The sequence below is a fragment of the Setaria viridis genome, chromosome 5 (assembly GCF_005286985.2).
Source record: "Setaria viridis chromosome 5, Setaria_viridis_v4.0, whole genome shotgun sequence".
Classification (NCBI taxonomy): Eukaryota; Viridiplantae; Streptophyta; class Magnoliopsida; order Poales; family Poaceae; genus Setaria; species Setaria viridis.
Window position 1 is genome coordinate 12,388,902 of NC_048267.2, and position 109,385 is coordinate 12,498,286.

The window sequence follows — 109,385 nt, forward strand, 5'->3', positions numbered from 1 at the left end:
CCGGAGTGGAGGAGGAGGACACCGGGGTGGAAGTTTGAAGAAGAATGGGGATGGGGAAGAAAAAGAACTGTGGGAATGGATAGGAAGCGGAGGGGAGCGGAACGACGTCCGACGCGTCCAGACGCTCGGATAGTAGCGTTTCCGTAGTAATTTAGCAATGACATTGATCAGCGGGTACTCTCAATCAGCGGTGCAATATCAAAGCGACGAGACTCTTGGCGCGGTACACGTAACTGCGAGTTACTAACGCGTGTGCTCGGGCCACACGTAAGTGATTCAACTTGAGGGGATAGTAGTACTGTAGAGGATATGCTTTCATATCAAAGAGTGCCGCATGAGAAAGAGGGTAATAAATTCCTATTAAGATACTACCAGCTTTGAGTACATTGTATCATGTTGCCCTATCCAGGACTCATAAAGCAATTATGCATATACAAATGTGCACATGTGTATTGGTTGGTCAAATATATAGAATATTGCATATCCATCATAAGCCACAATGCGGTATCATGCGAATTCTAATGACTAGGATATCAGACCAATTCCTCTCTCGTTTCTTTAATTACACGTTAGCAAAAATCTAACATAGTATGTTTATGTGTATGATACTTTTTTTTTAGTGTTACACGAACAAAATATTCCCTATCCCTATACATTGCAATAGGACCATAAGGATTCAAATATGAGTCTAAAGCACAAATATGGTACCAACACCTTAAACTTCAACGTGGGCAACTTACACATCTTGATTATGAAGTACTCCCAAAAACTAATTGCTCGTCATCACCAGAGTTTTTCACCCACATTACTTAACACGACCTCAAAGCCCTCACACTACATATCTATTTGGATTAAAACTCACCAGCTACATCAAAACATACATAGAGGGTCATGACATGCGTGACCTCCATGCGCTATTCCGTCCGCTTCAATGGGGTACCTCCGGTGCCTTTTGTTCCATCTCGTTGTCTACGCCAAGGTGATCCGCTTTCGCCCTATCTTTTCCTTTTAGTCACTAATAGCTTGTCATCTTTGTTGAAGCACTATGAAAATTTGAGCCGAGTGCAAGGCATCAAAGTGTGCAGAAGGGCACCGAGTATCTCCCACTTACTATTTGCTGATGATAGCTTGTTATTTTTCAATGCTAAGAAGATCAGGCTTGCTATGTACGATCAGCCTTATCAACTTTTGAGAAGAGCACGGGCTATCTCCTAAGCCCAAGTAAATGCTCCTAGTTGGTTCGTGAGGGAGGACATGATGAAATAGCTCAATCTGTTCGACATATTCTTGAAGTTGAGCGTCTGGATTTTGAAGAAAAATACTTGGGCCTGCCCACGCCCAACAGTCGCATGAAGAGAGGTATTTTCCAGCCACTAGAAGCACGGTTTTTGAAGCGTATGGGTGCTGGTAAGGAAAAGGATATGTCTGCAGCAGATAAAGAGATCTTAATTCAATTAGTGGCCCAAGCATTACCTAATTACATCACGAGTGTCTTCAAGTTAACAGGTGGGTTGTGTGAGGACCTCATGAGGAGTATTCGTGCGTATTGGTGGGGCTCTGAGAAAGGAAGGCAGAAGGTTCAGTGGGTCTCATGTGACACCATGATCTTGCCCAAGGGGTACGGAGGCATGGGCTTCAAGGATCTGAAATTATTCAACCTAGCGTTATTGGCTATGCAGGCTTGGAGATTATTGATCTACCCGGATAGCTTATGTGCTCGGGTGTTGAGGGCCAAGTACTTCCCTACGGGCCATTTACTGGATAAGGTGCCTGCAGGAGAAGCATCGCAAACATGGCGAGCGATTGAACATGGACTAGAACTTCTGAAACAAGGAGTGGTTTGGCGTGTTGGCAATGGAGATTCCATCCGAATATGGCGTGACAACTGGATTCCACGGCCTCATGGTATGTGTCCTCTTGGGAGCACGAGGACATGCAGGTTGCGTAGAGTTTCCCACCTTATCAACCAGCCAGCAAACTATTGGGATGAAGCACTAATCAGGCGTTATTTCTATCCATGTGATGTCGTTGAGATCCTAAAGATTAAAATACCATCAAATAATTGCAATAATTGGATAGCGTGGAATTTTGAGAAGATAGGTATAGTCACCGTCAGAAGTGCTTATAGAGTAGCCATGCAAAGGAATTATGGAATGAGTGATGAAGGTACTAGCTTTAGCTCTGATGGGAAACGTGAGTTATGGAAGAAAATATGGGGTGCTCAAGTCCCTTCTAAGGTAAGAGTGTTTGCATGAAAAATTATCAAGAATGGACTGCCCACAGGAACAAAAAAATACCACCGGCATCTGAAGCAGGAGAGCAGCTGTGAGCTATGTGGAAATCACAGGGAAGACTGCTTTCATGCAGTCATTACTTGCCCACATGTGCGAGCACTGCACCAAGAGCTCAGGAAGCATTTGTCATTGCCAACAGAAGAAGACCTAGTATACACAGGCCAAAGTGGTTGCTTGTACTCTTGGACAGGTATGATCCTGTTACTACTTTGAATTTTCTTATGCTAATAGGGACATGTTGGAATGTTAGGAATGGAGTTCTGCAAGCTGGGGAGCAAATTTCAATCCCTGGGTCAGTGGTTGTCGGATTTAGTAGCCTAGCAATCCTCCAGGGGATTACCCAAGTGGTTGATTTGTAGGCAGGGAGGATTGCGAGATAAAAACTCGAAGGTAATCATGAGAACACGAAGGTTTAGACAGGTTCGGACCTCCGGAGAGTAATACCCTACGTTCTGTGTTTTGCTGGATTGTATTGCTCGTATGATATGCAGAGAGTTGAGATCTCATGCCGTCGGGAGGCATCCTTGGCCGCCTTATATAGTCTGATGACCTAGGGTTACAAGTCGGCTTGAATCTAATCTTAGTCGGTTGTTACATGGAAAGCAATCTGAGTCGGATTACAACAAGTATCCCGCAATATCCGAGCTGATTTGAATCGTCCAAGCTCCTTGACTTGCGCTCCAAGTATCTTCACGTCCTTGGCCCGCACGACCTGGTCGGGTGGGCCCACTTGTCAGGACCGGCCAGTATTCTAGTCGATGGGGATCCATGGGGTACCCATATCCCTCAAGCCCCTGAGTGATGTGTAGGAAAATAGGAACCTGAGGACATTGCAACAAAGTTTGAAATGTGGTTGGCTACAGCTGCGATGGTGTCATAGTGATGGAGAAGCTGCGCAGTGCTCAAAAAAGAAGAAAATTCGAGCGAACGCGGAGCCAAACGCGTAGAACAAAGTCGAGTGCTGAATTGATGGATGGCGGGCATCCAGTAAGTCAAAGCGAAGGATATGGAGGGCGTCGCAAGACGCACTCCATATGGAGCATCCCCCGAGCATTGAAGCGATTAGTATAATCGGTCCAATGGTCAAAAAAGGAGAAAAAAATGATCCTAGAAGCAGGTCCTAGTGCTCGAGCACAAGGATAGGCGAAGCCATGGAGGCACGCCGATCTGAAATAGGTGCTCAGCCCCCGAGTATGAGGACTAGAGGAGCCACGGAGACACGCCAACCTGAAAGAGGTGCCTAGCCCTCGAGTACGAGGATTGGCGGAGCCACGGAGGCACACTGAGTCGCCTCCCACACCCAGCCTCCGAGCCTGGGAGGTTAGCCTAGTGGAAGGAGGCACGCCGAGTCATCTATGGCATCCATCTCCCAAGCCTGGGAGCCGGCCGAGTCGTGAAAGTACACCGAGTCGCCTCCTGCCCCAAGCCAGAGAGGTCAGCCAAGCAGCAGGAGGCTTGCCGAGTCGTCTGTGGCACCCAACCCCCGAGCCTGGGAGCCGACCGAGTCGCGGAAGCACGCCAAGTTGCCTCCCGCACCCGATCCCCAAGCCTAGGAGGTTGGCTGAACTGCGGAAGCACGCCAAGTCACCTCCTACACCCAGCCCCCGGAGCCTAAGAGTCGGCTGAGTGGCAGAAGGCGCACCGAGTCGTATTGTGGCGCCCAGCCCTCGAGCCGAGGGCCGGTCACCACGGAAGCACGCCAAGTCGCCTCCCGCCCCGAACCCCGGAGCCTGGGAGGTCGGCTGAGCGGCAGGAGGCATGCCGAGTCATCTGTGACGCCCAGCCCCCCAGTCTAGGAGCCAGCCGAGCCTCCCGCACCCGGCCCCCGAGCCTGGGAGGTGGGCCTGGTGGCAGGAGGCTAGCCGAGTCATCCGTGGCGCCTAGCTCCCAAGCCTGGGAGTCAGCCTGGTGGCAGGAGGCACGCCGAGTTGTCTGTGATGCCCAGCCCCCGAGCCTGGAAGCCGGACGAGCCGCGGAAGCACACCAAGTCGCCTCCCGCACCCAGACCTCGAGCCTGGGAGGTCGGCTGAGCCGTAGGAGGCACGCTGAGTCGCCTCCTGCACCCAGCCCCCGAGCCTGGGAGGTTAGCCGAGTGGCAGGAGGCTCGCCGAGTAGTTTCTTAGCTGTAAAAGGACAATGCAAACATTATGTAGCACAATGTAGAATATTTTAATAATGGAATAACTCGGAATTTTAATCGGTGTAAAAGTAAATCCTTGAGCGTCCTGCTCTTGTGGGCTATGTAATTTCCTCGGGTAGTTAGCCTGTTACATTTAAACACCTAGCCTTGCTTAGCCAGCAATCTGCTGAGAGCGGATCTCGAGCTTGTAGATGGGGCATTAGAAGATGAGTCGAGGTTTCATGGATTAAAGCGTGTGCTACCCGAGTACTTTAGCAACCATTAAGAGGGACGGACAAACCGCAAAGCTGTTGGAACTGTTCGGGAAAGCGATAGTGTGTGCTGGGCACTCATAGGGTGCAACCCCGACTGCCTGTGTAGTGGACGGACTAAGTTGTATAAGCAGTCGGGGTGTGATCAAGGTGGTCGGCGAAAGTCACAGAGACATGGAGCCGTAAAATATTTAATTAAAAATAAGACTTAGATTGATTCGTGGTCGAGTTGGAGAGTCGGCGTCGTGCCCGAACGAGCAGCCGTCGATGAACAGTTGTTGACGAAACTAGTGTCGAGTCGAAGTAGTCGGCGGTGTTGGCTGCATGGGCAGCGGCACTTGGTATGCTGTCGTCGAGCTGATGCGACCATCGAGTAATCGCCACGCTTGCAATAGGGCACCCGCAGCTTTGCTGTTGACCTGTCGACGACGTTGACGTAGGTGATGATGAATCTGCCGGCGATGAAGCAGTCGTAGGTGATGGTACATCTGCCATCAAGCTCGTTGGGGAGGATCTCACGATCACCCCTACCTGGCGTGCCAACTGTCAGATTTAGTAGCCCGGCAGTCCACTAGAGGGTTACCCAAGTGGTTGTTTTTTAGGCAGGGAGGATTGTGAGACCAAGAACTCGATGGTAATCACGAGAACTCGAAGGTTTAGACATGTTCGTACCTCTAGAGAGTAATACCCTATGTCTTGCGTTTTGCTGGATTGTATCGCTGGTATGATATGTGGAGAGTTGAGATGTGATTCTTTTAAGGCGCCCTTGGCCGCCTTATATATAGGTGATGACCTAGGGTTACAAGTCGATTTGAATCTAATCATAGTCGATTGTTACATGAAAAGCAATCTGAGTCAGATTACAACAAGTATCCCTCAATATCCGGGCTGATTTGAATCGCCCGACCTTCTTGGCTTGCGCTCCAAGTATCTTCAAGCTCGCACGATCTGGTCGAGCGAGCCCACTTGTCAGAACCGGCCAGTATCCTGGTCGGTGGGGACCCATGGGGTACCCATATCCCTCAGTGGTGTTCCTGACGAGATACATAGATGTTCTGTTCCAAGCCTGACAGAACCACCCTGTTGAGGATGAGCGAGGAAAGCAGAAGGTTGCCAATATAAGGGAGACTCGACACACGTCAGAGAAGGTGAATGCTCCCAAGAAAGGGTCTCCTCCATCAGAAGGCAGGCTCAAGATTAATGTCGATGGCGCTTTCATTAAGGAGACGGAGGCAGCGGAAGTTGGAATTATTATTAGAGACCACATAGGTAAGGCATCACTTACGGCTTGGCGATGGGTGCGACATGGTAGGGATGCATACGAGGCAGAAGCACTTGCTTGCTTGGAAGGAATCAGACTAGCTGCAAAGTGGTCGAGGCATGATATGGTACTGGAAGTGGACTGCTCAAGGGTGATCGAAACGTTCAAGTTGGGTGGAGTGAACAGGTCCTTGTGGCGCCTGTCATCATGGATGCCCTGCATGAAAGTCAGCAGTTGCAGAGCTTGAACTTTGCCAAAGTTAGGAGAGAGCAAAATAAGGTTGCGCACGAGTTAGCCCATCTAGCCCTGCGTTCGAACTAGTGTTGTGTTTCCTTTTCCCATATTACTAAGTGTGTTAATATGCTCGTCTGTAATGATACTCCTTAAGTAATAAGCTCTCTCCATTCGGAAAAAAAACACACATAGAGGGAGTGCGAGAAGCAGCATCAGCTGGTAGCAGCTTGGAGTTACCTAACAGTAGATGGCAATCAAACTTTCCATACTAACCATCATGACTCATGAGCAAGGACGGATCTAGTGCGGTACTCGTTCTTCCTTCTCTTTTCTAAAAAATAGAGGAAGGCGCAAAGGATGCTTTATTATTTGTGGGGAGGTAGGGGGCTGGGGCTTGAGCCCCCCTCCACCTCCTAGATTTACCACTGACAAGAAAGCATCAACATGCATTGTGTTTCTTTTTTAGACTGAGCAATTAGAATACGATTGTAGTATCTAAACGCACGCATAAACACACGACTCACACAAACTATACACATATACCGCGCGTCTTTCTAGAGATCGATGAAGTCGAATATAACTCCGTAGATGACGGACACGTCGCATTACCATTGTGACTTTACGCGTATGTCAATGACCTGTCAAAATTATTTTTAGAGAGTAAAATCCATCGTGGGACACCAGAGTCCGATCCAGGGATCGAACTCGAGCAGGCAGCGCTACCACTGGGCTACGAGCCCGTTCTCGCATCGTGTTTCTCCATATATGTTTCATAGGAGTGACCATATCTCGTGTATTCCTAAATTCTAATATACCCCACCACAACCGTGGAGAATCTGACTGCCTCCAATTTAGGAAACATAAGGAATTTCTTAGCTTCCAAACAGCCCACATGGCCGCACAAAGAGAATACATTCACCATAACATGTTATCACTAATCCATAACCTGGCTACTCATTACTAACTCAAACTCAAACTTTGCAATACTAACAACGTTACAAACGCTATGCCTACCCAAATTTGTCAGTAGGAAAATAAATAACCGTTGAGCTGTCAGTAGGCAAAAGCTTGTAGCAAGCCGTCAGTCGACAATTCGAAGTATTTTGACTAAGAATTCATTCATTTGGTAGTTGCTACTACCTCCATATCAAAATATTTGTCACTTTTGATTTTTAGTCATGATGTTTGACCAATCATCTTATTTAAAAAAAATTAAGTAATCATCATTTGTTTTGTCTACGATTTACTTTATCATCAAGGGTTTGTTTGAGCATGACTATCTTTTCATATACTTACAATATATTTCTAGTAAGACAAATGGTCAGGTGTTGAGAGAAAAAATCAACAGTAACAAATATTTCGGTCAAGTATGAATACTGCAAGTCAATCTTTCATATTCTTTCTTACTCCCTCTATCATGAAATACAATGCATTTTTATTTATCCTAATTTTAACCAAGATTATAGAAAATGGCAATACTATTTAGATGTCAAATTAGTATAATTAGATCCATTATAAAATACATTTATAAAGTTTTCTTATTTGATGTTATGTTAATATTCTTCTCTATCACCTCCATCCCATCTCTCCAACAAAAAAGTGGGGCTGCGCAGTCTTATCACTCGTAATATTCGGCAAAGAGAGCCCAGCCCATTTGTGCGGAAATTTACGAAGGCCCAGCAAGTAAAAAACCCTAGTCTCTTCCCAAAATTCCCTGGCCACCCCACCCTCTCGGCCTCCTCCTTTCCAAGTTCCAACAAAACGACGCCGCGCGCTCCCGAATCTCGCCCGCTCACCGCCGCTCCGAGATCCCCCGGCCCGTGCTAGGCTGATACACATCTCGCCCTCGCTGCCCCTCAGCAGCTCGCCGCCCGGGCCAGCAGGCCGTCAGCCCCAGCTCAACTGCTACGGGTCGTCCTTCGTCGGCCGCAGCTCCTCCATCAACTACTCGAGCTCCACCGACCCCAGCCCAGGTCACCAGCCGTCATCCATAGATCCACTCTGAAATTCATTTTTTTACTGTAGTTCCCATTCTCCAGGCTTTTAATGTTTCGCTCGTAGGTAGATTCAGAGTACCAGAGTATCATTCTTTCATTTTCCATCCTGAGATTTTAGTACATATTTTGAACAGTTGAGGTTGACGGAAAGGAGGAATTGGGCCATATGAACTCACCAATCTGACCGAGTGCTTTGCACTGATGCTGGCTGTGGATTTCATTTGCTCTGATTTTTAATTTTGTCTTTCAATAAGATACGCTTGTGGACACTGCAGGAAATTCTAAAGTGCTTTGCTCCGATTGCGGTTGGTGTTACTGTGTATAATGTAATTGAGCGTACTTATATTTAAATAGGCAGCAGATTGTGATGTCTTTTGTTCAAATGATTTGTCCATATGTTTGCTCTGCACACCTCGTACAGCAAGCATATATCTAGTGATTGCATGGCCATACAATTGTAAGCAAACCACTTTAGTGAATTGTTTGCCAGCCTATCCTTGTTTAGTGAATTGATGTTGGTAATGTAGTGTAGACTTTAGTAATTAACCATGCTTAGTTTTATTCGTTTTCTTACAACTGTACTAAAGTTTGGTTCCTCCAGGACACCAGAAAATACTCTTTTCTTCAGTTATTGCATAGTTGATGTATTGCTTTTTTGGCTAGCAGTACCATATCTTATGTTATCACAGCAAGGCTAATAATTCATGTTGTACTATTAGGGTGCCGTGTCAATTTCAAAGCTTTTCACATGGATGCAGCAGCGCAAGACTTCCAACCGAGAACATTCTCCATCAAGCTCTGGCCACCAAGTGAAAGCACGCGCCTCATGCTTGTAGAGAGGATGACAAAGAACCTGTCCACCGAGTCCATATTTTCCCGCAAGTATGGACTTTTGGGCAAGGAAGAGGCTCATGAGAATGCTAAAAGGATTGAGCAGCTGTGCTTTGCATCTGCAGATGAGCATTTCAAGAAGGAACCAGATGGTGATGGGAGTTCTGCTGTCCAGCTGTATGCTAAAGAAACTAGCAAGATGATGCTGGAGGTTCTTAAGAAAGGCCCAAGGACTACTGCAGAACCAGAAGCACCAGTAGCTGATACACTTGAGCCTGGTGATACTGTATTAGATATATCTGGCAGCAAGCGTGCCTTTATCGAGGCAGATGAAGCAAAGGAACTACTAAGTCCACTTACCAAACCCGGAAACTCATATAACAGAATTTGCTTTAGCAACAGGAGCTTTGGTCTTGATGCTGCTAATGTCGCGGGACCTATTCTAGAGTCAGTTAAGAATCAGCTTACGGAGGTAGATATATCAGATTTTGTTGCAGGAAGGCCTGAGGATGAAGCTCTTGATGTGATGCGCATATTCTCCAAAGCACTAGAGGGTTCTGTACTGAGATATCTGAACATCTCTGACAATGCACTGGGTGAGAAGGGTGTCAGGGCATTCAGTGAGCTCCTGAAGTCACAGGAAAATCTGGAAGAATTCTATGTCATGAACGATGGCATATCAGAGGACGCTGCAAAAGCTCTTTCTGAGCTTATTCCTTCAACTGAGAATCTTAAGGTTCTCCACTTCCACAACAACATGACTGGAGATGAAGGTGCTGTCTATGTTGCTGAGATGGTTAAGCGGTCTCCAAATCTTGAGAGTTTCAGGTGCTCAGCAACTAGGATAGGATCTGATGGTAGTGTTGCTTTGTCTGAGGCATTAGGGACATGCACACATCTGAAGAAACTGGATCTCAGGGATAACTTGTTTGGTGTTGATGCAGGGATTGCTCTCAGCAAAACCCTTTCAAAGCTTCCTGATCTTGTTGAGCTTTACCTCAGCGACCTCAATCTTGAGAATAAGGGTACAGTAGCAATTGCCAATGCCCTCAAACAGTCAGCACCTCAGTTGGAAGTCCTTGAATTGGCTGGAAATGAAATAAATGCAAAAGCAGCCCCAGCTTTAGCAGAATGCTTAACAGCCATGCAGTCACTCAAGAAGCTGATCTTGGCTGAGAATGAACTCAAGGATGATGGTGCTGTGATCATTGCAAAATCATTGGAAGTTGGCCACGCAGATCTGAAGGAGCTTGATGTAAGCACGAACATGTTTCAGAGGGTTGGGGCACGCTGCTTTGCACGGGCAGTTGCAAATAAACCTGGATTTATGCAACTGAACATCAACGGTAACTTCATCTCCGATGAAGGGATTGATGAGGTGAAAGACATTTTGAAGGCTGGTAAGAATTCGCTGGATGTCCTGGGCTCACTAGATGAGAACGATCCTGAGGGGGAGCCTGATGATGGTGATGAGGAAGATGATGAAGATGCCAAGGATGATGACGATGAGGATGGGCTGAATTCGAAGCTGCAGAATGTACAGGTGGAGCAGGAGGATTAACCATGCTTAGGTTAACTGGCTCTAGCTCTTGATCCAGTAATCTTCTGAATACCAGCAAGGCTAGATTTTTAGTTATAAACAAATGCACTGTGGCTCCACCATTTATAAACGAGTCATTGCCGTTTGTCAGAACCCTTTTGTAGCTTCTGAACAAGTATTTGTATTGCCATGATCAGGTGAAACTGACTCTTGAAGCTGGCTTGAACTTATTTCATGAACCCTATTTAGTACTCCGATTTATTCTCTGTGATTTTTTCTGAGGCTTTGTTAGTTTATTTGGAATCTGTGCTATTGTGGCATGTCCGCATGTATGGATGTTCCTATGTGGCTTTGTTAGTTTATTGTGGAATCTGCACAAGTAACGGGTGAATCATGTGGTTTTACTAGAATATTGTTGTTTACTTTTCTGAGTGTATTGTTTGACGAATTCATAGATGCATCCTGGAAACAGCTTGCATTTTGCGAGATATGCGAGTTGCATAGTATGCCACTGCATCGGACGGGCCACAGCAACGGGAGACCGTCCATATATTTCTGTTGTAATATTCAGATTGCTACTTGTATTCCTGATGGCAATGCTACTTGCCTACTTCGTGCCTAAGAAATATTCTTACCTGTCCAGTGTCTAGCTGATGTTGCACATCGTTCGTGGCTAAGAATTAATTTCCCTCTCTGCGTATGATTCTGATTATATTTTTGTATAAACAATTGTGTACAAAATTAAACAAGAGGCAATGGTTGGCTTCTATGATTTCTCCATTTTATTTACCTTGTTAGATTTCGTGAAACATAAGAAGTCCTTTGTGTAAATTGCATCCAGGACTAGAATTTCTTAGTTGGCTGTTTGCTGAGAACAAGACTGAACTATTCTTTCTGTGAGGTGCATCTCTATTCATTGCGCATCTCAAAGTCCTGTTCCTCACTGGTTGGTATGCATCATCAGCATGGATCATGGTTCATGTTCGTAAATTAAAGGCAAAATTGGAAAATCTGTAGAAACATAGGTTGTATCCTGCGTACACGAAGGTAAGTCATTCCTGCATTATCATAGTTTATGTTCTAATTCATTTTGATTTCCTGTCTATATATTTATGTATCTAAGCTGCTTCTGAATTTCATATTGTCGTTTTTTTGTCTGCTATTATAAACAGGGCTATATCTAAAAACTGCCACAATCCTTTGTTAGCAGGCGCCATGCCCATGACAAGGAAAACTAAACATGCTTAACTAGACTTTGTATCTCTCTATTTCTTGAGGAAAACTTTGGGGGCTGTGACGGACATTTTGGGCCGTCTTGACTTGCTATTGGGCCCAAAACAATGTGAGAAACGAATCATCATACCTCCTTGTTCTGTCTCCATGCGTTTTCTGATTTGATCGTACTTGATCTCAAGTCCCCCACTCCCCAATGCTTGGTGCCTTGGTCTACATATGAAAAATCACTTCTTGTTTGACAGCCTCTACAACATTTTTGTAACTAATAGATAGAGAGCACTACTTAAAGGTTCAAACCTTGAGCTTCCAATTCACTGGGAAAAAAAGAAAGAAGAGCTGTAGTTTGAATTCAAACCCTTTTGAAGTGAACATGAACCAAATGTTTGGGTTTGATATATGGCTTTTCTGGATCAATCGATTTTCTGGTACACTGATCCCTGCTTTGGTAATGATGATGACCCATGTACTCTCGATATACGCTAGATTATGACACTGCAATCTGGTGTGCCTTATCCGAATGTACGACTGGTCCGGACACGTGCCTTTGCCAAGAATGTGGTGTGGTCGATCTCAGGCAAAGAAACCACTTGATAGCGGGCGCACCATCATCATCTGCCGTAGACTTGAAGCCATGCCAAAGGTACACACATGGATGCACGCACGTTTTCCATTGATCACTGCCCAAGTGCTGATCCTGGTCTGCCCATTAGGCCATTAGTAGCAACCTAGCATGAAGGATTCGCCGCGCACGAGCCGGCGGCGCCCGACAGAAAAATGGCACGAAAACACAGAGCCGCCGTGGTGTCCGTCGCGCCGTCACACGGCGCGCCGCGCGCTGGTCGAGCACGAGCTACCACGCCGTTCTGATACGGGCACACTGCGCGCGTCCGGCGTCCGTCCCCAAGCCGCACATGCCCGGGCAGCGTAGCAGCCTGCAGCCCTGCACGGCCTGCCTGAAGCCTGACGATGCTTGCTGTTGGTTGGTGCCAACTGCCATGCGACACCCGACTTGCCATTGGTGGCGCGCAGAACTAGCACCTCGTCTCGGCCGCCGTGCCCGCTCGGTGACCCGGCGCTAGCGTCCACGGCCGCGCAGCCCCACTCGCTCGCTGGTTGGTGGTCACCGGTCAGGCCTGGACTCTGGCCGGAGCCAGGACACAGCCCGGAACAAACAAACCCGCTTGTCACCTTGCGAGCCAGTTGGGACGCAGCGCAGGGACTGTGACGCAATCCTCTATCTCCACCGCCTCCCGGCTCGCATTCCACTTGCACGCGGCGGCACGGCAGGCCCATATATACGTGTCCGTGCGCGTGAGCACTCTCCATCCAGTTCATTGCACGCTTTACTTCGGTCTGGCGATGGGGTGGTGGCTGTCCCGAGCGCTGTGGCTCTCGGCGCTCGCCGTCGTCGCGGCCGGCGCGCAGGCGCAGCAGCTGTCGCCGGGGTTCTACAACGCGACGTGCCCGGCGCTGCAGGCCGTCGTGCGCCGCGGCGTGGCGCGCGCCGTCCGCAGGGAGCCGCGCATGGGGGCGTCCATCCTCCGCCTCTTCTTCCACGACTGCTTTGTCAATGTACGTAAAACCAGCGAGCGATCCCTTCCTTCTTGCTCCTTTTGTTTTGGTGGCGGTGGTGTCGCGACCGAGGCGTCGGGCTGAGCTTGGGTGGGTGCCATGTTCGCGCGGTCGCAGGGGTGCGACGCCTCCGTGTTGCTGGACGACGTGCCGGGCAACTTCACGGGGGAGAAGAACTCGGGGCCCAACGCCAACTCGCTCCGCGGCTACGAGGTCATCGACGCTATCAAGGCCCAGGTCGAGGCCTCCTGCAACGCCACCGTCTCCTGCGCCGACATCCTCGCCCTCGCCGCGCGCGACGCCGTCAACCTGGTCAGTCATTGCTCTCTCGGTCAGTCAGTCAGTCTCTCGATCAGAGCTTGTGGGTTGGCGACACTGACGCCTGGTGCACGCGTGCCGTGATACAACGCAGCTCGGCGGCCCGAGCTGGACGGTGCCGCTGGGCCGCCGCGACGCGCGCAACACGAGCATGAACGCCGCGAACACCAACCTGCCGCCGCCGGACGCGAGCCTCTCGACGCTCCTGTCCATGTTCCGCGCCAAGGGCCTGGACGCGCGGGACCTGACGGCGCTCTCCGGCGCGCACACCGTGGGGCAGGCCCGCTGCGCCGTCTTCCGCTCGCACATCTACAACGACACCGCCACCAACGCCACCTTCGCCGCGGACCTCCGCGCCAACGTCTGCCCCTTCACGGGCGGCGACGCCAACCTCGCGCCGCTGGACCCGCAGGCGCCCAACGCCTTCGACAACGGGTACTTCCGGGACCTGGTCGCCCGCCGCGTGCTGCTGCGCTCCGACCAGGCTCTCTACGGGAGCGGCGGTGGCAACGGCACCACGGACGCGCTCGTGCGCGCGTACGCCGCCAACGGGACGGCCTTCGCGGCCGACTTCGCCGCCGCGATGGTGAGGATGGGCAGCCTTGTGGGGAGCGGCGGCGAGGTCCGGCTTAACTGCCGGCGAGTGAACTGATGATTTAGCTGCACTGCACGCAGCACCGTTCTGCATTCCTCACCATCGTCAATGGATTATTACTTTAGTTCATGGCGTACGCTTTACAGACGAATGATTATACGCGATGTTCTTCGTTTTCTCGAGGAAGGACAAGGACCAGGAGTCCAGGACGCGCAGATCGGAACCGCTGTTCCTGCCGCGCTGGATTCCCTCGTGTTCCGATCGAAAGGGGGACGGGCCATGCCATCCGATTGCGAATTTGCGATGTCAAGCAGCAGGCTTTTTGACCCCTGGGGCTGATGCGCGCATCATGCGGCAGACATGAGATCGATCGACATCTGCCAGCTGCGGCTGCGCCTGCGCGCGGTAGATCACACCGTGCGGGGATGCTCGCTGCGGGGTGCAGAGCAGAGGCGGGGGGCCAACCGGCCGGCAGCCACGGATGTATAGTGCAATGATTTGCTCCTGCGGGTGGACGGAAAGGGGATCGAGCCACAGCCAGGCAACCAGCAGCGCGGGACGGCGGCGGTGCCTGTCATGGCGTCCACGGCTGCGCCTCGTGGCCGTGCCGGCGGGGCCCCCGTGCGACGGCGATGGTCGCTTGTGTTCGCGACACTGTAGCGCGGATCACGTCGTATATGGCCTGCGTCTCCTCACTTGGCCGCTGGTGCAGTGCCCACGCCTAGGAGAGAGCAGCAAGTAGGACACCCTTATCCTCGTACAGGATGTGTCTCTGATCTCTCGTCATCTGCCGCAGCGTTTTCGACAGGGATCGACTTGCTGGTTCGAGCAATCGAGCGCTTAGCATCGTTGGCCAGATCGCCGCAATGGCGTTGCCAATTCGCCAAAGCAACGGCACTGCGGCGTTCTCACCTCTGAATATCCGAGATGAGGGTATGCGTGGCTAGATGGCCTGCCTGTCTGATACCCCTGGTTTGATCGCCCCCGGTTAAACTGAACATGTGCATTGGATTTGCAGGTGCACACGGCCCCAGCCACCAGGGTATCGGTTTTTAAGAAACTGTAACGAGGGGCCTCATATCCTTGAGGATAGAAAGGCAGCTTTTCATTTGTCTGTCATGTGATGCTGTGAGAGTAAAGCTAAGCATGCCTGCAGCTCTGGCCTCTGAGGGCACGGCGCCAGGCAGTCACACCATGATTGAGAGCAAACGTGATAACATTTTCGGCCGACATTTTCTGCGTCTACATACATGACAAGTTGATGGGTAGGCTCAGCAGCGCCTTTGGCCTGCGCCTGAATGATTGGAGAAGAGGGAATCTTGTCTATCTAGTTGGGCTGGATGCAAAAGTCCATTCAGGGAACATTGGGCTGCAGCCCAAATATAGTACGCGGCGTCAGAACTCATCAGAACAAGCGACTAGAGATGCAACATGCAACTATGCAAGTGCTCCGCCAGTCCAAACTCCAAACTCGCTTCACCCAATCAAAAGCTGACAAGTACTCGGTCAACAATCATGTCTCGCAGAAAAATCGTGTTTTGTTTTCCATAATTTGTTCAGTGGATGTTTCGTCGAAAAGAAAATTTGTTTTCAATTTCTGATCATGCTTAGGTCCCGTTTGGTTCTTTAGTTCCACCTAAAATTTCTATCACATCAAATGATTAGATACTAATTAGGAGTATTAAATATAGACTAATTACAAAACCAATTGCATAGATGGAGACTAATTGCGAGACGAATCTATTAAGTCTAATTAGTCCATGATTTGACAATGTGATGCTACAATAAAACATATGCTAATAATGGATTAATTAGGCTTAGGCCCCGTTTGGGTCCAAGGAATTGGAATCTATTTAATGGAGTAGGCTAATTTATGTTGGAATGTGGCATTCCACAACTTTCCAAAGTTTAGATATAAGCCTATCTTAAATTCATGGGGTGGGAGATGGAAATTGATTCTATAGATTATGGTTATTAGAATGGAATTCAATTCTTATAGCACGCTCTTAGACTCGCTTCTCTATAGTAGAAGTGCAGCATACAAGTATCTCTCCTATATCACCAACTATAATATACAACTATATTCCACATACAATTATATTAGCTTAATTAATTTGTGTCTAAATTATGATTATTAGGATGGAATTCAATTCCAATGATCCAAACGGGGCCTTAATAGATTCGTCTCACGAATTAGCCTTCATCTGTATAATTAGTTTTATAATTAGCTCATATTTAGTCCTTCTAATTAGTCTCTAAATATTCAATGTGACATGAACTAAAATCGCTCGAGGATCCAAACCCTTACCATCTTCATGTTCCTAAGGAACGTGCACATGCAAGCATTTTGGCTCAGGCTTTGGACTCGAACCTCATGCTTCACACCGCATCATATCACAAGCTATGAGAAAAAGGGAAGTAATTTCTCTAGTCGTCCTCACTCGAGTCTTGCTATAACAATACGTTGCTTTCATCCAGATTGTTGGGAATACGGCTGACACGCCTGGCTAGCTACGAGTATTTCTACAATTCTACTTGTCATTTTTACCTCTGCAAATAAAAATCTCTGGGTTTACTAGCAAAAATAACTGACGACTAATTAGATTCCCCAGTTACCATAATATAATCAACGACATCCCAACTTAGGTCTGCATGCTTATAAATGACTTAGATCTTGCTTCGTTTAATCAAGATATATAACATTTTATAACAATATCTAAACTATGGGAGAACTGTAAAAAAACCATATGCAAGCTGGGGGGTTTTCAAATACCCATCTCACTTTCTTATAGTCTAACACTTGCAAAATTTATATAGTTTGAAATAAACCTACGCCTGTTGACCAACAAATGTAATTGTCGTATAAGTATAACCTCAAGGGTTGTCTGTTTTGTCCTAATAATAAGCTTACTGCAGAGTTTTCTTTAGGACTTTGCACACCCAACATCGAGATAAACCCTATAAAACTTGCATGTGTTAGATGCAAGAACTGATATGCAAGTGAGTGTTTGAGTATCCTCTAACTTATACAGGTGTATTTTTACTATTTTTCTCTTAAACTAAACCTCATAAATCTGCAAAGGTGGGCAAAACAAGACTAAAATTTAAGCCCAAATTCAAATACCAAACGGAATTGCAAGAAATTCTTATTATTATTCTCTTCGGTGGAATGCAAAATCCATGTCAGGAAAGCCAAAAAAAAATCCACTCACAAGAATAAAAAGCCAAAAGAGATTCATTTTTGTGCACCACATGTCCACATCCTCCTCCGGCGAGGGACACGAGACGCCTTGGTGCTCCTCCGCGGATGCGGGCCCACCTCCATCAGCCCACGGGCCAGGAGGGAGTACACATACTCATGGCTATCGTCGACATAAAAATGGCGACGGCAACCGGCGCCGAGGAAGTACCAGCCCTGTTCTCTTCGGGAGCTGCGAGGGTAGGAGGAGGAAGAGACGGAGATGGCGGACGCGAAGCAGCAGCAGCAGGCGCCACCACCAAGCGCCGCGTGGAAGACGGTGAAGCCCTTCGTCAATGGCGGGGCCTCCGGCATGCTCGCCACCTGCGTCATCCAGCCAATCGACATGGTCAAGGTGCGCCCCTGACTCCCTCGCACTCGCACTAGCAGGACAGTAGGACGCTGCACCGTTGGGCCACGCGTGGTGCTTGTTGGTGAGGCGGTCGCAGGGCCTCGGGGTTTGGGGGTTTGGGGGTTTGGGGGCCACTCAGTGCGGTGGATGGGCTGGTTATGGGCGAGATAGTTACTGCGCTGCTGTGGGCTATTTCCTGTTGTATTGGGGTGTTCGAATGGGATTTCGGTGGAGGAGACCTGTTTGATGGATTGCGTCGGAGGATGATTTTGCTCGCCTCTGGTTGTTGAGGTCGGTGGAAATAGCTTGTTAAGGATTGCAAGTGTGGGGAATTCGGAAAATCGGGAGTGAGCGTTGGGTGTGTTATACACGTTAATCAGTGGATTTGAGGTCACTCTGAAAGGGGCCGTTACCCCAGGGATTCATAATTTGTTTCTTGCATTCATGATTTTATTACACTAGACACTTTTTATGTGGTCATTTAGTTTATGACGACTTGACGAGGAAGACACGATTACGAGATGTTTTTCGTGGCTTTGGATAGTACCAACTACGAAGTAGCACATTTGAAATTCATGTGGGCAATTGTCTAGTGACTTTCCTTTTTGGCGTCTTTGACACTTGCTTTGCTGAGACTGGGCCATTTTTAGTACATGGCTCTTCTTCTTCAGTCTCAATTAATTCTCGGGGGTTTGCATTGCTGGTCCGAGATGCAGGTGCTTGTAATCGTTAGTCAATTATTGTCTCTCAGGTTTGTTGTTTGTCTGGGATCAAGGTCCTTATGAATTGTATTGTTCTTTAATTTTCAGGTTAAGATCCAACTAGGAGAGGGCTCTGCAGCTACTGTCACCAAGAAGATGCTTGGTAATGAGGGAATTGGTTCCTTTTACAAGGTATATTATTTTAGGTGTTCTATTCCCTTTCTTTAATTGACTTTATTTAACATTTGATCATGGAAAATGGAAACGTGGAATGAACTATATACTGTTGAGAAACATGCATTTCTGAGAGCGTAAGTGGTGGTCTAGTTTCACGAGCTGTAGTGCATTATGGGCATACAAATCCGAGGCCACAAAACTGTTGGCTCTACTAAACTGATTTTTAGGATAACATTCATTGGCTTATGTTTGTTTTAAATGGCAAACAGACGATATTTTACCTCTGCAGTCCCTTAAATGGAGCAATGGATTAACAAAATAACCAATTTGAAAACTATAATGCTGCCAATGTAGAATGGATAGTTATATGTTTCTGCAGGAATATGTTCAGTATTTTTGAACTGATTTGCAGTCATGAGGTGGCTTGTCAGTTTGAGTTCTTGTACATTTCTTCCACACAGGGATTATCAGCTGGTTTGCTTAGGCAAGCCACATACACGACCGCTCGTCTTGGATCCTTCAGGTGTTTACTTTTTCACCACCATCTACCAATCTCCAATATACAAGAAGTACCGAGTATTGCCTTCAGTAATTTGTGTCGGAAACCTTTTGTTTCTACTTTTTGAAGTATCTGAGCTGTTGCGTACATACTGTTATTTGGGGGTGTTAAGCCAAAGCATATGTAACAAGCTAAGTGCACACTTCAGCATGACTCATATCTTTAGGATTAATGTTGACAATGGTTTCCTCACACGACTTTGTGAAGTTTTCTTTTAATGTTCTTTTCCCCACAAGAAGGAATGCCCATGTGGAGGTAACAGCTTCATCATTCCTGGATCCAGGCTAATACATGACAATTTGTATAGTGTTTCTCTGCATTATTATGCTCGAAGCAGGATAAGCCAAGTGTAGTTTTAACTATGATCCTAAAACAAGATCTAGGAAACCACCTATGCTTCATTTCTCAATGGCATTTCTTTTACTAGAAATGTTCCTTGATTATGTCGATCTATTTTCAGTATATGAATTTTTAGCACTAAGTACTTCCTGAGAGTTTTTGTATTGATTCTGGATTTTCTCAGGGTGCTAACAAATAAAGCAGTTGAAGCAAATGAGGGAAAGCCACTACCTCTACTGCAAAAAGCTGTTATTGGTCTCACTGCTGGAGCAATTGGAGCATGCGTTGGTAGTCCTGCAGATTTGGCACTCATTAGGATGCAGGCCGATTCAACCCTGCCAGCTGCCCAACGGCGCAACTACAAGAATGCTTTTCACGCGCTTTACCGTATTGTTGCTGATGAAGGTGTTCTGGCACTTTGGAAGGGTGCAGGCCCAACTGTAGTCAGAGCTATGTCCCTAAACATGGGCATGCTTGCCTCCTACGATCAGAGTGTTGAATTATTTAGAGACAAATTTGGAGCTGGAGAAATATCTACAGTGCTCGGTAAGATTCATATTCCTTTAGTGATTGGATTTCATGTGATATTTTGCATTTTGAGATGGAAATCAAAGTGGGAGATTAGTCTCATTCTTTAGGTTAGAGCGTGCATGTGCAGAGGGTGAGCAAACGATAAAGCTCTAAAAGTTTTGGCAATTTCGACCTGCTATTGTCACTTTTATTGTTAATCTTAGTATCCATTGTGCTTTCCTTATCGGAAAAAAAAATCACTTGTGCTTTCTGGTTTCAATATATTTTGGCCTGTCAGAAGTGGCCGTATAACAGGGGCCCCACCAGCAGTGGCTTTCCATCAACCTGGTTTATGCTCCAACTGACATATTTTTGTCATATATTGAGCAAGTATTGCTGCCCACATAGCTTCAGTTCAGGAAATGGGAATACCTTTCATATTAGACTCTGCAGTTGAACATTTTTAGTGATAGTTTTTGCGGCAGTTCATTTTAGATTTTGCTCTGCTTTCCTAACAAATCCTAAGTATTTCTTGTAGGGGCAAGCGCTGTGTCAGGATTCTTTGCATCTGCCTGTAGTTTGCCCTTTGATTATGTGAAGACGCAGATTCAGAAGATGCAGCCTGATGCCAACGGGAAGTACCCGTATACTGGATCTCTTGACTGCGCCATGAAGACCTTGAAGAGTGGAGGCCCGTTTAAGTTCTACACCGGGTTTCCTGTCTACTGTGTCAGGATTGCTCCACATGTCATGGTAATGCAAATATTCCAATCATTTATATGATAAACAGGCAACTTGATTATTTCATGTTTCTGTCATACTAACCTAATTATATTTCGTGTGCAGTTGACTTGGATATTCTTGAATCAGATCCAGAAGTTCGAGAAGGGTATGGGACTTTAAGATATGGTTGGTTGATCATGCTCGTGCCAAGACATAGCTATAAGAAGCCTGCTGCGTTATAAGCCAGCAATGGGTTCTCATAGACTGAATTCAATGTTCTGATTTCTTCGAGTCTATAAGTAGCATGCGTGGTGATTTCATCCTTTGACACCAAATAGTCGTATCGTCTGCTGTAATTTGGAGCATTGCTGGGTAACTTTTGTTGCTGACGTATGTTGTTGGTACTTGGTAGGGGCACTGCCAAGAGAAAATACTATGAAAGTGGATTTTAATTCGTGTCAGTGAATGGAGCCAAACTTCGCACACTGTTTTGCCATCGATCTCTATATTTTCTTAGTTATGTTGTGTTCATCATACATATATGTGCTAACATTTTTTTTTCTTTTGTGTATGAGATAGCAGTGTTGTTTCCATTCTGTTGCCTACTGGCGTGTTTCATGCTGTGATAGCTGAATTTTGATGCATGGAACAGCGGATCGTGCTTCTGGAGCCATTTCGTGCACTCTATTTGCTGAACCAATCATTTGGGTTATGTGACTGTACGATGGACTGTATGTGCTATCAACCTCATGAAACCATCAACTATGATAAACCAGTAGTTGTGAATTTCTCAATTCTCAATACAGCAGTTAGCTAGCCAGATCAAAATGGCATTCAGCTACATGGTGTGCTTGGTGTACGGTTTGCTTTGCTATCTTCAGCATGCCAGGTGCATATGAGAGGCAAGATGCTGTGGCCTGCAGATTTGCAAATTGTTTACCCAATCTGCAGATATACTGTTGTAAACAACTAAGCATGGATATAGCGTCCATGTACCTACATGATAAGAGTAACTTCTATCGTGTGCGTGGTCCAGCATGGCATCATCCATTGCGAATCTGTGACGATGTATAGGTTCCACAAGGTACGTTTGACGTATCGTATATCGGTCTTAATATCTAGTATTAGTTTGTTTAAAATTCATGACAATTAACGTTTATATAAAAACATGCAAATGCGTTGCATAATCTTTTCACTTAAGAATCTGCCCTGCCGACCCTGATGTCCTATCTCTAGCTTGCATTTGACCAAAAAGGGCTAACATACCCTAGGAAAAATTCTCTTGCTTCCACTATACAGTTTCTGATCCATGTGTTGGATCCAACGTGTAGCACTGAATCCTGGGCATCCCATTGCTCCCTAATCCTTATTATCCGCATCAAGTACAAATTGTTTACCCAATTATTGAAGGTTTCCTTGGTATTTTTTATTAACGAATTAGTCACCGCAGCAATCGAAATCATTTCCTTTTTGGCATGAACATTTCGTCGTGCGATGCATGCATCTTTGAAAGAAAGAAAAAAAAAAGCAAATGGGGGCGATGGCACTGTGGAAAAGTACTTAATGTCCCTATGAAGCATATAGGGCTACCGTTCTTCTGGAAAAATCGAGGAAGGGGGTTAAATATTTGTGTTTGGCCACAGCAAAGAAGTGTCCCCTCATGATGTGGAAGGTCGATTCCAGATTCTACAATATTCATTTTGTTTCTGTCTAGGATACCAACAACCCTGGGAGAAACAAGAGGGCACCTATTGTTATACACTGAAACTTTTTAAAGAACTTCTGAAATCCATCCTTGAACAACACTGCTTTCTCCCTGCTAGACACTGCTTCTTCTATTTTCATGAACAATTTTTCAGAAATATAGGAATTCGAGAGCTAATACTCTCTGCTTACCTTTCAGTATCAAGAAGCAATACGTGCTTCACATCTTACCTTCTACTGAAAAATCGCAGTCCTTGAAAGAAGTTGATGGCCAGAAGCACACAGGTGGCAATAGCTCAATCTGAACCATAAAGTGAATACTTTATTAACTTGTTTCCCACCAACCATTTCAGGCGTGCAGGATAGCAACAAAGTACCTGTGAAATGCTCAACTGTCACAATGCACCGACTTTATTCCTTAACACTTCCAACTAAGCATAGAGCAAGCAGCATAGAAATGTCAAACGAAATTAGATGAAAAATCATTTTCCAACCAATGCGTCCGTGTCATGGCAGAAATAAAAATTTCAGAAGAAAGGAGATCCCTTCACCAGATCACCGACCACGCAGCACAACAGTAGCCTTACCCAGAACAAACGGCCAAGATAACGTCACAATCCACATCGAACGGCGATGCGGAAATCCGAGTCATCAATGACTGAATTAGTGCCCTCCCATCACATTACACCTGTAACCAAAAATGCATAAATATTCTCAAGAAAATTCAACAAATTATTAAAACAAGTACGAAAAAAGAAGATTACCAAAAAGTCAAACTTTTCTTAAGAGCACACTCCCTACCAACCTGTCTATATATCCCACATCTCCTCCATCAATTCCATTCTCTCTTCTTCCTTCCATTCTATGTCATCAACCTCTCCGATCCTTGCCGCGTCAGCTGGCCTAGCTAGTGACGTTCTTGCCGGTCAATGGTGCGGATGGCAGGCAAGGTAGGAAGCAATGGCGGCAGCGGCGGCCGGGAGCCCAAGAAGCCGGCGCTCCTCCTGGGGCGTTACGAGGTTGGGAAGCTGCTGGGGCAGGGCAACTTCGCCAAGGTGTACCACGCGCGCAACGTGCGCACGGGCGAGGAGGTGGCGATCAAGGTGATGGAGAAGGAGAAGATCTTCAGGTCCGGGCTGACGGCGCACATCAAGCGCGAGATCGCCGTGCTCCGACGTGTGCGCCACCCGCACATCGTCCAGCTCTACGAGGTCATGGCCACCAAGCTCCGCATCTACTTCGTCATGGAGTACGTGCGCGGCGGCGAGCTGTTCGCGCGCGTCGCGGAAGGCCGCCTCCGGGAGGACGACGCCCGGCGCTACTTCCAGCAGCTGGTGTCCTCTGTTGCCTTCTGCCATGCGCGCGGGGTGTTCCACCGGGACATCAAGCCCGAGAACCTCCTCGTCGACGACGCCGGCGACCTCAAGGTCTCCGACTTCGGGCTCTCCGCCGTCGCCGACCAGATGCGCCACGACGGGCTGTTCCACACCTTCTGCGGCACGCCGGCGTACGTCGCGCCGGAAGTCCTCTCCCGCCGCGGCTACGACGCCGCCAAAGCCGACCTATGGTCCTGCGGCGTCGTGCTCTACGTCCTCATGGCCGGGTACCTCCCGTTCCAGGACCGGAACCTCGTCGGCATGTACCGCAAGATCCACAGGGGCGAGTTCCGCTGCCCAAAGTGGTTCTCGCCGGCGCTCAAGCGCCTCCTCCGCCGCGTCCTCGACACCAACCCGCAGCGCCGCGCCACCGCGGACGAGATCATGGACAACGAGTGGTTCAAGGTCGGCTTCCGCCGCTTCTCCTTCCGCATCGAGGACGACCGCTCCTTCACCTGCTTCGACCTGGACGACGACGTCGACGGCGCCGCCGACGCGTCCACCTCGCCACCCAACGAGACGGAGACGCCACGGACAGACGACGCGGGGGACGCCGCCGCCAAGCGATCGATAAGAAAGGCGGGCGGTGGAATGACGTCGTGCGGGTCGGCGCCGTCGCTGCTCCATCTGGAAGCGCGCAGCAGGCTCGGCGGGAGCAGCAGGCGGCGGTCGAGCCTGAACGCGTTCGACATAATCTCGTTCTCGAGGGGGTTCGACCTGTCGGGCCTGTTCGAGGACGGCGAGGCCGCTGGGAGCGGTGGCGGCCCGGAGCCGCAGCACCACCCGGCAGCGGCGCGGTTCGTGTCGGCGGCTCCGGTGGAGCAGATCCTGGTGGCTCTGGAAGGGGCCGCGTCGGCGGCCGGCCTGGTGGTGCGCGAGCTGGACGACGGGTCGATCAGCATGGAGGGCACGCGGGAGGGCGAGCACGGCGCGCTGGTGGTGGGCGCGGAGATCTACGAGCTCACGCCGGAGCTGGTGGTCGTGGAGGTGCGGCGTAAGTCCGGCGGCGCCGCCGAGTACGAGGAGTTCTTCGGTGCGCAGCTCAAGCCCAGCCTGCACGACCTCGTCTGCGACGAGCCGACACTGCTCCCACCCGACGAGCGGTCTCGGAGCCTCTGAGCTGTGATCGTGGCCGGCTGGGCGCCGCCGCGCGATTCATGCGTGCACGCCCGCACCAAGGCATGCGCACGCACGCACGTTCGTCGTCGACAATCGTATGTACGTGGCTTAGTGCCACGTATGTACATATATACTTGCCATATATACAAGTATACGAATACATGCAGAATGTACGTACGTGTAAGAGTGAAAGGGATTTTATACGTATGTACGATGATACGCCAGAACACATTTTTGCAGTGTTGTGGTCTCTGTGGATGGTATTTGCGAGCATCCATACATCGCAGCACTGTTGTACGTATTTATAGGGGAAAATGTCAAAAGAAATGTAAATTTTGTGTGCTATCTCGATTAGGGCTTATGTATTAGCTACTAGGGGACTTTTTTTTTGTTACAAGTGATTTTGTGAGAGTTGGCGTGTTTGTTGATGTGCCAACACTTAATTTGTATTTTGGAGAAGAAAATACTACCAATTGACTTTGTTTATTTATCTATAACGAACTAAATGTACTAATCTATCCAGCTATTTTGTTTTGCTTGTCCACCAACAGTGCACTGACCTGTTCCTGAATAATGTTTCATGGATAAGAAGACTTGCAATTACTTCAAAAAAAGATAAGAAGACTTGCAGGCATGCTTGCTGATTCATTTGCAATAGAAAACGATTACACAAAATGGTTTGGCACACTATAGTAACCTTAAGGTGCGGATCAGGCTGGCTATATATGAGCCTAGGTGACAGTTCATTGCAACTCCAGAAGGTACTTTGCATTCTTCAGTCAGAGTTACCTGTTGCTTGAAAGAGACTAGGGGCCATATGACCAATGTGCCAATTGCGCAAGTGTTGACAAAATGGCATTTTGCAACGGCATGTTGTACATTTTTTTTTCTTCAAAATGTCTCGCCAATGAGTTATTTGCATGATTACAAGTTCGCAACGTACTTCACGATTAAAAACCTCTGAAAACGAAGGAAAATTTCAAACAGAAAAGAAACCCCAGCTTTTAGCCGCATCGAAATTCCACGGTTTCCATACAAGCTTAAGTTTTCGTCAATGCCAACTGAAAATATGAAACTCTGAAGAAATTTTCATCAGCCGTAACACCTGATTAAATAAATTCTGGCAAACCAACCGTGACCTTGCTGCCCTGTCCCTGCAATTACTCCATGCCACATCGAAGAGTCTGAGGCTAGCAAGCTATCGTCAATCATTTTATGAAAAAAAAGTCTCCCAGGATTTGCATCTTTCACCTGTTTTAGTTGACGCTGAAGAACTCGATTGCATCAATTCGCCCACGTGGTCGCGGGAGGAGAACTCGGCCACGGAAATCGCCGTGGACGAGATCTGAAACTGAACAGCTGTTCATGTTCAGCGCAGCTAATCGCTTTTGTTTATGTGGCAAATGCGTGTCATGAGTCTCCGAAACTAGAGGTCAGAGTACTCGTCAGTATAATCGTGATCTGCCAAAAGTAGGTGCGCTTGGAGCCTGTACTAAGCTACTTCTGGAAGGAGTGGTGTCATGCTAGATACTGCGTACTAAGCATAAGGATTAGCATGAGCTAGTCAGTCAGTACGCTGTGCTCTGACAGTTTGGCTATTGCAGGCTTGCAGCAGCTTGTTAGTGAGAAACCATCAGTGTCATTTTGAGAAAAAACGGTTAAATTAAATGGATGTTATTGAGCAATATTGATAATTGATAATCTGAAGATGAGATGTATAATCAGCTTATGATAGAGAGGCATTCAGATTGCTGATAGTACCACCAGAGAGGAAAAAAAAGAGGAATAGTATAGAAGACATGGTTCTTAAGGCCCATAAAGGCGGCTTGCACAAGACTTTACACAGTTCGGCCCACAGTAGCCCAAAACCCGTGGCATCAGATCAAATCAATCAATGCCCTCCTCAGACAGGCCCAAGATTAACAGCCGTGGAGCGAAGAAGGCCGAGACCCGCAGCCCAGTTAGCCCCAGGAGGCACTTGCCCGACTCCGGCGACCTCCCCACCACCCACCATGGCCGCCGCCGGCGAGGCCTCCAGCAAGCTCCTACGCTTCCTCTACTTCGTCGGCGCGGGAGGTATGTCATTCCTACAAACTCGTGTACGCTTGCTCGCGCTTCTCGTGTGCTTGACCCCGTGACGCCTCTCATTTCTCCCCAGTGATCTGCACCAAGGCCATCAACACCTATCGCGACTACGAGCACAAGAAGGAGGCCTCAGCCGCCGTCGCCGCCGCCGCCGCCGCCGAAGCGGCGTTGGCTTCTGCAGCGGCGCCCGAACCCGTGCCTGCAACTGCCGCCGCCGCCGCCGCCGCGAAGCCCTGATTGCGGAGTAGGGGCCTATCGGTTAGGGTTCTTCGGATGTTGTTCTCCAGAGGAGAAATAGATATTATCTTTTGTTTCTGATATTTCATTATATGTATCGTATCGTGGTGACATGAATTCGATAATAATCCTTCCTTTCACATGTGTGATCATGGTTCTATACTGCCTTGAATTTGATTGCTAGCAAAGTATTCGTGGCCATGATGCTTACCTGCTATTAATTCGTGTGCAAAGAACTGTAGTGTTATTTTGTGTCGTATTTTGATTTTATTTATTGGGTTGCTATGTCAATGCGGGAGGATCAGTAAGAAGTTAAATTATCGATTATAAGTGTGGTATGGATTATGTTTCTCTTATACAAGGTTCAGGATCTCTGTCAGATGATACATGCTAGATACTACAGAGCCAGGTAGTTTACAAGTAATAGTTGAGGTAAATTATTGATTGAATTGGTGTCCCGTACAAGTTTTCTGCATTTAGCTAGAGTTTAGTTGTTACAAGGTACTGCCTGCAGTTTTCTTTTCCTGCTTCCAAGTCCAGATTTGTGCAGCGTATGAACTTTCAAGGTCCTTTTATCTATACTTTGCTTATCTTAATCTGTGATAGTTGGAAGCGACTTTTGTCACACATTAGTAGCTTTGAAAAAAAATCGGGTAATCTTAATTTACACATTCAATGAGTTGATTTTACATTGGACCCAAAAAACATTTGTTTTTCATTCATTTATTGGACAAAAGAATGTTTGTTTTTCGTTTCATTATGAACATTCTTCGAGGATCCTTGTTTTATCAGCTTCATTCAGCAAGTAGGGTGATTATCAGCTTCATTCACAGGAGCTTGCTCTCAGTCCGGAGACCCGGTTTCGAGCCCTGCATCTTCTTAAATCAAAGCGGGGGTGCGGTCTGCTCCTTCCCGTCGAGTTTTTTTTATTATGAGACAATGATGATGGCCCAGCAACTCCTGTTAATAATTATTGAATTGCAAAATGTTTTTGTTGAACAAAGGCACAATGCTCATTATTTTGGCATAAACGTTGTAATCTGCCTTCACCTATGCAATAGCATTGCTCTTGTGTAACTAAGAAGATGTAGCACCACATTTTCTGCTACAAAAATATGATGTCACATTTGTACATCTCCAGACAACAAGCTGGTGGTTTCTGACTTGTTCGTGATGCACCTTCTATATTTTATATAGTCTGCACCTGAAGGCTATATGTTTCTCATCAATTGTTTCTTCCGAGAATTTAATCTGACTCGTCTGACAAGAGGTATCCTTATGTGGTGGTGCAGCTGCGTACAGTTGTGAGGTCGAGTGAGAATGTTTTGTCTCTCCAGATTGCTTGATATGAAGCTATCTATGAAACTAATTGTACTATTCTTAATCTGTTTTTGTTCTACTAAATTTGACATAACATATAACTGATAGTTTCAAGCACTCAATATTTGTCCAAAAATCCTGCCATAGAGATTGCTTTCTTCAAGCAGAAAATTTTCTTCCCTTTTCATGTATCCACATTTTAATTTGAACATAATAATGAGTAGGACATGCCTTGCCCCAATACATGCCTTATTAAAGCTGCTTAGTTACCCTTGTATTTGGCATCTATAAAATTTCATCTGTGTTATCTATTTATATTTATGTTCTTATCATTTTAATTTGTACTTTCCTCAGTGCTATTTTTCTGCAGGCAATGGTTCTGTCCAAGCAACAGGAAAAACAATGACAGTGCTGATCATCGTGCTTCTATTGATGAAAGGAACAGGAGTTCCATGTTCAACAATTGCTACTACAAGAAGAAAACTGGCAAAAAGGCTCACAAAGAGCCCTACAACCTCCTGCTCAAAGGAGCAAGGTCTTAGCCCTTTGAGAAAGGGGGGGAAAAGAGAAAGGAGGGTAGCTGTAGTCGCATCTCTGAAGAGATTGCGCTTAAAGGGCATATCTTTCGACTGACTAAGAGGATGGCTTTAATGTGATGACTCAGTCATTGAAGGAAGCTTCTCCTCTGATTGACTGCTCCAGCAGATGTCCCTGAGTGAAGGTCTCAGGTCCTTGTTGCAGAACCTTTCATACTCCAGTGTGTCCCCTGCTGACTTCTTCACCTCGACGACATAAAAGGCTGGTGTCACCTCGAAGATCTCTGCGTTGATTGCGAGCTGCCCCTTCCTCCCTTCTTTGGACCCCTGCAGTGTCACCAGTCCGTCCTGTTTCTTCACCATGAAGCGCTCTGTCTCAGCAATCTGCTCCAGTTTTGACACTATTGCTGATGCCGGTTTTTGGGTCATGAACCGTGAATTCGCCTTCTGCTCTCGGTCCCCGAACAGGCCTGACAGATCAAATCCTTTGGAGTGCGAGATGATGTCAAATGCATTTAAACTTGTTGGCTTCAAAGGGCTGTCTGGTTGTTCCACCTTGTTGGCTTCATTGTACTTGTGGTCGGTGCTGAAAGCAACTTGAACATCCTTGAGGCTGTTTGAACCCTGTGACTGTGCCAACATCACTGCTGGTTTGTACCCCTTCTTGAACCACGGATACTCAACCAGCTTCTCGATGGTGATCCTGGTGTTTGGATTTGGATCGAGGAGCCTGGACATGAACCTGCGGAGATCAGAAGAGAACCACTGGGGATACTTGACATCACCTCTGCTAATCTTGCGGTACATCTCCATTAGATTTGCATCATGGAATGGGAGATAGCCAGCAAGAAGAACAAACAGTATGACACCGCAAGACCATATGTCCGCCTTGGCTCCATCATAGCCCTTCTTGTTGATTATCTCAGGTGCAACATATGCAGGTGTGCCGCATGTCGTGTGCAACAATCCATCCTGCTTCTGGCACTCCTGTAGGGCACTCAGGCCAAAGTCCGACACCTTGAGGTTGCCGTTGTCGTCCACGAGGAGGTTCTCTGGCTTCAGGTCCCTGTGGTAGACACCGCGGCTGTGGCAGAAATCCACAGCCCCTATCAACTGATGAAAGTACTTCCTCGCGGCGTCCTCCTTCAGCCGGCCCCTGGCAACCCGGGCGAAGAGCTCGCCGCCCCGGACATACTCCATTGCAAAGTATATCTTGCTCTTGCTGGCCATGACCTCATGCAGCTGGACAATGTTGGGGTGGCGAACAAGGCGCATGATGGAGATCTCCCGCTTGATCTGGTCGATCATGCCAACACGCAGAACCTTCTCCTTGTTAATGACCTTAATGGCCACGCTCTGGTTGGACGCAAGGTTCCGGGCATGGTACACCTTGGCGAAGGTGCCCTGCCCAAGATAGCGGCCGAGCTCATATCGGTTCATGAGGATGGTGGGCTTCTTCTCCATCCTTCTCGATTCGTCGGGGGCGACGGCAGCAGCAGCAACAGGTCGAATGGTTCACGAGCGTCCACTCTGCGCCACTTCGTGCCTCTGTCTTCCTCTCTCCCTGGCCAGGGGGGAGAGGAAGGAGAGGTGAAGGGCGACAGAGCTTTTGCTTGTGTTTGGAGGAAACCAAGACACACAACTGATGTGCTCGGAATCCTCAAGGGGGGAGCAGAAAAAGAGAGGGGATCAGTAAAAGAGAGGGGATCAGTCTGTGGCGGTTAGAGTTTTCCCTGCGACATGAGGCCACGACTCGCTCTTCCTCAGGAGATGTATCAGGCTGACTAAGAATAGGACTTGTAGTTGTGTTGGATGGCTGTGGTTTTGGGATGCTATTTGTAGCCTCCCGATCCATGGTTTGTGCTGAGTTTTGAGTGGTGAGATCGGCCATATCATTGCAGCCTCTCTATTCAGTTATTGCATGTGTCTTTCGTGATGGACACCGCTGATCAATTATTTGAAATGTAATTGCACTTGCATCTATGATTGGTTTCCTTTAGAGGATATGAATTTGGACGAGGTGCCATGTGGGAACTGCTTATGGGACAGCGCTGCATGTGGCCATCAGCTGACCATGTCTGATGCTTCTTCTATACAAAGATGTTAGGTTTTCTTTGAAGAACAGTTTGGCGAGTTCAGATATAACATGCATGTGTATATGTACGTTCTTGGACAGTTTGGCCGTCGTTGATCCAGATATGGTGCCATCTATACGATCCTGGATGCTACTGGTACCGACCTGTCTTCCTCTGCGTCATTTTTGGTGTATTTGTGGACATCTGAATTTGTACGTTACGTGTCTTTGTGAGCTGTGACTGAATCCACGAAAGTGCCCTTGTTGTATTGTATTTAAGCATGAGTGTGAGTTTGAACAGTCTAGTACCGTGATCTATTTTTGCACCATTAGCAATCGAAAGCTACACTACACACTACACCGAGTACCTGATAACCTGAACTGGATTTGTGCCGAATGGCATTCAGATGGAGAACAAAGGAATGTGTCAGAATGCATGAACACCACTGGGCCCGTGAAAAGGGAGGCCGAAAGGGGACACTTGTTTGGCTGAAGCTTGGCACGAAATTGCAGAACTTCTTGTCACGTTCATTATTAAGCAACTTCAAATCTCTCCCTGAACATTCCTTGCAGCATTTGGTTCGCAAGTTTGCAGGTTTTTGACGAAATGCACCATTCAGTCTTTGCTTGTGCATGTCAACTGTTACCACTCGCTGGGACGCTGTCTTGCCATTGGCCACAGCCCACAGGTGACTGATTTTACTGTAGTTTCTGCGACAGGGAGAAGCCATCTGAAACGTGTGATGAGATGGTATCTAGTTGACTTTCTTTTTTTAAAAAATGAATAATTCGCCACAAGTGTGTGCCAAAGTTGCATAGTCACGAACCAAAATCTTGTGGTACCAACATGTCGCTTTCGTATATCGTCATTCATCAGTTGTTTTGATCCCTCGACAGAAACTGGACACGAAATGCTAGAGCTTGATGTACGTGGCAGTGTGGCTCTATAGTCACAGTCGCAGGATTACTGCGCTATCAATCATGCAAAATTAGTGTGACATCGCTGCCATCTCATAGCCAGATCTGTCAATTCAAAACAAAATGATGACTTGGCATGAATATAAACGCAAGTTACAGTTAGACAGATATATACCATCTTTGCATTATTGGCAAAATTATTGGTACATGATAGAACGTGCCTTCATTTCCAATTTCACCTGGCCAAACCGGATGCAACTTGCCATCGAGATCCGCCATATGATTTGGAACCACCACGGACCTGTGGTAATCTTGCGCTTAGCATCCTCGTGTCCCGAGAATTTTTGGCAAATTGGCTTAGCTTCTGCGGTTCTGCCATCGTTTCAAAAAGAAAAGAAAAGAAGAACCAAAAACATCATCATGTTTGCTGGACTACGCGCTGATCGTGTAGTTTTTATTCTGTTATGGATCATGTACGTCGCAGCAGTGTTGAGCGAGCATATGGAATGTTTCCAGGCTAACTGATCATTGATATAACCAAATACAAATGGCCAGCCCATAATTTTGTGATGGAGTTAGTCTCTGCATTATTGTTACAAGATTCACCACATGATTTTATTCAGCAAGAAAGACAATTGTGTAATGTGATCAGCTGTCGTTTTCAGATTTGTGAAGGCCTGCAGGAAAGAATTCAAGCAGACAGCTTTCAGTACCGTGGCCGGCCCAGTTGTTACAATTAGGCCCAGTCAAATGTTAATATGCAGAAATTTGGCAACCATTCAAATTATCAAATACAGTATACTATATTGTAATCCTTAAGACGTTGTAGTCAATCAACAGAATTTATTTTAACCGTTAGATTAGTCCGAGTAATTAAGGGGAGATTTTGCCTTATTATTTTCTGAAAAAATAAAAGAAAAATCCATCCCTCCTCTCTCCTTTCCCCTCGAGCATATTTGCTCGCCGGCGTCGCGGGCCTCCGTCCGAATCGGCAAAGAAATCTCCAAAACCCTAAACCCTTCTCCGCTGCTCATGGCGCCGCCGCCGCCAAAACAGCTTGTACTGGCCGCATCCTCCGCCGACGCCGGCGTGGCCGCCTGGGACCTCCGCACCGGCGCGGAGGAAATCCGCCACCGGCCCTGCGCCTCCCGTCCTCGCGCGCTCGCCTCGGTCGCCGGCCGCTTCCTCGCCGCCGCCCAGGCCCCTCCGTCTGGCGGCAACTCCGGCACCGTCCACTTCTACCACTGGGACAAGGTAAGCGGCCTCCGCGCAGAAACACCCCGAACGGCGCCCTGGAACTCCGATCCCTGACCCCGGGCTCGTTTTTTGGTTTCGATGATTGCAGCCGCAGGTGGCCGTCAAAAGCTTCCCCGCTGAGCCGATACGCGCGCTTCTTGCGGACCAGGAGGGGAGCTACCTCATCGGCGGTGGCAGCAATGGCAACTTGTTCCTTTGGGAGGTGAGTGCATTGTGGTTTCTTGCTGATGGGTGAATTGGTGAAAGAGTTGGTTTTGTTGGTTGCTAGCTGTGCTTTTGTTTGAGGTTGATGTGAAATGTATGCTGTGTTCTTGGTTAGTGTCTTGGTGAGGTGAAGGGTTGTGTGAAATGGATGTCCCCGGGGTGGTGGATAATCAAAATTGAACCAGGGGCTTCTTGTGTTCCAGTTGGTTCTGAAAAACGGTGGGGGTTCTTCAGCTTAGGAATATGTCTCCAGTAAAATTAGTTTGATTTCTTGAAACATTCTTTCTTTTTTTTTTGCTGTGTTTGACATACTGGTTAAGGAATGTGTGATTCAGGTAGTAAAACTTTGAACTTCTGTAATGATTCAGTCTGGCATAACTGTGTCTTATGTTGAAGTTGGCAATTGTTTTGTGTTAATGTTTGATCTAGTAATTAATTAAGCTGACAACTTGAGGAGCTATTGGCTATGCAATATGTTAACAGATTTGCACATTTGGAGCTAAAAGCTTTAACTGAGACATCAGAAACTATGATATTCAATGACATGGCATTTGTGTATATACCAGTTTAAAATTTCATGATTAATGAAATTCATCTAGGTGTTTTGCCCACATGTATCTCCTGATGACATTTCCCAAAACAGCATGATGTATTTTCTCTTTCCTTTTTCATTTTTTCTATCTGAACATTGATATTTCAGACTAACTTCAAATGAACATACCGTATAATCCATGCTTTCTTTCAAAGTTGTGTGGAATATTTGGCTTCTTTTCTTAGTGTGTTTCACAAATATTAGGGCGGCAATTATATAGTTAATGTTGGGAATTATTCCAGCTTAAATGACTTTCTTTTGATGATGATGTAGGTGGCCAGTGGAGAGCTTCTCCACACATGGCATGCACACTATCGTGCTGTTAGGTGCCTTGCACTTTATGACTATCTGCTTGTCTCAGGATCAGAAGATGGTAGCATCAAAGTTTGGGATTTGATCACGTATGTGTGTTTAGTGTGGTAACATTGGGTAAGCTATTTTTGTATAGTCTCTAACTGGGTTTGTTTGTGTTGGTTACAGGGTGCTTGATGAGCAGTCAAGGTTGGAAGCCCAGACACCATATCTCTACAGTTTCAATCAGCATGCGCTGCCCGTAACTGATATTGCTTGTTTCCTTGGAGCAATTGCTGTATCTTCTTCAGAAGATCGAACATGCAAAGTGCGTAAGCGACTTTACTATCTTTAGTTGAATGCTATGCAGAAGGGCTGTTGTCTATTTCTTGCTGACTCTTCTTATTTACATTGTTTACCTAGTAACACATGTGGATAATTATTTACATCATTTTCCATTGCATTTCTTCTTCTTCCCCAGATTTGGAGTTTATCAAAGGGTAGGATGCTAAGAAGCATTCAGTTTCCCACTAGTATTGATTCTGTAGCACTAGACCCAAGAAGTCATGTTTTCTATGCTGGTGGTAGAGATGGGAAAATATATGTTACTGCTATGGGTGTTGATATCAGTTCTCATGGTAGTGATGAGTCCTCTATTCTTGGTGCTTTGGATGACCACAGGTTTGCATGCTGATCTAGTTTTTCATCTGTAGTTCTTTACTCTCCTGTACTCTGAATAACTTCATTATTTATGTCTGGAGTGCTAATACTTCTTTTATGGTTATGCTGGTCTGAAATTCTCATGTATGTTTACTTTACCCAATGGGTGTGTGTACAAGTAATACAAGTAATACTTCTTTTATGGTCCTGCTTCTCTTTTTGATCTGTTTCACTGTTGGTCCACTGCTTACAAACTTCATATAGGCTGGAAGTCTGGTTTGAAATTTTTTTGGGGTAATGATTGATCTCCATTATTGTTATGCCTTGCTAAAGAAATTTGTTTGCAATTACTTTCTCTGCTTCAGTGTCAAATTCCTAGCATTTGTGGGGCGAGATCTATTAAGTTAATTCTGGTAATTTCTTTAATTGATTCAGCAAGGCAGTAACAAGCCTGGTATCAAGCACAGATGGACTTCTACTAGTGTCTGGATCTGAGGATGGTAATGTTCGGGTGTGGGATACTAGAAGTCAGCAAGTAACCCGAAAATTCAAACACTCCCAAGGTTCTACTCTTTAATGTTACATCATAAAGATTCATGCTGAATATCTTCTGTCTTGAAGTTAATTCAAGACATGGATATAGTGTTGTGACCCTACTTCATTGACTAGTAGTACTTCCTTCTCACAGAAACCTAAGGATGGTTATTTTGCTGGCACACTCCATAGGCCGAAATATGTCTTTTTTGCCTGTTGCTAGGTCCAACCACAAGGCATTTATTTAAATAGCTTAGTGATTTGAGGCATGATGTATGGTTCTTGTATTCGCTGAGTGGTGATACTTGTCTAGGCCGAATTCCATCAATCAATCCTAAGCTCAAAGAATTTTTACAGGAAAGAAGTGAATTCTTTAACTCTCTGGAGAGTCTTGACTATACTGAAACATGAACTCTGAACTGCTAAAGTTTGTCTTCATGAGTTTACACATAAAGTTTCATGACTCATGGTAAAAGTTTTGTTAATCTTTGCCATAAGCTTACAGATTTGGAAAGTTGAGGGTAAAACTATTCTATGGCTATGCTTTTTGTTAAATATATGATGTAGGAAATTTTTTGTCCTAAACATCATATTTAAAAATGGAAAAAGTCCATTTTACTCCCTTCACCTATCCACTTTGTCCGCTTAACCCCCCGAACAAAATTTTTGCTCACTTTACTCCCCTGAACTATTTCATTTGGTCCAATCTACCCCCTAATTAGATTTCTCTTTTTTATTTCTCTTTGTATGAGTTGAATTTTGAGTTCAAATTTTATGAGCAGATAGAAAACATGATGCTTTATGTTAAAAAATTATACTAAGAATTTTTCATGGTTATTTTCATAGGTTAGGAATATTTACTACGAAATTGATCTTAGATATATAAAATGTATGAAAAGTAATCATGAAAAAATTCTAATATTTTTCTAACGTAGAGCGTTATGTTATAAGTCAACTGACAAAATCTGAAATTAAAACTCAACTTGTACGCAAAGAAACAAAAAAGAGAAATCTAATTAGGGAGTAGATTGTACCAAATGAAATAGTTTGGGGAAGTAAAGTGAGCCTAAATTTTGTTCAGGGGGTTAAGCGGACAAAGTAAATAGGTGAAGGGAGTAAAATGGACTTTTTCCATTTAAAAATGGAGGGAGTACTTTTTTGTCTTTAATTTGTGAATAGTGTTTTCATAAGGTACATACTGTTGGTTTGGACGTTTGGTAATATAATTGTTTGGCAGGTCCGGTAACCAATGTTTTGATAGTAACGCCAAAACGAGTAAATCTGCCACCACTACACCCATTACGTAAAGTTTGCTCAGCAAATGGGGAAGTTGAACCACGGTCTGTAATTCTGCCTCGGCCTGAAAATGACGTTCCTATTCCTGGAAATCGAACCTCCATTTTTATGGAGCGTTACTTGGATGAACTTCAGGTTAGCTGATTTTGCTTTGTCTTTTATTTGATACACTTCCATGTTTCTTTCTGTTGCATCTTATCATTCTGTTTTGGTGCAGAAGTATGGTGGTTCTTCCATGTTATTTGATTCTGGGCTGAACATTCAGAATGGCGCACAAAACCAACAGGGTGAATGGAGAAGTAGATACTTGGAGTTGCAGGATCTCTTTGTGCATGAGGTCCTCGACCAGATGCCATCCTCGAGGAATCCATGATACCATGCCGCTGGATGTATTTTTGTCACTGAGATGAGTAAGTTCATCTTACGTTCACCTTCTAGTTTATCATAGAGATCATTAAAGAATCCTAGAGTTATCTTCCCTGAATTTTACGCATTTCAGTTATTGCAACTTCAGTAGTTTATTGTTACGTAATCATAGAGAGCTATTCCTGTTTCTCACAAAATCCTGAAGCGTATTTGCATTTTTTATGCATGTTGCGCTGCTCTTTCTCAGTCATGGAAATTTATGTTTTTGAACACGTTGCACAGGATCCTTGGTGCTACCGAAAAGGTGATGTTTGCTACTCAAATGCAAATCAAGGAAGTCCATTGATGTCACAGATGAGCTCGTTGGAGTAATGAATCTGGTAGCTATGGGTGAACTTTCACTGAGATATGTGGGTTGTTAAGATGTGGCAGATTATGTTAGAACAAAATTAGGAATACAAGAATCGTAACATCGTGCAAAGATGGGCCCAATCTGGAGGATATCTGGGAAGTGCCATTTGGGTGGATTAGATATAAATTAAGAGTTTAAGACAGATTTGCAGTAGTGTAAAATGATGCGGTAGCAAATCATTAGGAGCTGCGCGTTTGCTTTGTGCCCGTATTTGCCAAGGTCGCCAGGCCAAATTTGACATCTTTGATCAATTTTGGCCATCATTTGGTATGGTTCCAAACTTGGGCATGGTAGCCAAATTCAAACATTCCCACGAACTTGGGCAACTTGGCTTCACGGTATCCCGGGCGCATGAGCGCATCCTATGCGTTGTATAGATGCCTTTTTAGCCTGCCAATCGCAAAAATGTCCTTCAAACGACACGCCCGGACCGCCGCCGTGTGCCTCATCCGCTGCCGCTTCATCGTCTCCCGCGGCGCCGTCGTCCACCAAGCTGCTCCAGCCGAACTCCACCATGCGCTATTGGTGCAGCTTCCTGGCCACCACCAGCATGAAGACCGCCCAGACGCGCGCCAACGTGGAGGAGACGTTCCAGACGACGAAGGTGAAGACGGCTGCCACCACCGCCTTCTTTCTTATGGGAGCACGACTCCCAGGCGTCCCTGAACCTCTCCAGCCAAAAACGGACCTGTGGCGGTCTTGCGCTGAGCATCCTCATGTTCCTAGAAATTTTGGCAAATTTGCTGAGCGTTTGCCATCGTTAAAAAAAAAAAGAAAGAAGAAAAAACATCATCATGTTTGCTGGACTACACCACGCTAATCGTGTAGTTTTTTGTTTTTCCAGTTATGGATCAAGTACGTCAGTGTTGAGCGAGCATGTGAACGTTTCCATGCTGATCTAGAAGCTTGAAATCTTTGAACGGTTCACATGTTGATAAATCTTCGAATGACCTCAATTTCCAGCAAATAAACTTATCAAGTGAGAGGGTCGCTAGCATCACTGCTAAGGGTATGGTGGCACAGATCCTCACATTCCTCATCTTTACAAGTCTTCAGATAATAGAGTTGCCGCCTTAGATGAAGTATCTGTCAGCACATGAAAAGTTATACTTAGATGCAGTATCTGTCAGCACATAAAGGGTTTTTACTAGATACTTCCCTGCTAATCTGTTAATGTAAGGAAAGTTTTTGGCATTCGTATTTGTGAGAAGGAATTAACATCACATGATAAATTTGTTTTCCAATGTGATAATCATGCATGGAACAATCCATGGAATGAGTAAAAGACATATGAAAGATTATTCTGATAACGTTCTACTTGTGGAGAAAGATGTCTTTCAATAGCTGATAAATAAATATGCTTCTTACAGTTTTTATATGTCAAGGTGCAACAAATAGAAAACAGTTATCCTGAATATGGTGTGAGCGAATGCTGAGCGCTAAAACTTAGAAGAAAAAGGGCTAGGTGCGGGCTTGAATTACTTTTTCCAAAAAATAACAGTCTGGGTTGCGGCTGAAGGCCACCTTGAAATATCCAAATATATTGGGAGACTATTAGAAACAGTTATGAAACATGTATATCTTAGTTGTAGGAAGCTAGTCTCTGAAACATTCAAGTCTTGGTGCTAATAACTCTGCCAAATTTAGTTAATAAAAAAATTAGTCATGAAACAAACACTAAACTCAAAAACCCCTGATTAACTGGAGAACTGTTGACTAATCAACCGCAAAGTTCCCCACGCCATCCCAACTAGGGTTAGAGTGGAAGCAGGTGAAGCCAAAACAGCCCTGCACCACCTAGATCTTTAAAATTTGACATAATTTGCATAAGAGAAAATGATCGTGCATCTTCTTTGTCAGGAAACGTTTTTCTAGGGCACAAAAGTAGAAGGCATGCTTGATTTGTGACAACACACCTCCCGTTTAAGAACATCAGGTAGATTGTCTGTTGAAACAAGAGTCTGAAATTCAGCTTTCAGCCTCTCATTTATGATGCCCAACCATGTGCTGGGATGCAAAGCCAGCAATAGAACGGTTATAACATCCGCGCTTGATGGATACTTGATGATTTCATTGCCCAAGTTTGAATTGCACGAACTCGTGCAGCAACCTGCAAGGGGACATTGGTAAAAGCATATCAACTCCCTGTTCATCGCCTTCAGATACCACAGAGCCTGAGATAACAGTCTTAGGCCCATCACCATTAGCTTGAACACCTTTGAAACATGTTTCCTTGAAGCAGAAACCATCACTTGATGCAAGGTTCCCTGATAGCATTGCGGCTCCTTGGCAGCACACAGAGGCTGCAATCCTGGTAACGGAATCTTCACTTGACGAGGACAAACGATTACAACATTGGATACGAGCACATTGCAGGTCATGGACTATCATAAATAGCTTGGTGTCATGAACTTGCTGTAATACATTTTCCTGCAGGTGATCACAAGGCGTGTTACATAAGGAAGCAAAAGCTTTGATCCATTAGCGGAAAATGAGATGGAAAAACAACCTTCACCAAAAGCCTTTCCTTCTCATCTTTGCTTAAGCATGGCCTGTCTTCCTCTTTTCTCCTAACTTCAACAACCCATTTGATCAAAGATCCAGCATTGGCTGGAAGAGAATAAATAAAACTGGACAAAAGTGCTGGAACATTGTCAAGACTCTCAGCCTTCAAAATATCTGGTAAATCTTCGGCACAATATTTTGCCATGCATTTCCAGCTTTCATCTCTACAACTCTGCAGGAAACTGAAAGCAAATGAGCAAAATAAAACTACATCAAATGCATACATTTACATTCAACAGAGCAAACATCAACATTTTACCACTGTGTAAAGCGCTGAAGGAGCTGCATTGTGCCTTGATATAAGCATGAACCTAACAGATAATAAAGACGCCAGCATTTTTAAATGTAAGGTCTACAAGTGACTGATATGATCATATGGAAGAAAACTTAAGCATCACTGCAATTTTCTGAATGCATAGGAAAGAGCATATGCGTAATGTGAGATTAAGATATGCTGCATGCACAGCAGGGTATTTATACTCACTACAGGCACAGAAGTGCAACTAACTTAATAGTAGCACAGCCCTAGCGGAAACAATAACCCAGTTTTTGTGATGAATATAACAAATACAAAAATAAATTAAACCATTTGAGACTGAAAAAAATGGTGCCTGATGTTCCTCCCTGCAATTATGTTTCTCAAGAGCGAATGAATTAAATTACAACAGTTTCTAGGCCAAAATGAAACATGAAAACATTGACCAAGCAAAGGAGGTGTTCTTATAACGACACATGATGTTTAGTGCTAACAGGCCCGAAGGAAATACAAGACCTCAAACAACCAGCTACTGATTTTTCATTTTTATCAACTGCAACATTTTCTTCCGCTATATCCTGGTAGTCTCTAAATCATAGCCCAAAGTTCTAACTAGGGTTGCTCAATCCAAATTGTAAGAGATGCTGGCCTACATAACAAGACAGAAATCCCAACTGCACAAATGTTGGATAATAAGGAAATGGAAATGATCAAGAGCGAGCTAGAGGATGAATGGAGAAGAGACCCCCTGAGAAGTCCAGTTGATTCATCAGCCGTGTTCATGGCTTCCCAAAGAAGTTGCAGTGGAACCCAATGGGGAGGGTATTTGAAGCAGGCGACATCCAAGATGAGCGCCATATCCTCTCCGGCGTGGTAGCCGCCGATTGGGGAGAAATGCCCAGTTCCGGTCTGCAACATTTGGACATGGGCACGCTTCAGTGTTAATCACCTGTTTGAAATGGTAGACCATGAGGACGAGTAGGTAGGATCTCACCTGTTTGAAATGCCTCCTGTGGTAGGAAGCGATGAGATGGCAGTCCCGAGAGGAGGCACAGCGGATGAGATGGCGGCGGAGGTCATCGACGGTGACCTGGTTGGCGCGGAAGGGTCGAACGTCGGCGCCGGAGCAGTGCGCGAGGCAGGCGACCTTGCCGAAGGTGATGCCCTCCGCCTTGATCTTGTCGAGGGGCTCGCAGCAGTCGAGCATGGACTCGTCGAACCACCGCCAGGGGCCCTTCCAGCGGCGGCCGGGGTCGATGGCGAGCGCGTTGAGGACGACGGCGAGGGAGGCGAGGCCGCAGAAGGCCGGCTCGGACTGCGTCTGGAAGCAGGAGGCGAGGCTGAAGAAGCCCTCCATGGTGCCGCCCTCGAGGGCCTCCGAGAAGAGGCGCTTGCCGTCCGGCGAGGTGAAGTCCACCGCCGGCGGCGACGGGAGGACCCGCCGGTACAGCGACGCCACCGTCGCCATCCTCCTGCCCTGGGTGCTCGCTCGCCCCTGATCTCGCTGTCGATGCTATGCTCTGATTCGTCACTGCAGCCACACAGCAGCAAATGAAAATTCAAATTGCACAGGCATCTCCTCTCCTTTCGACCCCATCCGCTTTTCCTCTCTCGTTTTCGGATTACATGATTCTCTTCTCACTTGTTTTTCCTTTTCTTTTTGACTTGCGAAAGCAAGACTTGCATTGCATAATTGCATTACCTAGTTTACGACTACCTGCGAAGGCCACAATAAGACTTCCAGGGAATACAAAACAGCTACCAATACAGCGCCACATGTGACGCCTCGGCGGCAACGCCACCGGGCACCCCGTGTTTGACGGGTGGTTTGGTTCCCGGCCACATTTTGCTACACCTAACCTTTGTCAAGTTTGATCACAACTAACTTTTAGCAAGATTTTTTAGACTCCACATGTCATTGAGACAAATTTCTTTACCACATTTTTTAGACTCCACATGTCTATGGATATGACTTTGACTTTTAGTAACCTTACTGATTCTCAATTATTAGCTGGAAGAGAATCAGTAAGGTTATAAAACGGTGGTAAATCTTCGGCACAATATTTTGACATGCACATGCTTTGACAGGTTTCATCTCTGGCTCTCTGCAGGACCTGAAAGTAATTGAGTAAAATGAAACTACATCAATTGCGTTCAACAGAGCAAGCATCAGAACTTCACCATTGTGTGAAGCCATGGAGGAGCTGCATTGTGCCTTGATATAAGCATGAACCTAACAGATAATAAAGATGTCATATGCCAATGTTTTAAAATGCAAGGTCACTGGTCACTGCAATTTTCTGATGCAAGGGTATCTGAGAACATCGCAGCTGGTTGACAGCACACATCAGTTGAAATTCTTCTAAGAGAATCTTCTTCACTTGACGATGAGCAATTACAAGGGCTAGTAGCATACTGCAGATTGCAGACTTGCGGTGATACATTTTCCTGCAAGGGAACAAAAGCTTGAGCCAGCATCAGAAAATGAAATGGATGAGTGACCTTCAAAAGAAGCCTTTCTTTCTCCCCTTTGCTCAAAGCTTCGCCGACCTTTCTTTTTTCTCCTAACTTCAACAACCCATTTGATCAAAGCTCCAGCATCAGCTGGACGGGACAAAAGAGTTGGAACATTGTCTGGATTCTCCGCCTTCAAAAGATTTGGAATATTATCACATGCTTTTGCCTGGATTCTCCATCTTCAAAACGTTTGGAATATTGTCACATGCTTTTCCAAGTTTCACGTCTGCAACTCTGCAGAGAATCGAAAATAATGAGAGAAAAAAAACAATATCAAATTTGTTCATTTATATTCAACATGCCAAGCATTGGCGTGTTTACCACTGCTTAAAGCAATGGAGGAGCTGCAGTGTACCTTGGTATAAGCATGAAGATATCAATATTAAAGATGTGAACATCTTAAAACAACATGATGGCAAGGGTAGTAAATTGATCATATAGAAGAATACTGAAACACCACTGGAAGTTCTCTGAAAGCATAGGAAATAGTACATATGTAATGCAATAGTAAGGTATACTGTAAGCAGATTACTATTTTCATACTTGCTACATTTAAAGTGTATTGTATGTGTAGTACTGTTTTGTAGTTGCTGTAGTTTGAAAATTATGACTATCCTAATATTTTATTTAAAACTAGCACATCACCACCAAATAGAGCATATTTTTCATATTAACAGTCTTAAAGAGAACATCCACCGGCCCTTTGGCAATGAACATTTTAAAACCAATAAACTGGGGATGCAAAAAAGAAAAAAAACAAAGATTTGAAACCGAATAAATCAATACCATTTCTCATGCAATAGACTATATTTTTTCATGCTAAAAGATACACCATTTGGAGACTTACAAGGAATGGGTTGTCTGAATGGACGCCAAATCAACAAAGACCAGAGAGGATCTAGTCAACAGGTTGTTCCCGTTGATGCTAAATCTGATCCTATATGGCCACTCTGATGATACACAGGGAGAGAAGCTGGTGCTGATGGCTACTGATGCTGATCCGACAATGACATAGGCATGCTCCGAGCTGCATGACCATTGCTGTTTTTGCTTGTTGTTGTTTTCTCAGTCTGTTAAGCCACGGTTCTAGTTAGACTGGTGTGTTTGGGTGTTTCATAGGATGACAAAGGTCTTGCGTGAGTGGTGAGATGGCAAACTCAGTGCTTGGAACATGTGAAAGGTACTGCTGCAAAACCATTTTGGTCATGTTGGAACTCTAAAAAAAATACATGTTGCTTTAAAGCACATCCTGATAGTCCATGAATAATAGCCTATATCCCAACTACAGCTGCTTAATCCAAGCTTCAAGAGCTACCATCCCAGGTAATAAGATACAGATCCTACCCGAATACACGTTGGTTCATAAGGAAATAAAAATGATCAACGTTCAAGAATGCAAGAAAGATGGACGTGAGAGGAGACCCCCTTGTGAAACCCAATTGATTCATTAGTTAATGAATCTGAGAGAAGCTCCCCTGTGAAGCCCAGTTCATTCATTAGTCATGTTCATGGGTTCCAAAATAAGTGGCAGTGGAACCCAATGAGGAGGATATTTGAAGTGCACAACATCCCAGTCGAGCACCGTATATCCTCTCAGGCATGGTAGACGCCGACTCAAGAACAATAGCCTCACATAGAGCAATGAGTACAATAGAACAGATCAATAGATATTTGTGTCATCATTAATATCAAAATTTTGTTTTTGCAATTATCAAAACCACTCTTAACTTTTTTATTGACATCAATTTCCAGTACATAAATAATTAAGTCTGCCCATTGCCACTTAGAGCAAGGGAGTAACACTGGATCTCATCAATAAGATATGTCGTCACTACTATCATAATTCTTCTCATTATAGTCAAGAATCACTCTCTCGCAACTTTTCTCCTGACATCAATTTCCAGCAAGTAAATTAATGATGTGGGCACTTCCTGCTTTAGCCTAGCCACTTAGGTGATGGCAGATCATCATCTTCGTATTCCTCCTTTTCTTTACAAGTCTTCAGATAATAAAGTTGCCGCCTTAGATGCATTATCTGTCAGCACAAATAAAGATTCACTTGTTACTCTACCCGCTATAACAAAAGCTTTAAGCATTCATATTTATCAAAGGGCAATAAAACACAATATACATATATTATTTGAAACAATCTATGGAATGATGGAAGGAGCAAAATAAATGGAGAACTATTATTTAAAATAACATTCAACTTGTGGTGAGATAATGCTTCTTAAAAATTTTAATGTATACAAGTCATAGGATTGGTATTATTGCAAACTTGGGTTTCTTGTGTAATATGGTGTGAAGAGAATTTCAAGATCCAGATTTAGAACAGACATGTATCACAATTCAACAAGTCACAGAACTACAACATCACAGTCTGCCAAACCTAAGAAGTTAAGTTAATGAATGTAAGCATGCATGTTTGTTGCCTTTGTGTCTGTCACATTTTCTTGTGGTGGCAGTGATGGGCTTGGGATAGTTTCAAGTTTTACAATTCAGAGTGTATGTGATAATATACACTTTGCACAAAGTTTGGCAGAATATATATCTCGCCCCGCACCAACATGAGATCTCTTCGAATCAAGCCATGCTCTGCCTTGCACCTTCTGCCAGAGCACCATCGACAAATCAACCCCCAACCCTCCCCACCCTGCCCCTACTAGCCAGAGTGAGGAGGGTGAATCAAAAATGCCCGTCCCATCTAGACCTCTAAAGCCTGACATGACTTCCACAAAAGAAAATAGTTGTGCACCTTCTTTTTCAGGAAAATATTATGCTATGGAATGAAGGTATACAAATAAGCATGCTTTGATTTCGACAACAGACCTCTCGTTTAAGATCATCAGGTAGATTATCTGTCGAAACAAGAGTCTGAAGTTCAGCTTTAAGCTTCTCATCTTTGATACCCAACCATGTGCTGGGATGTAAAGCCAGCAGAAGAACGGTCAGAACATCTGCACTTGATGGATATTTGACAACATTGTTCTTCAAGTTTGAATTGCACGAACTGGCACCAGGTGAAGACATTGGTAAAAGCATATCAACACCGTGTTCATTGCCTTCAGAAACCACAGAGGCTGAGATAACAGTCTTAAGCCCATCACCATTCGCTTGGATACATTTTAAACATGTTTCTTTGCAGCAGAAACCATGTCTTGATGCAAGGTTTCCTGATAGCATTGCAGCTCCCTGACAGCATACAGCAGCTGCAATCCTAGTAAGGGAATCTTCTTCGCTTGACGATGAGCAATTACAACATGGGTTATTAGCATATTGTAGATCGTGGACTATGGCAAATAGCCTGGTATCACGAACTTGCTGTAGAACATTTTCCTGCAAGTGAATACAATGTGTGTTACAGAACGGAGCAAAACACCAACCCAGCATCAGAAAATGAAATGAAAAATCAGGAAATGCCACCTTCAAGAAAAGCCTTTCTTTCTCCTCTTTGCTTAAGCTTGGGTCCCCTTCCTCTTTCCTTCTAACTTCAACAACCCATTTGATCAAAGCTTCAGCTTCAGCTGGAAGAGATTCAATTAAACGGGACAAAAGTGTTTGAACATTGTCTAGATTATCTCCCTTCAAAAGATTTGGTAAATCTTCAACACAATACTTTGCCATGCTTTTCCAGTTCTCATCTCTGCAGCTCTGCAGAAAACTGAAACTACTGAGGAAGGAAAAATACATCAAATGCCTCGTATAAATTCAACTGACCGAGCATCGGTATTTTACCACTGTGTACAATGACGAAGGGGCTGCAGTCTTTCTTGATATAAGCATGAACCTATCAAATATAAAGATGCCAACACCTTAAAATGGCATGATTAAAGTCAAGACAGAGTGACAGACTACTGAATAATCTTATCATACTGAAGAAAACTAAAGCATCACTAAATTTTTCTGAATGTGTAGGAAATTGCATATAAACAATATGACATTAAGGTATATTGTATGTACTAGGTATAATGCACAACGCTATTTTTTAACTTGCCACTCCGTACAAAGGTACGGCTATCTTAATATTAGCATGCCCCCAGAGAAAATGATCAAGAGTGAGTGAGAGGAAGGTAGGCAAAAGTAGAGACCCCCTGAGAAGTCCAGTTGAGTCATCAGTCATATTCATGGCATCCCAAAGAAGTCTCAGTGGAACCCAATGTGGAGGGTATTTGAAGCGAGCGACATCCAAGATGAGCGCCATATCCTGTCCGGCATGGTAGCCACCGATTGGGGAGAAATGCCCAGTTCCAGTCTGCTTCATTGCACAATGTCATATACACAGATAACAGATGTATGCAATGGAGGTTGACGAACTCAACAATCCAATCTAATGCGTAAATGAATTGTAAGAGATTAATGGGGGTTAGAACTGTAGTGTGTGTCTGAGGGGAAAGATGAGACTGATCATAGGATGCCGACTAGGGGAATTGCCCAGGGGAATGGGGAATTTGGCGTGACCTGTTTGAAAGCCTGCCTATGATAGGAGGCGATAAGATGGCAGTCCTGGGAGGAGACGCATCGGACGAGATGCCGTCGTAGGTCGTCGATGGTGGCCAGGTTGGCGCGGAAGGATTGAACGTTGGCGCCGGAGCAGCGTGCGAGGCAGGCGACCTTGCCGAAGGTGATGCCCTCGGCCTTGACCTTGTCGAGGGGCTCGCAGCAGTCGAGCATGGACTCGTCGAACCACCGCCACGGCCCCTTCCACCGGCGGCCCGGGTCGATGGAGAGCGCGTTGAGGACGACGGCGAGGGAGGCGAGGCCGCAGAAGGCCGGCTCCGACTGCGTCTGGAAGCAGGACACCAGAGGGAAGAACCCCTCCATGGTGCCCGCCGCCAGGGCCTCCGCGAAGAGGCGCTTCCCCTCCGGCGAGGCGAAGTCCACCGCCGGCGGCGACGGGAGGACCCGCCGGTACAGCGACGCCACGGCCGCCGCCATCCTCCTCCCCCCCGGATTGCTCGCTTGCTCGATGGCTCTAGTGGCTTTCTCGGTGCTGATCTGATTCCTCCGCGTAAACGCAGCGGCAATCGGGCCAAATTCGCGTCCTTTCTCTGTTTCTCGCTGTGGTGACCTTTGCTTTCGCTTCGATTCTCTGGATGACAAGACGACGACGGCCACGACGGAGGAACCCAAAAGTCCACTGCTAACCGAACACGGAGTCAAACGCTGCTGCACCCCAAAACCCCTGCTATGCAAGCTGCTCTTCGTCAGAGGTTGTTCTAGAACCAACGAGAAGATCTCTACATGACATCATTTTGATTTTTTTTATATCAGGTGGTGTACTCTGTGAATATCAAATGCATCTATAAAACCCGAAAGAATTGACCAGCTTTACATAAATTTTATTGAAAGTCAAAGGAAGTGTGCAATTATGTAATGTCAGTACATTGTTGCTATAAGACCTGATGATGCATTGAATCAGAATTGGCATGGAACCAGTCATCTGTTTAACCTCCTAGGTAGCAAAGGATATTCAGAAACTGAAGACTCCGGACATTGCTATGTGATAATGCGAGTGGCAACGGGCAACACCAGCCATATGTTTTATTTTTATACAGTTAAACAAGTTTGAAATTACAGGTATTTATTATACAAGTCGCTATTATATTCCCCTCCTTTTTTGTGAAAGATCAGCATGTACATGAGTTACATCGATCACATTTGGACAACATTTCTCTGCGGTCAGCGACGGCCGCTTATAGTCAGTAAAAATGCTAGCTGACAGCATCAACAGCATGAGCATCGCACACATACAAATGTGATCTTGTTAGAGAGGGGTGCCACAACACGTTTGTACAGTAATCAATCAGTATACAGCGTTCTCCACTAAGTTGACTTCACCGACAGCAACTCCAGCTCCGCCCACCAGAGCGGCGTCAGCCGCGGCGCCGCTTGCTCAGGCGAGATGCCGAGAGGCGCCCTCAGTTTGCCCACGACGTCTGTCATGGTTGGCCGCCGCGTCGGGTCCGGGTCGATGCACTCCTGGATCACCTCGCAGACGGCCTCCAGCTCGCTGCTCTTGTGCTCCTTCAGCGACGCGTCCACGAGCTTGCTGTAGTTCTTGTCTTTCAGATGCTCAGAAGCCTGTGGTGAAGGGGACTTTAGAAATGCAATGGTGAACAATGTAAGGAGTGATCTTTAGAGCCTGATTGCAGAATCCATACCCAGCTGCACATGGGTTTGTGATCATCCGGTTCAGGAACCCTCCCGGATATGATCTCTATCATAAGCGCCCCAAATCCATAGACGTTGCCTTGGAGATCTGGAGGACATTCACAGCGGCTGCTGCCGTCCTCCTTTCCAGCCTTTGCTTTGGCGGCGAGTTCGTCCCATACACTAACATCTGCAACCTGCACCAGTAGAACACATTACAATATGCTAGCTCAAGCAATCATTTATAATTAGCTCAAGAAAATAGCGATTCACAGGTTAATTGAGCAAAACATCCATGCTGGCGGGCTTAACTGAATCTTCTGGAAATGAATGGTGTACTTATATGTGTTACTGAGAGCAGCACTGCTAGCTGAAGCTGTACCTTGGCAGCATAATCATCTGAAATGAAGGTTGAGTCAGATCGCACATCGTGTATTGCAACGGGTGGATCCAGCTCATGGTGCATGTATTGGAGGCAGTAAGCAACACCCATGATGACTCTCATCCTCGCAGCCCAGTCCAGATCCTCAAATTCTTTGACTGCAAAAACAGTGCATTCAAGTTGCAGGCAAACACAAGCATATGAGCCACGAGGTTATGCAAAAGTAAAATCACTTACGGTGAAGATGCTGTGAGAGACTGCCATGTGGAGAAAACTCAAACACCATCATTCTCATGAAAGGTTCATTTTCTAGGCAATAGCCAAGGAGATTGGTAAAGTTCTTGTGATTGACTCGTGACATTGTATCTATCTACATGGAGGGGAGGATAATAAAGGAAGAATTAGTATTGAAAGATCTTCTTTTATTGTCAGATTGTTTGGGTTGATAACAAGATGCTACTAGTCATAAACCTCTTTCTTGAAGCACATTTCTGCACTCCTAGACCAGTCTTTGCTCGATGATATGACAGTGGAGACAACACCGATCTCAACTCCGCCAGATAATATCCCCTTGAATACAGTGCAGGTTGGAAAAGTATTGATGATATTGCTGAAATCCTCGCAAGCAGCTTCAAGCTCAAGTCTGTTCAGTTTTGAAGCACCTGAATACAGGAAACAGAAATGCATTCATGCACCTGGATGCTCAGAAATAATTTTGAACTACAATAATTCCAAAATATAGTTAGAAGCAAAAATAGAGTTCCTGAACTAGCCATATGCCTAATTCACCAGCAATATGTGCAAATAGAGTTCCTGAATGACAATTGACAAGGATATCCTAAAAAAAATTACAAGGGCAATAGAGTTCCTAGACTAGCCATATGTCCAATCCACCAGGAAAACCTGGGAATCTCAAAGATCGAAGTCTCACAAAAGATGCACAGGTTAGTGAGCTTTGTATAACTGCCAATGCAGAAGATCACTATTTTGGTACTTTGCATGCATTTTACTTCCTAAATGGTAAAATTAAATAGAATGACACGAATGTTTCACCTGAAACAAGTGCCTTCTGAATAGGGCCACTCAGCCCTGTTTTCCAAGGGGCAATCGGTGCACGCCCTCGCTTCCGCCAAACCAAAAGTATCACAGCTACCAGAATAATTAGCAATATCGTAGCTGGAATTATGATCAGATATGCCCACTTGCTGTACTTTGTATCTGACATTTCTACATCAGTGGACTGTGCCACTTCTGTAGACAGCTGCTGCAATGTGGTAGCCTCAATTGCTTCGGGAACCAAAGGCGTCAGAGTTTGGCCATATGTGTTCGGAAATGCAGGGAATGATCCACTTCCTAGAGAAAGCACATCAGCAGGTTTTTGAATTTCTTTCGAATTTTCCGGAACAGAAGATTTAGCATCATTCCCTAAAAGAGCAGGTAGGTTGTCAGCTTCACTGAGAAGCTTGCGGCGCATGGCACTTGCAAATGTCTGCAAATTCTGCATGATGCGTGCCTCACTGAAACCTGAAAAAATACAAGGCTACAAATGTTGGATGCAATTTATATAACATAAAAGTGCAAGGGCTGGTTTTGCAGAATGAAAAGTGCACAATTACTTGGTACATTGGTGTAATATTTCTCTCGGAGGCCATTGAAAGATATCAAATCCTTAAAGTCTGACCTGTAAGGCAAAGACCTTTACAAGGTGAGGTGAAACATTTAGAAACAAAGCCTGGAAACATTGGAAGCTCAATGGAGCACAAACAGAAGTAACACCAAGTATATCCCCTTACCAGCACCCTAGTTTTCTGCTCAAGCATCCTGCCTGATCATCAGCTATATCTTGGATGGCGAAAGAAGAGACACCTTCTTGGAACTGGTTATCGTGAAGTGATCTGGAACATAAGAGTCCTTCATTATACCAAGCAAATAACAGACTGGAGAGCATAGGACACAATAAGCCTTACAGTTGCTTAAGCAGTGGCATTGCCCTCAGTTCCTCTGGAATTGTTCCATCCAGGTTGTTGCTGCTCAAATCTAGCACTTCTAGAGCAGATAACCCTACGAATTCTTTGGGAATCCACCCACGGAAATTGTTCTTCGGAAGTAAACTAGACAAAATAAGCTGCCTGAGGATATGCGGTACATAATGCATTGCATTGGAGCTGAGAAGTAACATGATGGTGGAGAGAAGTGCAGAAATGAACTCACAGTGATTTCAGACGTCGAAGGCTTCCGATTTCAGGAGCTAGAGTCCCAGCCAATTCTTGACCTGTTAGGTTCCTATATGAAGAAGAAAAATAAGAATTCAAGACATGATTCTATGAACATAAGAATTCAGGCTAGGAATAAAAACAAGATAGCAGAAAATCAAACTGGCAGAGTCATATTTCGGAAAAATCATGCTTATGGTAAAGCTGTAAAGGGAAAAGGGCATCTCCTAGTAGCATGAGAAATGACCAACTTGGCTATATTAAAAAGGGTAGTGTTTTTTCTTTCTATGATGTTTTGCAAATGGTCGGTTCTAGCAAACTATTAAGATGAACCCTTAAAAGTTATCAAGGACTTTCTCCTAAAAAATCGAGGATGAGGTTAGTGGCACTAATACTATATGAAAACGTCGAGGAAAAACTGACTTACAGAATCTCTACTTTACCGTCTAAGCATCGCACACCAGACCATCTGCATGGGCTGCTGTCCATGGGATCCCAATCCTGGAAGGCTCCATGAGGATCAGCCTCCACTCTCGCCTTCAGTTCCAGCAACGCCAGTCCTACCACACAAACAGGAATCCACAGACACAAATCGAACCAAGTTGGCCAAACACGATCTTAGCGATGCCATCAACCCACAAGCAAACTCTCCTCTGCACAAGAGGTAATTGTTACCTTCACCGTTGATCGAAGCCACGCCCCGGCCAGCCAGTGCCTGGAGCAGCATGAGGATGAAAAACAGCAGCTGGAGCCCCAAGCCGTGGCGAAGCCCCTGCCGCGCACCCATGGCGGCGGGAGCGCCTCCTCCCCGAAAATAGCAGCCCGGCAGCCAGGCGCCAGTTCGCTACCCACCGTCGTTGGCCAACACGCTCAGATTCCCAATGCAGTGAAAGAAAGAAAGAGCCGGACGAGACCGCCGTAGAAATCAACAGCCAGGCACGGAAAATGTTGGCTTAGCTTGGGGATCGGTTACTTATTCCCCTGCCTCGTCATCACGCCGGGAAGAACAGACGCCGCCTCGGTGGTCCCGGCGAGCTCGAGGAGCTCGAGCTATTCGCCGGAGCCCATTGGTCCCGCGGCGCCGGAATGGGGTCCTGCCTTTCCCCCCGGCGTCTCTTGCGCCGAGAAAATTGGGTTCTTGGCGGAGCAGCCGGATAGAGCCTTGTCGCCGGGATGGCTGGTGGTCGGCGGCGGCGGCGCGAAGGGGTGGGGGAGATTTCGCGCGCGAAGGTGGCGGGCGACGGTTAGATTCGGTTTAGGGGGCGAAGGACGGGGAAGCGAGGGAGCGTGCCCGTCGCCGCCGCGCGCGCCAAACCACTGCCTTCGTGGGCTCTCGTCTCGTGGTCGTGGGGACGGAAAGGCGAAGGCATGACCATCCACGCCTTGATTCTTGAACTCACAACAGCCGTCCATTCCTCTCTTCGATATTCATCCATCCCTCGATTTTGCTCACCTATCCAATCCTTCTTTCCGCTACCCAACATGGAATTTCGAACGGGAATACACATATGTCAGTATTTCACGAAACCGACGTGTCAATATTTTGCAAAGAAGATAACAGTTGCCAAAACATGGAGATCAGAACCAGCCCAAAAATATGCAAGACCCATATGCAAATCCAATCGAATGTGCTGAAAACAATGTTGGTGTAGATTATAATGTGATTGTGTCAGAATCTTGATTGCTACTAGCACTTAGCAATTACCAGTATAATGGTATGAATCATCCTTCGTTCTGTTGTGCACCAATCACATTATGTGCAGCTAACTAATACAGCATGATGATGCAATTGGTGACAATAGCATCTCACTGGATCTGAAGTTGAGTGTTTATAAAGACGTTTCCAAGTTTCTTACCTACTTTCTGAAGCATGAGCTATCTAAGCAATCTTTATTGGAGAAGCAAAGTAAATTGAAACATGGACGAATTTAGATCTTTCCCTTGCTTTACAGTTTGTTCACCAGCAACTTTCTTCTTGCTGACTGATTGTTCAACTTCGTGCTGGCCCTGCTATATGCCCCTTTTGAGCAAGAATCGCCAGAGCGATCGAAAAGTACAGTGTAGTTCCTGCTGCTCACGTCCCTGAAATAGCATCCATCAGTTCCCACATACTTATACACCTGATGGGTCTTCCCCAATCCACTGACCACTAAATTCTTCTTCACCCTCATAATGCCGCGTGCCGACTGTGCATTCTGCAGAGAGCTGTACAAGAAGCCCATCTTCCCACCAGAGGTCTTCTTCTCATTGATGCCCAATTTGACAAGTGAATCCAACGAGTACTCATCGCCCACTTTATCTGTGGTTCCAGTATAAAGATACAGTGGGAAAATCTTATGAAGTTCCTCAGATAGCAGCACAGTAGTAGCATCCTTGGCAAAAATGCCGGACTTTGCATCGATCGTTTGGTTCACGATTTGCACAGTGCCATTCTTTCTAAACACATTGCTGTTTTCATATCTGAATCTCTGGTAGAAGGTTGTGGTGACCTCCCCGTATGACGATTTCACCCATCCAGTAGCAGAGACGTGCCGACTTGCGCTTGTCACAAATTGTCCATCTAACCCATTGAATTCAGAGTTCACATTAAGGTCCAACCCAGCAGCATCATAGCTGAGCAAGCTCCCTGTTGTCTTCTCGCTATTGTGATCCAACCATAGATGCAAATTGGCATCAATGTACCACACATCAAGAGCATTTGTCACCCCAAAACCAAAATCATGCTCCTTGCCGTCCAGGAGTTTGCCCAAAAATGGTGTGATGTCAATGTCATATGTTGGGAGATTGAATGAGCCGATCCCAGTGATTGGCCGCCATAGAAGTGGGTTGACGCCACCGGTGTAAATCACAGTGAATGGCCAAACAGCGCCGACAACTTCACCATCCACCCTAGCTACGACTTCCCGGAATGCACCATTGCCAGGGACGTTGGACAAGTTATTCGCCTGAATGTAATCATTGGGCGGATTGGTGTACCAGAACTCGTCGTTGGAGTGGAAGGAAACGAACACCTCAAGGACCGCCCGGTAGGTGTTCGACGGAATGGCGAGCTTCTTGGACTGCACATCGGTGGCATTCTGGATGGCGAACCACTGCCCGTCGTTCAAAGGCAGGTTCCTTGAGATGGGCACAATCAGATCGGCCATCTGCTGCTGCTGCGGTTGCGGCGGTGGTGCGGCGTGGAAGTAGAGGTGGAGCGTGAGGTTGGCGTGGTAGACGCCAGTGTACGTCTTGTCGACGAGGTTCCCGAGGTACACCGCGACCTCGCCGGGCTCCGCGAGGAGGGCGGCGTACCTGGTGACGTCGCGGGACACGGACCAGAGGATCCCGTTGGGCCGCGGCTCGGCGGTGCAGCTGCGGAGCAGCTCGGCGCCGGAGAGCCAGACGCCGAAGATGCGATCGAACTGGCGGCCGCGGCAGACGGCGGTCCACTCGAGCACGGCGAGCGCGAGGCCCCCGCCGCCGGCGGAGGCGGCCCGCGCCGCGGCGAGGCAGGCCGGCGGCGCGTAGGCGGCGGTGGCGGGGGGCCGGCCGTAGGTGGCGCCGAAGGTGCCGGAGAGGAGTAGCGTGGAGCAGGGCCCCGCGCTGCCGCGCGGCGGGCGGATCGGGCGGTCCACCTCGAAGAAGGTGGTCGGCGGCTCCGACGCGTTGAGCGAGGCGGCGAGCAGGGACGCGCCGAGGCGGTGCCTGTGCCGCGCGGTCGCCGCGGCGGGGTGGAGGAGCGCGAGGAGGAGGAGGATGCTCGAGATGGCGGCGGATGGCGCCATGGTTGGAGCGGTGAGCACGAGGGGGGCGGTTGGACGGAAGGGGGAAGTGGACAAGTAAACTGGGTGCCGGGAGTTTAAACGAGGCGATCAGTGATCTACTAGGTGATATATTATTATATTATATGGGAGGTGGTTGTGATTTAGATTTGCCGTGTTGTTGCTGGGCGTTGGAGATTGACAGGTGGGCCTGGCTATGATATTTTTATAAGTGTCTTATAGATCTCTTGTGTAGTGAATCACAAGATTCCAGGAATTCTGGGTCAATGTCATGAGCTCTAATACGTGACTATATATCTCCCTCCGTTTCAAATTACCTGCTTAGTAATATCTATAAATTTAGAAAAACTAAAACAACCTACAATTTAGAATGTGTTGGGGAAAATATTAACGACCTCCTAAAGCCCATGAAAACAACCAATCATAAAGGTCCAAGCCCGCCTAGGGCGATAAAGACTGTCGTCGGCCTAACATGGGAGGCGAGAGCCACGCTCCGCCTCGCCTGACCCAGTGTCCTGGGGTAGGGCGTCCCCGACCCCTTGAAGACCAAGCTCCGCCTCGCCCGACCCCCCGCCGCAAGATTCCGCCTCGCCCGACTCAGGGCGCAGGGGGTCGGGCTCACCCGGGCCCACCAGACAAGTATCCGCCTCGGGCGCGGATCTCATGGGTCCCCCTGTCGATCTCGCCATAAATGCGCCGCAGTTCTGTCAAGCAGAAGGACATCCGTGTCCCCGACGCAACCCGCCACAAATACCCATGCGCGGCCACGCAGTATAGGCTATAGTGGCTGCGGCTTCCTCCGATTTGCTACAGGGCACTCATGGCCTGCACCGTCTGGAGCAGGAGGAAGCCGTGCCCGTTCTCGCACCCCGCGTGTCCGGCGACAGGGACGCGACGTCCGCCTTCCGCGAGCCGTCAGCAAGATGGCGGGATCAGACGCCTCCCCCAACGGACATAGGTGCCACGATGAAACGCCATCATAACGCCTGGCGGCGACAACCGCCGAGGAGACCATTGACAGGACGCGACGGCGGCTGCCCTCCTTCGGCAGACGCACCGGCAGGGGCCGAAGGCCGGCGAGGACGCCGGCGGCCTAAGGACTTGGTCCCTCCCCTTGTGTTGTACCTCACTTAACTTAGCTTATCTCTTTTACTTCTCCTCACACCCGGTCTCACTTGTAACCCCGGTGGCCTCCTTGCACTATAAAAGGAGAACCGGGGGTCCTGAGATGGGGGACTCGACTCACGGACAACTCGAACCTTCTCCATCGAACAAAACACACTGGTACTCTCCTTAGAGCATCAGTGCACACCCAAGAGACCTGGGACCAGCTCCCTCTCTCGCCCTCCTGTAACCCCTACTACAGAACCCTGCATGGGCAACACGAGCAGCTCCCGATACTGGACGTAGGGCTCTTCCTTGCCCGAACCAGTCTAAAACCCATGTCTCCCACACCACCATCTAAAGCCTTACGCGCATAAAAGAAATTTACTAGTCTAAGTCTTGATCCGCTAATCTTGACAATGACAGTTGGCACGCTAAGTAGGGGACCTTTGCGCGTACATCACCGGCTTCAGATGGCCAACCGCGACGCCAGCTTCGCTCCGGGCTCCCTGATCCGCTTCGGGAGTCTGGACTTCCTCGCCACCGGGAAGGGGATCGAGTTGATCCCTCTCCTTGTCTTGCCCGCTCGTCCCACCACCTCCGACTCCGCCGTCGGGATAGCAGCGAGCAGCCGGGCGCGTGCCGAAGGACCTCCCTCGGAGGGACGGCTCTTCGGGCTGCGCAATGCCGCGGCAACCTACGGTCGTCTCTTGGCGCGGTTCATGACCGTGTTGCCCGCGAGCATTGAGCTCGTGGGTGTGGCGAGGATGACTTCCGACGTCGGCTCCGACAACGGGAGCCACCACCCCTCGCGTGAGTGCCTCATGGTCGACGTGCACTCCGAGGGGTCCACTGATAACGGCGCCGAAGAGAGGTAGAGGACTCCCCCACCACGCACCGCGGCTACCACCGGAGCCCTTGCTAAGGCCCCGGTCCAATCCCGGCAGCCAGAAGTGCGCGCGGCGCCACGCCAGGAGGTTGAGCGCCCCCGCAACAAAGGCGAGGCACGACAACGGGCGCACGACGTCCAGCAGCGCATATGCGCGGACGAAGAGCGCCCTCAGCTCTTCGCTCGCGCCAGCCAGAACATCGCCGTTGCAGCGGCCCTATTCCGATGACTCCTCGAGCCAGCGACACCCGAGGAGCATCAGGCGCACCAAGAGGTGCACAACCTACTCGAGTGCGCCGCCGTCCAGCAGGCGGAAAGCTCTGTGTCCCGGTGACGTGGGCAAAACGCCAGCAGGGCAGCGCCCACCGCACCTCTTAAGAGGCGGGAGGAGTCTGTTCACCAGCCTCCTCCTAGGGCAAACCGGGCCGCGACCGCTCGACGGACACCGCCGCCCGCAGGAGGCGGGGCTCAGTCCGTTCACCGGCGCGTCGACCCCATCCGCGATGCCCGCGACACCCTGGATGCGCAGAGGCGCTCCCGCGCGGACAGGGAGGAGGGGGTGGATCGCGGCTACCACGTCCACCGCGGCGGCCGCTACGACAGCGAAGAAGACCGCAGCCCGAGCCCTGACCCGGCGGGGCCCCGGGCCTTCTCCACGCGCATCCTGAACGCATCGTTCCCACCGCGCTTCAGGCAACCAACGAACGTGGCCAAGTACTCCGGGGAGACAAACCCCGGGCTATGGCTCAGTGACTACCGGCTTGCATGTCAGGCCGGTGGGGCGGACGATGACCTATTCATCATCCGCAACCTACAACTCTTTCTGGCCGACTCGGCGCGAGCCTGGCTGGAACATATCTCTTCCGGTCGGATCCGCAGCTGGAATCACCTGAAGGAGATATTCGTGGGAAACTTCCAGGGCACGTACACGCGCCCTGGCAATTCATGGGACCTTCGGAGCTGCCGCTAGGGGACGGATGAGTCCCTCCGGGAGTACATCCGACACTTCTCCAGGAAGCGCACCGAGCTCCCCAACGTTGCGGACGCCGACGTCATAGGGGCTTTTCTGGCAGGGACCTCCTGCCGGCCCCTCGTCCACGAGCTGGGACGCTAAGGCCCGAGGACCACGGAGGAGCTCCTCAACATCGCCACCAGCTTCGCCTCGGGCGAGGAGGCCGTCGGAGCAATCTTTGACCGCTCCAAGGGCAAGGCAAAGCGAGAGGAGGACGCTGACGAAGGCACCTCCAACCGTCAGCAGAAGAAGAAGAACAAGCAGCGGCGCGAGGCTCCCCTCGTGGCCGCTGTTGAGTGCAAGCGGGGACAGCCGCCCTCAGAGGGCACCCCCGGCTTCTTCGACAAGCTGCTCGAGGGATCGTGCCCGAACCACGAGTTCCCCCGTGAAGCACGCCTACAAAGACTACGACCTCATGAAGAGGTACTTTGTAGGCAACCCAGTGAAGGGTGACCGGAGACGAAAGCCCGACGAGGAGAAGAAGGATGGCGAAGAGAAGAAAGACGACTTCCCCAAGGTGGACGGCTGCTTCATGATCTTTAGCGGCCCGGTGGCTTACGACTCGAAGCGCTGCCAAAAGGTGGAGCGTCGCGAGGTCTACGCAGCCAAGCCTGCTACACCGGCTTTCCTCGACTGGTCAGGATCCGCCATCACCTTCGATCGGTCCCACCACCCGGGGCGCGTCCTGCAGCAAGGACGCTACCCGCTCGTCGTCGACCCCGTGGTCGGCACCACGCGGCTCACCAAGGTGCTCATGGACGGAGGCAGCAGCCTCAACATCCTCTACGTCGAGACCCTCGACGCCATAGGGATCGACCGCTCTCGCCTTCGCCCCAGCAAGGCACCATTCCACGGTGTCGAGCCGGGGAAACAGCCAATGCCTCTCGGGCAGATCGATCTGCCCGTCACTTTCGGGACCCCTTCCAACTACAGGAAGGAGGTCCTTACCTTCGAGGTGGTAGGTTTCCGCGGAACCTACCACGCCATCTTGGGGCGGCCGTGCTACGCCAAGTTCATGACCATCCCCAACTACACCTACCTCAAGCTGCCGGGGCCCAACAGGGTCATCACCGTCGGTACGTCTTTCCAGAAGGCGTACGAATGCGACGTAGAGTGCTGCAAGTACGCTGCAGCCATCACCTTCACGGAGAATTCGGCGGTCCAGCTGGCGGAGGGCGCCGAGGATCAGCCCGACTCCAAGCAGTCGGCCACCTCTTTTGAGGCCACCGAAGGCGTCAAGGAGGTTCCCCTCGACCCCAGCAGCTTCGACGGCCGGACCATGCGGATCGGCGCTACCCTATCTCCCAAATAGGAAAGCACGCTCGTCGACTTCCTCCGCGCGAATAGCGATGTCTTCGCGTGGAAACCCTCGGACATGCCCGGCATTCCGAGGAAAGTCGCCGAGCACTCCTTGAACATCAAGGCCGGCTACAAGCCAGTGAAGCAGGGTCTGCGCCGCTTCGACGAGGAGAGGCGCAAGGCCATCGGCGAGGAGCTCCAGAAGCTTTTGGCGGCCGGATTCATCAAGGAAGTATACCACCCTGAGTGGCTAGCTAATCCTGTTCTTGTACGAAAAAAGAATGGGAAATGGAGGATGTGTGTTGACTATACCGGTCTCAACAAGGCGTGCTCAAAGGATCCGTTTCCTTTGCCGCGCATAGACCGGATAGTCGACTCAACCGCCGGGTGCGAAACCCTTAGCTTCCTTGATGCATATTCCGGCTACCATCAAATCGCGATGAAAGAGGCTGACCAGCTCGCAACCTCTTTCATCACCCCCTTCGGCCCCTATTGCTACGTAAAGATGCCTTTCGGCCTCAAAAACGCGGGGGCTACGTTCCAGCGATGCATGCTCAAATGTTTCGGGGACCTCATCGGGTGAACCGTCGAGGCTTACGTCGATGACATCGTAGTCAAGTCCAAGAAGGGCGACCAGCTCATCCCCGACCTCAAACTAGCCTTCGAAAGGCTAAGAGACAAGCGCATCAAGCTCAATCCTGAAAAGTGAAAAGTGTGTTTTCGAGGTTCCGAGGGGCATGCTGCTGGGTTTCATCGTCTCCGTACGTGGCATCGAAGCCAACCCAAAGAAGGTAGCGGCCATCAGCGACATGGGACTGATTTGGAACATAAAGGGAGTTCAGCGCATCACGGGATACCTAGCAGCCCTAAGCTGTTTTATCTCGCGCCTCGTCGAACGGGGGCTCCCTCTCTACCGACTTCTGAAGAAGACCGACCGCTTCGAGTGGACCGCCGAGGCCCAGGAGGTGCTTGACCGGCTCAAGGACCTCTTGACGAAGGCCCCAATCCTGGTCCCGCCAACCGACGGGGAGCTCCTCCTACTCTACATCGCGGCGACCACCCAGGTGGTTAGCGCAGCCCTGGTGGTGGAGCGAGAGGAGGAGGGACATGCCCTCAAGGTGTAGCGCCCGGTATACTGTATCAGGGATGTCTTGTCCGAATCCAAGGCGCGCTACCCGTAGATCCAGAAGCTCATCTACGCCGTCCTCGTCACGAAGAGGAAGCTTCGCCACTACTTCACCTCCCACCCGGTGACGGTCGTGTCGACATTCCCCCTCGGCGAAGTGATCCGGAACCAGGATGCCACGGGACGGGTTGCGAAGTGGGCGCTCGAGCTGATAGATCAGGGCATCACCTATGGCCCTCGCACCACCATCAAATCCCAGGTACTCGCCGATTTTGTAGCAGAGTGGACGGAGGTCCAGACGCCATCGACACCGGAGAAGCAGGAGTACTGGACGATGTACTTCGACGGGTCGCTGATGAAGGCTCGCGCCGGAGCGGGCCTAGTCTTCATCTCTCCTCTCGGTGTACGCATGAGGTACATGATCCGCCTCCACTTTCCTGCATCAAATAATGTCGCCGAGTACGAGGCCCTCCTCAACGGGCTTCGCATCGCCATCGAACTGGGCATCCAGTGGCTGGACATTCGAGGCGACTCTCAGCTAGTCGTCGAACAAGTCATGAAAGAGTGGAGCTGCCACGACCCCAAGATGGAGGCCTACTGCAACGAAGTCCGTAAGCTCAAAGACAAGTTCGACGTGCTAGAGCTCAACCACGTCGTAAGGCACTTCAATGAGGCGGCTGGCGAACTGACAAAGGCGGCGTTCGGCCGAAAGCCCGTACCCGACGGCGTCTTCGTGAGCGACCAATTCAAGCCCTCGATCCGGTACCAGGAGCCAGGGAGGGACGGCAACGCCCCACCCGCCCCGGACCCGAGTCCCTACCCAGGAGAGGTCGGCAACGCGCCAGCTGTCTCGGGCTTGGGCACCGACCCAGACGAGGTCGGCGACGCTCCACCTGCCCAAGGGTCGGAGGCTGACCCTTCCGACCCCGAGGTCTTGAAGATCGATGCAGACCCAGCAGCAGGGCCTGACCCCCCGCCTGACTGGAGAACCCCGTGCCTCGACTACCTCATCCGCGACACGCTCCCGGCAAACAAGACGGAGGCGCATAGGATTGCACGCCGTGCCAAATCCTTCATCATCATCGACCAGGAGCTCTACAAGCGGAGCCACACCGACATCCTCCAGTGCTGCATCCCGATCGAGCAGGGAAAGGCGCTAATTCAACATCCATGCCGGAGCCTGCGGCCATCATGCCGTACCAAGAACCCTCGTTGGAAACGCCTTCCGGCAGGGCTTCTACTGGCCGACGGCGGTCACCGACGCCACCCACGTGGTCCACACCTGCGAAGGGTGCCAATTCTTCGTGCGCCAAACTCATCTGCCCGCACAGGTGCTCCAGACCATTCCCATCACGTGGCCCTTTGCGGTCTGGAGGCTGGACCTCGTCGGACCCTTCAAGAAAGCGCCCGGGGGCTTCACCCATCTGCTTGTCGCCTTCGACAAGTTCTCCAAGTGGATCGAGGCACGACCGGTCGCGCAAATCAAGTCCAAGCAGGTGGTACAGTTCTTCACCGATATCATCCATCGCTTCGGAATCCCCAACTCCATCATTACGGACAACGGCACACAGTTCACCGGGAAGAAATTTCTCCAGTTTTATGATGACCACCACATCCAAGTGGACTGGTCGACCGTGGCACATCCCCGCACAAACGGGCAGGTTGAACAAGCCAACGGCATGATACTCCAGGGTCTCAAGCCACGGATTTTCGATCGCCTCAAAAAGTTCGGTGGCCGGTGGGTCGCAGAGCTCCCCGCAGTCCTATGGAGTTTGAGGACAACCCCCAGTCGGGCGACCGGCTTCACCCCATTTTTCATGGTCTACAGGTCCGAGGCGATCCTGCCCACCGACTTGGAGTACGGATCGCTGTGGGTCAATGTGGCGGATCCACTTCGGATCTACTTGTTTAAACATGATTTAGCCGCCTGATACGCGACGCTCATGCCTAAGCCGAGTAAATACGAAGTGCCGTCGGATTTTCCTCCGATTTAACCACTTGAACAGGACCATTTTAGCAAACTCACATGAAGGTGAGCGGTTCCAGAGAGTACAACAAGTCCACCGAGTTAACAAATTAACCACTTAGTTTAGTTGCGAAAAGAACATAAGAGTTTTACAGGATTTCCAGAAGACAAAAGTAAATAAAACCACTAGCGGAAGCAATCATCGGGGGTCGGACGTCCTGGTGAGGTCAACCGGGACATCACTGATCCCTCTCCTCGCCGTCCGAGGAGGGATCCCACTCGACCGTCCAACCCGAAGGGAGCTGGGGCGGCCAAGTACCAGCAGGAGAAGGGTCGGGGGCAGCAACTTCACCTGAAAAACAGGAGCCACAACAAGGCTGAGCTACTAAGCTCAACAAGACTTAACCGACAGGAGTAAAACTACTCCACACTTCTAGACATGCAGCGCTTTTTGGCTGTGGGGTTTGTTTGCCAAAAGCACTAAGTTAAACCCTATTTTCAGGTTTTGGCTCCGGTTCTAAGTTCATTAGCCGGTCTAGGTGTTGCAACCTATTCTAAGCAATCATAGAACCAAAACAAGGTGTATATATATATATATATATATCAACAAAACCATGTCATCATCAGATTCCTCATTTACTCAAGGTGACATAGCGATCAAGCAGTCTCAAACTGTGAGAGGCAGACGAATCGATTCGAGTTCTTTAAACCATGCATGGTGAACCTAACCTCACGACATCCGCGCACCCGGAGGTCGCTTCCTGTGTCGGCCTTCCCCATCAATCCCCTAACCCGTGTCGGGCCCATTTCCTTTGGTGCAAGGTTCCACAGACCCGGCCTCTGCCGTTCTGTGACCACGCTTGCCACCACGTGCGACAACCAGCAGGGGAAACTCCGTTCCAAGAACAATGGGGCGACCGCTCACGTCTAGGTTCAATCTGGTACTAGGCTTCCTCAACCCATACTAAGTATGAGGTTAGTACTTTCAAACACTTGATCACGAACACCACCACTATCGGGCCTTAGCAAGTTTCATAGACAGACGGGGCGATCATCCGACCACCAAAGAGTTACCCAAAACCCTGCCCCGTCCATCGTCCTTATAGTTGTAACAGAAGGGTAGACATCCAACTCCTACAACTCGCGAGTGACAGGGAATCACTCGGCTTTTACCGTCTCCTAGTTAAGCAAGGCAACTACTCGGTCCAACAGCTAGTGTTCAGATCATAGGAAACTAGGTCATGCATCTAGGGTTTCAAACAACTCCTATACGTAAATGCACAAGCATATTTTTAAGGAAGGCATGCGCAAGTTTGGAAAACAACACAGGGTTTTTCATGCAACCGGGGCTTGCCTTCGAGCAAGGAGGAAGAGAACTGCTCGACTTCGGGGGCGGCTTCGGCTTCTGGGGGCAGGAGCTCAGCTACAGCTTCGCCTTCTGGCGCCGGGTGTAGCTCGTAGAAGCCGTCGGCGAGGCGCAACTCTACACGAATGCAATGCAAGAGTTAGCATAGACGGTTATTTCAACAGCAACACTTGCACGTCTGAGCCCAGAAACTCGCGACAAAGAGCAGGAGGGTGGGGGTTTAAAGGAGCTGGTGAAGATCAAAAGGTAAGGGTTGCAAAGGAACTTATGATCTGATCCTTCAACTAGAGGATTTGGTATACTAGGGATCCTCAGACGCAATCGCTGAAGGGTTCCCAAGTTTTACACATACACCCTCGGTTTGAAGAAAAGATCACAGCCGAGCCCTCGGGCGAGGCGGATAGGGGTCGGCGGAACAGATAGGGTCGGGCGAGACGGAACCGGGGTCGGGCGGATAAGAGGGGTCGGGCGAAGCGGACTGGGGTCGGCAGCTTACCTTCTTTCTACAAGGAAAACTTGGGGTCGGGAATAAGCAGACTTAGGCGGAGGGACTAAGGCTCTGAACAACGGCTAAGTCCGGCAGTGCTCCGGCGGCGGCGGTGCTTCTTGTGGATCACAAGTGAGCTCTTACGCAGCACGGAGGAGCAAGCGGCTGGGTGGCTTAGGGAAAACGGAGGGGAGCTGAGAGGAGAGTTCCTCAGGAACTTAGGGTGTGGCGCTAGGAGCTTGAGCAGGGAGCAAGAGAAATGGCGGAGGCAGCAATGGCGGAGGGAACTCCGGCGGGCTCGCGCATTCCCTTTTATAGCGGCTGGGACGGGGAAAGGGAAGCGGCGCAGGAGCGAGAAGGGGAGCGGCGCGAAGGCGGGGGAAAAGCAATGGAGTGCTCTGCCGGGGCGGCGATTGAGCGACGAGGGCGGTGGTGCAGGACTTCGGGGATGACGCCAGCGGTCATTGGGTTCTGGCGTCAGGGCGGCGCAGGAGCGGTTATGCCGGTGGTTGAGATTTGGCGGAGGCGGGCGTCGCCGTGCGGTAGATTTGATGGACGCGACCGGGTTAACGGCGCTAGAATCGAGGGCGCACAGGTGAGAAGACAGGCAGCCACGGGCGCGCGGGCGAGCGCGGAGCAACAGATTGTCGGGCGGCTTCTGACAGGGCGGGGAAAGGAGTTGTCGCTACCGTGGTCGGGGTTGGCGAAGGAGGAATCGTCGGGTAGCGAAGACCAGGCGGCGCGACTGTGTTCGAAGTGACAGAAAAGACGGGCGACATCGGGCTCTGCGGCCGGGATCTGGCGGTGTGATGATGGGCGTGGGAGGCGAGGCGCTGCAGAAAGGTTGCAGAGGGGCTTCCGCTGCCATTGGGGAACGGGGCGCGAGAATCCATTCGGTCGCGGGTCAGAGACGAGGCTGAGCGGCGGGCGTCGGAGAAGATGAGCCACGCGGCGGGGAGACTCTGAAGCGGGCATGCAACTCGAGTGCGCCTGCCACGGAAGATCTGGGGGAAAAAGATCTCGCGGGTCCACTGGTCAGATAGAACGGACGTTTGGGAAAGACTTAGAAGGATCCGACGGTGGGCTGGTTTTTGGCGGGGTCGGAACCGAAGCAAGGCGGGGAGGGGTCGGGACCGGTCGGAAGATTGAACACTTAGGCGCGGAAAAACTCGACAGGTGATCAGGGGCTCGGATTAAGATGAACTGGGAAGATTTGGGGCCGGTCGTCACAGTCAAGGCGTACGACGAACAAGGAAACCAAGCATCGCTCAAAGACATCCAAGACCAGCTCGATGAAGCACGCGATCTGGCCCTGCTGCACTCGGCCAAGTACCAGCAGGCCTTACGACGCTATCACAGCCGCAAGGTGCAAGGCCGAGCCTTCAACGTCGGCGAGCTGGTGCTCCGCCTCGTCCAGGACAATAGGGGTCGGCACAAGTTGACCCCTCCGTGGGAAGGTCCCTTCATCGTCACGTAAGTACTGCGACCAGGCACGTACAAGCTGGCAACCCCTGACGGACAGATCTTCAGCAATGCTTGGAATATAGAACAGCTAAGACGCTTCTACCCCTAGCTTTTGTTTCCAAGTTCTGTACATAAACACTTCTGTAGCTTAAAAATTTACGGAAAAAAGAATTTTGAGTTGATTCCATTCAAGTTTCACGTTGAACTCAGGGATATCCGACCCTGGCTCTGCTTCAGGGCCGCATATCCCTCGGGGGCTATCAGTGGCTCCAGCCCAAGCCACTTGACATCCTCTCAAAACGCTTTCAAAACTTTCGTGCATGAAAAGGAGAGAGTGCACGAATGGTGTTCAGACAAGACTGATCGGACTGCGAAAAAACCTACGCCCCAGCAGCTATGGTGCCTTCGCCCATCAATGCTTACTGACACGCCCGACACGCGCTCAAAACTTTCCAAGTCCAAAAAATAAGAAAGAGGATCGAAAACTTTTTTGCAACAATTTATAGAAAAGGCCTCTATGGCCATCACAAAACAAGTCCAAAACTAATGTATTTACATCTGCGGCGCCAGCCCAATACAGCTAACTCGTCCGGGGATCTTCGGGTGGGACGGCTTCATCCTCCAGAAGCTTCGCCAAGGCCTCCGTTGGGTTAAGCACCGACGCGTCGATCTCGTCCAGCTCGACCTCGGAGTAGCCGGCGGCGTACCCCCCGCTCATCCCGGCGATGTTGATGCCGGAGTAGTGGGAGCCGAAGACCCCAATGGCTCGCCTCACGCCGATGCAGAGTGCCTCTAGGAAGATCTTGCAGGTTCGCCGGTACGTCCCGAGGACACGAGTCACCAGCGAGCTCATCCCCTCCCCCTGGACCACGCCGAGGCCGTCGCAGACGACGCGGACCGTGTCCCGCAGGTTGCCGTGCTCGGCGCGCTCCGTGTCCAGGACCTCCCTCAGCCGAGTGAGTTCATCTGCAAGGCCCGTCTAGAAAGACCCACCAAATTAGAAATCATCGCAACACCACAAGAAAAGAAAGGAGCGGAAAAAGCCTTACGCTCGGATTGGGCCTTCAGCTGGCGCTCCCGATCAAGCCCCTGGGCCACGGAGGCCTGAAGCTCCTGCACTTGCACTTGGAGCTGGCTGACCTCCGCCCCAAGGTCGGCCACCACCTTCTCGGCCTCTTCCTTCCAGGCCGTCACGGAGTCCCAGTCCTACCAGGCTTTCTACCGCTCGCGCCGGATCGCTCGACGGTCTTCTGAAGGGCTTCATGCTCTCCCTTCAGCCGTGCGAGCTCCTCAGCGTCATGGCGGACCTTTTCAGCAGCGGCCTGGAACTCCTCGCGGTCGCAGCGAGCCTTCACAGTGACACCCTGGAACTTGGCCTCTGCCCGCCGCGCGTCCTCCCGCGCCGCCTGCTCGCGCCTCCGCAGATCGTCGATGACCTGCTGGGCGGCGGCAACTTGCGTGGTGAACTCCCCGGTCCGCTGACTCTCCAAAGTGAAGCATTCCCAGAGCCCCCGCTCAAGCCGGAGGAAATCGGACTTTCCCCGGCTACATTCTTGGAGGGCCTACAAGACAATACACCATCAGGGACAGAGCAACGGGAGGAAAATAACTGACGGAGAAAACACCATACCCGGCCACCGGGGACGCCGCCGCCGTCCAGCTCCCCCAACGTCGAAGACAGGGCAGCGCAGACGTTAGCAAGTCTGCCCTGCAGCGCCTGCCACTTGCCCCATTCCACGACGTCATCCAGCGTGAAGAGGGGTCTATGCGGGTCATCACGAGACGTCGAACGCAGGATAGACCCGTTCCACGCCTTGGGAATGGGATTGGCTGAGACGAGGGTGGAGGCCGCTTCGGCCGCCCCTGACACCGCCGTCCCTGACGCCGCCGTCGAGGTAGGCACCGCCGCCCCGGAAGGCGTCGGCCTCACCGACGGTCCCGACGCATGCGTCCCCGCCCCCATCAAGGCCGCCGCGGCCACCCCCGATGCCAACGCGCGTCCCGACCCGTCTGTCAGCGCCACCGCCTCCGTCGCGGATGCCGGAGCACGTGTTCCCGTAGCCGCCGCACCCTCCGTCGCGGCCACCAAGGCAGGCGTCCCTGCCCCCGTCGTGGCCTCCGGAGCAGGCACCTCCGCCTCCACCGCCGCTGCCCCCTCTGCCGCAGCTCCCCGGGCGGAAGTCCCCGTCTCCGTCGCCGCCGCCTCCTTCGTCACAGCCGCCGGGGCGGGCATCCCTGCCTCCTCCGCCTCCACTATCCCCGTCATGGCTGCGGGGGCAGACTCTCCCTCCTCCGTCGCCACCGCTATCCCCATCACGGTCACTAGGGCAACCACCCCCATCTCCGCCACCGCCATCGAAGCCGCATGCTTCCCCTCCGCCTCGTCGTCGTCTAGGTCAATCACCTCCCCGGCCTGAGGGCCCCTAGGAGCAATGCTCTGCACTGCGGGGTCGGCCGAAGAGGCAGAGGACGGAGCGGGGGTCAGACCCTGTCCCGTGCCTGGCGACGGCACCACTCCACCGGTTGCCGCCGCAAGAGCCACCTCCACGGTAGGACCCGCGGTCTCCCCAGCGACACCGCCGCTCGCCGCCGATGGGGTCGCGATCCGCCCCGCAGAGGTGGACGACACCTGTAGCGCCTTCTTCGACGCCAGCGGCGGAACAAGGCCTCGAGGGGCGGCGCTGCGAAACAACACACAACATCAGCGAAAACAAACTCAATGCCTAGAAAGGAACGAGACTCGCGAGGAAATTCCACTCACACTCCCCCAGCGCAAGGACGGCGCATGCGTTTCGCCTCCGAACCGGACGCCGACCCCGGGGCAATCGGCAACAGCCGCTTGCCGCCGCTCCTCTGCTCCTGGGCCGCAGGCAGAGGGACGGGGGTCGGCTCCGTCAACCCCCGGGGGGCGCTCCGCGCCGACCCCTAGGGCGCAGCCCCAGAACTTTGCAGGGCCGAGTCTCGGGCAGGCGGCCGCCCGCTCCATCCCCCACGGCCGTTTGGGAGCGCGACTCCCGGATAACAAGCGTACCCAACCAGGGGGACAGGATGAACTCCTCCTCGTCGTCATCCTCCTCCTTTTCCACCTCATCGTCGTCGTCCGACACGACCTGTCCCTGCCGCTGCCGTTGGAACTCCTTGGCAGCTTTCTTTCTCCTCATCGCCGTCTCCTTGTCCTTGCGCTGCTTCTGCTTCTCGGCAAGGAGACGGTTCTGCTGCCTCCGCTCGGCGTCCTCTGGCATCGGCGGACGCGAGTCGACGTGTGGCGGAACACCTCGGATTAACTCAACTAAAGCACGGTTAAGTCGCTTAATACGCGAATCTCATGCCTTAATCAAGTCAACTTGATGATCCATCGGATTTCATCCGATTTAACCACTTAACAAGACTGAGTTAGCATAGCTCACACGAAGGTGAGTGGTTCCAGAGAATACAACAGATCCACAATTAGTTCAACAATTCATTACACACCGGTTTGAAATCAGAGTTCTACAAGGTTTCAAAACAACGGAAGACAAAAATATAGCGGAAGCTAGCGCTGGGGGTCGGATGTCCCTGGTGAGGCCAAACAGGATATCAGTGATCCCACTCGACCATCCACCCAGGAGGAAGCTGGGGTAGCCAAGTGCCAACAGCAGCAAGCTCGGAAGTTTCAACTTCACCTGAAAAGAGATGCCACAAACAAGGCTGAGCTTCTAAGCTTAACAAGACTTAACCAACCGGTGGGAAAAACTACTCACCACTTCTAGACATGCAAGGCTCCTTGGCTGAGGGGTTTTGTTTACTAAAAGCGACTATGTTAGGTTCTTACTTTCAAGATTTTAGCTCAGATTCTAAGTTCATTAACCAGTCTACATTGGCAACTTATACTAAACAAGCATAGATCCAACATTATGTGTATAAACTCAACATCAAGACCATGTCATCATCAGATTCCTTCTTTCAGTGTAGCATAGCGATCAAGCAGTCTCAAACTGTGAGAGGCAGATGAATCGATTCGAGTTCTTTAACCATGCATGGTGAACCTAACCTCACGACATTCGCGCACCACCGAAGGTCGCTTCCTGTGTCGGCCTTCCCCATCAATTCCCTAACCCGTGTCGGGCCCACTTCTCTTGGTGCAAGGTTCCACAGACCCGGCCTCTGCCGTTCCATGACCACACTTGCCACCACATGCGGCCGCAGGGGAACTCCATTCCAGAGATAGTGAATCGACCGCTCACGTCCAGGTTCAATTAGGTACTAGGCTTCCCCATCCCATAATGGGTATGAGATTAGTACTTTCAAACACTTGATCACGAACACCACCACTGTCGAGCCTTAAACAGATTCAATAAACAGACGGGGTGATCAGCCGACCACCAAAAGAGTTCACCAAAACCTTGCCCCGTCCATCGTCCTTATAGTTGTAACCAGAAGGAGAACAAACAACTCCTATAACTCGCAAGTGACAGGAAATCACTCGACTTTTACCGAGTCCTATTAAGCATTTGCAACTACTCGGACCCAACAGACTAGTGTTCAGATCAAAAGAACTAGGTCATGCATCTATGGTTTCAAACAACTCCTATACGTAAATGCACATACATAAGAAGGAAGGCATGTGCAAGTTTAGAAAGTTGGGTTCATGCTCCGGGGCTTGCCTTCAAGCGGGGTGGAGGCGAACTGGTCCTCGGCGGGTTCTGCTTCAGCTCCGTCGGTCGGCAGCTCAGCTACTGCTCCGTCTTCTGGCGCCGGATGCAGTTCGTAGGTTCCATCGGCGAGATGTAGCTCTACACGAATGCAAATACAGGAGTTAGCACTTAGACGGTTATTTCAACAACACTTGCAAGCTTTAGCCCAGAACTTGTAGCAAAGCTACAGGAAGGGTGGGGGGGAGTCCAACTTCAGTTGGGGGAGAACAGGATAAAAGGGTCGGATGGGGATAAACTTATGATCTGACCCTTAAACTTAAGGAATAACTGTACCGAGGTCCTCAGACTTAGCACAGAGAAGTCCCCAAAATTTTACACAGATACCCTCGGGTCAAAGAAAAAGATACAGCCGAGCCCTCGGGCGAGGTGGATAAGGGTCGGTGAAACAGACAGGGTCGGGCGAGACGGAAAAAGGGGTCGGGCGAACCAGACAGGGTCGACAGTTTACCTTTAGGCCTACTGGTGAAGTCTTGGGATCGGGAAGGAACAGACTTGGGCGGAAGGTCTAAGGCGCTAAGGCTTGGGCGGCGGCGATGTTCAACGGTGCTCCGGCGACTGGTGGGTTGGGGAGAAGCGGGTTTTAGCGGAGAGGGGAACTTCTCAAGAGCTCAAGCGGCAGTGCTCAAGTGCGAGTAGGGTATGGGGCGGTGGAACAGCGATGGCGAAGGAAACTCCGGTGGGGGCTCTGGTATTCCTCTTTATAGCTACACGGAAGAGAGAGAGAGAGTTGAGCAGCACGAAGATCGGGAAGAAAAGGATGGAGTGCGCTGCCTTGGCGGCGATTGAGCGGCGATGGATGGCGAAACAGAGCTTCGGAGATAGGGTCTTTGGTCATTGGGTACTGGAGACAAGGCCGGCGCAAGCGCGGTTTTGCCGGGATTTAAAGTTGGTGGAGGCGAGCAGGATCTGGTCGCGTCAAGCGGTCGATTGTGGGCGGCGACTTGACTGGCATGACAGGAAGGAAGGCACTGCAAGCGAGGTCGCAGCAGGCGAGGTGATAGGGCGAGCGGCGGCACGAGCGAGCGCAAAACAGCGGCTTGCCGGGGCACATCACTGGCGAGGCGGAAAAAGGGGCTGTTCCTGCCGGAGCCATGGTTGGCGGGGGCGGTATCGTCGTGGAGCAAGATCGTGGGCGGCGCGACTGTGGAGAGGCGGAAAAGCCGGAAGACATCGGGGCGCGCGGCCGGGGATCCGGGCGAGGTGATGGGTGCGGGCGAGACGAGGCGAGGCAGAAAGGGCTGCAGGGGCTTCCGCTACAATTGGGAGGAAGGCGCGCTGATCCATCCTATCGCGGCCGGCGACTGGGCGAGGCGGCGCGCATCGGAGAAGTTGAGCCACGCGGCGAGGAAGCTCTGAAGCGGGGCGCACGCTGCTCGGGCACGTTTGACTCGAGAGAACTGGGGGATCTGGTTGTGGATCCACCACTCAGTCTCGGGTTCTCTCACAGCTCCAAGATTTGAAGGAACACTATCTTTGGGACTTAGAGGAGAGCCGGCGGTTTGGGTTGGGTTACATGGGTCGGGGCTGAGAACCGGACCTTAGGCGCTCAAGCTTAGGAAAGGCTGGATCAACTGGATTAGGGACTCATCTTAAGATTAACTCGGCTGATTAACCAAGGTCGTTAAACGACGACATGGGTCATGTTGCCCTGCGGACACAAAAGGCCCCGCGTTAGAACAACAAACCAAGAAATGTAGGAAAAAGAAACAGGCGCACAGAGTCCTTGCCAGATCAACAAAATTCTCATCCGGGCGCATCGGAGGGTGGCCGGACACCGGGTAATCGCCGTCCTTGTCCTTCAGCGCCTCCAAGACTCGCTGCCGGATCTCGGAGGCAGCGAGCGCACCCGTCGCGAGGACGGTGCTCTCGGTCGGCGCACCGGGGGTCATCTCGGCGAGCGAGCGGACCCGAAGCATCAGCGGCGCCACCCTCCGGGCGTGGTACGCCCCGATGACTCCAGCTCCGGTCAGCCCCTTTCCCTTCAGGTACTCGATGGCCTGCAGCAAGCCGGTGATCCGCTTCTTCTCCTTCTCCACCAGGACCTACGACCACACCTCCAGCGCCACTTTAAGGACGCGGCCGGTGAACTCCGGCAGGGTGGAGTTGGAGTAGTTCTTCACGTAGAACCACTGCTGGTGCCACCCCTTGTGGGACGCCGCGGTCTTCATCGCCATATACTCCTTGGCACGAGTATGGTAGAGGTGGATTCTGGCGCACCCTATCGGCACCGGGGTCGACCGCTGCTGGTTTCCTCTCTTCTTGACGTTCTGGTACAGGCTGACAGCGAAGAAGTACTTCCACAGCGAGAAGTTGGGCTCAATGCCCAGGAACCCCTCGCACAGCGCGACGAACGCCGCGATGTGCTGGATCCCGTTGGGGTTGAGGTGCTGCAGTTCGAGCCCGTAGTAGTGCAGGAGTCCGCGAAAGAAAAGACTTGGCGGAGTCGCGAACCCCCTCTCGTGGAAGTGGGCGAAGGACACGACGTAGTCGGCAGGTGGATTCGGCACCTCCTCCATCTCGGGGAACCGCCATTCATCCCTCTCCGTCCTCTCGCAGAGGAGGCCCTTCCTCGTAAGGCCGTCAGCGCACGAGGTGCCGAAGCTGGTACGCGCCCAGGGTCCCATCGCCGAGGGAAGAAGAGCTCGATGGAAGACGGGGAGAAAGGTTGCAGTGCTAGGCGGAGGAAGACGAAGGGTGTGCAGGGAAGCTAAGGGCGCGTGAAGAGGCAAAAAGACTTGGGGGCAGATAGCAGGCGGAACCTGCGAGGCGGAATCCTCATCTTATAGGGAAGGCACGTGGGAATCAGAACGGATGCCCCCATCGCAATAAATGCGGCGCCAGGTACGCCCCGTCACGCCCGCCCCTTTTTCGGAAACTGTGCGCACGACCTGCAGCAGGAAACATCCCCTCCTCCCTCGATTCGCGGGTCGGCGTCTTCCGCCACTTCATCTCCCGGAGAACGCGCGCACGACATCCTCCACGTCCGGCCCAAGGCACAACCTCCTCCACTTCCGACCCAAGGCGCAACCCCCTTCACGTCCGGCCCAAGGTCCACCAAAAGGTAAAAAAGGGATACGGGGCTGAAAACGTTCCTACGGCCCATTACGATCCAGGGGTTCGAAGGTTGGCCCGCCGCGGGTTCGACAGCCACCCCAGGATACCCCCGAGAGAGGGGTGAGAGGAGATGGGTCCGCTAGCGGCCATCACCCAGGCGCACGACAGCCCAGGGCGTCTCAATCTCACATTCGAGTCTGGACCAGCATCAGAGTTCATGGTTTTTCCCTGAGGAAAGGCAACGAGCCCCCGGATCCGACCGAACGGGTTCAGGAACTATATGAACTGGCCGACCGGAGCCTGGGGTACGCCACCAGCTTGGCCTGAGCCGGGCCCCCCTAAACGGGGACCGGGACCCCACTCGAATCAACCCGTCAGTAGCTCAATGAGTACCATGGTTTGTTCGACGAGGATAGCGTGGCACGACTCACCCCTCCGTCTCAGCGAACGGACGCTTGAGGCGTAACATACAAAAGTTGACCTAGCCTCCTGACCGGTCCCCTGCAACGCGCAGGGGCTAGCCTCGCAACCAATGACCACGCGGATGGTCACGACTTGAGGCTCTCAGACAAAGGGGAACAACAAGAAACCCTCCCGCGCTGAGTCGCCCGCAGGACGCTTCACCTGATCAACCTCATCGACCAAGCGCACAAATAACACTTCCCGTCCCTGATTAACTGCGGCTTGCACGATGAACAGGGATCCCCCACGAAGGGTGATAGCAGCCTATGGAGGAGCGTCCCCGCTCCACCACAGGCTCAGGGGCTACTGTTGGGGGGAAATATTAACGACCTCCTAAAGTTCATGAAAACAACAAATCATAAAGGCCCAAGCCCGCCTAGGGCGATAAAGACTACCGTCGGCCCAACATGGGAGGTGAGAGCCACGCTCCGCCTCGCCCGACCCAGTGTCCCGGGGTCGGGCGTCCCCGACCCCTTGAAGACCAAGCTCCGCCTCGCCCGACCCACGGGCCTGGGGTCGGGAGCGCCCGACCCCCCCCCCCCCCCCCCGCCGCAAGATTCCGCCTCGCCCGACTCAGGGCGCAGGGGGTTGGGCTCACCCAGGCCCACCAAACAAGTATCCGCCTCAGGCACGGATCTCGTGGGTCCCCCTGTCGATCTCGCCATAAATGCACCGCAGTTCCATCAGGCAGAAGGACATCCATGTCCCCAACGCAACCCGCCACAAGTACCCATGCGCGGCCGTGCAGTATAGGCTACAGTGGTTGCGGCTTCCTCGGATTCGCTACAGGGCACTCATGGCCTGCGCCGCCTGGAGCAAGGGGAAGGTGCGCCCGTTCTCGCGCTCCGCGCGTCCGGTGATAGGGACGCGACGTCCGCCTTCCGCGGGCCGTCAGCAAGATGGCAGGATCAGCCGCCTCCCCCAACGGACACAGGTGCCATGACGAAACGCCATCATCACGCATGGCGGCGATAGCCGCCGAGGAGACCATCGACAGGACGCGACGGCGGCCGCCCTCCTCCGGCAAACGCGCCGGCAGGGGTTGATGGCCAGCAAGGACGCCGGCGGCCTAGGGACTTGGTCCCTCCCCTTGTGCTGTACCTCACTTGACTTAGCTTATCTCTTTTACTTCTCCTCACACCCAGTCTCACTTGTAACCCTGGTGACCTCCTTGCACTATAAAAGGAGAACCGGGGGCCCTGAGACGGGGGACTCGACTGACGGACAACTCGAACCTTCTCCATCGAACAGAACACACTGGTACTCTCCTTAGAGCATCAGTGCACACCCAAGAGACCTGGGACCAGCTCCCTCTCTCGCCCTCCTGTAACCCCTACTACAGAACCCCGCGTGGGCAACACGAGCAGCTCCCGATACTGGACGTAGGGCTCTTCCTTGCCCGAACCAGTCTAAACCCCGTGTCTCCCACGCCACCATCCGAAGCCTTACGCGCATAAAAGAAATTTACTAGTCTAAGTCTTGATCCGCTAATCTTGACAACGACAGAATGAGAGGAATACATCACAGCCTTAATTTTCATAACACACATCTAGTGTAATATATGAGAAATTAAAGTCATTTTACCAAAATCCATACGATAATGTGAAAAAGAATGATTAGGATTTGATGCATGATCAGTTTGGTCCTACTACCAACGGCAGCTACGACGGCGCATAGATTGCACTGCACCGTCGTCGACTGTGCACTGCACTCCTCGCGTTATTGTTACTCCACTGCTGCCAAGCTGAAGCAAGCGGAGGCACAAGCGCACAGCCACCCTGACCGTGCCATTTTATGAATCTGTTTTTAGCAGTACTCACTGTGTGCCGTACTGCAAGTGCTGACATGTGTATGAGCCAACATTTGAGTTTGAAGGCGATGAAAGCCAGCTAATGATTGGACCACAGTCCACAACCAACCACAACACATGAGGAGAGGAGCCCGAAGTAGCACGCCAGGCAAGTTGGGCCTTAATGGGCCAATTCTGCTCAATCAAGTTCATTCCCAGTGGGCCCACATGAAGCAGGGCCAGCAGCCCACAGGTTCCTTCGTGTGGGCCGACCTACCCTCATCCCTCTCAGTCGTTTTGCTTAGGGTCTGTTTGGCTCCACGTGCTAAAGAGCACCTATCACATCGAATATTTTATACTAATTAGAAGTATTAAACATAGATTAATTATAAAGCTAATTACATAGATGAAGTCTAATTCGCGAGATGAATCTATTAAACCTAATTAGTTCATGATTTGACAACGTGGTGCTACAGTAACCATTTGCTAATGATGGATTAATTAGCCTTAATAGATTCATCTCGCGAATTAGCCTAGGAGTTCTGCAATTAATTTTATAATTAGCTCATGTTTAGTCCTCCTAATTAGTATCTGAACATTCGTTGTGATACGATTAAAAATTAGCAGCTGGTATCCAAACACCCCTGTTCTTCTGCAAGTGTGGCATACAATTTCTGAAAAAAAAAGATGTGCATGATAATTATATGGGTGCTATCAATGTAACAGAATACTACTTCCTCATCCGTTCCAAATTACTATTCATTTTGACCTTTTAACTTTTCTAGATATATAATCTTTGTATGTCTAAATACATAAAAAAAAGTGTATATACATGTAAAAAATGAATAGTAATTTAAAATGATCTGGTGCTACCAGCATCCAGTACGATCGGACGCGGCAGAGACATCCCTTGCCCCGCCCATGCCGCGCTCCCGCAGCTGGGAGCTATTAGCCAGAGTGGGAGTGGGGGCCGGCTAATCATTCAGCTTTGGACAGGATCAATCAGTTCAAGCATTTCGGCCCCGATTTTGCTGCGTCCGGCCGCATCGGTGCCGCATGGTAACTTTTTTATTTTATTTTTTAATACAATTTTATTTATAATAGCATGCGAAAAACAAAATTTCAAGAAGTGGTCCTCTCAGTTTGTACACGTCCAGCCCGGTTATGTGCCCAATTGTCCATTCAGTCAGTTTGTCCAGACCATCTGCTGACACGGAATTGATGAGCGTACGGGTCTCGTACGACATCGGTCCCCGGCGAACCTAACGTATAACACGACCGCGGAACCAGAATACGGTATCTTGTATCATGTCTGAGGGATAAAAGTACGATGTGCCTACTATGATGAGCTTAGCAAAAATACGCTTGGCTCACATGTTCTGAATTTTCGACTTCATGCTTTGATGGGGCTTGAATGGATTCGAAAAGAATTCCTTCTTTTCATGGTTTGATGTAGCATCGCATCAGCATCACATCTAGACATCTTGTCGTACCAATAGTCTGGGACGACATCAAGACTCTGTGGGCTAAACTTTCGTTTCCTGAAAGCTACAAACCTTTTTCAACTAGGGCATGTTTTTGGATGGCTAGAATTTCACGCGAATTCTGCAGGTGACAACCTAAAACCCATAGAATTCGAGTAAAATCCATACATACATGCAATAAATTACAAAGCCAAGCAATTTTCTTTTACATCTGGGGTTACATGCACTACTTACAACTTGCTGCATCAAATCACACCTTTCCTTATTGACGAAAGCTAAGCACATGAAAATGACCCGTCATATTTCATAATTGAAGACTAGTAGGTGGGGCCAGACCAGTACACTTGGCCACCGTTGCGGTGTTCCATTTACACCCTGTCGCTTCCCCGGCCGTTATCCACCGTACCGGCCCGGGCGGCGGAGGCGCCGACAAGGCGGAGGGCGCTCGCTGTCGGCGACGGGCGTCAGCGCCCTCGCGCACCGGCGCAGGACGCGTCGCGATGGTCGAAAAGCACGTCGTAACCGACGCTGCTCACGTTCCTGAGGTAGCAGCCGCCGTCGCTGGCGCCGTACGCGTACGTCTGGTGCATCCGCCACGACGCGCCCACCACGGCGTCGTCCCGGAGCGTCACCTCCGCCGCCGCCGCCTGCCGGTTCCGCAGCGTGCTCGTCACGGCGCCGGACCGCGCCTCCTCGAACCCGATCTCCACGCGCCGCATCAGCCGCTGAGACGACGTGCCGCTGCCGTCGCCGCCCAGGAAGATGTAGAGCGGGAAGCTCTGGTGCACCTGCTGCTGCGCCTGCGCCCCGCCGCCGCTGACACTGGTGAGCGCGTCCGTCGTCTGGTTGATCGCCTGCGCGCTGCCGTGGCTGCTCACCACGTTCGTGTTCGCGAAGCTCAGCCGCTGCGTGAATGTTGTGGTCACGTTGCCGCGTGACGAGCTCACCCAACCCGTCGCCGTAATGTTCCGGCTCGCCGTCGCCTCGTACTCGCCGTCGATGCCGTCGGCGGAGTGCGAGACGATGCTGCCGGCCAGCTTCGGCGCGTCGTAGGCGACGAGGCCACCGGTGGTCTTGGAGCTCTTGCCATCGAGCCAGAGGTGGAGGTTGGCGTCCACGTACCAGGAGTTGAGCGCGTTGGTCACCTTGAACCCAAGCTCGTGGTGCTCGCCGTCGAGGAGCTTGCCCAGGAAGGGCGTGAGCTCGATGTCGTAGGTGGGCATGTTGAAGGACCCAATGCTGGTGATGGGGCGCCAGATGAGGGGGTTGATGCCGCCGGTGTAGATCACGGGGAACGGCCACACCGCGCCGACGACGTCGCCGTCGAGCAGGACGGTGACCTCGCGGAACGGCCCGTTCTGCTCCGGCGTGTTCATGTACCAGAACTCGTCGGCGTAGTGGGACGAGACGTAGACCTCGAGCACCGCGCGGTACGCGTTGGGCGGCACCGCGAGGCGCGCTGACTGGACGTCGGTGGAGTTCTGGACCACGAACCAGAGCCCGTCGTTGAGCGGCAGGCTCCTCGAGACGGGGACGATGGCGTCGGCCGCCGCCGCCGGCTGCGGCGACGAAGACCGCGCGGCGCGGCGGAAGTAGAGGTGGAGCGTGAGGTTGGCGTGGTAGACGCCGTTGTAGGTGTCGTCGATGAGGTTGCCGAGGTACACGGCGAGCGTGGCGTTCCCGGCGGCGAGGAGCGGCGCGTACCTGGTGACGTCCTTGGATACCGACCACGCCACTCCCCCCGGGCGCGGCTCCGCGGTGCTGCCGCGCAGGAGCTCGGCGCCGCCGAGCCACACGCCGAAGATGCGGTCGTACTGCACCCCGCGGCACTCGGCGCGCCACTCGAGCACCGCGAGCGAGACCGCGCCGGCCTCGAGCAGGCACTCCGGCGGCGAGTACGCCGCGGTGACGGGTGGCTTGGTGAGCGTGAAGGCGAAGGAGTGCGAGAGTAGCAGCGTGGAGCAGGGGCCCGAGCTCCCCTTAGGCGGGCGCAGCGGGCGGTCGACCTCGAAGAAGGTGGTCCCCGACGACCTCCTGTGGCGCAGCGGCAGCGCCGCCTCCACCGCGGCGATGTCCTCGGCGGAGAAGCGGAGGTCGCGTGGCCGAGGCGAGGCCGCGGCGAAGTGGGAGAGCAGAGCGAGGCAGAGGGAGAGGAGGAGCAAGCTGGAGGAGGCAGATGACGCCGACATGGCTACCTGCTTCGGTGGCGCTGCATGAAATGGGAGGCGCTGCGGATTTAAACCCGGCGAGGGAATTATTTATAAATCGGAAACAATAATACACATCGTTATCTAACTTCCATCGTGTAGGCGGCATGAACAAAGTGTATGTTGTTGTGAGTGCCGTATAATGGCAACGCAAAGTACTTGGTTGGTAGACGAATTATGCGGCTTTTGGGAGAGCTTGAATTGTCTACTAGTATAGGCCATGATTCAGTACACAAAAAAGAAGAGAAAAGAAAAGAAGAAGGCCATGTTCAGAACTTGAGAAGATTTTATCTTGTGCTTAAAGCGTCCGGAAGCTCATGTAGTCATGTTCCCCCAACGAAACACAGCCTTTTAGGTTTCGCATGCAGAAAAGTTGCCTGTTTTATACAGAGAAGAGAAGATCGAGCCTTATAAATTCTGACGACATGTTTGAATTGACAAACCATAAGGTTTATACCATTTCTTAGCAAAATTGTTAGAAACAAAGAAACATAGTACAAGATTAAGAGTTTGAGCGAATTGGTCTAGTATGCAGTAATGCACTACCGTTCATGAGACCAAACATTCCGTTAGACTTTAGATCCCATCACAAATTAAAAACCTGACCAAACGAATCGAAGGATTTAATACTGGCCCCAAAACAGCTGCATGTGCACTCCCAGGTTCCACTCACTCGGAGCGGTGACTCGATATTGCGCTGGACATCATTACTCATTAGCCAGGATCAGATACGCACGTAAAGTTACAAAACATGTGGTCAGCAAAATAATCTGCATTCTGTCGCGTTGAGCAAACGGTCTCGACCTTCAAAATCCCCTGACAGAGGACAAGAGGTCTACTAGCCCACAGGACGTACGTAGGCACTATGCTAGCTGTCGGCAGCTCCTCATCACCGATAACTGGGCGGAAACCAAGCGACAAATCAGCGTCAACTTGAATACAAGTAGCGTACGTACCTGTTAACATTTCAGAAGCAATCTCAGTGCGAATTAACAAGGGTCGCCTGGGGCCTGTATGTGTCGCTGGTAGTGTACCTGCATGAGCTTGCTCCTACCTCCCAGAGGTTCGTTCAGCCTGCAGCAGCTAATGTGCAGTGGCAGCCGGAGCCACGATGCAGACGCCTGAAACTCTGGATGAACAGACACTTCGTCCCCGAACTCTCGCACTCAACGTGGAAGGAGGGCGTTTTACATGACACGGACGAGGAGGTTAAAATTGTTGAGCAGCCTTACCATTTACCATCGCCAATAATCCTTTCCTTTGGACAGCGTGCAAAGGGTGGAGCAGCCTCGGTGGATCGGATCCACAAGCGCACGCTGCGGTTAGTGCAGCAAGTGCCACCATCACTCGAGCACGCACGCACGCACGCAAATCTCTTTCTTTTGCTACCCCCTTTTTTTTTTGCATGGCTGCAGATCATTTCCCACTCGCTGAACCGCAAATCTCTTTCATGAAGAGGCCATTACTCCGACAGAATCAGCTGGCAGTCACTCGTGCGACGTCCAAAAAGCTAGGCTGGAATGGATCCAGGCTTCGTTTTCTGATCTCCTGCAGCTCCTGTTAATCCTCTGATCGGTCCCGGTTTAGTTAGCTGGCCCTGGCCGGGGGGAGGCACGTAAGCGGCGCGACGAGTCCAAACCATGCCGAGCCAAGCTCTTGGTCCGCCATGCTCCCCAAGTCGTGGCCGCGGCCCGGCCCCGACGGCGGCCGCGCACCAACCGCAACTCCACGAGCGACGCGCCGTCACGTCCGGATCAGAAAGTTTTTAACGCCCCCCATCCGGGTGCGTGCGTTCGCGGCAGAGGCGACACGGGCGCCACCGCGCCAGCGTGTCCCCGGCCCCACTGGCGCGTTGGCCCGAGTGCCGGCTCGTCGCGAACGGGGAGTCGGGGACCGGGTGATCCGGACGCCGCGGGGGGGCGCGCTTTTTTGGCGGCTCGCGCGGCCTGGGGTGTGGACCCAAAAGGCCACGCTCGACCGCGACGTTTCTCCTAACGGAAACGGATGGTGGGTCTTTGGATCCACATCCACTCAGTGTTTTGGCTGCATGACAGGTGGGGCCACGTTCATCGCTTCTCAGGTTATTTGGGCTTGGACGATCGATGGACTCTGGATATACCCGGATGACTGGATGAGGGGCGTGAGGTGTGCGACTTTGCTTCTATCTCTTCTCTCGTTTGTTGGCAGGGGTCGAAGCAGGATACATTTTTTAAGTAAATGAGAGCTTTATTAAATAGGTGATCCTAGAATTACAATTATTTTTTAAAGAGATTCATAATATAAGCGGATACCCAACCTAGTCAAACTGTAGTATGATTATTACACGTAGCTAAATGAGTTAATTCATGTGCTATTGTAGTACACTCTTTTTTGACATGGCCGTCCAATTATTTAGCAGTTGGGCAAGCTCACTAGCTTCTACAACGATGAGACTTTATCCTCCTTATTTTTCACGACTTCCACCATTTTGACGCAATCTGTCTCAATGATTACTGGGCTCTGGGTCCATTGTGTTGCTGGCCGGATTCCTTATACCCACACACTTGCCTCCGCTTCCTACGCGCTAGCACACCGGAATAAGACCCTCAAGCTGAGAAAAGGACTTCCCCTCCAGAGTTCATTGCAATCACTACCCCTCCAGCATCACCTGTTTGGTAGATGAACGAACCATCAACATTTACCTTAGTCCAACCCTCAGTGGAGGGACCCATTCACTCTGGAGTTGCTTCAATGGCCCGCCTTCTCTCCTCTTTCTCTACTGTTGGAACCTCTATAGAGTTCATTCCTTTCGTGCTGCCTGCCATTTCGTGTAGTCGGCTCTTCTCAATTGACTCACGAATGTTTAACGGGAAGTGTATTGAGTCTTCAAGTTGTGTTGATCCTGATTGGTGTGTGATGTTGTTGTGAAGAGTACACACCATCTAAAGAATCAGCTTGGTCAGGTCTCTTTGCTCTGATGAACACTAGTCCAACAAAAGGAGCAACCAATATGGACCATGGTACTTGAATAGCTGCTACTCCAGTGGTGACAAGAACATACGCATGGCCTGCCTCAGGTTTCATGCTCGCAGACATTCAACCGTCGCATGGAAAAGTGTCTCAGCGGTTAGTTCCATTCTTCTTGTCGGAATAACATCCCTGCATAATTTCCACATGAATACATTCACCTTGGTGGAACATTGCCCTTCCAAACATAGCTGCATAGTAAGGGATAGAATCATATGGAAGCGGGATACATTAGTAGTGGAGAATTTACACCATAAAAATGCATGGTAGATAAAAACCTGAAAACTACAATTATGGGTCGTCGGTTAAAATGTGTTGCGCAAAATGATGAAAAAAAGGTCCCACATTACATTTTGCAATTTAGCGCATGCACTAGCTCGATACAGTCCAAGTGCATGCCTATTGCTATCTAAAACAATGCATAACTTTATATCAAGATTCGAGGACATGTTTCAAAAAAAAAAAGATTCGAGGACATGTAATTCAATTCCAACTCTTTCTTTTTCAACCCTTCTATCTCCTTAATCTTCTCCATTTCTCTTCTCTCCAACGAACTGGAGTGGGTAGGAGGGCTTGAGTCCCCTCACGTTCACACTTGATATGTCTCTGATTGTTGTTGGATGCAAAGTCTTGACTCCAAAATGAGCAATAAAACATCTTTCATGGGTAAGGTATTGTTGAAGATGGGTCGTAATTTATCACAAACCATGATAAACCGAATATCATCACGTGAACATTAAGACCCTTGAGGCACATACGAAGAGAGCAAAAATACTACTCTTCTACAATGCATTCGGCGGTGTGGCTCCGGTATATGTTGAGCATGTTATTACATAGTAATAAATAAAGAAAGTTCTAAAAACATGATATTACATCGTACATCTCTAAATGTTGATTATATGTGGTGCAGAGGCTAGAATTATTTTCATCTTCTAAATAACATATTTAAATGTAGGGGTTAACATATTATTATCTCATTATTAAAAACAATACACCTATAGATGCGATATGGATGATCAATATTACATAATAGGCTCAAGTTCAACGATCTCTCCGACGAGCAATTTACTATCTTATTTTCTTTGATGGGCTGCCAGCATAAACGCCGACACTTTTATGTGCATGATACTTTAGGTGTATGTACGACGTTTTCAACTTCTGACTTGTGTGTTCATGTGGATGCAAAATTCCACTGTTCCCTGTAAAAGTAGTGAATCGCATGAACCGACTCATTGCCCTGCATTTCGGATGAAAAATCTTATGAGACTGGATTTATTTCTCATCGGGTACTAACTCTGTTGGGATCCTGACACGTCACGGCACACATCTTAAAGCAACAATCCGTTCTTCACAAAGGTTCACATTTCAAACCCGGAATCTCTTCAAGTTGCCAAATGTCCGTACGGGAAAAAGTTAAAAGTAACTATGGAAGATTCACCGCCGGTAGCGCGGCCGTGACAGCGCCTACTCCGGCGGATGCCGCCCCCTTCACGCAGACCTCATTGGAGTGGTCCGACACGACGCTGTAGTTGCTGCTGGTCACGTTCCTGAAGTAGCACCCGTCGGTGGCGTTGTACCTGTACGTCTGCCGGACGCCCCACGACTTGCCGCCTCCCTCCTCGTCCTCCACGAGGCTGCTCTGCGTGGTGCGCAGCGACCGGTACGGCGGCGCCGACGACCACCGGCCGGCGGCCACCGTCGTCTCCTCCAACCCGTGCGTGATGGTTAGACTATTCTGTTGATAGACCCAGCCAAGCGGGAAGTTCCCGTGCGTCTGCGCCGAGTACAGGACGCCGCCGGCGCCGTCCGTGGCGACGACGCCGGTGTCCGCAACGATGGTCAGGTCCAGCGTCTCGAAGGTGAGGAGGTACTCGAGGGCGAACGTCCGCGTGGCGTTGGTCGTTATGTTCCCGTACGATGACTTCACCCACCCGGTGGCGGAGACGAGCCGGTTCGCCGTCGCGTGGTAGTGGGTGTCGACGGGGTTGGTGGACTTCGACGACGTCGTGTTCGCCGGCGGCGCGACGTAGCTCACGAGGCCCGCCGTCGTCGCCGTGCCGCCGGGGTCCAGCCAGAGGTGGAGGTTGGCGTCGACGTACCACACGTCCACGGCGTTGGTCACCGCGAACGCGAACTCGTGCGCCTTGCCGTCCAGCAGCTTGCCCAGAAAAGGCGTCAGCTCGATGTCGTATGTCGGGAGGTTGAAGGAGCCAATGGGGGTGATTGGCCGCCATAGGAGGGGGTAGATGCCGCCGGGGTAGATGACGGGGAACGGGCACACGGAGCCGGCGATGACACCGTCGACACGAGCGGTGACCTCGCGGAACGGGCCATTCTGGTACCCGGGCTGGTTCTTGTACCATAACTCGTCGTCTTCGTGGAACGAGACGTAGAGTTCGAGGACCGCGCGGTAGGTGTTGGACGGCAGCGCGACGCTCTTGGACGCGACGTCGGCGGCGCTCTGGATCGGGAACCACAGCCCGCCGTTCAGAGGGAGGGCTCGCGACATCGGGACGATGAGGTCGGCGGGAGCCATGGCGGGCGGCGGTTTCGTCGTCGGCGTGCGGCGGAGGTAGAGGTGGAGCGTGACGTTGGCATGGTACACGCCGGTGAGCGTGGTGTTGACGAGGTTGCCGAGGTACACGGCGAGGGTGGACTTGCCGGCGGCGGCGATGAGGGACGCGTACTTGGTGACGTCCTTGGAGACAGACCAGACGATGCCGTTGGGCGGCGGCGCGCCGGTGCTGCCGCGGAGGAGCTCCGCGCCGCCGAGCCAGACGCCGAAGATCCTGTCGAGCTGGGCTCCCTGGCAGGCGGCGCGCCACTCGAGCACCGCGAGGGAGATCGCCGAGGCGCGGCCGCCCGCCTTGACGAGGCAGCGCGGCGGGGAGTACGCGGCGGTGGCGGGGGGCTTGGCGAAGGTGGAGCCGAAGGAGGCGGAGAGCAGGAGCGTGGAGCACCGGCCGGAGCTGCCGCGTGGCGGGCGGAGCGGGCGGTCCACCTCGAAGAAGGCTGTCGGCCGCGACGCGTTGGCCGGGGATTTTCGTAGGCTCCGAGGTGAGGCGACGGTGGCTGGGATCATCAAACAGAGGAGGACGGCGAGGCGAACGCATGGCACGGCCATGGTTCAGAACTTCAGATTAGAGCGGAGGCAGTCTGCTGCGTTGCTACGTACGCGCGCCAGGGCGGCTTAAAACTAGGAGGAGGACTGCAAGGACAACCAGGTCAAACCTCGAGGATAAGGCCATTGAAAGGAACAGTGTGGTGTTTCTCACTCTTTGGATCTCATCAGAAATGTTTCATGCTTCTTGGGTACAGGACGAGCGTGCTACTATGCCAACTGCCAAGGACGAGATGGTCGCTGACTCTGGTCTCTGATTCCACCATTCCGGCCGGCACATGCATGCATGCAGGTCAGATCGGCTTGCATTACAGGATACTAGGGCAGATAAGGATCAGCGGGTCAACCAAGAACAGCTTGCTCCATTTCGATCTGCAAATTGCATTGACCGGAAGTCCAGTTTGGCGTGAATGCATTAGCACGGAGCACATAATCGATGTGCGCTGCCCCCCACCGCCCACGGAGAGCCACCGAAATTATCCAACTCTGTTAAGTTTCTTTTTGTTCTCTCCTCGATCATACTCGTCAGCTCATGGGCATGGCCTGACTTTACCACAAAAATTACTCGAATAAGTAGTCCAAAAACTTGTAGTATATGTCGTGTTTTCATAAGTTTTCTAGAATGTTTGTATAAGTTGTGCTTTAAAAGTCTTTTTAAGAACATGCCTTGTAAAGCACTATGTGATAAGAAAATTAAAAACAGCCTACTACACAACATTTATAGAAACTAGTCATAAGGGCCAAAGAGATTGTTGTAGTTCCTTTTAAACCTTTTAAACCTTGAACAATGTACCATTTGCCAGCACTATTTCTGAAAGTGAGATATAGATCATCATGGGCTATTGCCATTGTCCTCTTTTGCTTGTCCAATTTTATCGTGGAGAATTCGTCTTATGAAGAGTTTTGTTTAGCCTGTAGTAGGCTCATTGTGGGTCTCATACGTAGCGAGGTCGAAGAATAAGTTCTTAACACACGGCAGACTTTTGGTGTTGGAGTTGGTGGTGCTGCTTCAGGCGCAAAGGCCTACGTCTGATTTGCTTTCTCTTTCCATATATGTATAGTTGATTCGTTTCCTCTTTCCATTATACCATATATACATATATGCACTAGGCTTTTCCAAGAATGTAATAGTCACTTTATTATTCACGAAGCAATCTCGATCGATCGCGCCATGGCGGAGCTTCATCACCAAGCCAGCCAAGAACCATGGATCTGCTACCCAACGGGCTCATCGCCGACATCGTCGACCGCTTCCGCCGTGCAGCCTTGATACTCGACGCTTACTGTCAAGGGGTGCCCGAGGTAATGTTTTGGTTAGTGGGGCTCATCGAGATCAGGAACTCGAAGGTAAACACATACACACGATTCAGATAGGTTCGGTCCGCTAGATTGCGTAATACCTTACGTCCTTTGTGTTGGTTGGATTGAATTGCTTTGGAGGGGATACCTGCCTCGCCTTATATTGCCGGGGGTAGGGTTACAGGTCGGTTGGTTACAGGAATATTAGTCGGATACGACTAGAGGAGTTCTACTCTTATTACAACAAGTACTTTCCTAATCCTCGACTAATTCCTATCTTTCCATATAGACTACGCCGTCTTACGCCATAGTCTTCATATTAGATGCGTCTTGGTGTCGAGTCCCATATTTAGAACTATCCAAAATCTTCTGGTGGATCCATAGATGTATGTACGACAAGCTCCCGAATACTTTTTAGTCAAATGCAACAGTTTCGAGTACTTCACGACTAGTTCTGAGTACTGTATGAAAGCAAACATTAGTTCTATATTGAAAACATGATATGAATGCTTTGTAATGTAAATATTTCTAAATCTTGTTACAATCTTTGCTGCTTTTGACTTGTAGTTTTACTGCATCTTACAATCTTCCCTGATATTTGCTCGTATGGTAGATGTAAGTGTCCGCGCACAAGGCTTCTTTGATGATTCTCAAGCCGCGACTGGATAGATTTGTCCCATGAGTTAACTAACTCATGAAGTTTACTATAAACTTTCTTTGCAAGCTACAATTGGATGATTTTGTCCAGTGAGTTGAATAACTCATTAGAATTTTGCAGACTTGCTATTACAAGTCGTATTTGGGTGATTTTCCCCGGGGAGCTGTACAACTCGTTGGAGTTTTGTATACTTGTTATTACAAGCTACAATTGGGCGATTTTACCTAGGAAGCTGAATAGCTCATTATGAGTACTGCGAATTTGCTTCTGCCGACCGTGATAAGGCATAGATAAGTAGTCGAATTATGTAAAAAATATTACTAGTTTCTTGAATTGTAAACCTACAACTAGGGCCGATGTTCGATTGTGTAGATCTAATTTAAGGATAGAATCGACAGAGTTGTTCGATGTTCCACGAGTTGTCGACATCCTGACCAGAGGGGTGGTGTAGTCGATATGATCCAAGTGCAGTGACCTTGGAAACGATGAAAGGCCCCTCCCACTCATCGTTGACTTGATTGATCATCACCGGTGAGTTGCCGTAGACCAGCAATCGCTTTATTCCTAGCGAGATTGCCTAGCGGAGCCCGTGCGGAAGTGCCTCGTATTCAGCTTTATTGTTGGATACTTCCCATAAGATTTGCAGGATGTACTTGAGTTTTTCGCCTTTGGGAGATATCAAGAGTACTTTTGCATCAGCGTACTCGAGCTTGAGTGATCTATCGAAATACATGACCTAGTGCTCTGGACGCTCTGCTGGCGTTGGTAGTTGGTTCTCCCACCACTCTGCCATGAAATCGACTAGGACCTAGGACTTGATTGCAGTCCTCAATTTGAATTCTAGGGACAATGCTCCGGGTTCTACCGCCCATTTAGATATTCTTCATGCTGCATCTTGATTGTGGAGAATTTCTCCGAGAGGGAAATATGTGACGATGGAGATCTTGTGCTCCTGGAAGTAATGTTGTAACTTGCGCGAGGTGAGAAGTATCGCGTACAATAGCTTCTTGACCGGTGGATATCTAGTTTTGGAATATGATAGCACCTCGCTTACAAAGTAGACAGGCCTCTGTATTTTGAATATATGGCCCGGTTCCGATCTTTCAACCACAATCGCCGTGCTGACAACGTGAGTAGTTGCGGCGATGTAAAGCAACAAGTCTTTGTTGGGATTTGGCGCCGTGAGGACCGGTAGCATTGATAGGAAGTCCTTCAATTGTTGTCGGGCTTGATCTGCGTCCTCGGTCCACTGAAACTCGTCTTGCTGCTTGAATAGTTTGAAGAAGGGTAGGCCCCATTCTCCAAGACTTGAGATAAATTTGTTGAGGGCCGCCATGCATCCAGTCAGCTTCTGGACGTCCTTGATACCTGATGGGGCATGCATATCGGTGATGGTGGAGATCTTCTCAGGGTTAGCTTCAATGCCTCGGTGACTTGATGATGAACCTGAGTAGTTTCCCGGAAGGCACGCCGAAGACGCACTTTGTCGGGTTGAGCTTCCACCGGAACTCTCGCAAACTTGCAAAAGTTTCTTCTAGATTCGCAATGAGATCGTCGGGGTTTTTGGTCTTTATAACCACATCGTCTACGTACGCCTCTACGTTGAGGTGGAGCTATTTCTTGGAGCACTCCTAGATTGCCCGTTGATAAGTAGCGCCTGTGTTTTTCAACCCGAAAGACATTGTCGTGTAGTAGAAAGCTCTGTATGGGGTGATGAACGCGGTCTTGATCTGGTCTTCCTCCTTGAGAGCTATCTGGTGATACAACGAGTAGTAATCGAGGGAATAGAGGAGGGCGCATCCAGCTGTGGAGTCGATGACTTGATCAGTCCTAGGAAGCTTGAAGGGATCCTTTGGACAGTGCTTGTTGAGGTTTGTATAGTCGACACACATCCTCCACCCATTGTTATTTTTCTTTCGCACCAGGACGGGTAGTTTGGCCCGTTGCGAGTAGTTTGGCCAGCTCTTTCTTGATCGCTTCCCTTCTATCTTGGGTGAATCGTTGTAGGCATTGCATTTTTGGTGTAGCTTTTCGATTCACGTTGAGTGAGTGCTCGATCAACTCCCTGGGCACCCCCGGCATGTCCACTGGTTTCCACACGAAGATGTCTCGGTTGGTCCGGGGGAAGCTGACGAGCGCGCTTTCCTACTTAGGATCCAGCCCTGTGCCAATCAGGGTTGTCTTGGAGCTATCACCAGTCTCAAGGTCAATAGCTTTGATGTCTACTTCACTTGCCAGATTGACCTTGGTTACCCCTGACTTCTTTTCTGGAACCTTGAGCTCTGTCAGGGATAGCTTCTTGGATGTGGTGAAAACTTACATCATTAAGTTTGCTACTTGGGTAGTTACTGCTAGTTCCACGGCTTCTGTGTCGCAGTCATACGATCTCTTCAAATCTCCACACAGGGAGAGTACTTCCTTGAGTCCCGACATCTTGAGTACTAAGTACATGTGGTGCGGGATGTGAAAGGATCTAGGATACCGACTAGAGGTGGAGTGAATAGTCGATCCTGAAATTTTCCACAACTTAAGCCAACTTTGTCACTGAGTTCCGGAGATTTTTTCGGAAATTTCGATTTTTTCGAAATCTCCGAAGAAATCTGCAGATTCTCCAGAGATTTGAGGAGAAATCAACTACACCTTATGCAAAGCTTATCCAAAAGTAAATCGATGAATATAGGTTATGTAACAAGGTATACTAAGCCTGAATCACAAGGTAGAAACACTAGCAACCCTCTCAAAAAGTAGATTGATCACAAACCCTAGGTATGAACTCTATGCTAGAATATGAACGAAATGAAGAACATCAAGCACTAGAGACACAAGGATTTGTTTACTGGAATTTAGCTCCACACTTGAAGCCTACATCTTCGTTGAGAAACCCACAAACGATGGGCCTTTCACACCTAGACCACTTTCCTCACTCTAGCGACCACAAAGATCAAGCTAGAGTCACTTACTCATTCGTCGGGTTAATACAAATTTCTTGTATGTAGCCACAACCTTGGATGCTCCACGGGCAATGCCTAGCCAGCTAGGATCTTGAAGCTCCAAGAATAACAAACACGAAATCACCGGCTTGACGAAGAACAAGGTGCTCAAGAGATGGGAAATCAGCTCACCAGCACTCTCTCTTGCCCTTCTCTTGAATCCCTACTTAAATCCCCACCAAATCTCACCAATAATGCCAAAGGGGAGTAAAGAGGGAAACTTGAATGTTTTTCTACAGCTCAGCACGAAGTTAGGTCCAGAGAGAGACTGAGGCAGGGGTGAGAGGGTATTTATAACCCTTCACCTAGAAACTAGCCGTTGGGGGTTAAGTTCCGAAGTTTTCCGGAACATTCTCCGAAACCTCCGAAATCTTTTGAAACTTTCTCTGAAAACTGCAGAAGCTCTAGAATATTCCAAAACTTTCTCCAAAATCCTCTGGAGCTCTCATTTCAGCACCCTTCTAAGTATCCCCATGTGAAGTGCAGGTGTAAAGGTATCTCTCATAGGTTGGTTAGGTTATCTTGAGCACCTTTTTCAACGTAAAGACCAAAGATTACGCATTCCTCTTAATAGTGCAGCATTCCTATACACAAATTTAAATCAAAAATAAATTTAGGCTTCAAGGTATGCCTCATATTCATTCATTTCCTTTTTGAGGGTCATCCACAACTGCTACATGTCCACCAATCATTTTAAACCTACTCATGCACTTGAAAGTTCATTAGACACTTAAACTTGTATCATTAATTCACCAAAACCCAATTAGGGGGCCAAGATACTCTTCAGGATTTCCATGAATTTGGCCAATGCTGGTCTTCCAAGGATGGCGTGGTATGATGTTTTAAAGTCCACCACCTTGAACCAGATGTACTCTGTCCGGTAGTGTTATTTGGTCCCAAAAGTAATTGGCAAAACCACCTGTCTGAGGAGTACAGCCGCGTTGCCCAGGACGATCCCATAGAACAGAGAGTTCATTAGGGTGAGCATATCGGTGACGTCGAGACCCATCTTCTCCAGCGTCTTGGCGAACAGGACGTTGAGACTGCTACCACCGTCGATGAGTACTTTAGTAAGTCTGGAGCCAACGACAACCGGGTCCAAGACGAGGGGATACCATCCTGGGTCTGAGAAACTAGTCCATTAGTCTTTCCTAAAGAAGGTAATTGGCTTCTTGGACCATTTGAGGAACATTGGCATCACAGATTCAATAGACATTATCTCTTGAAGAGTGAGCTTCTGGGACCGCTTAGTAGCAATACCCGGGGTTCCGCCGAAGATGACATTGACGGTGTTGGATGGGTTTTAGAACTTGCCATTATCATAAACACCATCGTCTTCATCTTCCTTGGCCTTGCCCTTGTCTTTGGTGCCTGATGGCTCTGGCAGGTCCTTCATGACTCTTCGTAGACTGAAACAATCTATCGCAGAGTGCTTGTTGTATGGGTGCCATGGGCACTATTTCTTCATGAGCTCGTTGAACAAGGGTCTATTTTGATTCTTGCCGCCACCTTTCTTGGACGACTACAAAATTGCCGCGACAGTATTGTCTAGCTTGCACTTGTGGTTGTGACCTCCCGAGTAGTTATTTTAGTTGTCATTGTTGGGGTGATCATTGTCATTCTTGTCATTGCGTTGGCCATTGTTCTGGCCCTTGTTGCGATTGGACTCGAACCTTTCAATCTCTCTGTGTTCTTCATCTACTAACGTCTGTATCATGATATTAAGAGATTTGACATCAGCGGGGCGTCTTCTATCGAAGTCCTGGAACATCCAGCAGTCGTGGAGGCTGTTCTGGAAGTAGTCAATAACATCGTGCTCTGTGACATCTACGATTGTGGCCTTGTTGTCGAAGAAGTGATGTAAGCAGCGACAACCTTGGATGCTCCACGGGCAATGCCTAGCCAGCTAGGAGCTTGAAGCTCCAAGAGTAACAAAACGAAATCACCGGCTTGACGAAGAACAAGGTGCTCAAGAGATGGAAATCAACTCACTAGCACTCTTTGTTTCTCTTCCCTTGAATCCCTCCTTGAATCCCCACCAAATCTCAGCAATAATGCCAAAGGGGAATAAAGAGGGGGACTTGAATACTTTTCTGCAGCTCATCACAAAGTTGGGTCCAGAGAGAGACTAAGGGAGGGGTGAGGGGGTATTTATACCCCTTCACGCCGAAACTAGCCATTGGGGGTTAAGTTCTAGAGTTTTCTAGAACTTTCACCAGAAACTTCGGAACCTCTGGAATCTTCCAGAACTTCCTCCAAAAACTCCGGAACCTCTGGAATATTCCGCAACTTTCTCTAGAATACTCTGGAGCTCTCATTTCAGCACCCTTCTAAGTAACCCCATGTGAAGTGCAGGTGTAAAGGTGTCTCTCATAGGTTGGTTAGGTCATCTTGAGCACCTTTTTCAATGTAAAGATCAAAGATTACGCATTCCTCTTAATAGTGTGGTATTCCTATACACAAATTTAAATCAAAAATAAGTTTACCCTTCAAGGTATGCCTCATATTCATTCATTTCCTTTTTGAGGGTCATCCACAAGTGCTACATGTCCACCAATCATTTTAATCCTGCTGATGCACTTGAAAGTTCATTAGACACTTAAACTTGTGTCATTAATTCACCAAAAACCACTTAGGGGGCTAAGATACTCTTCAATTTCTGCCTTTTTGGTGATTGATGACAATATGTTTAAGTCTTACAAATAAGAGGATAATGTATCTCTAAATTAAAAAGAAAGTAAGAGCATGTGCAACTCCCCCTTAATGTGTGCCATGAGAATTGAATTCCAAGACGAACTTTAAAAGTCAATTGGCACAACATATGTGAAGTCAAGAGAGAGGCATATGTCCTAGCAATAGTGGGGTGCCCAAGAATGTGAAAAATATAATACACGTGATGCTTATGATAGATCATGCATTCAATCAGAGAAGGAAAAAGAAAAATGATAGAATTTTTGAAATGTTTCCTAGAGTTTTTTCAGAATTTTTGTAAGTTTCGGAATTTCTGCAAAAATCTCTAGAATCTTCGAACATTCTGTCAACCCAAAATAACAAGCATCATAGAAAATTTTCAAACTATCATTCAAGCATCCTTAGACAAATTAGAGTATTTATAAGCATCCATAGCAAACCCATTATATGTTTTCATGCTCACATAGTTTTACACACCATAAGAGATGAAGACATAGTTCGACATATGTAAAACCTTACAAATATTCACTCCTCCTTTGGCATCAAGCGCCAAAAAGGAAATGAACTCCAGCACACTAACAAGAGCTACCCATCGTCATCGTAGTCGTCGTCCTCCTCCTCATCATCATCCTCATCCTCTTCCTCATTCTCCTCATCTTCTTCCTCAACATTGCTAGCGCGTGTGGAGCGGCGAGGGCAAGAAGAGGCAACAGGTGCAGCTGGGGTAGGAGATGGGGCAGCGGCGGCAGCTTCGGCGGCATCCATGGCATCCCACTTGGCAAACGAAGCATCAAAGTTGGGTAGCTCATGATATATATCAACAGAAGTCTTTGGGAGGTCTTGATCTCGATGATGTCATGCCTATTCTTATTGATCTCATGGGCCATATACTTGCACATGCAGAACATGCTCCTAAGCACTCTCTTGATCATAGAGCCTCTTAGCTTGCGGGGCTACCTAGGAGGAGAGGAAGCATAAGGCTCATAATCATGGCATGGAGCTTGTAGATGATCCGGTAAAATGATGAGAAGAGACAGTAGGACAAGGACCATCACCATCATGAGAACGAATGTGAAATGGCTCATGAGCACAATCCTTGGGAAAAGTGATCTTGGTGACCCTCTCAATCATATACATGATATATGGAGCATAGGGAAGATTCTTCCTAGAATCTTTCATAGCACGGCGAAGCTCATTCCATATATAGTCAAAGATGTAAAGGTCCTTCCTTTAGGAGCAACACGGTTCAAGAGATTTCCCACATAAAAGGGAAGAGCGGTGGCATCTCCTCCCTTAGGATGAACTGTGTTCCTAAAGAATTAATTGAACGCATAGTAGAAAGGAACCAAATTATTTTTCTTCCCCTCAAGAGCCAACATAGGATTGTAGAACATGAAAGGGACATCCTTGGACTGGACTTTGAACTCAACATGAATAGGATCACGCTTCTTATCCCTTGTTCCAAGCCCCAAAATACGAGAGAACGTCATGTAGTCAATGCTATAGTGCTCACCCATAGTGGTCCAATGTATAGAGTTGGTGCTGGCTTGGAAGTAATAGGAGCTATGAAATTGACCAAGAATCTCAGCATTCCAATGATTTCTAAAACCCATGAGCTCATAAAGTCCAAAATCCTTACACTTTGCAATCACTTTCGTGAGTGTGGTATCATCATCCTTCGCATAGTAGGGCCAATCCACATACCTCATAGAAATAATGGAGGCTTGTTCTTCTTACGCAGCACCACAGAACCATAGAAATCCATGTGAAACTCATTCCAGCAACGTGCGTCAATCCCCTCCATTTTATCCCATCTAAAAGGATCATGCCTCCTTTCTTCTTTGAGGGCCAAGGACATCTTGTAATAGTCATTTCCCAACCTAGGAGTGTATCCCATAGGACATGTAGGAGAGCGGAGAGTTGGGCAATTTGTTATCCGTCCTTTGATCTTGGTCAAAAGTGGGAGTGAGATGCTATGGAGGTTGAGGACAAATGTGATATGCTATGCGCCGATTTCTCTTGACTGGCGTAGGCTGAGGAGCTGCATAGGATGGCATGACATTTGGAGCTTTGGCATGAGAAGATCTACGGGATATTTCAGCTACCTTTTCTTTCCCCTTCTTCCTCTAAGCAACCACAAATTGTTCTTCTTCAGATTCTTCCTCCTCACACACCTCTTCTTCTTTTTCTTCTTCTTCTTCTTCTTCTTCTTCACTCTCAACTCTAGGAGGATTTGGATCATGCCTTGCCTTAGTTCTCCTTTGCATTGTACTAGCATGAGTGTCCCTTTTCTCCCTTCCCATTTGGATAAAGCAGAGAACATGACCAAAAGAGGGAAAGGGTTATGAAAAATTCAAAGAATAATCAATATAAGAGGTTTGATATGCGAGTTACGAAGATTTCGAAAAAATGTCCGGAGTTTCCACAAGTTGCGAAGATTCCGGAACTCTTTTTCGGAATATTCTGGAACTCGCAGAGTGAAACCCTAACATCTCATACACAATGAATCCGTCATGGGATTGATATGAAATTGAAGATCCTAGGCCTACACATGCTAGAGAAGAGTTCTATCCAAAGGAAATCCTAAGGGATGACCTACATTGATAGATTGAGCGAAATGATCTTGGGATACCTTTGGAGTAAAGATGAAGAAGCCTTCAAACTTGGATTCCAAGAACACCACGTGAATCCCCCGCTTGATTGGAGCCTTCCTTGATGATATAGCGAGTTTTAGGTGGTGGAATCCCCAAATCACCCGGGGGGTGGGAGGCGAGAGGGTAGAGAGAGAGAGAAAGCCAGCGGTAAGACTGAAAGAGAATGAACCAGTAACTTCTCGGGGTAAAAAGTAAATACCCGTTAAGTAACAGAATTTTTCGGAAAAAGTTCCGGAGATTTCGCAACTTCCGAAATTTCCAGAAAAAGTTCAGGAGATTCCGCTCCCCCTGGCTAACAGCCATTAGATTTGAGTGGAATTTGATTTGTGATAGATTTGAGCATGAGTAGTTCTATCACTTGAAACTAGCCAACAAGCAATCAATGAGAACAGTGATCCAAGTGGTAGAGCTAAATTAACTCCAAATATTTTTTTCAAAGTAAAACCACATTTCAAATTTGAAAAAGATATTCTTTTGAAAGCAATCTATCCTAAGTCACTCAAACATGCACATGATTTCAAACCAAATTACGAGAATCCAAGATATTTAGTTCACTCCTCAAAGCATAAAACCTTTGCTCATTAAGGGGCTTTGTGAAGATATCGGCTAGTTGCATTTTGGTGCTCACATGGCTAAGAGCGATATCTCCTTTGGCTTCATGGTCTCTTAGGAAATGGTGTCTTATGTCTATGTGCTTTGTCCTAGAGTGGTTCACGGGGTTGTTTGCTAGCTTAATAGCACTCTCATTGTCACACAAGAGAGGTATCTTGCTAAACTCACAACGAAAGTCTCTCAATGTGAGCCTCATCCATAGTAGTTGAGCGCAACAAGCATTTGTTGCAACATACTCGGCCTTGGCTATGGATAGGGCAACGAAATTTTGTTTCTTGAAACTCCAAGACACCAAGGATCTACCAAGGAATCGACAAATCCTGAATGTACTCTTTCTATCTACTTTGCAGTCAGAATAATCCAAATTAGAATAGCCAAGTAGATTGAAAGTGGAGCCTTTGGGATACTACAAGCCAAGGTTAGGAGTGTGTACTAGATATCTCAAGATTACCTTAACATCCAATAAATGACATTCCTTAGGATTAGCTTAAAACCTTGCACACATGCATACACTAAGCATAATATCAGGTCTAGATGCACAACGGTAAAGCAAGGAGCCAATAATAGACTGATATACCTTTTGATCCACACTCTTACCATCCTCATTTGGATCAAGATGTCCATTTGATGGCATTGGAGTCTTGATGGGCTTGGCATTCTTCATGTCAAACTTCTTGATCATATCTTGAGTGTTGTCGGTATGAAATCTAACCGACAAGTAAATATACGTAGTTTGCCGCGCGTTATATTGGATATGGCCTAGCACACAATGACTCAGGATTTATACTAGTTCGGGCAACGGACCCTACGTCCAGTCGGGGGTCGGTCGGTCGATTGTATTCCTGAGCCCAGATGCTCGAAGTTTGCAGTGGGGGTACAAACGAGCGAGGAGTGGAGAAGGGGTGTTCGAGGCCCTGTCATGCTCTAGTCCGGGTGGAGGAGAGCGACGGGGGCTCAAACGTGCGCTAAGTGTTGGAGAGAGTGTTCGAGTGCATATGAGTGTTGGAGTGTCTCGAGAGAGCCAGAGAGTCTTCGATCGATTGATCGATCGAGAGAGAGAAAGCGTGCCCCCCTTTATAGTTCAAGGGGACGGCCTTACACGTCAGAGAGAGGGAGAGAAAAGGTGCACAGGCGCTGCCTAATCTTGTCAGTGCCCACGTCATCAGGTACGGGATGGCCATCGTCCTCCATCCCTATTCATCTCATCCGGTTGCTCTGTCATGATGGGCAAGTAGCATAGTGTTTGCCTTACCTGGCAGGGCGGCACTATGCGTTGCGTGCACAGGGCGTGGTGAGGTAGAGTCCTCTGTACGATGGTTGACCTGAGTATCTTCCCTTATCTACTGCACCTGCTCCCCGGGCCCTATGGTGGAACTGTCTAAATTAACTTGGCTAAAGCATACTCAAGTCGCTTGACATGCGATCATGTACTTTAATCAAGTCAATTCGGTCGTCCATCGGATTTCATCCGATAAACCATGTATCTCTGGATTGGGAAAGCAAGACTTACATGAAGGCGAGTGGTTACAAAGATTACAACAATCCATCATAATTAAACAAGTGCATTAAATTATCACAACCTCAAGTTCAAAATTCAAACAAAGTTTGCAGAGTTCTCAAATAACCGAAATAACTAAGCGGAAGCTAAATGTCATTGCATGATATCATGAAGAAGCCGATCATGACATCAATGATCCCGGTCCTTGCCGTCCGAGGAGGGATCCCACTCAACCGTCCAAGCAGGAGGAAGTTGGGGAGGCAAAGTTCCACTTGTAGTGAGCTCAGAGGCATCATCATCACCTGAAAAGATGTGCCACAACAAGGCTAAGCGACTACGCTCAACAAGACTTAACCGACCGGTGGTACTACTCCACCAACACCTATACATGCAAGCTTTTTGGCTCTGGGGTTTGTTTTTACCAAAAGCGACTAGTGTAGGCCCTTACTTTCAATATTTTAGCCACAAGTTCTACCGTTGTTTTACCATTCTAGGTTAGCTACTATACTAAACCAAGCATAGTTTCCAAGAAATTAATACAGGTAACAAATTTAGATCATCATCATCTTTCATTCTTACTCAGTGTAGCATAGCGATCAAGTAGTCTCAAACTGTGAGAGGCAGACGAATCGATTCGAATTCCTTAACCATGCATGGCGAACCTAATCCCACGACATCCCCGCACCACGAAGGGTTGCTTCATTTGTCAGCCGTCCCCATCAATTCCTAGACCCGAGTCGGGCCCACTTCCCTTGGTACAAGGCTCCATCGATCCGACCTCTGCCGTTCTATGACCGCACTTGTCACCACATGCGGCCACAAGGGAACTCCGTTCCAGAGACAGTGGAACGATCCGCTCACGTTCCGGTTCAATCAGGTACTAGGCTTCCCCATCCCATACTAGGTATGAGATTAGTACTTTCAACACTTGATCACGAACACTATCACATCTAGACCTTAGTCCAATTTCATGTAGACAGACGGGGCAATCCACCGACCACCAAAATAGTTCACAAAGCCCTGCCCCGTCCATCGTCCTTATAATTGTAGCAAAAGGAAAGTAAACAACTCCTATAACTCACGAGTGACAGTCAACACTTGACTTTTACCAAATCCTATTAAGCATTACAACTACTCGGCCTATCATACTAGTATTCAGATCAAATGGTACTAAGTCATGCATCTACAGTTTCAATCAGCTCCTGGAACATAAATGCACAATCAAGCAATCAATTGTATTGCAATATTTAAAAATAGGAATTCATGCTCCGGGGCTTGCCTTCACACGGGGAGTTAGCAAACTGGTCTTCGGCTTGCTCCGATACGGGCTCGGCTCCGACTGGCTGCAGATCAGCTACGGCTCCTTCTTCTGGCGCCGGGTGAAGCTCGTATGTCCCGTCAGCGAGGTTCAGCTCTACACGAAATGCAAATGCATCAAGTTCAATTTCCATGCTTTCTCATATAGGATGCAAAACATGAATTAGCACGGAAGTAGAAACTACATTATGACCACATTCACCTAAACAAGGTTCTACACCTTCTTTATTTGCATAAGGAAGGTGGGTTGTGGTACAAAGCCTGGGGTGGATTTGATGGTGATTGTGTACATATATACAACTGAACTTTATTAACCTTTAGATCGGAAAGGTATCCTATCCTGAATGTTTTTTTTCCTCTTCCAAAAATTACCTTTATCATTATTTAAGGTTTCTTTCTTTCATTTAGCTAGGCTCATCTTCCAATTTTATTTCCACCTTCAACAGCAAGCTATGAAGCTAAAAATTTACCAGTAACTTAACTTTGGCAAGGATAAGCTACTGCATAAAGTTGAGGTCCATTGGAGGTGCATAAAAAGAATTAGCATTACTTTATTACCCCAAGGTAGCGTATACTTAAATATTATTAAAATAGCAACATGATGAAACTGGTCATGAAATTTTAATAGTAGGTTCCAGGGGTGAAATAGAGCCTCTGGTGGATTTTTCACAATTTTTTTTAGTGAAGGGCATCTTTTCTGATACATTCACCCTATTTACTCTTCCCTAAAAAGGAAAGTGGTTTTTTCTTATGCTTCTGATCAGGTTCCATATTTTTCCTACAACCTACACTACACCACTGACCTGTTCCAATTTGTTTCATATTTTTATCATTTCTAGTTTAATTATTATGCAAAAGATAAAAGCAAACTCAGATTCCCATGGTAAAACTAAAACAGAGATTTAACCATCTGAGCTAGGCTCTAAATCATTTTTCCAAGCTTCTACTCTCTGAAACAAACACTTGAGACTTGGATTTACCATTTTAGCATTTTTTTGCAATTTACTATGATTTAAATGTCTTAAACAAGGATTAAAACATATAACATTAATTCTTGCAGAGACATGTGCCAAAAGTATTTTTATTTGAAACTACACTTTACTTTGAGTCTAGCAAAATTGGTTTGACATTTTCTGAATTCTCTACGAGTTTTGGTGAATTTTCAAAGTTAAATATATATATTCTGCCGATATAAAAAGATAAACCGCGGCAAACTTACGGTCTAGCCCCTAGGTGTACGGTTTAATCGTGCAAAGGCCCCTAGTTTTGCACTAAAACCCCTGATTCAACTTTCTCAATCGCAATCGGGTCCTCGGGCACGCGATGGCGACGACCGGCCGAAATTCCGGCGACTCGCCGGCGGCCTTAGGACGATAAGAGGCCAGGAAGGCTTACGGGCTCACCATGGGCCAGTTTGAAGCAGTTGGGGGTGACAGGGAGGCTCGGCCGAGGCAAAACACGGTGGCGGGTAGCGTGCGGCGGCGGTGTTCCGGCGGCGGTGGTACTCTTCGTGGGCAACCGACGGGCTCTAGAACTGCTCGAGGGAGAGGCGAAGCGGCGGGTGGTGTCAGCGTGGTGCGGGGTTAAGCGGAGGTGGGGGGCTCCACGGAGGACCAAGCGGCAGAGCAAAGAGCGAAGACAAGGGAGCTTCGGCGAGGCAAGGGAGAGCGGGGAAGGGGGCACCGGCGGTGTTGGGCTTCCATTTATAGGGCCAGGACGGAGCGCCGAACCAGGCGGGGCCGTGGCGCTGGCGGGCGAGACCGGAGGGGAGCCAGGAAGCTGCTACGGCCATTAATGGTGGCGGCACCATTGTCGGACAGAGGAGGGAGGGTGGCGCGGCACGCGAGGCGTGTAGGTGCGGGCGAAGTGAGCGAGCTTGCACGACAACACCGGCTTTGCTGGGACGCGTCACTGGCGAGGCGGGGAGGAGTTGTCGCGGCTGGGGTGGCAGTTGGCGGAGGCGGCGGCAGCCAGGCAGGCATCCGCGGGGACGTGTGCTCTCGGAGATACAAAGCACCAAAGTTTGGAGGAACGCCGGTTTTTCGGACTTAGAGAAAATCAGCTGTTTGGCTGTTTTCAAGGTGTTTGGCTGACTTGAGCTTCTATTTTGAAAAGTTTCGGATGTGAATTGGACTAGAGTCCAATTGACAAAGTTGTTGCATAAACTTAGTTCTCAAACTCTTATAAAGAATTTTTCTGATGTTCAGTTCAACTTTTGAGAGATAAGTTCATGCCAAGATGCATGGTTGAACAGATTCCTAGACTTGTCTAGATTGCAAGTCTTGGGCTGAGTTAACCAAACTAGGTGACTTTGACCTGGCTTTTGAAGGCCTTCTATGCAGATTTAGAACTTACTCCTTTAGTCAAAGTTGTTAAGGTCTCGAAGCTCTAAAAGTTTGGTACAGAGCTCATCTTGATTTTATATTAGAAATTTCGAAATGAAGAGCCCCAAAGTTGGTACTTTATCTGTTTTTCTTAAATTGACACAGCTTTGTACTTTGAGTTTTTGAAGGTCTTCTGCTCAAATTCAAGCAAAACACCAAAATAAAAGTTGTTAGGAAAGTTGAGTTCTACAACTCTTAGTTGGACAGATGTTTAAGTTCTTAAGAAAAAATTTGAGTTATGATTTAAACAGCGGTTTAGCTTGTGAGGGGCACAAGCGTCTTTTTTACTTGGTTTCACAGCTGCCACTCGTTCTCTTATGCTCTAATAACTTTACTTAAGATTAAACATGGTTTAATTAGGCTAGGTTGTTGCAGGCCCCTATCGAGCGGGCATCCCCGGTCGGTCATGGGCTAGGTTGTCGCATACAGACTCGGATTGGGACGTTCAAGCACTTCATGGAATCCTTATGAAGTCTATTTTCATATAGATCTAGACTTATGTCCATATCTGTTCTGAGGCGCCCGCAATAATCAAATTATTACCGAGAGGTTTTTCTATCCAAGGTGTTGCGTCGCCTTATTTTGGCCCAATGGGCTGTGTATCAAGTTGGGTCCATTATGGATACATCCTAGGGTTGGATCATAACCCCAACACCCTTGTGGTCATCCTCCCATGTTCTTATACCCCTTAGCCACCACCAGGAACACTCAGGTTTTGTTTAGATTAAGTTTAGCTTTTGCTACTTGCTTGTAAGCGCACATGCTGGATCAATTGCCTATCTTCTTGTATTCGAAACCCCACCATAATTGAGTTTGAGTTTGAAACCTTCATCTACATCTAGTAATTTAGTACTTGTTATACTTGTTCTTGCTAGTTCTTCAATTGTTTGCAGGACAAGGGCCCTAGTGGTCGGGTGACGCCCTCCACAAGATCACAACAGCCATTGGAGGTGGTGCATCGGTTGCTAAGGTGCAGTATTTTTAGAAGGCTGTAGTTGGGCCGTGAACGTCATCTCCATCCACCAATCGAATTATCCCCTTCCCTCTAGTCGAAAGATTAGGATTCAACCCACGGGATTCACATCAGTTGGTAATCAGAGCAAGGTTTATCGGTGAGAGACTTCCAATCCTTCTCTATTTTAGTTTTCCTATAGTCCAGAAAAGCTAAAAAAATAGTAGATTAGTTCACCCTCAATCCTATAAATCCTTTGAGCCTTTACTAGTACTGCTTAGTTAGGGCTTGTTGAGTTTTCAGTTGCATCGGTTGTGTCGAGTTGCTAGTCTTAGTTTTAGTCCTTTAGAGTTTCAAGTTCTTATCACGTTCTAGTCATAGCCATGTGCTACCATATAAACCCCCTATTGGCTGAATCTGAGTACATCTTTATGTTCAAGTCTGACTAGGACTTTGAGTTGTTTGAGTCCGAATCCCATGTGGTGTTGAAGTTCGAGTTGGAATCGGGTTTGAGTCCGAAATGGTTGCTGCACCGTGTTACCAAATCTTGTTGCTGTTGCGCTTGTACTAGATATATTGAAGTGTTTTAGAAAGGCAGCAGTAGTTCATACCTATACTCGACTTCTCCACGTTGTGCATATTCCATAAGCTCGGCTTACAAAATTTCTTTTTTACCAAAATACCCTTGTATTTTCGAAAAAAGTGTGTGTGGTGTTTCACTCTTGAGAAGCCCCTGTGTTTATATAATTAGTTTTTGAGGATCCCCTAAAAAAAGAAGAGAAAAGAAAAAAAGGAAGAAAATGGGTTGTTCGTTGTGCTTCTCTATTGTTTCCGGTGGTGTGTTGTGATGTCCTTTATGTCCAGGCTCGCACCTCTAGTACGGTCTAGGCTAGGACCAGCAAAGTACTGTCATTGAATGATTATTCAGTCTGCTTTTGTGACTAACATGGTGCTAGTACTTCCTTGCTTCAGCCCACCTACAGCTCCACATATTTCAACTACAGCTTGACAGGTCTTATTGCTGCGGTATCGATACACTTCGTTTTACAGTTGCAGACTTGTTGGTTGTCGTCCCCTCCTATTGAGCAAGGTAAGAATTGGTAAGAGCTTTTGAAATAGGTTGAGAGTGAGTGCCTTACAGTAGCTACATCCTAATAGATGTAGGACTTTTATTTCTTCACATGTTTTCTTGTTTCCATAGTTCTTTTAACCATGGCAGGTTCTGAGGTTGGTGACAGTATGCAACATTCACCTTGCACCAAGGGCATCATACAACATTTTGAAAGATAGGTGAAGCTGTACACAGAAGGGCTCGATGATGACTTGCAGGTGATGAATGACAAGATTGGGTAGTTGGAGGCCACGCAGATTACCACCAACACCAAGCTTACAGGGGTGGAGATGTCGGTTGCTCGTATTGACAAAAGTCTTGCTGCTCTTCTGAGGTGTTTTGACGAGGTGCATGCCAAAACAAGAAGGATGAGCATGTCGAGGACAATTGAGATGCTGATACTGAACAAGATGACCAAGACGCTCATGATCGCCGATAGGTACGTACTAATCGTAGAGGTATAGGTGGTTACTGGCAACGTGAGGTACATAATAATGATGATGCTTTCAGAAAGATAAAATTTAAGATACCTCCTTTTGATGGTAAATATGATCCTGATGCATACATTACTTGGGAAATTATTTTTGATCAAAAGTTTGCATGTCATGAATTTCCTGAGAATACACATGTTAGGGCTGCTACTAGTGAGTTCACTGATTTTGCTTCTGTTTGGTGGATAGAACATGGCAAGAAAAATCTTAATAACATGCCACAAACTTGGGATGCTTTGAAATGGGTCATGCGGGCTAGATTTGTTCCTTCTTAATATGCACGTGATCTGTTAAATAAGTTGCAACAGTTGAGATAGGGTGCTAAAAGTGTAGAAGAATATTATCAGGAATTACAAATGGGTATGCTGCGTTGTAACTTAGAGGAGGGTGAGGAACCTACTATGGCTATATTTTTGGGTGGTTTAAACTAGGAAATTCAGGACATCCTTGCTTATAAAGATTATACTAACGTAACCTATTTGTTTCATCTTGCTTGTAAAACTGAAAGGGAAGTGCAGAGGCGACGTGCTAGTACCAAGACTAATATTTCTGCATACATCATGGCAGCCACGCATGACTACCTTTCTGACCGGACGTGCACCTCCGCCCTCTCCCTCCTCGAGTCAGCTGGCGCCACCTCCTCCGTCCAGCGACAAGCAATGTGCTCCTCCCACAAATTCAACAACCAAGACTGCCCAGAAGCCATCCACTAATGCCTCTTCCGTTGCATCCATGGGTAGAACAAGAGATGTTTAGTGCCATCGATGCAAGGGTTTTGGACATGTGCAGCATGACTGTCCTAGCAAGCGTGTTTTGGTGGTCAAAGAAGATCGTGGGTATTCATCTGATAGTGATTTTGATGAAGATACACTTACTTTGCTTGCTGCTGACCATGCTGGTAGTGAGGAACAACCAGTAGAGCAAATTGGTGCAGAGGATGCAGATCATTATGAGAGCCTGATTATGCAGTATGTGCTTAATGCACAGATGGATAAGGTGGAGCAGAATCAGCGGCATACACTATTTCAAGCAAAGTGTGTCATTAAAGAGCGTTCGTGCTGTTTGATCATTGATGGAGGTAGCTGCAACAACTTGGCTAGCAGTGATATGGTGGAGAAGCTTGCACTTACAACCAAACCGCACCCACATCCATATCCCATTCGATGGTTGAACAATAGTGGTAAGGTAAAGGTAACCAAACTGGTATGAGTTAATTTTGCTATTGGCTCGTATCGTGATGTTGTTGAATGTGGCGTTGTGCCTATGGAAGCTTGTAATATTCTGCTAGGTAGACCATGGCAATTTGATACAGATTGTATGCATCATGGTAGAACAAATCGGTATTCCCTCATACACCATGATAAGAAAATTGTTTTGCTTCCTATGTATCTTGAAGCTATTGTGCGTGATGATGTTGCTAAAGCTACAAAAGCCAAAACTGAGAGCAATAAAAAATTCAAATCTGTTGGTAGTAAGAAAGATGAGATAAGATTAAAAGGATATTGCTTGCTTGTTACTAAATCTTATATTAATGAATTGGTTGCTTCCACTTCTGTTGGCTATGCTTTGGTATGCAAAGATGCTTTGATTTCAATTCACGATATGCAGCATTCTTTGCCCCCTGCTATTGCTAATATTTAGGAGTATTCTGATATTTTTCCAAGTGAGATACCAGTAGGGCTGCCACCAATACGAGGAATTGAGCACCAAATTGAACTTATTCCTGGTGCATGTTTGCCAAACCGTGCGCCATAAAGAACAAATCCGGAGAAAACAAAAGAAATTCAGCGGCAAGTGCAAGAACTACTTGACAAAGGTTATGTATGTGAGTCTCTTAGTCCTTGTGCTGTTCCAGTTATTTTAGTGCCTAAGAAAGATGGAACATGACGTATGTGTGTTGATTGTAGAGCTATTAATAATATCACCATTCGATATCGACACCCTATTCCACGTTTAGATGATATGCTTGATGAATTGAGTGGTGCTGTTGTGTTTTCCAAGGTCGATTTGCGTAGTGGGTACCACTAGATTCGTATGAAATTGGAAGATGAATGGAAAACTGCTTTCAAAACTAAGTTCGATCTATATGAGTGGTTAGTCATGCCTTTTGGGTTAACTAATGCACCTAGTACTTTCATGAGATTAATGAACGAGGTTTTGTGTGCTTTCATTGGAAAATTTGTTGTAGTCTACTTTGATGATATATTGATTTACAGAAAATCTATGGATGAACATCTTGATCACTTACGTGCTATTTTTAATGCTTTACAAGATGCACATTTATTTGGTAACCTTGAGAAGTGCACTTTTTTCACTGATCGAGTATCTTTTCTTGGTTATGTTGTGACTCCACAGAGAATGGAGGTTGATCAAGTAAAGGTAGAAGCTATACAGGGATGGCCTATACCAAAGACTATCACACAGGTGCGGAGTTTCCTAGGACTTGCTCGTTTTTATCGTCGTTTTGTGAAGGACTTCAGCACCATTGTTGCACCTTTGAATGAGCTTACAAAGAAGGCAGTGCCTTTTAGTTGGGACAAAGTACAAGAGAACTCCTTCAACATGCTAAAAGATAAGTTGACACATGCACCCCTCCTCCAACTTCCTGATTTTAATAAGACTTTTGAACTTGAATGTGATGCCAGTGGAATTGGATTAGGTGGTGTTCTGTTACAAGAAGGCAAACCTGTTGCATATTTTAGTGAAAAATTGAGCAGGCCTGTTCTGAATTATTCTACTTATGATAAGGAACTGTATGCTCTTGTTCACACATTAGAAACATGGCAGCATTACTTGTGGCCCAAAGAGTTTGTTATCCATTCTGATCATGAATCTTTGAAGCATATTCGTAGTCAAGGAAAATTGAACCGTAGACATGCCAAGTGGGTTGAATTTATTGAATCTTTTCCTTATGTTATCAAGCACAAGAAAGGAAAGAGAATATCATTGCTGGTGCTTTGTCTAGGAGATATACCTTACTGAATCAACTTGATTACAAAATCTTTGGATTAGAAACAATTAAAGACCAATATGTTCATGATGCTAATTTTAAAGATGTGTTCTGCATTGTAAAGATGGGAAAGGATGGAAAAAATTCATCATTAGTGATGGGTTTGTGTTAGAGCAAACAAGCTATGCATTCCAGCTAGCTCCGTTCATTTGTTGTTGCTGCAGGAAGCTCATGAAGATGGCTTGATGGGGCATTTTGGAGCAAAGAAAACGGAGGACATACTTGCTGGTCATTTCTTTTGTCCAAAGGGAAGAAGAGATGTGGAGAGATTTGTTGCTCATCGCACAACATGTTAAAAGGCTAAGTCACGGTTAAATCCATACAGTTTGTATTTGCCGCTAGCTGTTCCTAGTGCTCATTGGGAAGATATTTCTATAGATTTTGTGTTGGGATTGCCAAAGACTAGGAAGAGACGTGATAATGTGTTTGCGGTTGTTGATACATTTTCTAAGATGGCACATTTCATACCATGTCATAAAACTGATGATGCTACTCATATTGTTGATTTGTTCTTTTGAGAAATTATTCGTTTGCATGGTGTGTCCAACACAATTGTTTCTGATCGTGATGCTAAATTTTTAGTCATTTTTGGAAGATTTTATGGGCAAAATTGGGGACTAAGATTTTATTTTCTACTACATCTCATCCCGAAACTGATGGTCAAACTGAATTTGTAAATAGAACTTTGTCTACTATGTTAAGGGTTGTTTTAAAGAATAATATTAAGATGTGGGAAGATTGTTTGCCGCATATTGAATTTGCTTATAATCGCTCAATGCATTCTACTACAAAGATGTGCCCGTTTCAGATTGTTTATGGTTTGTTGCCTAGTCTACCTATTGATTTAATGCCTTTGTCATCTTCTAAAAAATTAAATTTTGATACTACTAAGCGTGCTGAATTGATGTTAAAACTGCATGAAACAGCTAAAGAAAACATAGAGTATATGAATGCTAAATATAAGTTTGCTAGTGATAAAGGTAGAAAGAAACTAATTTTTGAACCTGGAGATTTAGTTTGGTTGCACTTGGGAAAGGATAGGTTTTCTGAATTGAGAAAGTCTAAATTGATGCCTAGGGCTGATGAACCATTTAAAGTGTTAGAGAAAATTAATGATAATGCATATAAGCAAGATCTGCCTGATGATTTAAGGGTTAGTCCCACATTTAACATTGTATATTTAAAACTATATTTGGGAGAAGAAGATGAGCTTGAGTCGAGGACGACTCAAATACAAGAAGGGGCGGACGATGAGGACATCAACATCAATGATACATCCACGCCGACACACGTACCAATTTCTGGTCTCATTACTCGCGCTCGTGCTCGTAACCTCAACCATCAGGTGAGTACACTCTTGAGTTCATGTCCATCATATTTAGACCATGGAGACACGTGCACTCTTGTTTTTCTTAGGAACCAGGGAGAAAACTGAAAGAGAAAAGGATTCAAGCAAGCTGGATTCGGACTGCAGAACAATACCAACTTGTGA

At 48.5% G+C, this 109,385-nt stretch overlaps 13 protein-coding genes across 17 annotated transcripts; 6 read left to right on the forward strand and 7 right to left on the reverse strand.

The window, feature by feature from the left end:
- The first annotated feature begins 7,904 nt into the window (after window positions 1–7,904).
- LOC117857674 (RAN GTPase-activating protein 2) lies at window positions 7,905–10,814 on the forward strand. Its single transcript, XM_034740474.2, has 2 exons — window positions 7,905–8,153; window positions 8,897–10,814. Exon 2 carries the CDS (start codon window positions 8,926–8,928, stop codon window positions 10,567–10,569), a length of 1,644 nt encoding a protein of 547 aa, XP_034596365.1. The 5' UTR covers window positions 7,905–8,153; window positions 8,897–8,925; the 3' UTR covers window positions 10,570–10,814.
- Window positions 10,815–13,072: 2,258 nt separating this feature from the next.
- LOC117855531 (peroxidase P7) lies at window positions 13,073–14,398 on the forward strand. The gene is made up of 3 exons (XM_034737907.2): window positions 13,073–13,356; window positions 13,474–13,668; window positions 13,769–14,398. Exons 1-3 carry the CDS (start codon window positions 13,144–13,146, stop codon window positions 14,324–14,326), a joined length of 966 nt encoding a protein of 321 aa, XP_034593798.1. The 5' UTR covers window positions 13,073–13,143; the 3' UTR covers window positions 14,327–14,398.
- Window positions 14,399–17,633: 3,235 nt separating this feature from the next.
- Window positions 17,634–21,353, forward strand: LOC117858246 (mitochondrial dicarboxylate/tricarboxylate transporter DTC). Its single transcript, XM_034741281.2, has 6 exons — window positions 17,634–17,862; window positions 18,669–18,752; window positions 19,199–19,260; window positions 19,820–20,181; window positions 20,684–20,898; window positions 20,992–21,353. Exons 1-6 carry the CDS (start codon window positions 17,731–17,733, stop codon window positions 21,046–21,048), a joined length of 912 nt encoding a protein of 303 aa, XP_034597172.1. The 5' UTR covers window positions 17,634–17,730; the 3' UTR covers window positions 21,049–21,353.
- Window positions 21,354–23,424: 2,071 nt separating this feature from the next.
- Window positions 23,425–25,557, forward strand: LOC117858240 (putative CBL-interacting protein kinase 13). Its single transcript, XM_034741274.2, has one exon. It carries the CDS (start codon window positions 23,502–23,504, stop codon window positions 25,065–25,067), a length of 1,566 nt encoding a protein of 521 aa, XP_034597165.1. The 5' UTR covers window positions 23,425–23,501; the 3' UTR covers window positions 25,068–25,557.
- Window positions 25,558–26,986: 1,429 nt separating this feature from the next.
- Window positions 26,987–27,529, forward strand: LOC117858247 (uncharacterized). Its single transcript, XM_034741282.2, has 2 exons — window positions 26,987–27,143; window positions 27,226–27,529. The coding sequence occupies exons 1-2, from the start codon at window positions 27,080–27,082 to the stop codon at window positions 27,387–27,389; spliced, it is 228 nt and encodes a 75-aa protein (XP_034597173.1). The 5' UTR covers window positions 26,987–27,079; the 3' UTR covers window positions 27,390–27,529.
- A 1,583-nt stretch (window positions 27,530–29,112) lies between these two features.
- On the reverse strand, window positions 29,113–31,070 carry LOC117858243 (CBL-interacting protein kinase 5). Its single transcript, XM_034741278.2, has one exon. It carries the CDS (start codon window positions 30,707–30,709, stop codon window positions 29,357–29,359), a length of 1,353 nt encoding a protein of 450 aa, XP_034597169.1. The 5' UTR covers window positions 30,710–31,070; the 3' UTR covers window positions 29,113–29,356.
- A 2,120-nt stretch (window positions 31,071–33,190) lies between these two features.
- Window positions 33,191–37,991, forward strand: LOC117858245 (protein ROOT INITIATION DEFECTIVE 3). 2 transcript variants are annotated; one of them, XM_034741280.2, is made up of 9 exons: window positions 33,191–33,491; window positions 33,583–33,696; window positions 34,564–34,691; window positions 34,771–34,909; window positions 35,063–35,262; window positions 35,677–35,804; window positions 37,013–37,206; window positions 37,292–37,481; window positions 37,720–37,991. In XM_034741280.2, the coding sequence occupies exons 1-8, from the start codon at window positions 33,270–33,272 to the stop codon at window positions 37,442–37,444; spliced, it is 1,278 nt and encodes a 425-aa protein (XP_034597171.1). In that variant the 5' UTR covers window positions 33,191–33,269; the 3' UTR covers window positions 37,445–37,481; window positions 37,720–37,991. The 2 variants fall into 2 exon arrangements, with proteins under 2 accessions (XP_034597171.1, XP_034597170.1); XM_034741279.2 differs by having other exon boundaries at window positions 33,195–33,491; window positions 37,289–37,481.
- Window positions 37,992–38,763: 772 nt separating this feature from the next.
- Window positions 38,764–42,380, reverse strand: LOC117858242 (glutathione gamma-glutamylcysteinyltransferase 1). Of its 2 annotated transcripts, none has more exons than XM_034741277.2 (7): window positions 41,665–42,380; window positions 41,416–41,579; window positions 40,674–40,725; window positions 40,359–40,586; window positions 40,066–40,279; window positions 39,766–39,959; window positions 38,764–38,935 (listed from the first exon to the last, which is right to left on the reverse strand). In XM_034741277.2, the coding sequence occupies exons 1-7, from the start codon at window positions 42,136–42,138 to the stop codon at window positions 38,825–38,827; spliced, it is 1,437 nt and encodes a 478-aa protein (XP_034597168.1). In that variant the 5' UTR covers window positions 42,139–42,380; the 3' UTR covers window positions 38,764–38,824. The 2 variants fall into 2 exon arrangements, with proteins under 2 accessions (XP_034597168.1, XP_034597167.1); XM_034741276.2 differs by having other exon boundaries at window positions 40,051–40,279; window positions 41,665–42,376.
- Window positions 42,381–44,845: 2,465 nt separating this feature from the next.
- On the reverse strand, window positions 44,846–48,379 carry LOC117858241 (glutathione gamma-glutamylcysteinyltransferase 1). The gene is made up of 6 exons (XM_034741275.2): window positions 47,646–48,379; window positions 47,276–47,439; window positions 46,923–46,974; window positions 46,611–46,838; window positions 46,017–46,523; window positions 44,846–45,222 (listed from the first exon to the last, which is right to left on the reverse strand). Exons 1-6 carry the CDS (start codon window positions 48,120–48,122, stop codon window positions 45,124–45,126), a joined length of 1,527 nt encoding a protein of 508 aa, XP_034597166.1. The 5' UTR covers window positions 48,123–48,379; the 3' UTR covers window positions 44,846–45,123.
- A 315-nt stretch (window positions 48,380–48,694) lies between these two features.
- On the reverse strand, window positions 48,695–53,405 carry LOC117858237 (protein MALE DISCOVERER 2). Of its 3 annotated transcripts, none has more exons than XM_034741270.2 (12): window positions 52,608–53,405; window positions 52,376–52,492; window positions 51,931–52,002; window positions 51,687–51,830; window positions 51,513–51,614; window positions 51,336–51,415; window positions 50,773–51,243; window positions 50,191–50,381; window positions 49,957–50,089; window positions 49,720–49,877; window positions 49,349–49,534; window positions 48,695–49,268 (listed from the first exon to the last, which is right to left on the reverse strand). In XM_034741270.2, the coding sequence occupies exons 2-12, from the start codon at window positions 52,405–52,407 to the stop codon at window positions 49,011–49,013; spliced, it is 1,827 nt and encodes a 608-aa protein (XP_034597161.1). In that variant the 5' UTR covers window positions 52,408–52,492; window positions 52,608–53,405; the 3' UTR covers window positions 48,695–49,010. The 3 variants fall into 3 exon arrangements, with proteins under 3 accessions (XP_034597161.1, XP_034597160.1, XP_034597159.1); XM_034741269.2 differs by having other exon boundaries at window positions 51,336–51,400; window positions 52,360–52,492; XM_034741268.2 differs by having other exon boundaries at window positions 52,360–52,492.
- A 156-nt stretch (window positions 53,406–53,561) lies between these two features.
- Window positions 53,562–55,774, reverse strand: LOC117858238 (peptide-N4-(N-acetyl-beta-glucosaminyl)asparagine amidase A). The gene has a single exon (XM_034741272.2). The coding sequence runs from the start codon at window positions 55,697–55,699 to the stop codon at window positions 53,879–53,881; it is 1,821 nt and encodes a 606-aa protein (XP_034597163.1). The 5' UTR covers window positions 55,700–55,774; the 3' UTR covers window positions 53,562–53,878.
- A 22,268-nt stretch (window positions 55,775–78,042) lies between these two features.
- LOC117858239 (peptide-N4-(N-acetyl-beta-glucosaminyl)asparagine amidase A) lies at window positions 78,043–80,190 on the reverse strand. The gene has a single exon (XM_034741273.2). The coding sequence runs from the start codon at window positions 80,079–80,081 to the stop codon at window positions 78,357–78,359; it is 1,725 nt and encodes a 574-aa protein (XP_034597164.1). The 5' UTR covers window positions 80,082–80,190; the 3' UTR covers window positions 78,043–78,356.
- A 4,164-nt stretch (window positions 80,191–84,354) lies between these two features.
- Window positions 84,355–86,478, reverse strand: LOC117855435 (peptide-N4-(N-acetyl-beta-glucosaminyl)asparagine amidase A). The gene has a single exon (XM_034737788.2). It carries the CDS (start codon window positions 86,227–86,229, stop codon window positions 84,529–84,531), a length of 1,701 nt encoding a protein of 566 aa, XP_034593679.1. The 5' UTR covers window positions 86,230–86,478; the 3' UTR covers window positions 84,355–84,528.
- Between the last annotated feature and the right edge of the window lie 22,907 nt (window positions 86,479–109,385).

Coding starts and splice junctions, on each gene's coding strand:
- LOC117857674 (XM_034740474.2), top strand. CDS start 8,926: ATGGATGCAGCAGCGCAAGACTTCCAACCGAGAACATTCTCCATCAAG.
- LOC117858243 (XM_034741278.2), bottom strand. CDS start 30,709: ATGGAGAAGAAGCCCACCATCCTCATGAACCGATATGAGCTCGGCCGC.
- LOC117858239 (XM_034741273.2), bottom strand. CDS start 80,081: ATGTCGGCGTCATCTGCCTCCTCCAGCTTGCTCCTCCTCTCCCTCTGC.
- LOC117855435 (XM_034737788.2), bottom strand. CDS start 86,229: ATGGCCGTGCCATGCGTTCGCCTCGCCGTCCTCCTCTGTTTGATGATC.
- LOC117855531 (XM_034737907.2), top strand. CDS start 13,144: ATGGGGTGGTGGCTGTCCCGAGCGCTGTGGCTCTCGGCGCTCGCCGTC. Junction 13,357..13,473: donor TCCACGACTGCTTTGTCAAT/GTACGTAAAACC, acceptor GCGCGGTCGCAG/GGGTGCGACGCCTCCGTGTT. Junction 13,669..13,768: donor CGCGCGACGCCGTCAACCTG/GTCAGTCATTGC, acceptor GATACAACGCAG/CTCGGCGGCCCGAGCTGGAC.
- LOC117858241 (XM_034741275.2), bottom strand. CDS start 48,122: ATGGCGGCGGCCGTGGCGTCGCTGTACCGGCGGGTCCTCCCGTCGCCG. Junction 46,839..46,922: donor CTTCGTCATTGTACACAGTG/GTAAAATACCGA, acceptor AGTTTTCTGCAG/AGCTGCAGAGATGAGAACTG. Junction 45,223..46,016: donor CTGATGATCTTAAACGAGAG/GTCTGTTGTCGA, acceptor TTGTGCTGACAG/ATAATGCATCTAAGGCGGCA.
- LOC117858246 (XM_034741281.2), top strand. CDS start 17,731: ATGGCGGACGCGAAGCAGCAGCAGCAGGCGCCACCACCAAGCGCCGCG. Junction 17,863..18,668: donor AGCCAATCGACATGGTCAAG/GTGCGCCCCTGA, acceptor TTTAATTTTCAG/GTTAAGATCCAACTAGGAGA. Junction 20,182..20,683: donor AGAAATATCTACAGTGCTCG/GTAAGATTCATA, acceptor TATTTCTTGTAG/GGGCAAGCGCTGTGTCAGGA.
- LOC117858237 (XM_034741268.2), bottom strand. CDS start 52,719: ATGGGTGCGCGGCAGGGGCTTCGCCACGGCTTGGGGCTCCAGCTGCTG. Junction 50,090..50,190: donor AAATGTGCTTCAAGAAAGAG/GTTTATGACTAG, acceptor CCCTCCATGTAG/ATAGATACAATGTCACGAGT. Junction 49,878..49,956: donor TCTCTCACAGCATCTTCACC/GTAAGTGATTTT, acceptor CTGTTTTTGCAG/TCAAAGAATTTGAGGATCTG.
- LOC117858240 (XM_034741274.2), top strand. CDS start 23,502: ATGGTGCGGATGGCAGGCAAGGTAGGAAGCAATGGCGGCAGCGGCGGC.
- LOC117858238 (XM_034741272.2), bottom strand. CDS start 55,699: ATGGCGCCATCCGCCGCCATCTCGAGCATCCTCCTCCTCCTCGCGCTC.
- LOC117858247 (XM_034741282.2), top strand. CDS start 27,080: ATGGCCGCCGCCGGCGAGGCCTCCAGCAAGCTCCTACGCTTCCTCTAC. Junction 27,144..27,225: donor CTACTTCGTCGGCGCGGGAG/GTATGTCATTCC, acceptor ATTTCTCCCCAG/TGATCTGCACCAAGGCCATC.
- LOC117858245 (XM_034741279.2), top strand. CDS start 33,270: ATGGCGCCGCCGCCGCCAAAACAGCTTGTACTGGCCGCATCCTCCGCC. Junction 34,692..34,770: donor AAAGTTTGGGATTTGATCAC/GTATGTGTGTTT, acceptor TGTTGGTTACAG/GGTGCTTGATGAGCAGTCAA. Junction 35,263..35,676: donor GGTGCTTTGGATGACCACAG/GTTTGCATGCTG, acceptor TAATTGATTCAG/CAAGGCAGTAACAAGCCTGG.
- LOC117858242 (XM_034741276.2), bottom strand. CDS start 42,138: ATGGCGACGGTGGCGTCGCTGTACCGGCGGGTCCTCCCGTCGCCGCCG. Junction 41,580..41,664: donor ACAGGAGGCATTTCAAACAG/GTGAGATCCTAC, acceptor CAAATGTTGCAG/ACCGGAACTGGGCATTTCTC. Junction 40,726..41,415: donor TCAACTGGACTTCTCAGGGG/GTCTCTTCTCCA, acceptor ATTATCTGTTAG/GTTCATGCTTATATCAAGGC.